Source organism: Rhododendron vialii, chromosome 1a, assembly GCF_030253575.1.
Source record: "Rhododendron vialii isolate Sample 1 chromosome 1a, ASM3025357v1".
Classification (NCBI taxonomy): Eukaryota; Viridiplantae; Streptophyta; class Magnoliopsida; order Ericales; family Ericaceae; genus Rhododendron; species Rhododendron vialii.
The window spans coordinates 17,213,031-17,352,487 of NC_080557.1; the positions used below are offsets into that span (position 1 = coordinate 17,213,031).

Sequence of the window (139,457 nt, forward strand, 5' to 3'; positions counted from 1 at the left end):
AGTGGAAAGCGTAAAATAAGGGATTTGGTTATTTGCTTGTATCCCAAAATAAGTGGAGAACATCCAAGTTTACATTTTAATCAAAAAATTATGTGTCTATAGAGTATAAAAAAAAAAAAAAAGTATAGGTAATCTATTGCAATAAGGGCAAAGTTGAGCCTTTTTTTTTTTTTTTTTTTTGTAATATTATATACATCCGCATAGGTTAGTGAGGGTTTTTTTTTTTGTAATATTGTATACATCAGCGTAAGTTAGTGGGGATATTAGAGTTAGCACATGAGGATCCAGAGACTATCCATAGTCCTGACCCCCAAAGCTCCCACTCTCGTGGGACTCATATTCTGGTCACCACTGGGGGTAAGGAGATGAACAACCAACTTTACTAGAAGTGGTTCTCAAAGTTGAGTTTATTTAAATTCAGGAATGAAAACTTAATGTCCAAATATGATCAGGATAAACGCAAGTGCTTATGTGAGGAATGACTTATATACAAGTACTCCATAAGCCAAAACAGCGTGAGCAAGGCTGCAAACGTTGAGGGCTCGGCTCGGCTTGTTTAGTAATCGAGTCGAGCTCGACTTCAAGATTTAGGTTCGTTTATTATACAAGTCGAGCTCGACACTCAAAAGTTCGGATCGTTTGTATATGCTCGGCTCGTTTAAAGAGACTCTTTAGGTAAATTAGTCAGGTTCGGCTCGTTACAAACGAGCCGAACTCAAGCACTATGAAACTCAACTCGGCTCGACTCTTTTGTACCCCTACTACAAGGAAACCAGATATAAAGATGGCAACTATTACGATCAAACCAGATATAAAGATGGCAACTAAGGTTATTGTTTCCATTATTAGATATTTTTAAAACTCTAATAGATCTAGATTAAGATCTTTTAATTACAACGGCATAGTATACAAAGTCAACACCCAAAACTCAGATTAAGAGAAAAACAGAACTATGGATTAATGGATTATCCAATCCAATTGATGCATGAAAAAGGAATTAAGGGGAGGCCGACCGTTGTCGGTTCTCTCGAAACGCTCTCGAAACTCTCTGTTTCTTCATTTCAGGCTTCAAAACAAAACGACACTGTCAAAGTAACATTTTCCTTTGGACAGGATGAGCGGGTTTGCCGCCATTGGTTCTCCCTGGATTTCTGGAACCTTCGATCCTTGGAAGTTCTCTGATAAACGCCACCAATTACGTCCTTCCGCATCACAATCTTCAACGCCTCCACAGTATTATCGCCGCGGTTTGATTTGCAGATCGTCACTACTCGGACCAGCAGCCAATGGACTCGATTTCGTTTTGCACGACGCCCTCGATTCTTCTGGCATCGATACCACCCATGCCAGAGTTCGTCTCTCTCTCTCTCTCTCTCTCTCTTGATTTTTATTTAATTTCTGACGTGAAAATTGCTTAATTTTAGTGGTATTGGTAGAGTCAAAGTCACATAATCCTTCAAAATGCCCAGCGCTCCCGCTCTCAATCCTCACACTGTGCTCGCAATCTCAATCCTCGCTTTGGCGAATTTTAGTAGGTTTGGATGTGTTTCGAAGATGTTTTCACTATCGCGCTCCGCTTACGGACGTGAATTACGTGACTTAGGGTAGAATTCATTGCATTCTTGTGAGTGGTGATGATGTTGTAGTTGTGTCATTGGTTATTCAGTGGAATTTGCGTCTTTCAACCCAGTAGGGTAGCCAATCGTCATTTAGACCAATCGTATATTAGAGCATCTCCAGCCACTACTCAAATTTGAGTAGAAGATTCAAATTTGACCCAAGAAGATTCATTTGATATGAAGCATGCAATGAGCAAACCCAAATTTAATTTGAGTAAAATTGTTCATTAATGCCATAGTTATAAAATTGAGAGTAGTTCCTCGACTGTATCAGTTGCAACCACAATGGCAGCAAAAGAATAAAAGTACTGGAGAGGAAAGGAAAACTGTCCAGTCTGTCCTCAATTAGGAGAGCAAGCCTCGCCTCTGAAGCTTTCCCCCGTATGGTGCCAGCGTCGCAGTTTTTGTATGGCATGCAGGAAGGGAATGTCGTTGGAAAATCTGAGTAAATTTGAGTCTCCCTTGATTCTTGTAAAATTTTATCTGATATGAGTTTGAGTCACAGACTGACGTGTGTTTTGGGAGGTTTTTAGCTCAGGTTTTGGATCTGAGTCAAAAGAAAAGAGTAACAACCCCTTAGGATAGAGAGAAATAGTGATAAAAGAAAACAAAAGAAAAGAGAAGGCTCTCTCTTAATGAACTTGATAAAAACATGTGAGAAATGGTGAGTAAGGAGGAGGAATGATGAGTTTTTATTGGCCCATTTTGTTTCTCACCAAAAGTGGTGAGATTTGGTGAGAAAGCTTACTCCTTTCTTTTCTTCCCTTTTTTCACAATCCAAAGGAGCTCTAAGGGCTGGAGATGAAGATTAAGATGCTCGATGATATTCTACTTTTGACTTACCTGATACTTGTGGGTTATGGGTTGTCGCTGTGCGTACCCTATAAGGTGTGGTCCTGGCTTGCAGGTTCCAATTCGCCGTTTTTTCGTTATGGTATATCTGAGGTGCATGTGAATTGTTACTCTTCTATCATTTTGTTGTTTTTGTCTTTTATTGACGTGTTTGTACTTCGTAGTGTTGTATTTCGTCTGAGGTATTTTGAGATCCCTGTGAACATATAGTAGATTCAAATTAGAATTCGTGGTGATACCACGTCTTTGTTTTCAACTATTGTTTCCTAAAATTGATTAGATTTCATGAGTTTCATAAACTGCTTTTTTTTCTTCTCTGAATGACTGCTCAATTTAGTTAAGATTTAATCGATAAATATAACGTTTACATTTTCTTCATCTGAAAACCAAACTCACTTTTTTCAGGCTTGGTATGTATTTTAATATGCATTTAAATTTCTGAAAGGGGTGAGGCAGAGGTAATGTTGATGGGTTCTTCAAAAGTTTGATCATTGCAGTATAATCGGTGTATTGTGAATGATTGGCAGGCAGCACGGGAAGGCTTCTGTTCGCAGATTCAAAAACTCTCAAGTATTGAGAGGGAAACAAGCATTAGCATAAATAGAGGGGTCGATTTGGGGAAAACAGCTCTCTACATAGCAGCGGAGGATGATTCTCTCATCTCGCACTCCTCTGTTCCTCTCCCAGTAGATGCATTCATTGAGAGGCTGGATGATCATTCGATGCAATTCTGCTCCCACTATAGTTCTTCATTCAGATCCTCGCCCAAGAATATGATCGAATGTTTGGAGAGATACTTGTACATTGACAAGGTATTTATTCTAGATATTTGCATTTTGTGCTGTACGTTTCTGTTGAGAACTTACTCTAATGAAACAGACTTCATAGCGATAGTAACATGTAAATAAAATCCAACCAGTTCTATGACTTAAAATAAACTAGAAAGAGCTCTATGACTTAAAATAAACTAGAAAGAGCACATGCATGATTGCATGTGCATTTTAAAGAATGAAAGCATAGATTTAGCTTTAAACAGATTGGACTATGAACAATTTTTTATTTTTTATTTCCTAGTCTAGTGGAATCATCATTTAGATTAAAGCATGCATGTGTTATTTCCATGATTACAGATATGGGTGGGCCATGAGATGCCTTAGTGATGTACCATGTATAGTCATGAGGATTAGGTTCTTTGCTTCAGTTCACAAGCCAATGTTCTTACTTCTTAAACTCGGCAGCCTATTAGATCACACTCTACGGTAGATGTGATTGTGATCCTGCTTATGATTGGGCACTGCTAGGGGTATGATATTTCGAGGTGACTGATAAACAATGCCCAGATAGATATTATATGAGTTGGCTTGCTCTTGTTGGACATTGTGTGGTATAGAAGGAAAATGCCTACAAAGATTGGGTTTGTGTATGGCAGGGAAACAACTAATATGTTTGACCAAGTCTGATACAAATAAGCATGATGCTTAAACTTGATTACTGACCCAAAACTTGTATCATATAATGTAGAATGGACATGTTTGGGATGTGAAATTTCAGGTAAGCACCCCTCGCCCACCCTTGAGAAACAAATATGAGCAACAGTCCTGGCAGCCTAAGTTGGGTTTTGTAGTTTCATGGCTAGTCACCACCACACTCCAATAAAGAAGTACATGGCTTTAGCCCTGTCTAATTAGAACAAGGTGCTGTAGCGTTATACATATGTACAATTCAGAATGCATGAAGCCTGAAGTTATTCACAGAGTGAAATTATACATTGCCCTGACGTTTGGCAGGACACTTCACTCGTTTTTTTAAATTTATTTGTGATAGTTAAAACTCATTGAAGTCAATTGCTGTCATATCTTTTGCTATGTTGTAAGTTGTGTGTTCACATGTTAGATCAACTTAAACCTGTTCTTTGGAAGAAACCTTTTGCCCTGGTATGTGGAAATTTCCTCTTCATCATTGGATATTGATTTCCCCTGTTTTCCCCCTGTGTGTTAAGCTATTCATTGGCATGGCATCTCTCGATTTCTCTCTCTCTGATTGCTGGGAGTACTAATTGTTTAGCACAAGGGCAAATGATCATACCCTCCAGATATAACTATCCATGCCCCTTTCTCCTTTTTCTGAAATTGCATCTTTTATATACGAAAAAACCGAGACATAATTTGATAATGCTAGCCTGTAGTATGAATTTTTAGGCCATTCATGTTGTATTTTCGCGTTTGTCAGGGTTTCAGGAGAACTAATGCAAGGAATCAACCAGAGCAACGTGCTCTTTATCTCCCTTCAGTATGGAACCCCACCTTTTATTTACTGACCATTTCTTGCCTACTGTTTAGTTTCCTCATAACTACTCTATCACCTTGTCTTAATCAGGTGTTGACGCATCGCTTAGGCTCTGCTACCATGCTTTCCCTTATATATTCAGAGATCTTGAAAATGCTCCGTTTATGGGGTCTCTTGGACTTTGATGTTGAGATTTTTTATCCTCGTGATCCTTATAGTCTGCCTAGAGGCTATCCTAAACAGGAAAGCAAGGAGTCTGATCCACTACATATCATGACATCACAATCTCTATTAATGGAGGTGATTTCTGGTCTCTTTCCCACACTTGTTTAATCTTCTTCTACAGATACCTTAGTTCATTACCCAGACACATGGAATCTTCTTCTTTATGTTTTTTGTTGAAAGGTGCTAACCTAATTAGTACTTTTATTATTCACACAATATGCATGTTTGTGGTGATTCATGAATGTGACTTAAGAGTCATTCGTGAATGTAGCTGAAGAGTCGTTCCCTTAGGAAGTTCAAGAGTCATGGATGTTTTTATTAGCTAGGTTCATGTCATGTACATGACTAGGTGCATGTTGGTAATGCTTGCCTAGTAAAGTGTTTGGTGGAGAAGTTGAATAAAATACAGTTTCAGAGTTTATTTTATTTACTTTGTGTTTTGGTGATGATTCTCATTGGTTCTTGTTCTATGTCTTATATTCTCCACGGTGCTAGGCACAGTCTAGTTTCTAGCTGCATTATTCGAGAGTGTGTTCTCTCAAGTTGGTTTCAGAGCTTTTTTAAGGGCTTGGCAGTTAGTACCGTGAAGGATAAAGAACTGGTGTTTGGTTCCCTGCCCAGATGGATATCGGTGGTGGTGCTTTGATTCAATACAGCATGAAGGAGTTGACAACACTAATTACCAGTACTGGAAGCTTTTGTGTGAAGGCTTATAATGCAAAATTCTTATAAATAGATCCAAAAATATGCACACAATCTTAGACAAAACTTTTAGAGTTATATTTTACATTGACATTGACAAGTCTTTAGAATGATCGAGATGGTTTTATTCATAACTTTTTTTACTAAATATCTCCACTTCGGATAAAAATAAAGAGAATTAAAATCTTTAAAGAAACGGACAGTTTATAAACCATCAATAATAAATGAACCAGTCAACAAAAGTTGAAGCACGGAATTAATTCTACATTTCTACTTTTGAGATATATATATATATATATATATATACATCGGGGCGGTTCCAGGGACACTTAAAAAAACACTCCATAGTTTCCGATCAGATTTTGATGATTCAAGCCGCTCAATGTGATTAGAACGTGATTTTAAGAGTACCCACGAGAAATCAGCAAAAAAAAATGACCGGAAAGGGCTTGATCCGAACAGTTTCGAACAGTTTTTTATTGAACGGTTCAAATAAAAACTGCTCAAATCAAGCCTTTTCCGGTCATTTTTTTTTGCTAATTTCTCGCGGGTACCCTTAAAATCACATTCTGCACACATTGAACGGTTCGGATCATCAAAATTCGATCGGGAACTATGAGATTGAAATTTTGGGTGTTTTTTTAGGTGTTTTTTTGGGTGTCCCTTAAACCGCCCCGATATACATATACATATATGTGTGTGTGTGTGTGTGTGTGTGTATGCTAAATATAGTATTACGTTACATAATTATGCTAAATATATAATTAAAAAATTAGTTTTGATTGGGTGCATGTGCCCCTGCTTGAATCCGTCCTTGTCACTAAACTAATCGAACGCTCGAATCTGGTTCAAATGTAGCTGAATCAATCAAAACTCAAGCTAGGCAGTATCTAAAACACAAAGAATCAAAGTCTCTGAGATCCGTTTGTATATATCTGTATATTATAGGGTTCGAATCATATGGCAAATGTGAATCTCGTTTTCAAACTTGAACATCCAGATTGGCAAATTATGCATGTCAACATTAGAAGGCTCTTTATAGGCTTAAACATTGTCCAAGCGAGTTGGGTATTGGAAGCTTGCTCAGTACTTTTTTTTCCTTGTGGTTTTGTGGCTTCTTATACTGATGGAAGCCTCATTATCAAGAGAGGTTCAACTGAACTTGTCTTAGTTACTAGGGTTGTTCTATGTTTGATGATATGATGATAGTCTGGTAAATATGAACAAGAGGTTTACTGAATCTTGCTGTTCAGTTTGAGATGAAGAACCTTGGGGAGCTTCAGCAGTTTCTTGCATTGGAGGTTTGGAATTAGGTAGGTATCTTTCTTTTGCAAACTCACTATGCTGAGAAAATTCTCAAGAGATTCAACCAGGCAGATTTCAGACCAGCTGTTGTTCCAATGGAACCACATTTGATGGGGTTCTCAAGAATTTCTAATTATATTTAGTTTTAGCTTCAGTGATTTTGTGCAACTTCATGTTAACAGTGAAATTTAAGGAATTTGAGGATGGAGAAATATGTGAAATTTAAGGAATTCCCCTTTAAAGTAAGAATATCAAAATTCTCGTAGAGAGATTTGATTACTTAACCTGTTTTTTTCCAACGTCAGGAGCTATTTGTGGTTTATCTTGGTGCTCATAGCATGTTTGATTTGCAGAACTTGAGAGATCTGAAGATTGCTTTCTGGCCATTTCAACTTGATAATACAGAAAGCTTATTCTTAAGGGCTGCACATGCTGCTAACTGCTCTGATGGATCGAATAATGTTGAAGAAAGGTATTTTGACTCATTGCGATGCTGCAATCCTACCTGTACTTACATATATGTGTACCAACTTTTGACGTCCTCTCAACTTCACAATTTCTCCTCAATAGCTGCACCTGCCTCTCTGTTTTTTCCCCCTCTAAGCCTCATTGTCATGTCCTGTTTGTGCAGCGCTTTTAACCTGGCATCTGCCAAGGCTGCTAGGCATAGGCTAGAACGTGGTGTTTGGACTAGTGTACGCTTTGGGGATATGAGGCGTGCCCTTTCTGGTATGTAATTCAGTAGTTTCCTTTTCTCTAGCATTTGGCAAGCTATGCAGTAGCATTCTTCTATTCGCTAATTAACATGCCTTCATTGCTGCTCCTGATGGCCGTGGAACACATGAAAGGCAAAGTACAAAAAGAAAGCTACCAATGCAACGTTAATAGAGTTATGGATACTGATAGAGATTAGTCCCACGTTGCTTGGGTATGGAATGGGAGATCACTTAATAACACGAGGGACCTCTCCACGCATTGCCAATTGGCTTTTAGATGGATATAAAGTTTTCACGTGGTATCAGAGCGGGCCCATTCCATCCCAATTTAAAAATTGAGAAAGCCCACACTTCATGATGACAGACTGAAAAAAAGCTGCACAAAGATTGCATGAAGATAGACCCAAAAGTGGCCACACGTGACAAACCTCAATGCAGCTGCATGCGAGGGGGGGTGTTAGAGATTAGTCCCACATGGCTTGGGTATGGAATGGGAGATTGGAGTGGCCCAAACTAACCGTTCGGACCATGACCGAGCCATGGGGCTCGGTTGGTTCCGTTCGGTCTCGTTAGGCAGACACGGTCCCTGGGTCAAGACAGATCACTCGGATTGGCTTGTCCGTTTGGGCGTCACGTGTGTATTCCCTTTGGTGCACCAGGCTGACGTGGCAAGATCAACCAGGTTGAGCATGACCGACCCGGATCCGACTGACCCGTGTGATTCATGGAAGACGTTTCGTCCAAGTGCACTTAACCGCTGGTCAAGTACGTCATCATGACGTAGACCGAGGAGGTTACAGCACATGGCAAGCACACTCATTAGAGCCAGCTCATGCCATGTGTTGGGTAACCGCCTTATCCGATACTCACTTGGAACGTCACCCGAAGCGATTACTGAGAGTGCCCTACATGCACTTACTTGGAGAGCAAGTCAGGAGCTCTATATAAAGGAAAGACTAAAACCCTAGCAAGGTACGCCGCTCCTAGTGAATAGTATTTTCCTATTCTCCTTCCTTGACTGACTTGATCGTCAGAGGGTTGTTGGGCTGAACTCCGCCCTAACGACTTCTTGCAAGATGCAAGGAGGTAGACCAACGAAGCGGAACGGAACGAACCAGATAACCAACCCAACCCTACCGATCAAATCCAAACACCAGAGAGATCACTTAATAACATGAGGGACTTCTCCGCTCATTACCAATTAGTTTTGAGACGGATATAAAAGTTTCCACATATACCGACTCAGTATTTATAAAACAAAGACAGAAAGAGAGAGGCCCGGCGGGTGTTTTTTTGTGTGTTAGCCAGGTGAAAGGCTTGGTTGACTATAAATCGATTAGTAAGAAGGTATCAAGGAACTAGTAAAACCATTTAAAATATTGTAATTGGCAACAATCACCAATATTTGGTTGTCCTTAAACAGATATATTAGGACTGTTCCCTAGGAGCACCCAACATCAAAACTATCCTACATACCTCGCTCCCCCCGCCCTCCCGCATCGTACATCTAAGCTTTAGACTTAAGAAAATTTGCAGTTCAGGCGTAGAATCCCTATTGAAATTGCTCGATCCGGCTAGCTGTTTATCGAATTCCTTGTTTCTTCCTTTGCTTCTCCAATGCAAGCCACATTTTTATGTAAGTGAGGGGGAGAGAGAGAGAGTGCTGACATTTTGTGAAGGGTATTTAAACGTCAGAGAACTATTTAAGGTGTTCTCATTTGGATGCTTGTATTCCGACAGCATGTGAACGCCTCATCCTACTGGAAGCAGATCCAAAGGAATTAAGAGATTATAGTGTTCTCCTTTACCACTGCGGATTTTATGAAAAGTCACTGCAATTCCTCAGATATTACCAGGATTCAAAGGTAGATTCTTTGCCTGATTACTGAATATAACACTTGGGTTTCTTGATTTACCAACAAAAAAAAAAAAACACTTTGGGTTTCATTCCTCTGATAGATAACATCCTCGTCTTCCCATGCAGAAGCAACCATTTGACTCATTTAGTGACTTGGAGGAAGATGCTGTCGACAAATTGATGATCCGTCTCAACCTTATTGTGATGGAGGAAGGTTGGAGCAAGCCCTCGAGCGGTGGAAATTTCCTCTCAAACAACTCTGAACCATGGTGATGGACCATATGCCGTATCTCATCTAGTCATGCCAAATTCAGTACCAGCGCAAATTTGAGGATCATGGATCATGAGCATTATCTCATCTAATCGAGCAAATGTGAGGATTGAGAATTTTTTGGACTTGGCTGCATTATGAAGGACCGAGAATCCCATAACTTTAACAGCCATTTTAATGTATGGCCTGCAACAACAAAGTTTCTGAGTGGTTCCGCCAAGTTTATTGGTCAAACAGAAATATAATGAGGATGAAGGTAGAAGTATTGTTCGCATGCTTGCTTGGTCGAAGAGAGTACTATAGTATTTTCTCTGTATAGTATTCAGGGTGTAAATCACGTGACTAATGACGTGAAGTCTCTACCCGCAGTTGTAAATTGATATGAAGGCTTATATACAACTACAAAATATTTATAGAATTAGGCAGTGTGATCACCCTTATGCTCTATGTACTGTTTGGAAGGTAAACGTTTAATTGAACAGTGCAGAGCAAGCTGACTTTTGAACCCTACTTAATTTGCTCCTGTTGATACTTGAACTACTGGTGGAAGTCGATATAGTAATGACGGAACAATTAACCATGATTCAGGGCGTCATTGACAAACATCTGCAAACTGCGAAAAGGAAGTTCAAGAAAATCTGAGAGAGAGAGAGAGAGAAAGAGAGAGAGAGACCTACATAAAATTTTGCTGGTTGTTGCCTTATTACACTGGAGGCATGACTACTCAAACCAACTGAGGCTAACTAGAGGTTAAAATTCCAAGCGTTAACTGAAAATTACACTGCTCTCAGAATTGAAGGAGCTGGATTCTCTCCAGTCAATGCAAGCTGTTTTTTGAGACCTTTCCGCGCCCGCCTCAACGATTGGGACCGTTTAATCTTTAGAGAATGTCGAGAATATTAATACCTCAAAAATCACGTTGATCAAACATTAGATAATATGATTTCAAAATACATTTATCTTGAAAAAAGTGATTGGAACGTTGGATCCAAGCCCATTTACACCATTTATCTCAAGCTTAATGTGTTCCGAAATTATATCAACTCATGTTAGGTCAAAGTGTTTTGGAGTGGTTGATGTTTATGATGAGCTTTAAAGGTAAGCAGTCCCGATCATTGAGGTTAACCCGGGAAAGACCAAAAATAGTTTGAACTGGACCCTCAAGTCCATGGAAAAAATCCGGCTCCAAATTGTAAGTGTTTTCATACTTCCGACCTCTCTTTTATACAGAAGTGATCCATGAGTTACACGAGAAGAATCCCAGACATGAAAATCAAGCCTAAATTTTCAGCGCGGTTGGGTCGGTTAGGCAGGTTGGCAGATTTTTTGCACATTCCTACCGGGTTGGGTCGGTTTGGCAGATTTTTTGCACACTCCTACCCCATGTGCCCCAAGATAAGTCCGCCTCCTGGTCACTACATTGTTTTCCATAACACACTCAAAGTTTAAAGAATCAGAATTGCATTGCCTTTCGTACAGAACCGACAAAGTAGCTTCCCAAAACTAAACACCGTTATTTCTTTCTCAATATGAAATTATACATCAATTGGATCCCTTTCTTCTTTATGTAGACTGGGGGAACATCTAAACGCCTTGTGTAACGACCCGTGCCAGCTGACCTGTTAACCCTTAGTTTAATCCCGTGGCTCAAAAGGGTTAACTTACAGTTATACAGTAGCTGTTCACAAATCCTTATACACCATTCACGAGTGCGCCCTGCGCCATAGGTGCTACTACACAATCTTCTAGTGAAGTGATACCACCGGCAAGATGAAGGCAGCCCAAACAATCGAGAAGCAAGTTTTGGTTCGGTTCAGTTCGATTCGATTTTCTTCTATTTCTATCAACAAAAATCAAAACCGAACTGGTTTCAATATGTATTCATAATCGAAAACCAAACCAAACCAATAGCTTAGAAAAATCAAACCAAACCATTTTTTCAATCGGTTTCTTTCTGTTGGTTTGGGTTGATCGGCTTTTATGCACTGCTAGCACAAAGTCACTCAACATCACATGTGGGCCTCTTTTCACAAATTGCTGATTGGGACTTCACAATCTCCCCCACTTAAGATTCACAACGTCCTCGTTGCGTCTCATGATCCAACTTCCACCCACTAAGCAATGTGAGACAAGTATCCGCTTAAGCATGTCAAGCTCCTCAAGCTCGTCTCATGTGGGACTTGTCCAAGCGTAAAAGCAAGCTCCTCACTTGTCGGACCCATGTCACCCATCCAAGCACTTCTCCTCGCGGGACCTGCGGCACTCACCCCACACTTCCGGTTTGTACACCTTTGATACCATCTTTAACGACCCGCAAGCTAACCTGCTAACGCTTAGTCTAACCACATAGCTCAAAAAATTAACCTGAAGTTATATCCTTATATACCATTAAATACTTTCACAAATTCCTGATATGAGACTTCACACCTCGGGTCCACGCAGGACCTATTTGAAAAATCTAAACTGTCCTCTCTCTTCTTCTTTTTTTTTTGAAAAATAAGAGTTTCGATGGCTTCTCTATTCGCTTTTTTTTACTTGATTCTATTACGTTCTGCATTTGACCAACATATTTTTTGGAAAATGACATCCACACTCCATTTTTTACCATCCACTCTTTTTTTCATCCTTATCACGTGAATTTACTTTCTTGCCTTTTTTCAATTCACTTTTTCATACATTCAAGGGCAAAATAATAAATTCATGTAGATAATAACAAAAAAAAAGGGAGTGTGAACGGTAAAAAGAGAGTTTGGATATCAATTCCCTTTTCTTTTCTTTTTTTATGAAGAATTGCGATAGCAACAGTTGATCATAATCTAAAGAGTAATGCGATGAAATGAAAGAAGACAAGAATCAAGATCATGGAAAAAAGGGAATCAATGAATGAGTAATTGCGATCGCCACAATAGAAAGTGCTTCTCACTAAGTAGAACTCATAAAGAGTTCAAACAAGATTTACAATGACGTGTCTTTCCTAGATTTAGGCCTCGTTCTGCTAATGTTCTTATTTTTTAAGTACTTATTTTTCGTTTTATGAGACAAGTTATTCTCTCGCAATATATCACATTTAATTCAAAAAATAAGTAGTTAGTATCATGGTGCAATTTCAAAACATAAAACCTTGTCATATGCAACTCTAAAAGTCCAAGCATTTACAAGCAACATGGTATATAGAGTACTGTCGAACTTTATTATTTTGGTGGGGTTAATAGTTTATTGTGATGGGCTTAACTCGTTCTCATATTTTTTAAATTTTACTTCGGGCAGATTGGGCGGATCTGATCTGCTCACAGTGGATTGTTGTTTTTCCCATCCACTTTCATCCGTCACATACCTCGGTTTGGTTCACAGACGGATCAGTTTCGGCATATTGGTTAGTTTCAACGGTTCGGTTGATCCGCTGAGCAGCCCTATTGGATTCGTAGTTTAACGGATTTTTTATTCTGTTTCGGCATATTGGTTAATTTCAACGGTTCGGTTGATCCGCTGAGCAGCCCTATTGGATTCGTAGTTTAACGGATTTTTTATTCACCCGTAAAATAAATGGGCCATATTTTGTAAGTTGCATCGACTACACGTAAACTAACCCAACACCCTGAGTTTTCTTTCTTTTAAAAAAGGGCATGCTTTTCTGTTTTTTTATTTTGTCTAGTTTTCTTTTTTTGTCTAGATCCAACAAAGAAGTTTCCGAAAATCCATGTTTTCCATCTGCTTCAGCCTACACAAGTAAATATGCCACAAGCACTGAATGAGCGGCCAGTAACAACTCCTGTCCCATGAAAGTTATAAATTCATGAATTTGTTAACAATTCACGGATAATGGAAAACATGTTTGTGTGTGTGTGTGTGTGTGTGTGTGTGTGAGAGAGAGAGAGAGAGAGAGAGAGAGAGAGAGAGAGAGAGAGAGATCATTAGTAACAAATGAAGGAGAGAGACTCAATTATCAGTATCAATTCTTTCTCAGTAGCGAGCCATTGAGAAAGAATTATGAAATGTTGCAAAGAAATGTTACAAAACAAGACAAGCCAGCAGTAAGAAATGTTGCAAAGAAATATTTACTTAGTTATCAGTTTGCAGTAACAAACGCCATTCGGCAAGAAATCTGAGTCGCCTAAAAAGGGACCATTACCAGCAAGTGTGGGCAACCTTGGAGCCTAAACCCGAAGCGACTTGAGAGTATAACACTATTGAGAAAGCAAAGAATGCAACCACAAGTACACCAATAATAGACAGGTTAACTATCCTATAGTCATGGAGTTCACGATATCTGAGCATTTCAGATAATAGAAACGGTTCCAATAAGAGAAAAACACGGATGTCTGCACTGACCAGATTATTCTTAATTAATCATGGCACAAAAGTACACAAGGATTTGAGCAAAGATACACACAAACCCCAAGAGAGAGAGAGAGAGAGAGAGCAAACGACTACCAACTAAATCCAAGGTTCAGAAACACAGGAGCGCATCAGACTTGAGGCCAACCCCTAACCAAGTTCGTTCATGGGGCATAATGTAGTTTCAGACCTTCTTCATGAGGAGAAACAACCTCTGGTCAAGCTCCAACTTCTTTGCATCGCTGGAGTCCCCCTGAAGCAGCATCAGAAGCCCTCCAAAGGAGAACAACATCTCCCTGAAACCGTAAACAACAAAACCCAATAAAGCTGCAACCAACTCTCAGGAGTGGAAGTTTTAGGAATGTATTTACCCACACACACACACACACAAAAACTCCCTCAGGAATGAAAGCTTCAAGGGACCACTTATGGTCCATGTTCAGAAGCAGAATTTTGAAGCCAGCTACATTAGCTTCTTTACTAGACATTCGGATACATTTGCGATTTGCCTACAAAAGCAGTATATTGGATACGTACACTTTAGGTCCTGATGGACCTGAAACATCTGAGATCTTATACAGCTTTCCATGCATAACATAATCAAACTTGTCCGCAAGTGACTGCCTTCCACCCTGAAATAATTAAATGCATGAGATGAGACAACTTTAGCCTATATAACGCAAATCAACACACAATTTAAGGAACCAACACATGATCTCCGGTATTAACCACATGATTATTGACCAAGGAATGACGGAAGTCCACCTAAGGCACGCAAAAGATAATTTGAAGGCTATGGTACACATCAGAAGGTGCACTGAAGGCCGACATATAAGAGCTTGCACCAGTCCTTATCCTTATTTAAAATTAGTTTCCAGTCGATTTCACTCGATATATTGTCCTGTCTATTATGAGTTAAAGGGCCATAATAGAATAGTCCATGGAGTACTACAAGCAGGATCCCAAACCATAAATTTATTACCAATGGCGGTCCAGAACACCTAAAATACCAATTCAAGTTACATATGTGAACAGAAACTATAAAGGTAATCCATAGGTGATATGACTCATCCACTAGCTTTCAACATGAAAGTTACCTTTTAGCACTATTTATTAGAAAGCAACATTATTGCTGCTTGAAGCATGATCTAACATAAGATAAGGAAAACCTTATTCCCAGAAAAGAAGCTTCAATACTTTTCAGTCAAGAAATAAAGCATTCATGGCGGGGTAGCATATCTACGAGTTAATGAGTCAGAAAAATCTGAGGCAAATTCAGGAGAAACTGAGAGGAAAAAGGCAAGGCCCGAAAATCCATCAATTGATTATAGCTAGCAAGGACATAGAATTCAATCCAATTATTATGTTGTATAGCATAAAAGAAAAAAAAAAACTCTTAGAAAATATTGTGGGCTAAACGAATATATATTTCATGAAACTAAAAAAATATGGTTCTACAAGCAAATTATATTTGAATCGAGTACAAAGATCTTATCTACCCACTACTTCAAATAGGCTAGACTCCCGTAAATGAAAATACACCATTCCATTTAAAGAGTTAGGTTCCAAGTTCCGACAACTGAAAGTTCTTTGAGTAAGATTGAAACCTTTCCTTGAACAAGATAAAAAGAGATCAGTTAATTGCAATTTATTCAACATCACATGTACAACAATAACTTTTAGTCGCGTGAGACCTTATTTGCTATTCAAAAGTTCATTATAACTAACTTGGAGGGGGATAGAAAATAACTATGCTGTATGAACTCAAAAAATGGGATACATCACACTCTACTTCTTTGCAATGCACTTCCACATAAATCTTAAATGTCCCAAATTACACATGCCACAATCTCAATGCATAAGCATGCAGGAAAACAAATCAAGTACTTCTTGCATAAACAAGCGCAGAGGATATCCTTTCCTGAAAAAATGTACATGAACCTCAAGATTACCTGAGCCTGAGTAAAATAACCACTGTCAGGTGTTCCATCCAAGTTTAGGGTAGCTGCTAATACCATATTAAATTTGTCCCCAACGTGAAGTTTATATATATCCGTGTTTACATCTAGCTGCATGAAGAATTGTTGTTGGTCGCTGCTGCTTGCTTCAATGCGAGAAACTAAGAAGCACATTATCAAACTGTTAGCGACAAACACCAACAGAAACCCTGAAGTACATTTCAGAGGGGTCATTGAGATTCTTTGATCACATGAGGAGCATCATGTTGTCAATAACATAGGAAATTCAGAAATGGTATTATTCGTATTCATCCAGGAAAAAATACACTAAAAGAGTGGCAAATACAAAAGTAGTACATATCACCTCAAAAGTGAAAATACTAACTCGTATGAAAACCTGTGCTACCAGAAAGCTAACTACCCGATATTCTTGTTTTTGTGAAGAAATTCCTTTAACCAAAAACCAAGGGAAGTCATTTTCCACACACCTTCCCACTCACCCATAATACCACCACCACAAATACGTAGATTGAAGGACTAACCTTTACTCAAAAGTAGGAACCTGAGTCTTTTAATCCTAACCAAGAAAACTGTGTTTAAAGGAAAGACCACTGGTAGTGCCTCAGAAGCAAGGACTTCACAATTTCTCCAAAGTGATGCCGAGGAAATGGCATTCATTAAGGGAATAATCTTGAAAGTGGATATGTTGGAACAATAAAAATACTAAGTCAATTGTTAGAGAGACAGAAGATACTACGCTATTAGAAAGGTTGCAGAAAACCAAAGGTATAAAAAATAAGATTTAGATGAAATTATTTAATGGAGATGTTTCATCTTCTCTTTTGCGTCACTTTTACCTTTTGTACATGGAAACGTCCTTGATCCATGTTTCAACATATGGAGGGGGGAAGACAGGGGAGGGGTTCAAGTGGTGGCGGCGGCCATCCCTCAATTTAAAAAATAATAATAATACTCCCTTACTACCCTATTATTCTTCTTATTTACCATCTACAACTATGGGTACCCCAACTCTAGATATTTATAAGTGTGACACTAAATAGTAACCCTTCAGTATGGCTAATGCATTCCAAGCTATGAATCTGGAGTCCTTAAAAAATGGGGCCTTATGAGTACAGAGATCTCATTACAATTTTTTTTAAACAAGGTTACTGGAGTACATAATATAGGGCTTTTTCTACATAACATGAGTGTAGATTAGAAGATCATGGATTACACAACTTGAATGATTAACATTCTTGTAGCCTTATGTAATAGCCCTTAGGTGCTTTCATTGTTAGGGTTCAAATAGGCGACTTGCAACAACTCCCATCGTCACACTGCAACTTATTTAGTGTTCACAGGTGGATCTTGCTTTCGGAGTTGCCATCTCTATCGTACCATCAGGGATGAAGTCGCTTATGTGCCATTCTCTCTTTCAATTTGCGTTCATGCTTGCGTTTTATAAGAAAAATACTGTTTAGTGTTAACGGCTGGCTAATGTTTCCAGCACCAGAGCAAGACGAGCCCTTCTGTTAGGCCCACCCCTTTGCTGCTAAGCATTGATTTCTGGTGCAAATGAAGTTAATAAAAATGTGATGCAATGATCTTTGCGTAACAAGACTCTAAAGAGGTATGACCTTTTCTACCGGCCTCCACATGTCATTTACTATGGGGATCATATTCTACACAAACAACCACCTTACTTCAAAACTCCAAATAGTAGACCTCTAAGTTTTGACTGGACCTATATACAGATAGAGATTACCATAAGATCTCAAGAAATCAAATACTGCAAAAAAATGATCATCATGTCCTCAATCCCCACTAGCAATACTAATTACAAAGCAATATACCCACTACCCAAACTTCCAAACCAATTAGGAAGTTCACCTTCACCCGTGTAACTCATTTTTCATTGTAAGGTTGAAGGTTTTCAAAGCCACTAATCAAGTAGGCTAGCACCCATGCACACTTCTAACTGGAGTTCATGGGGTAAATCCTCGTGGTATCATTATTTATCCCCATATGGCCGTTCGACCTCGAGATCTTCTCCACAAATGGCAGTTGAAGTTGAGTATATCCTGCACGTCGACTGTGCAACAAGTTCCCCCGCAAAAACAGAAAAACAAACCGGTAAAACCCGAAATCATCCAAACTACATTTTCTGTTACAAGTTACTGTTCTATTTACGCACACCCACTGCTAGAATTTATGAACCTTTCATCATGTAAGATAAGAAGGTTTCCAATCAAGAACAAATGAGTTTTACTCAGAGCCCTGAGCATCCACGATATTATTGCTTTGCCTAAACAACAATGACCGGCAAATCCTACAAGAAAACTCCCAATAACCCAGAATTTCTAGAAATCAATGGGAGGTTTTACTTGAAGCATTACAGAAGCACTTCTCTCCCTGCATATAATTATCATGACGATAACAATGGAAGCAAAGAAGCAAAACCCTATGAACGGGGTGAAACGAACCTTTATCGAACTTTTTACCATCCGGGTCCAGCTTCTGAACCGTGAAGACATCATCTAAGAGATAATTAGCCATGGGAATCTTCCAACTTTGATGAACGGAAAAAGAAAACCACGCTCGAGTCGACGGTGGTTGTAAGAGGAGGACCAAATGGCAGAGTAGGGCTTTGTATTGAAATTTGGGAAAATGACGGCCAAGGACGTGTTTGATAATTAATACCCTCCAAGGACATTTTCAGCATTAACAAATGTACTCAAATGTTCTCAGCATGTCCTTGGCGGGTATTAATTATCAAAACACGTCCTGAGCCGTCATTTTCCCTTGAAATTTCTCCTCTTTATAGGGGCTTTCTATTTTTTCCAGAAGCGAGTCCACACTAACAAATTTTTTTCTTCAGTATTTTTTTGATTAAATTTTTTTTTTCGTAATTTTTGTTAGTTTTTCGTCGTAATTATTTAGACTAATCGCTCTTCTCAACTAGAGAAATCAGAGTATAGAAATGTGAATCGAAATTCAGAAAAGTTTATATAAAATGACACTGTAGATAAAAAATACCAGTTGTTTGCTATTTTGGTTTTTTTTTTTGGTCTTTAGTGAATTTTTTTTTTTGTTTTCACCATAATTTTTTACTTCTTAGACTCTTCTCGTCAAGATGGGTGATTAATTAAAAAAACTTGAATATAACAAAAATCCAGTGTTGCTGGACCAGTCTCTTCCAATTTTTAATTTTTTTTGGGTCTATTCCCAACCCAAAAAATGATCGATATTGTCGTAGAACTCATCGAGAAAAATATCCATACCAAAAATCAGTTTGATCAGACTTCGTTTGATTATGAACAAAGTGCACTTGTGCAAAAGAAAAAGGAAGCCCCTAATGCCACGTGCAATTTTTCTAATGCCATGAGCATTAAAAGCTCTATTGTGTAGAATTACTCAAGCTTTGTTTGGTTTTTATCTTTGAATATTTTAATTTTGGTAGTGGATGAAGAGAGAAATAGAGCAATAATTAGAGAATTGAGTAATTAGTAGAGAGAGATAGAGAGAGAAATGAAAATAATAATTGAAGATATAGAGTAACGATTGAAGAGAAAAATAGGATAATTTTTAGAAAATAAAAACAAAACGAAGTTAAAATAGAAAACAAACAAAGACTCAATTATTCTCCTTTGTCAAAAGCGGTAACTTAAGAAACTTTTTTCCCAATTGAACCATGGACAGTGAACAACCAATTGAATGCCTCCGTAGAAGTTCTAGTGATCAGATTGATGAACATGGAATTGACATGCAAAATCAAGAAAACAAACAGAAGGATATGCTTGAGCAATTTGATTGGAAATTTGAATCTCAGGAAGAACTTCTCGATACTCTTCGAGAGTTTTTCTCAATGCAAGGATATGCAATATTTATCAAAAACTCTAGACAAGATAGATATCTTACCATCAGTTGTGATTGGGGTGGTTGTTACCGGAATAAGTGGCATGTTTCCTTAGAGAAACGGCAAAGAAAAATAGCAACTCGTCTTACAAATTGTTCTTTTGAATTCTATTGTAAGAGACAAGATGATGGCTTGTGGGTGATTAACGGAGTCAAAAATAGCTCACATAATCATGAACCCTCAAGTGTTAGAGTGAGAGGAGAAAAATGGTTTCAATCCGAACCTTTCAAAAGTGTATTAGACTGTCCGGATGTGCCGAGCAGATACCACGTGGTTAATACCCACCGTAAAATTTCTCACTCACCAGGATGAATGATTTTGAGAGAAAAAAAAAAGTACTGTACTAAAATCTGAAGTGTGCTGAGAAAAGCACAGTTTTCGTTTTGTTTTTTTCAGTTAAAATTTTGACTTTGCCCACTACCAAACAAGATAGGGATTCTACTAGTAGGGTGAATGATTTTGACGTTTATTGCTATCTGCTTAAATTACAAGGAAGCTATCAGGGGATGCGTTGGGTAGTTGAAGAATCAAAATTTAGAATTAAGGGCAGTTTGGGAAACAAGTTCCATATGTCATCGCTTTCGACCAAAAGAGGACAATTGGGTAATTCTACACAGCAAAGCATTTTAATACTCGTGGCATTAGATAAATTGCTCGTGGCATTAGGGGCTTCCAAGAAAAAAACGAAAAATTGTTTTTCAAAATGGATTTTTTTAAAGTCCGATGAACCTGTTTTTCGAAATGGATTTTTTTTCGACCAGTTCTACCAATTGAATGGTTCTGATTATTTATTAGGAACAAAAAAGATTCAATAATACTGAGAAACTCGTGGAGACTGGACCATAGCAACACTGGACTGGAACTCAATCTGTTTAGCTCCTCCCCAATCCTACCGGACCGTCTTGTTGGGACCATTATGGCTACTTTTGGATTACTTCAATTATTGAAATTGTTCATTTCTTAAAAATTATTGACAATATCAACCAAGTCAAGAATCTTGTTTATTGAATATCGATTTATACTAGAACTAGTAAAGTACGTCACGTGCGATGCACACGAGCTCGTGCCCATACAAGTTTTAGTGTGGGATAATATTGCTATCAATTTTAAATTACTTACATATTTTAATATCACTATTTTATATAATTTCAAAAAAAAGATTATTTGATATAACTAATTGAAATCTACTCCATCGTAAGCACCCTACACTCATTGCATTAGGTGAGGGTTAAAATCCCATGAATCCCATCTCCTATCCCCTAAATTAAAAATTAAAATAGGATATGCCTTGTCCAAAAAAATAGTATTAAGATATAAACAATTTTTAATCATGTAAACTTGATATCGATCCGACAAATCTGTGAAGTAATTATGCAAGATTTTCTTCTTCTGTTTTAGTTTCTTTGCATTTACTAATTATGCAGCGCATGTTGAAGAACTGAAAGAGAATACAATTGATGTAGGTGATTAACATGCAAGCTATAGCTCCTCTGGTGCTCCGCTAAGAACTTTTACGACTTTTTTTTTTGTTTTGTTCTTATTTTGATTTTTTTTTTTTTTTTTGCGGTTGTTAGTTGTGCGCCTCATTTTTTTTGACTCTCCGATTAGTCTCGTCAAGACGAATCGGAAAACTAATTTTTTTTTACTTCTACCCAAATATTTTGGGAAATAACCACTCTTTAGCCAAAAAAAAAAAAGGGTGGTTATTTCCCAAAATATTTGAGTAAAAGTAAAAAAAATTACTTTTCTGATACGCCTCGTCTAGATGAATCAATATTCCACAAAAATTTGGCGCAAAGTTAACAAATGCAAAAAAAAATTCAAATAAGGACAAAGTGCTAAAAATTAAGCAAAACAGGGTATAAGTGTTTTAGTTGGTGGAGCAACTGTTGGGCGAATTTTCAACGTGCTTGGAAGAAACATGGTTGAGACAATCGGTTGGTGGCCAGGACGGATCCGCTTTAGCTTCTTTTTTTTTCAACGGAAGAAGCATACCCATTTATAAAGATCAACATTTACAGATTATCATCAGAATACAGATCAAGCCATATGACAATAATAGATTCTCACCCGAATACAGAGATATAGAGACACAACCAAACACCCTAAAACTAACGATATCCAGGAAAAGCAAAGAGACAAAACTGATGTCTAACGCCTAAGTAAGAGTCATTGCTCATTCCACGCTATTATCAACAAGGATCAGCATAAGTGGAGCTATAGTACCCAGACATCAGACACCTCTGGATGGTGGAGCTCCATATCAAATACAGCATAAAAAATCGATGGAAATCAACAACCCACTAGATTAAATCCAAATAGAAACCAGACTAAATCCAGACAAAAACAAAATAAAACATACACCCCCGCCCCCCGGTCATTCATGAGCGGCCATTCTTTTGTCTAACACCCTACCGATCAAAGCTCTAAAGCTGACGACTCAAGAAGCCACTGGCAGCGAGCGGAGCAGTGACAAACGACAAGCGGTTTGGGTTGAGAATGGGAAGGTGAAACCAGATCTGAAGGCAGAGATTGATTCCTTCCCTTCTGCCGCCCAAAATTAGGTATAAACCCAAAAGAGAGGGAGGAGAAGAAGAAGAGAAAGTGTGGCGGCTATTTTAGGGTTAGAGGGAGGTGCTTGCCTTCAGAGAGAGAGAGAGAATAATCCCCGTCACGGGTTCGCAGGGTCAGTTTTTCAAAAGAAACATAGTAGTAGTAAGTAAATGATCCACTTTAGTTCAATGTCAATGACTTCTAACGATTCTGTTGTTGCAACACCGATGATATATCAATTCGTGAGCTGTCTCCAGAAAAGCATCATCTCAATAGCTATATGATAATGTGAAAGTATCTTAAATCTTCAAAAAATTAATCATGAAAAGTCAAGTCCTAAGGCAAGATGATACCCCCCCTGGCCATGGAGAATGATTAGGAGGTAGGCAACATATCCCAATCTACTTTTAACCTCGTCTAATATTAGATGCTATTAGTACGGAGTATTACTTTTGCAACAAACTATATGTCTATCGTGCAAAGATGCATTTGTTGCACTCATTTAGGGAAAAAAAAAGTAAAGATGTGTTATTGCCAAACAAATTTGCTATGTGTCCAAATCTTTTTGAAATGGTGTTAATCATATCATGCTTCTAAATAGTTATCACAAGCGCCAAGAGGCCAAAAGTATAATCCCAAAGAGAAAAGAGGTTAATAAAGAGTTCAAAATATTCTTTCAATATGCTAATCTAATTATGGGGCCGGTCATAGAGACAATACATTCAACAACACTTTTGACAACATATTTTTCGGAGCCTCACGTGAATAATCGGAGCCGTTCAATTTGTTTAAAACATGTTTTTAAGGGTTTCCGGATATCGACAAGGGCTTGATCGGCTCATTCAATTTTATCCTGTCAATTTTGACAAGAATCAACTAAATGAGCCGATCAAGCCCTTACCGATATCCAAATGAGTTAGTTTTTTATGGGACCCCTTAAAAACATGTTTTAAATATATTGAACGACTTCGATCAATTGTGTAAAGGTCCCACGTGGAATTTTGAAAATTGTGTTGTCAAAAGTGTTATCAAATGTATTGTCTCTGGAACCGGCCCCTCTAACTATTCTAATAACAATGGCTCTTGTCGAGAAAAAATGTTACTATAGCGAGGTATTGAGGTCAATTCAACGGACACAAAGACACAGTGTGACACGCTGCTTCAAAACTAGGCGGGGGGGCCCATTGTGCAGCGTCAAGGTTGGCTCATAGGGTAGATGAGAGAAGCGACTGTTTTCGGCTCCCAAATTTTGATCTAAAATTGAGACCCTACTGTAATGTGGCTTACATATTAATAGTAGAATGTTTTCGAATAAAAATACAATTATATCGGCTTTGTTTGGTTTCCATTTTTGGGTGGAGAGAGAAATAGAGTAATAATTGGAGAGGGGATAATGAGTGTAGAGAGATAGATAGAGAAATTAAAGTAATACTGTAATTGAAGAAATAGAGTAATAATTAAAGAGAAAAATAAGGTAATGATTAAAAAACAAAAATAAAACAAAGTTAAAATGGAAAACAAACAAAGCCATTTTATTTTCTTCAAAAACTCTTACAATTATATCTTTTTATATTTATATTGTCATAATTGTATTCTTTTAGTTTGATTTTTTTGTACGTTTATCATTTTTTTAAGAAATTCATGAATATGTAAAGGGCTCAATATAGGAAATTCATTTCGGGCCTCCAAAATATATAAGTCGGTACTGAGCAGTGTACTACGCAACAAGTGTTGTACGCGATCTCACCCGTCTGTCTGTGTTTTGGATGGTCCGAATTTAAGTAAAAAAATTTAACTCTTCTCAAGAAATTTTTTATTTAAATCTGAACCATCCAAAACATAAAGAGACGGCTGAGATGGGCACAACGCAAGTGCACCTTAATGCACAGCAGGCCCCCGCTTCCACTTCAAAACTAGTCGTCCCTAAATTTTGCTATTGTAAATCATGTGGCTCTCAGGGCGTCCGCATTGTGTTAAAGTGCGGAAGTTTCCTTTCCCAATCGAATTTCGATGATCTGAGTTGCTCAATGTGTTCAGAATGTGATTTTAAAGATATTCGCGAGAAATCACCCAAAAAAAATGACCGGAAAGGGCTTGATTTGAGCAACTTTTTTTGAACCGTTCAATGAAAACTGCTCGGATGAAGCCCTTCCTGATCTTTTTTTTGCTGATTTCTAATGAGGACCCTTAATCACGTTTGATCACATTGAGCAGCTCGGATCATCAAAATTCAATTAGAAAAGGGAAGATCCGCACTTTGCAGAGTACGGACCCCCTTAGGAGAAGGGGACTGATTCTTCTCCTCTTATGCCAATTAAACCAAGTCAATTGCATTTTTTTTCTTTGAATAGAAAAAAAAAATTATTAATTTTGAAATTGTTACAAGACTTAGGAACAAAGAAATAATATCATGCTCAAGAACATTCATTTGCCCAGTCCGAAATCCAATCCTTACGTTTTGGCAAAAAGCGAAAAGAAGGACACTCATTTGCACCTTTTTCTTCTTTCCCCCATGTTGCTTTCGTGCCAATTGAAGGAGCGAATTTCACTGACCTCCCCTAAAGTTTCTACAATTTCATTGTCCTCCCCTGAGGTTTTGACAATTACACTGCCCTCCTCTGCTTTACAAACTATTAGCTGTATTACACCATTCTGTTAAGTTATGTATAACTCCGTTACTTTTGACTCTTAAATGACTACAATACCCTTAGATACTAGGATGAACTAAAAATATCTATCATTTTCATGATTTTTCAATTGATTTTTTAAATATTAAAAAAAATTTAGACTTTTGTTATAGGTGGTTGAAGTTGTGTAATTGCATGTACATCTCATATTTAATGATAACTTCTTCCTTTTCTTCGATAAACATGATATTTGTCATTCAATGTATCTCGTTCTTTATTCATCACCGAAAAAACATTCTTCAAATGAAATGTATATGCAAGTTTTGAGCTTATCATAAATCATGCTAATTTGTTTGTAATGAATCATTTTTTATACTAGAAACTCATGTAATTGACAACATTACATATGTAACATTGAAATAAAATGAGGCTTTAGTCATACATATTTTAGTTGAAATTATGTAGATAACTTATGCATTTTATATTTTGAATCATTTCTTGAATAGAATCTAATATTAGCCTCACAATATATCTTATTTTTACAAATGGAACGCACATGTAGATTCTTATTCTAGCAATAGAAAAATAGTAAAAAATAAAAATAAAAAGGGCAAGATATACAGGTAAATTACTAACCCATCATATTTGAAAGATGATAACTTGTAAATCACAATACTTTCTTTTATAAATTAAAATCAAGTCATTACAAAAAAATTAGGACAAAATATATTAAAAGAGAAATATGCATATGCATTCCATTTCATTTCAAAAAGTATTTGCTGGTGACCAAAAAAAATAAGATACATTAACTATAAATATTTTTTTTTATTTTATAAGAAAAAAATAATCATTACTAAAGTATAATATTTGCAAAAAAATTAGAATATTATTGACATATAACCAAAAGTCTAATTGTATTTTACTCCATATACTGTAAAATTTCAATTAGAAACATTAAGTATTGTAGTCATTTACGAGTCAAAAGTAACAACGCTACACAAAACTTAACGGAACAGGGGAACATATAATAAGTAGTTTGTAAAGCAGGGGAGGGACGTGAGGAATTTGTCACAAACCCAGCGGAGATCAATGATTTTCCCCAATTGAAGATATTCTGCCCACATTTTTTTTTTTGAACCAAACTTTGGAATTTTGATTAATCAAAATCCGGTCAAAGGGTTACAAACTCCAAATCGGAGCCCGTCGATAGGAACAAACCCATGGTAATCGGGTTACCCATAAGATTTGGATGAAAATACACTGAGTACAGAAGAAATCTACCCACAAGGAGTGAGACAATACCCATAGAGGGCAAATAAAGTTCCACGCAAGGAACTAAGATCTCCATTAAAGGAGAGAAAATGAAAAAACAGAAAATTAAAAGGAAATGATATTTGACATTTTAAAAATGGATGGAGGTACTCTAAAAAATAAAAGAAAATGACTTTAGAATTATACTGATTTTGGAGTGCCTGTATCAATTTTTAAAATATCAATATCAATTTTCAAATAAAAATAGAAAAATAAACCTCCGATCACCGGAGACGTCGCCAAAGCCACCGTCACGGGTCTGACAGCTTATTTGCCGGACGACGTGCCCAACTACCTCAAAACGTCGAGATCTCATCAGATAAAATAGATTTGGATCGGAGCATAGGGGTGGACAAAGTCCTCCATTGCTGAGATCGACGGAGGCTGGACGATGGAGGCAACGGAGGGTTCTGAAACGTTGAGATTCTGCCCACAGTTCCAAAAGGCAAAAAGAAAAAGTTATCCTGCCACGTGTTAAGCCCTCCACGCTAACTGTGCCACGTGTCGTGAGTGCGTACCCCAACATGCTACAGGGAGCTTTGCCTCGCTGGTCGACATGTCCTGACGAAATGCCAAAAATAGCCCCCGTCAGCCGACACTGGAACGTCACCCGCACTGGAGACCGGGGTCACTTTGGAGAACTAAAATATTCCGAGGATAACGCGAAACCATGGCCTTGGAATTCGCTACGGTGGGACCAGATTTTCCACGCGGCGCAACGACATTGAAGAATTTGATGGAGCAGGTCCTTCCCATTTCCATCCACTAATTCCACCAGCACTCCTCAGCCACAAACTCACCCACTCTCTCTCTCTCTCTCCAAATCTCAAATATAATAAAAAGAAAGTGAAGACCTTGCAAATCCCAAATTGGCAAACAGCCGCCTTTGTTTTCTTTCACCTGTGACTTCGATAACCCATTAAAGGTTTCTAGCAACTGTTTGGATAGATTCTGCCATCTGGGTCTGTGTTCTTCTACTGAATCTGAAACTGGGCTTTCTCCACTTCTCTAAGTAATCCAAACTCAGGTTCGTTTTTCAGCTCAATACTATATGCCATCTACGAAGTTCTTTTCTTTGAGCTCTTTTTACGTTTATTATTAAGAAAAATTGATGGGGTCTCGTTCTAAGGTCTGATTTGCATTAAGAATAGTGAAGTTTTGTTTCCAGTTTCTAGATTGTGATTATCGTTGGGTCAGTGGTAGCTTTAATTGTTTTGCTCCGGCTTGGGACTTAGGTGTTAGGCCTAGTAGTCTAGGCTTGGGATTTACGACGCCTTTGGATGAAGGGGTTTCATGAGAAAAAAAAGGGAAGAATTATGATTTTCTTGTGAAATACCTCACTTAGATTGAGCATTTTGGTAAGAAATGGAAAAATCGAAAAATACTAAAAAGAAATGTTTTGATTGGCCCCTTGTTTACAAAATTTCTTATAATTGCCACCTTTCGGTCGATTATTGACGGGCGGTAAAATATGGTATAAACACCCCTCTCCTTTCTTATCTCTTCCTTTCTCACCCTCCAAAGGAGCTGTTATGGGTAGGCTTGGGACCTAAGGGTTTGCTTTCTCTTGAGATTCCGGCTTCGAAACCTGTGTTATCAACTCCTTTGGAGCCAGTCTATACGGATCTTTTCTCCGGTCCATATGAAGCTTTACTCTGGCTTTAATTGGGCTCCCAGCAAGTGGATCTCATGATGAGTCAAGGTGTGCGTAAAGTGACCCAGACACCTGAGTTATAAAAGTCTACTTACTATGGGCTGATCTCTGATTTTTCACCCGTTTTGCTCTTCTATTTACTTGTTTGTGGTCCACAATAGGGTTTGTATGAGTTTCTTGTTGACTCACTGAGTTTGGTAGTGTGTATTTTCTCTGCTTTTCTTTTCTTCTTTGTGAAAATGGTCCGTCCCTTTAGACTTACAACATGTCTGCAGAGGCGGCTGTAGGATTTTAATGTATAGACAAAGTTCCGTACGTAAAGTACTAGGTTAAATAATATGTTTATTTGTTTTGGTTAAAAACTTATCGGGCTTTATTTATTTTGTTTAAATGAGACATATGATCTGTTTTTTTTTTTTTCGGTCAAGCGGAAAATGACATATGATCTGTTTGCTTGTAAGTTTAAGTGAATTTTTATTTACTCACGACTTGTGCGAATGTTCCAGTGCATACTCTATTGAAAAAAACAAATTATATTCAAAACAGTTAAAAAATTTGTTGCATCGACCACCCTAACAGCCCAGTGGCGCCCCTGCATGTTAACATCTATTTTTTTCGTTTTTTGTTTTTTGGGCTGGAAAACACATTTGTCATGCTCTTTTAGTAAATAGCTGGACTTGATTTTCGAGCTATCTTTATGTAATATTCAAGTTTCAATTGATTATGTGCAGATAGATCCATGGAATGGTATTATGGAAGTGGTGTTGATGATCTTGTTGTTCCTAGAGATCAGGATCCTTTAGACAGGCTTCCATCCCCAAACAGTTGGTCTCTGTGGGGAGTTGCTGCGCAAGGCAGTTTTGAGTCCCCAAACAAATACTTTATTACTCAGACAAGTTCGGTTGAGGAAGAACCTGACTTCCGTGGGAAAGGGTATGAGGAAGTTGACATGGATTACTCCGAACACGAAGCAGAGCATTCTAGTGATTCAAATTTGTGCCAAGGATTTCATAATGGCTCCCTTCAGCAGGCCACAAGTTCTTGGGAGAGCCCAGATTATGAGCTCAGTGACTTAGCCAGAAATAATCAAGCGGATGATATTTTCATGTATGCACTTTAGTTCTGTGGTTGAGATGCTTAATCATGATGGAAAGCTGCAGTTTATGAAACCTTTTTTAGTATATGTACTAGTTAAAGGCATGGTTGGATGCATATCACTCCTAATTGACTGTTAACTTGCATATGACCATGGTAAAATGTGATCATAAGTGGTCCGTTGTCAGATTTTGGCCGAGTATATTCCATCGAAAATATCCCGGTTGCTGAAAAGCCTGTAGCGGTTTGTAACCTGACTTTGATAAGCGGAGGGTGTGGTGTCGTCTTGGTGCAGTCTTTAATCTCCAGCTTTTCATTTACACAGGAGCTCACTGCTTGAAGAAGGCCCAACTGGTGCAGATAATATGCGTGGATCATTTAACTTCATTCCCGAATTCGGGTATGGTGTTCTGCCCACCAATAATCTCTTGACGGACATGGTTACTGAGTCTGACTATGATCCGAGCCACCTGTTTGGCATGGGAAGCTCGAAGTATGTCAAAACTCATGCCTTTTCTCCATCAATGAATTGGGGGCATGGGGAAGTTACTCCTTGCAATTTGAGGCAAAAAGACGATACAAAACTTAAGGTGAGATTTCCGTTCGTCTATAATTTCGGAAAGTGGGATGTAGTCGTTAACACCGAGTTGTCAAACCTGGACCGGACCGGATAGTTGAACTGTTGGAACCATTGGATGGTCTGGTTTAAAGGTCTATAAAACCATGTAAGGCAAGACCAGGTACGTAGATATACGTTACTGAAAGCTCTGCTACTTGTACAGTATGATTTTTTTTTATATTTAATTTAGGATATCAAAGCATATATTTATTTTTTCTATTTATGTTTGAACTACATAGTGCTAACAGCATCAATCCACTTAATAGCAGTAGTACTATATTTAGTTTCCTACAAATCATATACTTTTGGTTCATCTGTGGCCTATAGTTTCTCTTGCATCACAGACTTCTTGTTGGACCTCACAGTTGAATCATTCGGCCCGTGAATCCCGTTCTAAATTAAAAGAACTCAATGAACACGTAAAATTTTGTAGAGACTATTTGAAGCTTGATGTATTTTCTAGGGACCAAAATAGCAGATGATCCTAGATAATTCTCCAAGTCCGACATACCTTTTTCAGTCACTTTACTAGGTTAGTTTAGGAACTGAAGAAACCATTTTCACAGTTTATAGTTTTCACGAATTTGTCAGAGGGGCAAATCCCAGGGCCCAAACACAAATTTCGAAAATTTCAATTATTGGGAAAATATGCACTCTCATGCATACACAAATAGTACTTCAACACATTTTATTTGCAATATTGCAAGTTTTATCCCGGAATCCAATTTATACGCATGAATAACAATGCTTATCTTTTGTTGAAGGTGTTCGTTGCAAGGTTTGCAGCATCCTCTGAGGTTGAGATGAATGAACTTGTCAATGAGGAAACATCAATTGAAGCATCCATCTTGCACGAGCTTCAAGGAGCAATGGTTCAGGTGATTTAAGTTGGATCATTCTAAACAAGTTTTTTTTTTTTCTTTTGAGCATCACTCTGCACAAATTCACAAGTGCAAAACTACACCTGCTGAACAATAATTTCTGTTATGTGGTTTCATCAGTTGTCTGAGAAAACCAGAATTGGCTTTCGAGATGCTTTCTACCGTCTTGCCAAGAACTCTGAGCAATATATGGAGAACCATAGTCAAAATGGAGATCTCGTCTCTGATACGGTTCATGGCGAGAGCCGCGAGACATTGAGGTATTTGTTTTATGTTTGCTTAATAGGTTGTGTAGGTTTTTATCCTTGTATGATTGCGGTTTACAGAGGAAGAGCAGAGGCAAAAAGAGATAGTCTATGACAATGGTATCGGGTTCAATTTGCTAGGGTGCATTATCATTTGCTTCTTTTGGACTTCCCTAAAACTCTGCTGCAACTCCATCTACTGACCACAAAAGTCTGGATATGCGAAGATCTTAAATAGTCATTGTTTGGCAATCAATTTTACCTGTTTTATTCTCCTCTTAGTGAAGGATCTGTTGTCATTTTTTCCTTCTCATTTCACTCGTCTTCTACAACAGCATCAAAATCAGAAAACAGCATCAAAATCAGAAACCAGCCTCTTTCTTTTCTTCATGCAAATTCTCCCTGTAGCCTTCCTTCAACTTTTGGATGTTTTTGTACCCTTCCCAGTTCTCTGGCAGAAGGGAGCATAATGGATACGATGTAATATTGAAAAAGGGCCTAAGTGGGATAAGTCAGTGTCACATGATTTCGTTTTTCCCCACTGGCAATATATAAGACTGTTTCAGTTGGGTCGCATAACCTGCAATGTAATAGTTTAAGGCCCATTATAGTGACCAATTAAAGTTTGACGGACAATATAGGAATTGGGTACTACTTTAAGGCTGGAAAGGGTACTTTATACTTTTAGGCCTCTTCGGCAAATATTGTCGGAGGGAACCAGCATCTGTGTTGCATTTCATGTCTTATTGAGAATTAAGATGAATGGTGTTTGTGTTCCTGTTGCAATGGCTGATGATCATAGTGCCCTTGTGTATATTCAGGTCTGAGAACACGAAAACTGTGGAATCAGAGACAAATTCCATTGACAGGGCCATTGCTAATCTACTCTTCAATAAGACGGGGTCCGTACAGGAATCTAATGGATCAGCAAGACTGTGCAACTACAACTTGAGTCTGACACAGCCGCCTCATTACCCTCAGCACACACGTTTAAGCAGTGATGCTCTAGTTCCAATCTTCAGTTCTAAAGAGAAGCCACCAGCAGGAGGAGACTGTAAGTTCAAGTAGCGATTAGAAGAAACTAATGACGGGTCCAAAGAACATTGGAATTTCCTGAGGTGCAGTAAGTTGTTATATAGGTACCTGTGCATATTGGGCGTGTATTAGGTAGTTAATAGAGGGTGCAAGTACTTGCGGCATCCGCTCAATTTTGGTTAGTACCTCAATGAGTTATGTATCTGTTCAACAAAAGAAGAGAAAAGGAGTGAAAAGAGTATCAAGTATGTTGGATTGTAATTTTGCTCTTATTTTTGTCGCATTGTTGATCACTGTTGTTTTGCCATGTAATTATATTTGGTCGCTTTGTTGGTTTGTTTTGAATATAGTTCAGTGGTACTTCAAGAACTTGAATGAGCACTCTTTTTCTGCAATCCCATGATTCTGTTGTAAAAGCAATTTTGGTTAAATAGGTTTGCAGCTTATATGGTACAGTACTTAATAGCTGCCTTTATATATGTGGACTCTGCTATACACAATTAGAAGCATTTCTGCCATTCTGGCCACCAGCAAAATGCACAATCAAGGTCATTCTTGACTCCCAACTTTTTTTTTTTTTTTTCTTGACTCCAACTTACTTCTGTATAAGTCAATTAACGTTCTATTTTCGAGTTGGAGAAGATAGTAGGCATAATTTTTCGAACTTCTGGATTTTATGAGAAGTGCTGACATTCGCGTGGGAGGCTTTGAGGGCAGTCAATCGCAACCAACTGACTTTACCGGCATTGGCCGTCAGATGGCACGTCTAGCAGAAACTGGTTATGGACAAGGGTTCTGTTTTGGTCCTTAAAAAGTACCGACAGTTTCATGTTTGTACCTGGTAATTTTCTGGATCAATTCTGTCTGTGCGTTAAGTTACCTTCTCCAATGTCATCCTTGCCGTCGTCCTAGAGACGGAAAATGCTGCATTGGCTCGTGGGACGTTCCGCGGATCTTACTTGGAATGCAAAGATCTCTCATGGGGTTTTTGAAATTGCACTGCCCTCCTGTACTCTTAAAAATATTTTCCAGATTTCCCCTCTCTCCCAACATCTATTTGTTGACAACCAAAACAGATGGTGTCAAAAAAATTTACCCTTCTATATGCCATTACTACCCTCAAGACTACTCAACTCACTTTAAATGATCTCCAAACACAAAAGCAAAAAGAATAGGCCCTCTCACCACACTCCAAGTCATGTTATCCCCTTTACTGGTCCAACCACCTTAACCGTATCAAGCCTCCTTACTTCAACTCCAGAAGGTCTCACTTGGAATATTGCTAAAATCCGTGACATCATTCCTGAAGCCATTATTCCAAAGATTTTGGCCATTCCACTGCCTTCAGCCCCAAGTGCAGATCGGCGGGTGTGGCCCTATACTCCCTCGGGCCAATACTCTTCTAAATTGGGCTACCGGACTCTTTATGATCAGCAAAAAGCCTCCCCCTCCAGACTGGATTCGCAACCCCTTCACAATGGGGTTAATATCTGGAAAATTGTGTGGCGCCTAGCTCTTCCCGTACGTCTCAAAATTTTCCTTTGGAAGTGTGTGAGGTATTTTACCGGTCAAGCTCAATCTCTGCTCTCGGCTCCATCACCTCTCTCCAACCTGCCCCTTATGCCTCTGCGAGGATGAAAGCCTGGAGCATCTTTTTCTTTCATGTCGGGTCACTCAACCACTTTGGACTACTTCTACGTTTCGACTTCCTACCCAGTCGTCATGTTTTAAAACATGGTTACTGGATGGGATTATCTGCTTGACTGCTTCCCCACATGACCAAGACTGATTCTTCAACTACATCGGCATGCTCTGGGCTATTTGGAAATCTAGGAATGCAACTGTCTTTTCTGGCGAGTCCTTCACGCCTGGAACAGCTCAAGCTCTCGCTACTGATAATGCTCTCTGGTTTACATGCTCGTCCCTATGGAATTCTAGTGCATTACGTCGTCCGGCCCAACCTTCGCCAAGGCTGCCACCCCCTCCATCCTTTGTTATTCAGCCCTACCAGCCATTCATCCTTTTGGATTAACGGGTGGCTCATATCACCGTTGATGGTGCGTGGAAAGAGGGATCCTCAAAAAGTGGGTTGGGTTTTCAGGCATATGATCCGAATGGCAATATTATTCAGCAATGTTCCGTGTCTTGCTGCAGCTCAACCCCCCTCCAAACGGAACTTATGGCCTTACTTTTGGCTGTTACATGGGCTTTACATCACCACTTTAACGTTAATTTCCTCTACTTTGATTGTTTAAATGCCATTTTGCAGCTAGCGGCCCGATCTGAGCCCCATTATGCGGATGTATTTTTGTTGCACAACCTTTGGCAAGAACTCTCGAAGCTCGATTTTTGCAGGTTATCCAAGGTTGATCGCAAGGACGCACACCCAGCCCACTGCCTAGCCAAATGGGCGTTGCAATCCTCTTCTACATTTCCAGCAGCACGAGGAATTCCGTTTTGGACAGGAGCTACCACGGGCCATTTCTTTTTGTTTATTTAGCCCCTTTACTTATTTTGTTGTCCTTGTTGTTCCCCTTTATGTTTTATTGTATCTGTAACTCTATAACTTCATCCTTTTATCAATGCATTTCTATCATGTTTCAAAAAAAAAAAAAAAAAAATCCAAGTATATACAACCTTATCCCTTGCATTTTTTAATTTTATTTTAACTTCATAAATACTTTTTTGACCAAGACATTTTTTTTTGGTTGACTTTGTTGTTTCTTCATGTATTGGCATTCCATCCACAAGCATATAATGCTAGATCTCTATTCTTTTAGGGCTGGGGTGGTATAGCCTTCCGATGAGCGCTAAGACCAATCATTCGTCTAAGGAAGATTTAGATCTCTCTTCTTTCAACCAACCCATATTCGGTGGGTTGATGATTTTTAACCCACCGCCAACCCACAGACCTTTAAAACAAGCAGGTTGATTGATTTTTTTTTTTTTTTTTTTGCGGTTGTTAACTTAGCGGTTTAGGTGGGTTGAGCGGGTTGAAATTAACTTAATTATTTGACTCTATTTAGAAACTCTCTGTTTTACAATTTGCTTAATATTAACTCCTCAAAAATCAAATTATTGGATACTCCGTTTTAATAAAAAATCGAACAATAGAATGAGGTGGAGACCATGGCCCATGGGTCACTTTTGAATTTTCGTTATACCTAAGTGGGTAATTTTAAGTGTACTAGGGTATACCTTAGCATGGGTATGATAATATCCTATCGTAGCATCTAGGTATAACAAGTTAGGTCGGGTTAAAGGCGAGTTAGATAAATTTTACCCGTAATCGAGCCGGCCCATATTAAATTTGTGTCTTACTTGTTTAACTTAACTTGCTCATGATTTCAACTCATATTTTCGGCGCGAGTCGGTGCGGGTTGACATATTTTTTTTACACTCGTTAGTTTACCAAATGATTCCCTCTAACTTTTTAAAACTAAAAAATAAATAACCAATTTTTTTTTTTTTTTTGCCCTTCCTATAACGTAATGCATTCATAGCTATCTTCAGGAAAACACTCACTATAGTACCTATATTGTACACACATATACTGCAATACTACAGTTGATGTACTAGCGTCTTATCCGTTCAATACATAGGGACGGAAAAAAATATCAATGAGAACTTTTTTCATGTTGTCCTGTACATTAGTGGATCAATGCGTCATGCGTGTGGCTTTTGGAATTTATTCCTTTTTCTTGCAAAATAATTAACAAAATTCCACAACAATAAAAAAAACAAAGAAATGAAGAAAAGAGATAGGTTTCAAGGAATATTTGTTATGTTATTGATTAAACTTAGTTTCTTTTTGAAATAAACTAAAGTATATATTTTGTGTTTTATAAAAAGTGCAGAATAATGAATAAAAAGACGAAAAAAATGAGAAAATTCCATGTAGGAGAGAGTTATGGAGAGTATTTCGTTTTATTTCAAGTAGCTACATTTTTACTCTATAGCAGAAATCCTATTGGTACCGACGGTACCCATAGGGAAAATGCACCGACGGCCACCGGACGGCCGTCTCCGGTCACCGGACGGCCGATCCGAGCCGTCCAAAAATTTTAAAAAATAAAACCGAGTGGGCCTAAGCGAGAATCAATGGCATCCGAGGTGTGTAGGGTACTCGATCCGAGTACCCATTTTTCGTGTATATACACGTATATACAAATATACACGAAAAATGGGTGCTCGGATCAAGTACCCTACACACCTCGGATGCCATTGATTCTCACGTAAGGCCACTCGGTTTTATTTTTTAAAATTTTTGGACGGCTCGGGTCGGCCGTCCGGTGGCCGTCGGTGCATTTTCCCTATGGGTACCATCGGTACCCATAGCAGTACTCTTTATAGTATATAGTATAGATAGATGGACACACCAAATGTGCACCTTATATCTGGGACCTACCTTGGGATTTTGCGCAAATAGTCAAAGTCGTTCACTTTATTTCTAAACATTTTTTAAGGTTTCTGTAATAATTCATCCCCAATTAGTTATGAATTAACGTTCGATCAATTCTATCAATTTTCAGTCTTTCCAAATTCAATGACCAAAATTTGAACTACTTGATCAAGTTATTATCGATATTTCATTGAACTGATTTTTTTTTTCAAGAAACCTTAAAAATAAGTTGTAAACCGAAATTTTTTTTTTTTTTGGATCCCACAAAGTCAGGTGTACACTTGTGGTGCACCCACAGTTGTTTTTTCTTTTTTGAATTGATAGTATTGATAATCCGTTCCAAAAAAAAAACACAGTAAGGACTGTATCGATAGTACAGTAAATCCTTGGGACCAAAAAGATATACTCCACAGTAAATTCATTATTCCCTCGAGATATTTTCTTGCACAACGTCCCGACGAAGTCTGAACGGAATCGGGCCTTGTTTCCACTAGCTTTTTTTGAGTTATTTTGTTCTTATTTAATTTTTTGTTGCGTTGGACCGTTGGTTAGTTTTACGCCTAATTTTTGTAAAATATTGATTTGTTTCAAAGACAGAAATTAGAAAAATAAAATTTTCACCTTTTCCCAAATATTTTTGCAAATATTTAAGAAAAAGTCAGCTTTTGGGACTTATTGAATTTTATCTTAGATATTTTCATAAATATTTGGGTAAAAATCATAAACTCTTACGCTTTTGATTCGTTTCGAAAAGATAATTTAATATAATTTACAAAAATTAGGCGTAAACCTAATAATCACAACAAAAAAAACCTAATCAAAACACAACGCCATAAGCAGGGGTTAGGTACAGTACTCCATTTGGCAAGTGAAATGCCGAATTTTCGGTGTAAATTCGGCATCACTCTCTCTCTCTCTCTCTCTCTCTCTCTCTCTCTCTCTCTTGTTTTTTTTCCCGTGAGAAAACAAAACTCTCTTGAAAATTGTTGTCCGTCATTTCGCTTGGCTTTGGAAGAATCCGAAGCCTTCAAGCAACTGAGACTTCTTCGACTCACTCACTCTCTCTCTGTGGACTCCGCAGCAAATATCTGAAGCAAGTAATAGAAAGCTGAAATTCAAGCAACTCATATGATACTCTGTTGATTACAGGTGACAAAAGACTCTACTGTTTTATGCTTTACTCTCTGAGATCTCAATCCTTTCTCTAGACTTCCTCTATGTGTGAACACCTACTGTTTATCGCATAATTAATTGCTTCTTATTGATGGGATATCTATTGATGACTACTACGTTATGTACTGTAAAACCAAACCAAATCGACCCTTGAGTCCTAATCAATCCGTTTTATCCGTTTACTGCGCTGATCGTGATCTATGTGACTCTAGTTTTCACGTTAATATGCTCTAAATTAGTTTTGTATTCCTGTTTATTATAAATTATAATTATGAGGGAAAATGGTTATGCCGTAGAGTAAAATTCATATTTGTTTTTCTTAAGTCTTAATTAATATTTTCTGTTTACTTTTTTAATTCATACATGTAGATGCTGCGCTGGATAGAGTTGATAGTTGTCTTAATTAATTGATTGGCTGGCTTTATAACAAAGAACTTCGTTCTAACTCCTTTATTTCTAGACGATTCACTACTCAATTTTGGGTTGTACAAAAATGTTTCGGCTGGAAGTTCATACTCAAATTGGCTGTTGGAGCAAAAAGAAACTACTTCTTGGGATGACACTGAGGAAATTTGAAACTTCTTTGTTGGGTAGGAGTCATATTTGGTGTAAATGTAATCAGTTGATTGACAGTCTCGGATAAATAAATAAAAAAATTTTGATTGACGTGACGTGCTCTACCATGGTATTACTTGGCAGTTCATAAGGGCTGCCCAACATACGGTTTTGGGCTGTTTGTAATTTTCTCTATCCGCACCCGTCCGTGAGTGTTGTGCGGTACGGTCACGGTTTGGGTGGTTTGGGCATTTCATAGATTGGATAACTGCCAAAACCGCCCAAACTAAAACGAACCCGACCGCCAAAATTTAAATATTAGGATCCGTACCATACTGCAGGTTGGTTTACCCTTCGCAAGCGGTTCGGTTAACCTGCTGGGCACCCCTATGATCACTATTCTAAAGGTGCTCAATTCCATATTTTTCTGGCCGCAATTCGAATTCTCATTTTTTTATCCTTCAGTTGGTAGCTGTCCTCCAATAATCAAAGTTACGTGGTAGAGAGAACAAGATTTTTCTGATACTTGGAAGTGTAATACAAAAAAGAAGAAAAAAACTCGACTTGACGACAGTTTGGGTTGCCTGAGCTGAGCTTTATCTGTTACATTGATAAGGAGTATTGACCAGGAAAATTGACAATTATGAGCTTTTATCTCCACGGCTGCACTAATCATCAATGTGGGGCTCACATTAAACAACTGGTCTATCTTTCCTTACCCTATATTTGTAAGAATGCTAAATCACTAATACTTTGTGTATCCGTCACAGAAGTTGTCATTTCGGTATGGAGATTCTATCATGCCACTCTCTGCCAGGCTATCATGTTAGAATGATGAGTGGTCAGTTGCTTGAGAAAAGCTTAAGTCCACGTCTGTTGAAGCTTTCCCAGTGCACATATCCAAGATATTCTAAGCAAGACCATTTATGCTTAAACAAGCTTTACAAAAGTCGGGCTCCTCAATCGTACAATCCTCTTAAAGGGTTTCGAAGTTCTGATACGAGGGTCTTTAGTGGCTATGACTCTTATGTAGTAGATGACGAAGAGGGTCTAAGAAGTGTTACTGGAAGTGGGGAACAGGTAACTAAGGTGTTGATTCCTGACTTGCCTGATGAATCTAATGGTGATCACGGAGCTCCCATTAGCAGTTGTTTTTGGGAGTGGAAGCCCAAACTCAATGTCCATTACGAAAAATCAGGTTCTGACAATGTCAATTCCCCTCCGGTGCTCTTTCTTCCTGGTTTTGGTGTTGGTTCCTTTCATTATGAGAAGCAACTAAAGGACTTGGGCCGTGAATTTAGAGTATGGGCCGTAGATTTTCTTGGACAGGGCATGTCATTGCCATCTGAAGATCCCACTCAGTCCAAGGATGGTGGAATTTCAGTGGGGGAAAATTCTTTGTGGGGCTTCGGAGATGAAACTGAACCTTGGGCGAACAAGCTTGTTTATTCTATTGACTTATGGCAGGACCAAGTTCAGTATTTTGTAGAAGAGGTACTCCTCTACCAGCAACTTTTCTGTTTGTTTAAAATGATTAGCAGTATACTTTGATGGGAACTTAGATTAACTTCAGTTGTTTGGTTTCTTGAATTATATGTACTTTTTTTGTTTTGGTTATTCAGATCACAATAAATTCCACCTCTAATGAGTTTTCTTACTGCGCTATTTCACACCTTATAAACTAGTATGCACTATTTCTATCTATATGTTTCTGCGTGAGGTGGTTAAATAGAATGTGTATTTTATGATAAATGGATTTGTAAACCTGGTTGGTTTCGTTATGCTCATGCATTCATTATAGTTCACACTTCACATTACTCCATCTTGTCTGTCAATGACTACAAACTTTCTGTTGAGCTCAGCACTTGTTTGTTTACATGGTTTTTTGGAGCTAAATGAGTTATGGTCTACTCTGACAATCAGCTCTTGTTAATAACACAGGACGTATAGCTGTGGGAAAAGCCTTTGTGGTTACCTGAATTTTCTAATTTTGGGAGAGTGATCCAACAAATAGCTACGTAAGCAACAATACTAAATTAGTTGACTCTGTTGCAGGTCATTAAGGAACCAGTTTATATAGTAGGGAACTCACTCGGTGGATATGTTGCACTCTACTTTGCAGCGTGTAACCCACATTTGGTGAAGGGTGTTACGTTACTCAATGCAACACCTTTTTGGGGATTTCTCCCTAATCCTATTACGTCTCCAAGACTAGCAAGAGTGTTTCCATGGGCTGGGACATTTCCTCTTCCTGCCCGTGTCAGAAAGCTCACAGAAGTAGCGTAAGCATCTGTATTACATCATCTATGTGAATTACTTTGTAAAATGTTTAGTTTTTGTGTGGCGTATTTCCCCTTCTCAACCTGTGAACTTAAACACCACGGGCCCGTTTGTTTGATTGGACTAATAGAGAAGGGATATAGCTCCACACGATATGAATGTCATTCGACTAATTAGTGATGTATTTAATAATACCAAAAATCTCAAGGTAGTATGTATTCCATCTTTTGGTGCAATTTTTTATCCGACAGATATTTAATCATGACAGTAAGGGTACATAGGGTATGTGATCCTTTGGGATTTATAATTCAATCAGCTGCTCAATTCGGAGCAAACAAGTGGGCCCCAAAGGAATCGTATTGCTATGAGTGAGAATATTTGAAATTTGATGGTTCTTGTAAGTAAGTGTAAAGTACTTATTTTCCACAAATGTTAACGGCACAAGTTCCTTATTGTATAAATCACTTTGAGAAATGGTCGGGCGACCGGGAGTTGGGGTTTCAATTGGTAAATATATTTTGAGAAAACAATCAGTTAATAATGAAACAACCACTGATAGAGTTAACATGTTGCTAAGTTGGTGCATTTTTGTGATTGCAGTTGGCAGAAAATAAGTGATCCTGGTAGTATTGCGGAGATACTTAAGCAAGTTTATGCAGATCACTCAACAAAGGTTGATAAAGTTTTTTCCCGAATAATTGAGACAGCTCAACATCCAGCTGCTGCTGCTTCTCTTGCTTCAATCATGTTTGCTCCTCGGGGACAACTATCCTTCAAGGAGGCTTTGTCTAGGTACTTATTATAAAAGCTCAAACTCCTGCAAGTAATTCAAATAAACTTTCCTTACTTTGCCCCAAGTCATGGACTTTTCACAGGTGTCAAGCGAACAATGTACCTGTATGCCTCGTGTATGGGAAAGAAGACCCATGGGTGAAGCCTATTTGGGGTCTTCAGGTGAAGAGACAGCTGCCAGAAGCTCCATATTATGAGATCAGCCCTGCTGGCCACTGCCCTCACGATGAAGTTCCTGAGGTACTTAGCTCATCATTGGCTCTCAAATGCATTTGATTGCCCATCTACATTTGGCTTTGTTTGTTTTGACGTAAAATATTTTCTGTGGATAACTACATCAATTTCCGGTGCTTGTCTGGACAAAGTGGAGTAAAAGATTTGTTCGTGCATATATTATTCATGGAGGAAATCAATGATGACTTACATTACCCTTATTCTAGTAACACAAGAAAGCATTGAAACTGCATGATTGATTTCTGCAAAGGAGACTTTATGTTGAGCTTGGGCGTAGTAGTTGGTTAAATAACTTAAACTTGTAAAGAGACGAGTAGACTGCAGTTATGGGAAATATAGTTGTAACATCAACCAGACAACTGAAATATCTTTCAGAATGGAAAATAATGTTTGATATAAAATGATTTATGTTGAAACAAATGGAGCCGTAGTGTTTGTTGTGAGTTGTGACGAGCACCTGAACTATGAGTTATTTTAAGTAGATGACTGTACAGTTGACTTCTCGGGTGTGAAATTTGGTTTTGTTGTCAATTCTGGTAGGACTTTTATCATTCGTTGCTTACGACCAAAGATAGTACTCCTGGATGTCTAGCCCGAAGCGTAGGGCTTTCTAGTCGTTTGCAGAATAACTCGGTAGGACCGAGATCGGACCACAGGGAGCTCAAATATAGCTAGTTCGGATTGTAGGCTTTATGTAAGGTTTGCGGCGTTTAGACGGCCAACTGTCGGTTTTGCTTTGAAAAGTGAAATACTCTTATAAAAAGACTTGAAATGAGGTTTAAACTTAGATAAAAAGGCAGTAAGATTGAGGGGATTAAACCACCCGTGACTTAGCCGTTTTTACCGTTTCTTTCTAACAACTCAAGGTCAAGACATAGACAATCTTGAACCCGAAGCACTCAACGTTAAAAGCTAAGCGTAATCATGGATTTAGTTCGGAAATAGCTTAATCTCGTTTAGTAAACATTTAATTCAAATACCCGGAGCGTTAAAGCTCCAAGCACTGTGTGCGACAAGTAGGTTAAAACTCCGGCCAACACACGATCAAAAAGGGTAATAGCTTTAAGGTTTGGCCGGAAATCAGAGATCAAGTCTTTCCTCACTAAACCATGATCAAGTTATAGTTAAACCATTAAAACTACTAAGGCATGGTATAGAGATCACCCCATGACCAAGCCTGAGTGACTACTCACACATGCTTAAAGAACGAGTCATAGAGCTAAAAATGACAAACATGATTAACCGATAAAAACGGAAATAAACTTGATTTATACGAAGATCCAACACGTAGCTACAACTTTAATAAATGGGAAAATAATGTACGACAAATACATTAAGGTGTTCTTCAAAGATTACACTAGAAAAGCTTGAAACTTAGCTATGGAGATTTCCTTGAAAGATGACGACTTAAAGCATAAAGGTACATCCTTGCCAAATATGGCATACAAATCTATTTATATGGCTGGTAAATCACCCTTACAAAAGACCAAAAGGTCCCAAAATATCCCAAAAACAAGCCATAAGTGGAAACTTTCCATTAATAGAAGGTTGAACAAGTCAGCACAAAAATCTGGACGAAGGGCATAGGTACCAATACCTATATTTTGAGGTATCGGTACCTACAGGTCTGTTCAGTACTGGAGTCAAAAGGTATCAATACCTCATTTTCTAGGTACCGATACCTTTGCTGCAATTTTGCAGATCAAGGCAGCTAGCTTCACAAGTCCTTTGACGGCCCCAATGACCTTCCAATGCTTCTTTACTTGATCCTCGGGACTTGACGGAGGAGTGTCAACGTGACCTTGGTCTCTCGGATGCCCTCTAGGGCTACCCTCGATGCTTTGTCTTCGCTTCCTTAGCTTTGGATCGCCTATTTGACACTTGAGTCTCCGGGCATCCCCCGAGACTTCTTGTCGTGCCTTTAGGTCTCGGTGACGATGAGGCACATGCCTTCGGGCACTTGGATACTTGGTTGCACCCGGAGCATTCCTTGGCATTCAAACATGCCTTGTTAGCACGTTTTACTTGAAACATCCTCAAACAAACCTTACATTCAATTCTATTCAAAACAAGCTATTTAAGCGTAAAAGCAAGACATAAAAGAGGACTAAAGCACCAAGATTACACAATATTGGGTGCTTATCATTCGTGTATGATGGTGTTTGAGCGATGCTATGCGATTGCTGAATGTGTTTGATACGGAAAAGTTTTGCCTTTAGAGCCCCAATGTTCTGTGGTGAGTCAAAACAGCTTCAGATGACCCTGGTACTTGTGATGGTGTTTGACCGATGCTATGATTACTGAATGTCTTCAAACCCCCACCCACCAAAAACACACCAAAAAGGCTGAGGAGTTTCCAAGAGAAAGATTTAGTTAGAAAGTGCATATTGTTTTAACAGAAGCAAAAAGTTTCATAGTTAAATATCAGAAATCCTATTGGTACCGACGGGTACCATAGGGAAAATGTACCGACGGCCGCCGGACGGCCGTCTCCGGCCACCGGACGGCCGATCCGAGCCGTCCAAAAATTTTAAAAAATAAAACCGAGTGGGCCTACGCGAGAATCAATGGCATCCGAGGTGTGTAGGGTACTTGATCCGAGCACCCATTTTTCGTGTATATTTGTATATACGTGTATATACACGAAAAAGGGGTGCTCGGATCAAGTACTCTACACACCTCGGATGCCATTGATTCCCGCGTAGGCCCACTCGGTTTTATTTTTTAAAATTTTTGGACGGCTCGGATCGGCCGTCCGGTGGCCGGAGACGGCCGTCCGGTGGCCGTCGGTACATTTTCCCTATGGTACCGTCGGTACCAATAGCACTACTCGTTAAATATTATGCCTTTAGAGCCCCAAAGTTCTGCGGTCAGTCCAAACAGCTTGAGATGACCCTGGTACTTGTGAAGTGTGACCTTTCGGAGTAAATTTCTACCATGAAGCTTGGATCTTCGCTTTTGGGGTACAACTTCATGCTCAACTACACACAAGATGTTAGTTGGACAAGTAATACAGGTAGTTCTGTAAGGCTGTAACCTGAATTCTATACCACTCCTCTTTGGGGCGGCAGTTTATTCAATAAAGCTTATAGCTGGTGGAGTTAATACTAACTGTATGAAACCAGTAAAACAAATGGCAAGTCCAAGTCGCTTATGACTTTTGAGTAAAGTAGAATCAAGTGATAACAGGACAATCAGCTCTCCAATCCCCTTTAGACGAAAGTTGTGGATTTTCGTTGCGCATTTATTTCTCATGCTCAGAACCGTGAAAAAAGATGAAAATTTATAACTTTATAACTGATGGGTGCCCCAGTAATTAAATGGTTAAACCAAAAGATAGAATTGTGTTGACTGTTAGTGCAATGTTAAAGTCATGTCTTCTATTTTCTTGCCGCTCCAGCGAACTGAAGGGGGGGGGGGGCGATGTTATGTGTAACTCCAATATATTTTCCATCCATCCGTCCTTCCTATATACTACCTAGCAATTTTGTCTCTCATTAATAAACAAGAACTCCAGATTGTAACTTGTTCAATTGGTTCTTAAATTGACTATTCATCTGCAATGCTTATATTTGTTGACCTCCTGAGTCTGTAATTTTTGCTATTTATTCAGCCTTTTGGGTTTTCTTCCTTGCCGTTGGAAACTTAAACGTTTCATTTTTGTTGTTGTGTAGGTTGTGAACTACTTACTGCGTGGATGGATCAAAAACCTGGAGACCGATGGTTCTGTTGCATTACCCCTGCTTGATGATCCAGAATTCGTTGAGCACAACGTTGCAAGGGATTTGGAATTTAGTAGAGAAGGATCAAAAAGATCGGTGAGAGTGCAGTTCTTCGGTTCTAAGTTCTCTCTATGGAATCTGATAAGCTCCTATATCAAAACCCAGCTCGAAAATCTTAGAATTAACTCTTAACTAATTTAGCCTGTTGTTCCATGTCATAATTCTGTGTCTGTAAGTGCAATATATGTTCTAGTATATTGATTAATTTGTATATTAAAGAGGTCATTTCCTTGCATGTATAGATTTGTAGACCCAGAATGTCATTCTCAAGTTTAAATACTTCATTTTTCTATGATTTCAAACCCAGCAATTTAGCAACTCTTAAAGTAATTCCAGTCAAATGTTCGGATCGATACAAGAATTTCACCTGGGGAACAACTTTGAAAAAATTATTAATGCAGCACTTTTTCCTATTACATGGTGGAGTCTGGCGTTTGAGATTCAATAAGTCTATGTCCACCGCAAAAACATACGCCCCCTGGGAATAGGAGAGATCCATGTGTATTGTATATTTCAGAGCTAGGCTTGTCTCGAAAAGGAACTACGTATTTTTTTATTTTTAAAAAACAGGATGTATACAATGGCTGATTTCCCCTCTTTTGCAATCAGTTTTGCTGGAGTCCTTGCTGCTCTAACTAATTGTCCACCCTTTCCAAGCGTGATTTCTATGTATGGACGTGCTCTAACTAATTGTCCACTCTTTTGCAATCATTTTTTTATTTTTGTTGGAACTTCTGTACCGGGTTACAAGTTCGATTCCTATTTAGTATGGAAATTTGATTTTGGGCTAGATCAGTCATTACTATTTAGTTTTCAATGCCAACTCAATTTTTTAAATCTTAGGCCCTGTTCCAAAAAGGGAAATAACTACTTATTTTTCAAATAAGTATTGTGCTTATTTTTTGAATTAAAAGTGATGTATTGTTAGAGAATGATCTGTCTCGTAAAGCGAAAAATAAGTAATTTAAAAAATAAGAACTTTGGCGAAAAGGGGCTTTAGTCCGTTCCAATGTAGGAATCTTGGAGAGACGGGGGCACACTAGTAGAAAAAAAATCCGTCTTATCTTCCTAGATTCTAGTCATTCGTCCCGTAAATTTTCAGGTCATCTTATTTGGAAGTTGGTGGGATTGCAAATCAGCTTAATTAAACAACATGCATGAGATGGTAGGAGCATGAATCAAGTGAAAGATTCAAATTCCTTTATCAAACTGATCAGCACCCTCCAAAATGTACAGAACTGAGAACCCAAGGTCATTTTTGGTAGCGCCATTACCAATTGAGAGATTTCTTTAAATTTGTCACATAACTGATAACTGATAAGTCCCTCTCCTGGATGGGGCAAAATGGTTGAAAGTCCTCATGTTTTCGGGTTGGCGGTGCGTGGTGCTATTCAAAGTCGGCTCTGGCTAAGGCCCAAGAGGCCGTCACCTTAAGCCTCCAAAAAATTGTGTAAAAATTAGGCCCCTTAAATTATTTTAAGTACCCGATGTATACCTGAACAGCCCATTTTTTTTATAACAGCTAGGGGTCCAACTTTTTACCATGTGATCAGGAGGTGATTATATGGTAGATTGATCATTAATTTCCCTATGAAGTAGATACAGAGTATGTGTGTCAAACCACGTAAATCTTGTGTTCTTGTGTGGTTGTTGCGTCCTCGCCTTGGTTTTGTTCATCTTTATTATTTGTGTTATAGTAGATCGATTAAGTAATGTATTACGCATATTTTCCCAATAATAATAATCCTTTTTCGCCGCTTGTCGGTGAAATTCTCGTCCCTAGCTTACACGGGACGTTATAGGGCTTTGACTAATTTTCCAATTATCGTCCTTGAACTCAAGTAGTATCCGAGAAATTAGGCACATGCACTGTAACTTGCATTGGAATTTTAGTCATTTTAGAGTTGGCGTTTGTTTGAATAGTTGGTGTTTGCATTGGCTGCCGGTGTAGTTTAGGGTTTCGTGGGATGGTTTGGGTGGGCCGGTTCAGGCTGAGTTTGAGTTTTGGGCTTTCTTTATTTAATTTGAGTATTGGGTTGATCTTTATTATATTATCTGTTGTGGATCCTGATAGACCTTTGGGTGTTATGGGCTTTGCCCTTATGGTATATTGTCCAATTATTTGTTGGATTCCCTTCTCCTACCCTTTTTTTTCTATAATAAAATTCATTTTTTGCCAATAAAAAAAATAAAAAATTTACTGGTCAACTACGATATAGTACTCCATTATACTCATGCCAATTTGCGAGAATTTTATAAACCAACTGATCATGCCATGCCAGTGAATTACTGTACTTTGTAAGTCTTGACTTCCGACAATATTCATGCCGATCGAACACGAGAACCGTTTCAACTAATGCCGGCCCGGCCCGCCCAGCCGGCTCACTCTGCAGGTCCAAGACGTACGAGATACTTCTCATGTCAAGCACGTGAACTTAGCTAATACCCAAATTCGCCGCGGTGGGACAGGACACTTTGGAAGGAAAATGGTTTGAAAAAGGGCCATAGATCAGAAAAAAATAAACGCAGCTGTAAGCAGAAGGCTTTGTTCCGCTAAGGGAAATAAGAACTTACTCTCTCCGTCCCTATTTAATTGTCCACTATAATTTTACGTGCATTTTCAATGACTTATATCTCTCGACGTATATTGCTAAAAATATACAATATGGATCTTGTTTGATAGAGCTCATTTTTTTTATAAGACAGTGATTTCAAAAACATAAAACGTAAGTTATATACATCGAGAGATATAAGTCATTGAAAATATACGAAAAACTGTAGTGGACAATTAAATAGGGACGGAAGGAGTTTTTGTCAAATAAGTATTTATTTTTGAATTAAAGGTAATATATGATGAGAGAATGACCTATCTCCGTCATATGGTAAAAAATAAGAATTTTAGTAGAACGGGACGGAGTTACCATTGAACTTTCACTATCTCAACTACAACAAAAATCACATTTGTTTTGTCTGGTAATTATCAAAATGAAAAACCAACTTTTGTTTTCTTTTGATCTAAATGATGATAGCAGTACTAAATTCTCTCCATCAAAAGTAGCACCAATTTTCCTTTCTAATTCCCTTCTGTTGGAGTTGAATCATTGGCTCTAGGTCCAATAATCAATAATGGAGTAGAATTTAACGACATAAAGTCAAACCCATCGGACAAGATCGGTTTCAATGAATTGCTGGAACCCTTGACCGGGCCGGAAAAATGGATTAGTTGAGATGTGTCTAAACTAGTTTAGACAATCTCGACCGTCGAACCATAAAAAATAAAAATAAAGTAAATATGTAAGTACACGTATATTCGCACATTTGGGTGAAACATTCATACATAATAATCAAAAGGCACGATTCAACTGTTAGTGTTAGCTAGGCTTGAGGTAAGCACATGGTGATGGGAGCGTGTGAGCTGTAAAAGCCTTGATGGAAGGGAATTGGAATCTTTGTTTCTCTCACTGCTGCTACTTGCTAGAGCCACACCCATCTCTCTCTCCCTCTCTCTCTCTCTCTCTCCCTCTCTCTCTCTGCTGGGGACCGGGCCTGCAGCTTCTGGGTGCCTGCCTGCCTTTGAAAGTTGAACTCCAATTTGTCTTTCTGTACTAGTATAAAGGAGAAGTTTTGGCTGCAACTAACATGCATGAAATACCTCTGACTGAAATCACTTACTTGGATTTTGTGTTGGCCTCTTCTTGAACAACACACCTGTTTACTGAAAATGGGCAGGAATACCATCCAGGGTAAACCCAATACAAAAAGTATTACTATTATTTCCGCAGAAAATGCAGACAATCTGCAACGTATTAGGTGGGAAAATTAACTCTCTTTTTTTTTCTTTTGGGTCATGTTCTGGTACTAGGGGTAATGGGTATCCTGTTGTAGGCTGCATTGTGTTTCTTGTTTTGGAATAACAAGTTAATTTACCAATAACAATGTGATCCTACTCGGGAGGCGGACCATGAAGTATATTCAATGGAGAATGCGAAAACAAGATCTGATCGGGTAGGTTTACCGAAAAAGTGTCTGTACCCCTGTCAAAGATACTTCTGTATAACCGTGCGGCTAAAATTGTACGGTGACAGAGGTACAGACACTTTTTGGTACAGGTGACATGGTCCATCCGAAAACGAGGTGGTCTAAAATTACCATGAAACTAAAGAAACAAAAGATCAGGCCTGCAGTTAAGCCAAACACACTCCACAAAGTATTACTCCCTCCGTCCCATAATATTTGTCTGGTCCGCAAAACGGAAACGTAAAAATAATACAATTTTTGTAAGAAAAGTTGGAAAAAAATTCAATAATTTATAAGATCTTGACGAGTTCTTTTAACTTATGAAAAAAATTTGAATTTTTTCTTGAAAGAAATACATTATTTTATAGTCCTCGTTTTGCGGACCGGACAAATATTATGGAACGGAGGGAGTACAAAACAAGTTTAAATTTCCTGATCATTTTGTTAATAGATGTGGAAGAAGGCTTCACGTTATTTTTGGTATCAGCCTATTTGGTAGTATTAACCTTCCAGTTGCAGAACCATCTAGCCATCTCCAAGAAGATCTTTAAATAGTCCCCTTGGCTTAAGTAGCTAGTAATAAATACTATCTTATTTTGGCAATCCAAGAGGCTCTCTTTTCCACTAGCTATTACGCGTTGGATATTTTCTACTAGCTACTAGTAGTCAGTGAAAGTGGCTAGCTCTCTAGTATGAAATGTCAATTCTCTCCCTTTTCCCCTACTGGCCAATGAAAGTAGTCCTTCTCATCCCTCCATCTTTTGCTTTTGGATAGCAAAAATAGAGAGCAATGTTGGAATGTAGAAGTGAATAGCCAAAAGTGTTTTTTTTTTTTTTTAAACTTTTGACTAGCTAATGTAAAATTAGTAGCGAGTATGGAGAATCGAGATGCAAAAAAGAAAGGAAAAAATATCGACAGCAGTGTTGATGTTCACTTGCCTGTATATATAAGCAGAAAACCTACAGTTACCAATCAAAACCGTAGGGAAATCGTACCAACGGCCTCTACATATATACACGAAAAATAGGGTGTTTAGATCGAGCACCCTACACACATCGGATGCCGTTAATTCCCGCGCAAGGCCTTCTCATTTTTTTTTTTATAGAATTTTTGAACGGCTCGGATCGGCCGTCCGGTGGCCGGAGACGGCCCGGCGCGGCCGTCGGTACGATTTCCCTATGGGGGCGTCAGTATTTATAGCAGGACTCATATATATAAGACAATTAAGAAGATTAACAAAATGACAAAGCAGGGGTTTAGGAAAGAATTTGAGATCATCACATTAGACGACAGTCTTGTGATTATTAAGATTATATACTACCTAATTAAGTAAATATTAGGTTAACCACAATATCAATATCAAATTAAAGAAGAAAACCAAAAGTATCAGTACCTCAAATATATAATAAAACAATGTTCCTCGAAGGATCTAACACATTTTATATAGTACAGTAGTTGTTAATTTGATTCATAGATCAAACATAAATAATTGGCGTTTTGGAAAATAAATCCTATCAGAGGCAGTTAGTTGACTTCTCGAATGGCATCAGATCACAAGGGAAGGGACAGCTTTTTTTTCAAATGCAGTTTACCTATTTTTCTTACTATTATTTTTTTCCTGCTGTCCATTAAAAATAAATGTGATGTAGCGCGTTTTGGAAATTTCTCGGCCAGCTAGTCTATATTCTTTTTCTTTCTCCGCCAAGGCCTGCTGAATGCATATAAATTGTGAAAGTAGCATGCATGAACGAACATACCATACATAATATAACTTGGCAGAAGTACCATGTATGAACTCGTTAGGGTACGTCTGTTTTCTTGGCCAGCTAGTCTATCCCACGTTCGATCGATCGGTTGCATAATTTGAGCAGTGGGATTTATTCAATGAAGATGGATAACTCGATACCAGAAGAGAGGCGGGATAGAGTCCGATGGTGTGGAAAATCGTTGATCGAAATTAACAACTGTACAGTGCTGAGAGTCCTATCCGATTCGATCCAAACAAAGAACAAAATTCCAAATTGGTAGAGTAGAAGTATACAAAGATTGAGACCAAATATGTAAAAAACTGTTTTTTTTTTTTCCTAATTAGTGGAAAATCAGTACTCCAGCTTCTTGATTTCAGATTCAGTTTCACATGAAACGCACTGTCCAAAGCAGGATTGCAGTTTTGAAGAGAAAGACAAGGCTCCATACATCTGAAAGAATCTAACAGGATTTTAAAACATTGCAGTATTGCAAAATGTCACGGGATCGGTGATACGGCCATGTATTGGACCGATACAGTCCATATCGGCCGATAAGTAAGTAAATAATGGCATCGGAAGTCAGAAATCTGTTATGTTACTGCCTTTGTTTAAGACTCTGATCTAAGCGCGCATCAAGTGGAATCTAAGCAGTATCGCAGAAAATGCAAACCTAAGCGACAGGAGGAAGGTTAAAGGAACGAAAATGTTCGCGGGTTCAGCGTATCCTGCTTTGAACAAGTTGTTTCATTCGAAGTTTCTTAAGGAGAAAAGAGAGTCGCTTTCAACAAAAATAGGATCCTCACGGTTCAAACAAAAGTAGCACAAAATACATCCCATACTGGGCAATCTCAGGAACATTCTTACACCATTTCCAGCATCAAAATCTCTTCAATTATGCATCAAACTATGAACTGTGGACACAAGGAAAAGAGAGAGATCGAGCCTTTGCAGGCATCTAGACACGTTCTCTTATTCCCTTAACATGATGAAACGAAACAGCAAGTGGAAAGTACACGATCAAATGTGCACTTCAGCTACACAAGGGATTAACAAATTCCGGACACATTGAAATCAATTGAATGAATACTGTAGGGTAGTGTACATCCGTGTGATCTGTAAGCAAATGAAGCTTACACATGCTTGAGCTTCGCTTGGTTGTCAGATCAGCAGAAGACCTCAAATGAAACCTCCAAACAGAGTTTTACAACAAACTAGCGACAATCAGCTGCCTCGGGGGGAAAAAACTCGATTATGAAACCGTATCATCTCTTCTAGAACATACATATGCAGTCTCCCCAACTGAATGATTTCGCCGCAAGCGAAAGACACTCCCATCATCATCGTTACCTAGCCAAGATCTCCCTCCGCCTACAAATCTTCCACTTCCAATCCTAAGACTAGACCACCCATTAGCAGATTTCAGTTTAGGCTCGACCCCATTAGCCTCGCCTCGATGTCCAGAGTTCCCATCAGTTCCAGCCATGAGATCCATCAAATTATTCCTCACACCCAAATCAGAGTACACTCTCCGTGAAATCCTCAACGGCCTAGCGCTCTTAGCATCCACACCGTCAGTATGGCGTTCCTCAGAACCCTTTGGCCTGGCATTCATCTGGGAATTCGCGGATGCAACTGGCTGCCCGATTGCCTCAACCATCAAGCAAGGATTACCTAACCCATTCCACGAATGAAGAGGAACTAATTTACTGAACCTCTCAAGACACTCCACAACCTCCTTCATCGACGGCCTCCTCTCTCTACAAGACCTCACACACTTGGCCGCTATGACTGCCAGTTGCTTCCTCACCGTAGGGTCCCTGGGAGGCTCAATCCTCGGATCGTAAATACTCAAAAGCTTCCCTCTCCTAATCAAAGGAATAGCCCAATCCACAATCGAAGGAGGCGAATGGCCGATGTCGATTGCCTTCCTACCACTGATTATCTCCAATAGTAGTATACCAAAGCTAAACACATCAGTTTTGGTACTCAAATTGTCAGGAGTCACATAGCCAGGGTCAAGATATCCCATAGTACCTGCAAGGATCAGATTTCCTTTTGAGTTTATTTTTTCCACAAGCACAAAAACGGTTCAGAAACACTTCAAAAGACACAAAAGGAAATCGTACACAAGAAATGTTTAAAGACTAAGAGCATCGTAGCATTTCTCTCTATCTATTCGTTCCGGTCAAAGAAATGGGAATTCTGATCGTGGAGCATACCTGCCGGCGGAGTCGACCGGAGTCGGAAATCGTCCACGTGGCACCGCAGGGCCAGCCCGAAATCGCCCAACCTCGCGTTGAAATTCTTATCGATCAGGAGATTGGCCGACTTTATATCCCTGTGGATCACCGGCGGCGTACACGAATGGAGGGTGTCGACCGCCTTCGCCGTCTGCACGGCGAGCCTGATCCTCCGGCCCCAATTGGGCGGCCGGGGGCTCGCGTGCAGCGCGTCGTACAGCGTCCCGTTGCTCATCAGCTCCACCACCAGGAGCCGCTGTTGTCGGTTACTAGTTCTGTTACTGCTATCGGAGTCTTCGGGGGTGAAGCCGAGCAAGTTCACGAGTCTTGGGCTGTGGAGCTTGGACAGGATTTCGATCTCGTTGTTGGCCTCGGAGTGGGTGTTGGAGGATTTCTTGACGGCGACGTGGCGGCCGTTGGGGAGTACGGCCTTGTAGACGAGGCCGTGGCTGCCCTTGCCCAGGAGCTTCTCGTCGGAGAAGCCGTTGGTGGCGACTTCCAGGTCGGTGTAGTCGAAGTGCTGGAGCTTGATTGGTGCTGGGTTTGGGCTTTGATTTGGTTTTTTCTGGTGGGTTTTGGTTTTGGCGGTGGGATTGGACACTGAGATTGCTGATTCGGCGTTGCAAGTTAGGTAACCCATTGAGGAGAGAGAGAGAGAGAGAGAGAGAGAGAGAGAGAGAGAGAGGAGAGACAGAGATGGAATGTGTGGATGTTGATTGATAGTACAAGCAAATACTATACTCCAATTGAAAGTTAATGCAGTGGGACATGAATGTTTATGCAGTGGGACAATCGAATTAGATGGCAGATGGGGGAAAGGGAAGCAGCTTTTTTCCCAGAAATTTGTGCTTGGTTTCTGGGTGGGTGTTGGGTTGATTTTGTCAATGGGGTTTCACCGCGTTGGGAGAGAGGAGGTGGGGGGAAGAGTTTGCAAATGGAGGAGCAAATTACTCTCTCTCTCTCTCTCTCTCTCTCCCCCTTCCTCCCTCCTTGGATCTAGGGCTACCATTGTTTATTTAAAACAGAAATGCTACACACACATACAATCTGTGCACAGATTGTGCACAGATTTTATTGTGGGGCCCACCACGGGTCCCACACAAATCATCCGAGCCGTTCATTAAATGTAAAATATTTTTTCAAGGGTTCTCATAAAAAATAATCTCAATCCGATACCTATAGATACTCGATCCAATCGTATAACTTTTCATTATCCGAAAATCTGAATGAAAAGTTAGATGGTTGGATGAAGCACCTATAGGTATTGGATTGAGCTTATTTTTTACGGGAACCCTTGAAAAAATGTTTTACATTTAATGAACGGCTTGGATGATTTGTGTGGGACCCGTGGTGGGCCCCACAACAAAATCTGTGCATAATCTGTGCATAAAAATCTGTACCAATAGCAGGACTTAAAACATAACATTATTTTTGGGTAATTTTACCGACACGCCCTGAGGTTCGGTCTAGTTACGGATACCGCTCACACGGAAGAAATACTGTTGATTGAATGTAAAATATTTTTTCAAGAATTTTCGTTAAAAATCAATTTAATTCGATACTTATAAGTGCTCAATTCAATCATTTAATTTTTAATTCGAATTTCAGGATGATGAAAAAGTTAGATGATTGAATCAAGTACCTATAGATATCGGATTGAGTTAATTTTTCTCGTGAGCCCTTGAAAAAATGTTTTAAATTTAATAAACGGCTCGGATCGTTTTTATGGGTCCCATAGTGGGCCTCACTTCACGATCAATGCAAGATTTGTGCAATATTTATCTGTGTGGGTATCATTTATGTGGTTTCTATGTGTCTTTCGAATAACAATAATTTGAATGAAAAATGGGAAGATTAGATCAGGTACTTACATGTATCGAATCGAGTTTATTTTTTTCCGGGGCCCGCTCGATTTTTTTTGAAATTATTAAACGGCTCATATTTACCCGTAGTGGGCCCCGCACGACCGTCAATTTGAGGTCGGTGAACATTGCATTTTCTTTTCTTTTTTTTTCCTGTCGTTCGGCAATTTTGTTCACCTTGAAGACTGGTTAATGCATCCTTGAATGTGAAAATGATACTCCGGCAAACGCATCTATTACATAGCGGATCCTACTCGTCCTCTTACTTCAGAAGTTATGCCAGAATTCCCACAGTTCAATAACATAGAAGGTCAGCTGCACGGGCCAATAACACAGTTCTATGAAGCCATTAGGTCAAATGAATGCAAAAGAGAATGATAAAATAGATATAAGAATTGCAATTCATGTAATCATTGAGTATAAAATTGAAAAAATTGCATATCAGTTAAAAGAGGGCAAAATAATATTATGTGCGATGATACAAAGATTGAAAATAAAACCTACGCTTGGAGAGAACTATAGTAATCATAGATACATGGAAGGCCTTTAGATGGATAATTTCACCATTGAATTGAACTCAAACACTATCCATAAAGCTTGCAAATGGCCATAGCTCCCAAGACCCTCATCCATTCTCTGCCCACCAAACTGGCCATAGCTAACTGTAATTATTAAAACATAAAGTCTTTTGCATGCGGTTCTCTGACATCTGACCGCTTGATCGATTTATCATTGGATGTATCTTTCATTTGATTTGGTTATTTTTATTTGTCTTCATGTGTTTATCTTTTTTTAGTTGTATTAGATGTACAAGGTTGGTTATAATAATCTCTTATCAATGAAGTTCTTACCCTTCCTCAAAAAAAAAAAGTCAATTTGCACAGGGGGGAACGGATAATGCACAGACATTTTTGCGGGCCCGCCTCGAGTCGACGAGTTCCTCAAATATGATTGAAACCCCACTCATTTTTCATTTTTCTAGTAGGTTTCTGTAAAAAAATCAACTCAATCGAATTTCAATAAGGGCCTTTTCCAGAATTCGTAGAGCGAAAATGAGTTGTTCACCATACAAATACAAATTCCGAAGAAATCTCTCACCAATATCCAATGGAGCTTCTTTTTTTTTTTTTTTTTTCCAGGAATCAAAAAAGAGTTTAAAAAAAATGAGCAATTCGGATTATCTTTGCGGAGCCTGAGGTGAGTCAAAAAATGTTTTGTGCGTTATGTGTTCTCCTTCTCTATGTGCATGGCATTTCTGTTACTCAAATAACTTGTATCCTTATTTCTCTGGTGTGCCCCCTAGTGCGGAATAGCATCAAAATGACGTTTCTTTCCTTTTCAAAAAGCATTTTTCAAAAAATTCTCTTTACTTCCAACATTTCTCTCTCTATCTCTCTCCACTTATTACCCCTACTATTTTTCAAAAAACTTTTCAAATACCAAACCAAACACAGCGTAGTTTCAAGACGAGGGATACACTAGTCCGCATGAATAATAGATTCCACGTCCTTTATATTTAGTTTCGATTTTACCATACATTTGAAATTGTCAATCTTTGTGCTTGTGATATTAGGTCTCGTTTCGCTAAAGTTATTATATTTAAGTACTTTAAAAAAAGTACTTATTTCTTATTTTACGAGACATGTCATTCTCTCACAATACATCACCTTTAATTAAAATAAATAAATATTTTTATTTATTTTTATTAGTGCAACACACCCGTGATCGTCCCTTGCCCGACTAAAAACCTAAAAAAAAATTAGATTCTCCATCGGAAACAATAATGGGACGTAGAGGGTAGAGTAGGGTATTTCCCGGCCGTAAATGGAGCCAGTCCACTGGGAATCCCAAGATAGGGGAGCGCTTCTCTTTGCCCGCTTTTTATTGCACTATATATGCCCCAGGACAATTAAAAAAAACAAAAGATAATGACAACTTTGGGCATATCCCTAATACTTTGATAGGAGTATATTTTTTTCAAGCACAAATTATTTTTTGACTACTTGGTCAATGGCATTTTGTTTAACTTTGACAAATTCTCAGAGTTGCCCGAAGCCATTTCTCACCTTAACACATCACGTCCGTCGAATCAGTTGAATTATTCCGTGGAGATTTGAACCGAAAAGACTAACTCGTCAATGCGTGCAAAAGTTTAGCTTGAAAATGACGAAGTAATTCTTTAGCTGAGGTCATCCTTTGCGACATCTTGTTCTCCCATCGTTTCTGACCCCTACAGATGATTCTATCTCTAATACAGAGACCCTTGCATTGAGACAATTAACTTTCAATCTTCATGTATCTACGCCAGCAAAAAGTTTGTTGGGTATAACGACTACTGCCTGGCTTAGTAATGAGCGAGAAACCCTGCATATACTGAAAACAGATGCTACATGATGGCATTGTTGCATATCTAGAATATTGGATGTCAGCCATCATCAACAAACGCCTTATATCGAATCTTTCTCAAAATGTTCATAAGTACAATCAATGGACTAACGATTACCCAGCAGGCGAATTGTTGGAAGCTAATATAAACCAAAAACCAAACTCTATTTTCCAATTCTATGAAATGTAGATGAAAAACAAACAGCATAGTTCATCATGGCCCGAGAACTATCTTCTCTAGCTGCTTTCAAACACAGCATGAGATTGGAAGCAAAATGAGTACAGGCAGAGGTATGTAAAAGAAAGAATCCAAAACCTGCCATCACCTATCTGAAATAGAGTGAATTCTTGTATACTTGTAGAGAAAAGGATCGGTGCCATGAACTAAACCTCAACAGAAAAGAACTGCAAACTAGGGTTTTGGATGCTGGGTGGAATTTATCCTTTCAACTAACTCATCTCACATTTTGTCGAGTCTTGATCATCCGTTTGAGAGTTGCGAGCCAGAAATTGCACTCGTCCCAGTCACTGGTTGTCAGTTGCACCTGTAAGGGAGAATCAAGAAAGGATCACAAGAAAATCCTCTCCAAAAACAACAGAATAAATCAATAGATAAGTACTCCTTGCTCTTTAATCTGATCAACAAAAATATTTTCTTGTGACAATTTTTTATTTTAACAAACCAAAAATGTCTCAATTAGTTCTTGTAGACAGTTTCCAAAATCATCAAAAAAAACATGAATAAATAAGAAAATATCGACAATTTTCTAAGATTTCCAAAATTTGGAAATGGACAAACAAATTGGGATGAAGGGAGAAGCCAGGACAGGGAAACAAAAAGGAGGCACCGTGAAATTCCCCTCTAAATTGCAGTTACTTCTTCCCTGAAGAATGATTTGTGGTAGGAAAAGTGTTACCTGGATTTGGAGGGCAGTGGTGAAGTCACCATTATCCAAAGCCTGGCAGAGCTGAACAAGCTTTTCAGCAGCATTTTTGGATATGTCCCCGCTGTTGAGTTTGGCAAACAAGGCGCCTATTTTCCTTGAATTGTCTTCTATTTCCCGCTTCTTAGCAGGATTTGCACGGGAACCTCCTAGTGCTTCTGATGTCTCATTGAAAAGTCTCGTCAAAGTTGTGATAACAGACCTTTGTTGGACTGGAGCACATAATTCAGAAACCAGCAAATACTCAAGAAATATCAGGATTAACAAGATGGCTTCCAAACAAATTTAAAGCATTGCCAAGACTGACTGCCCACCATAGAAAGAAATGAAGAAAGAGAACAAAAACACTGACAATTGAGCACAAAGATGTAAAAATAACAATAAATGTCAACTTGAGGCAATATTTTACATAACGAATTTTTTAAGCAAGTAGATTGCAAATGAAGTCCTTTGCGCGAGTAATAAGACTGCTGAATTTGCCGAATAAGCTTTTAAAGGTCAGAAATCAACATTCAATGATGATTTCTGTATAAACCAAGGTGCTGGAAGACGGCAAATAAGCATGCCAGAAACAAAGCTCACACACTATGCTTATACTAGAACCGGAGAAAGAGCCATCTTTTGTGCCTAGAGTCCAGTGCCAACATCCTCCCCCACCTAGGTTTGTACATGCAAACATTAGGGGTGATTTCGGTTTGGTTCGGGGTGAAACTTCCGAAGATCGATTCGGTTCAGTCCAAATATTTCCAGGACCAATCCCGACCAGAGTTGAGTTCGGTTCGGAGTGGGATCGGTTCGGTTGGGGATTTTGGTCCGCCCAAAATATAAAATTTCCATTTAATTTAAAGTGTATATATATATATATATGTGTGTGTGTGTAAAAAATATAGTCAATCGGTTCAGTTTGGTCCGGCAAAAATTCCAGGAAACCGAGGCCGAACCGATTTCGGTTCGGTCCAGTCCCGTCTGGAAAAATTCCTCCATCACCCCGATCGAAAACCAAACTGATCGGTCGGTTTTTTCGGGTTTTGTAACACCCCTAGTAAACATCATTAAAGAAGGATAAATTTCCATCCTCCAACCAAACCAATCGTCAAGTATTACGATTCAGAATAATCGCTGATTTGCAATAACATATGAAGCACCAGAACGGGTATGGCACACCGGTACCATATGTTACGGGTACGACGATACAAAAACCTCAAAAAAACATGTAAAGGGTATGGCTGGGGTATGCCTCTAATTTATATTTACAACTACTCTAAGTGTATCATCCACACACACACACACCTCAAAACTAAAATTCAAGTTCAGCAACAAATTCAAGAGTAGTTCATGTTGATCTAGTTAATGTCAGACCTCTAGTGTTCATCTACGGTATGATACATTCTCTAATAGGTTAAGCAATATACCCAAAATTTATTTGAGAACACATGCTCTCTTATTTAAATTTGGTAGTTTTACTGATCTTTATTTACTGTCACTGTGGGGTGGTGGTTTGAGAATTCCTTCCGAGTAGATCCGAACACCTTCAACTCCTCTTCTCTAGCTAGCAAGAGCAAAAACCAATTAGCGCCGTTGGGCCAGAGTCAACCCGATGACACTCTGACGATCAAGTCAGTATGTGGAGGAGGAGAGGAAGTACTGTAGCTGTACAACTATTAGGAACGGTGTACCTTCTATAGGGTTTTTCCCCTGGCTTATATAGACGGTTTGTACTTGCTCTCCAAGTTAAGAGTGCATGGCACGCACCTGACGTCACGAGTAACTGCCTTGGTTAGTGCTGTCATGGTGACAACTGACAACCGGCCCGCACATGACCTTCATGTGCCCTAAGCATGACCCCAGAAATATCTCCAACTAACTCCCGGGTCGGGTGCACCGTCGGTCTTTGACCAACCCCCTAGATAACAGGTCGTAGGCCTCTGGTCTCACCGAACGGGTAGCTGTCGGCCAAATACCGTTTGGTCCACCTCTTCTCCTGTGGACTGGGCTGCCTGTTCTGGCAAGCCCCATACGAATTGGGTTTGGCTCAATGCTGAGTACGGGTTTGGCCCACTACAGTTACTATCGTAATTCACACCCTTCATATCTTTTATAACATTTCATAATGTAACTATGGTCTTCTTCATTCAAGGAAGTCTTACTCCACTTATTAAACTTCAAGTTTCAATAATCTATTTTTTCCTCTATGAAGTAAGAATTGAAAGGGAAAAGGCTTAATAATCCTAAGCATGTAGTACATCAAACAAAATCAAAAAAGAAAAAGGCATACCAAAGCCGTACTCATCAAAGTACCCATCATGTATCCACGGCGTATGGTATGCCATACCTGGACACCAAAACATACCCAATATGTATCTGGCTACTGGGTTCCTACTTTGCCATACCAGAGCTGTACCAGTACCCAATACTCGTACGCCAACATTTTTGAAGTACTCGTGCTTCATAGGCAATGACACAAACATCTTTATATCAAGACAAATAGATTCCTCCGACTTCCAAGCAACCAACTTCTCCATCTTCTTAATCCATTTAACTTGACATCAACCAAATTACAATACAGGTCATTTATTCTCCCAACATGGGAACCACTATCTCACTTGATCAGGAGAATCCTCTATCCATCCTTAACCAAGACTTGACTCTTCAGACTTTCAAGCTACTCAAAGTTAAGTTAGAATCATTATGAATTACTATTGTTTTCCAATGTGTTGTGCATTACTGATGCTGTAAGTAAATAAAGGAAGCAAGGTAACGAGCACAGAAATTGAATTGGGTCATTAAGACTGCCCCCTCTAATGTCTTCCTCCTTTAATTTGGGGGCATGGTTCCAGGGCATAACATCCTTGAGAATTTTGGAGGTATAGGGTGGTCGCTATTTGTGCATATATTACCAAATGTACGGTCCGTCTTTGGGCCTCGCCTGCACATACCCTGACCGAATTGGGACGGTTCTCTTATTGTTGTTGTTCAAATGAACCTAAAACTTTGAAGATATGACATATTTCAAATGCGATACACATAAGCCAAAATATATTCATGGAACAAGAGAAAGAAAAAAAAACTTTGGCCATTTTGTACAATTTTCAATACAAAATCTATGTAGGAAAACCAGTTTCCCGAATGATTGATAAGCTGACTACCTCAGCATCCAAACTCCAAAGTTCAATATCTGGATTAGGTAACAAAATCAAATAATAAACTCGGGAAGTCGTGAATGGCACTTAGGTTGGAGTCAAGACTGAATTATTGTGTTTCCCAAAAAATATATCAAATTAACTACCAGACTTTTTGAATTTTGCCAAAACAAGAATAGAAGTTCCAGCTAGACAGCTAGAAGCACACGGAAAATATTGTTCAAGTATATGCCGAAGAACTCAGTTCTGTAAGGAAGGGTGGTTTCCGAATAGTAAATTTTCTCTATCTTTTTCTTAGTATGAACCTTTAAAAAAAAAAAAAAAACTTCGTCAGTCCCAGCTCCCAAAAACCATTACCATTGAAGGGTTTCAAGACCGAAAGATGCCATCATTTTCCAATCAAAATTGGTAGGGGACCGATATATTAGAGAAAGCAATAAAGGGCCTTACCATTTCCCCTTCCTGAATTTTCAAGAAGAGTAGGCATCTGAAATTTCCATAGCTTATAAAATGTAGACAAAACTGACATCAACAACCAAGCAAAAAGGAGGACTGCAACGTGCAAAGTGCCGTGTACAATGGATAAAACTCGCAAACCCAATAACGACAAATAATATTACCAGGAACATTTGAAGTATCAACTGTCTGTACTGTAGGCGGCGGAGTTGCAGGAGCTGCAGCTGGTTGCAATTGCGCTGGCTGAGTAGGGCTGGATGGTTGCGTTGGACCCATCCCAGGTCTTTGAATTCCCGGATTCATACTCGGCATAAATCCCACAGATGCTGGGTTTGGAGCCAAAACCTTATGCCCAGGAACTTGACCTGCTTGAGATGGAATAGGGCCAAGCGAACCACCACCTTGAGGTCCGGATTGATAATTAGGGTTTCCAGTCCCCTTCAACAAATATAAACAATAAATTTTAGTACAACACAATTGAAAAACTTGAAAAGTATTTACAGAAATAAAATAAAGATAAAGAAAAACCACATATGTACCGGATACAACTGAGAACCCAACGTGGGTGCCTGGTATTGCCCCACATTTCTCAACACAGCAGGAGTTGCAGGGATGAATGGTACTACTGGAGGCTGAGTGGTAGCAGGTGACCGAGCAAAGTTCATCTGTTATAATAAAAAAATGTTACATTGGGAAAGTTAGATTACAAGAATTTAAAATGGCAGATCCAATTTCTTTCTGGATTTTAGATCTAAGACCGAATCAAGCATCAGGCAGCCAACAGACATAATGAAAGAACAACCATTTATCATTATTACAAGCAAATGTTATCAAACCAATTACAAAGTCTTGTACACACACACTGACTACGCATAAGACGAATTAATTCCTGGTGGAAATGAACTCAAAGATGTAAATACCTCGGGAACTTGAGGTGCCTGAGACGGAACAAATATTTGAGAATTTTGTGCTGGCTGATATGGGACTGGAGCACCATATCCTCCGGCGTATGAAGAACCAAATGACGGCTGGTAGTTTCCACCATAAGGACTGCCTGAAACACTTTGCTGCGATTGAGATGGTGCTGTTTCCTGCGCAAAAAAAGAAACAATAGACCATTAAGAAGTATCACTATAAGTCAAAGCAGAATATTCTACAGTTGGACAAAAGAAATAGATCCCAAACCATAAATGCATACGATTAAGCACCTGATAATAATGTCCAGAAGATTCTACTGCACCAAAACTGGAATGATCAGCACCATATGTGGTTCCAGGTTGTGACTGAGAGTTTAAAGCACTAGACTTGGGTACTTCATTCTCTGCCACACAGTGAGATAAAGTTCTCAGCTAGCAGTAAAGCTGCTGCAACATAGCCCTTACTAGTGAACAAAATTATTATCTTCATAGCATATGCATCAAAGCAACGAAATTGTCCCTTTTCTCCCTAGATTTAAGATGCTCCAATTCAGTAACTTTCAAATTTGAGGAGCTTCCAGACTTCCAGTTAGTTAGTAGGAGCTTCCAGTTAGTTTGTAGATGTCTTTCTAGATGAAGCACTTAAGGAAGAAATTAACTAAAAAAATGCCAAGTACATCCTGAAAGTATGAAGAAAAAACACAAACCAATTTCTGTTGACCGTGCGATACGATCTTGTAAGATCATAAGCTCAAGAGACAATTCGTCAGTTCCCATTAGCTTTAAGTACTCCATTGCGGTAGTTAAGATCCCTTGACTAGCCAATATTTCAGCATATTTCTCAACAAGCTTGCACAAAGAAGCGCTAAATTGCTTCTGCCCAGTTGCCAAAGCAAGGACTATAGTTTTTTCCATTAAATCCTAACAATGTAAGAAATATAAAATTAACAACTCTCAAAGCTAGAACAAATATGTTTATAAAGACATTGAAGGTAAAGAGCATACCTGAAGGTGATCAACATAGGATCTCCCTGCATACTCTGAAGTCAGACTCCGCGACCATATTTCCACTGTCTTGTCAATATTTCCAGCACATATATAACAAAGAGTCGCAGGCAGTGTATTTCCAACAGTCATGAGCCTAGAAGCAAGTGAGTCACAGAGCGAACTCCACTCCTCCCCCTGTGCAAACTGTTCATGGATGAACACTGAGATCATTGATATGAACACTTTAGTCAAAGCAAAATGAAAAGTGTAACACCATTCTCTCCTTATTTGCACCATTATAAATGATTAAGGACTGCTGGTCTTGCATAATTTCGACCAAAACTTCCACTCAAAAAGGCAAGAATTTATAAGCATTCAAGCAATCAGTCACAAAAGAATTTGGGTAATACAACCTTACACTAGGGATTTTTTAAGCTTCCTCATCCAAGCAAGAGTAACTAGTATAGTCCATCACCACACTTGAAGACAGAAACTAGGGTCACTATACATATAAAAAGCATTAACAGACTGACACAAAGGTGAATCTCCCTTCCCGAAAGGAAAAAAGGACTATTTTTATTAAAAAATTAATTAATTAATTTGCACAAGTAATAGGGAAGAAACTAATTTTCATTGCATTTGACAGTGTAAGTATCAGCTATACTATGAAATGACACTCCACTATAATATTCGCTATAATTCACCCTTCTATGTTGAGAAACTTACTGTACAGAGTAGAGCAAGTGTCTCTTTCCAGGATTTCAGGGGCCTGGTGTTGACAAGACTAGCGAGATCATTGTTGACCATTGCAGAAACAACCTGGTGAAAACCATGAAATGATCAGTAGAATCCACATAATACATTGTGAAAATCCAATATTTTCCTAGTAAATAGGATGGGTCTTACGATATACAAATTACAACAAATGTCATGACTAACAAGTGATGCAAGAAAATAATTGGTTGATGACCGCCAAGAAAACTAAGTTTTGGCTACCTTTAAGTAAGGAGAATGACTCATTTTAAGGTACTGATCACGCGTGCTCTCCCACAAGGAACCACCACCAACATGAGCAATAACTAGAGCATCAGCCATTTTCTTTGCAGCTATACAATGAGCGACTGCACCTTTGTAGTCCCCAATGACCAATGCGCATTGAATAGCATCATCAAAGGATGGGTCATCACTCTCCTCTTGTCCATCCATTTCTTGTTGCATTTCTTCCACAATGGGAACTGAACCACCAACACTAAAGCTACCCCCAGAATCCGAAACAGGTGTTTCAGCTTTAGGACTTGGAAGATTATTAAAAAAATCTTCACCATTATCATACAGGTAAGTAGTTTTATCCGCAACATATTCTTCTCTGGCTGCTACTTTATCTTCAAGACTAACACCACTTACTTCCTGAGAAAGATCATTTTCCATGGTATCATTTGTTTCCAAAGGCAGAATGAAACCAAAATGGGTTAGCAGTTTTGTCCTCGCTGTTCCATCATCTTCAAACATGACCTTCAAGAAGCCCCATGTTTCTCTGTCATCCTCAGATCTGCCCAGACATACATTATACACCAAAATTCTCATAATATTAGTCCTGTAAGAATGAAACAAAAGGAAAGGAATTCATTCCTTCTTACTGGAAACATACTCAGACTCGAGACTTTTTCTATCACATAAAAGCCTCAATGAAGATCTGTCTCTATTATGTATTGCAGCTTCAAATTCAGCGGAGCGGTGAACCAAACTGTCTTCTGCAACTAAGTTATGCACATAAACCTGGAAAGAGTGAAGGTGATGACTAAATAAGGACAAGGAAAACCAAGTAGCACAGAACTACCAATTCAGCATACCTTAGAAGCTCCAGCAGGAGAATCCATTGAGCAAAATGAAACAAGCTTGCCTCCAAAACCAAAAGACACCCCAGCTTTAGATTTGTACCATTTTGGAGCCCGCAACGGTGCTGCACAAGATGGGACAAACAATTAGAAGAAAAACAGAAAAGAAATGAGGGTAAAGATCCATAGACTGCAAATAGAATCTCATGTAAAATTCACTTTGTTCCCCTGTTGTTTTGGCCCATTTGTGGTTTCACCCCTCACCTTTGATTATGCATCACACCCTATGATTTTTTGACCAATGTGCAATGTGGAGACTGGGTATGTTTGTTAAGCCTTTCACAACTCCTTCAGGTTTAGGAATAATCAATTCATGGGGATTTCAATATCAATTGTTCATCAGCGTTTCTTTTTTCGGATCCCCAAGGACAAACGATTGATATACTTTCAAGTTTGAATCTTTTCATTTGAAATCTGCGCTCTTCTACTTCTTCATTGTTATTTACTTGTTTAATTTTATTAAATCCGAGCACCTCATAAGATTCGAAGGGCCTCTGAAGGTTTGATGCGTGGTGGACAAAGCGAAAGCGAGAATGTCAACTTGAGTGCGGGAGTTCCGCTATTCAATCCTTTTCTTTGTTCTTGTTGCTGGATATGGCTTATCACTGGCAGTGTGTTCTGGGTTCCAAACTCAACAATGCTCCAACTACCTATTTGTGGTGCAAATTTTTTTGGAATGTAGGCAGTGGTTCTGATCCATTCAATCAAAAAGGAATACAGTGCCTTTTTTGCTGGGGATTTCCTGGAAAAATTCCTCAACCCTACTTTCCAGACTCATCCATATTGTATCTATTGAACGAACTTCTAACACATGGATTCCCTTGTAAAATATTGGCACGTGTATAAACGAGGTGCTCTACGTAACTGAACTGTACCACAGGAACGCATGCTAACGGAACTTGTGAATTGACCTTAACAACCTCATCTTCTTCCGCTCACATATATACCCATTCATTGATTCACTTTTAAGTACACACATAATGTACGGATGCATGCATAAACAGAGAGTAACTACAATCTAAATTAGATCGGCTAAACTTGTATATTGACCTTAATTAGATCACTTAGTATCTAAGTAAGCTATATACTGGTACGAATTCCTGAATATTTCAACTTAGAACCCAATTTTTTAATAAAACCACAACTACAGCCACCGTACGCAACCCTATCCCTCTTCAACTCCGGCATTGTCAATCCCATACCTGCAGCATACCGTTGTACAAGTAACAATGTGTATCTCGTTGGTACCGCTTCGGATTTTATTTTTTTTATAAGTAATAAAATTTTGTTGAAAAAGCATCAAGGGAGCCGCCCATGTGCAAAAGAGAGCGAGGAATAAAAAAGGATAGGGCAAATTATAAAAGTACCTATACACCACTCTAAACTCCAAAAATATCTAACATGTCAAATAATTGATCCAATGTAGGGTTGCACTCCCTCGGCTCCCAACTAAACAAAGTAGAAATCAAAAGAGTCTTAAATTTGAACAATGTCCTACCTCCCCATAAAAATAGCTTCAATTCCTCTCTTCCAGAATCCAGATTGACCACATCAAGCACTGCGGGATCATAATTCAAAGCTTTTGTCTTCTTCTACCCACTCTAACCCCATACCATTCTCGGAAAAGCTCCACCAACCTTGCACAGAAAACCCACAACGTGCCCCACAAAACAAGAACTGCATTCCAAAGCTCCTTGGCAATCGAACAATGAATAAAAAAATGCACCACTGACTCGTCATCTCTCAAGCACATGCAACACTGATTCACGATAACCATCCAATGCCGAATAAAATTATCTATAGCAAGAATCTTATACTTAGCCACACACCAAGCCAAAAAATAAACCTTGGTTGGGGAACAAGTGCCCCAAATGTTACGTTATCTGGACTATCAATGAAGGAAGCATGAATGTGCATAAATTGAATTGGGTCTCTAGGCCTGCCCTCTTTGATGTCATTCGGCTTTGATTTGGGAGCATGGTTCCGCAGCAAAACAGGTATAGGGGGCTACTGTTTCAGTGGTATTTTGAGAGTAGCCACTTTGTGCATATTGCCAAAGGTTAGGTCTGTCTCCAATCCTCTCTCGTCCATACCCCTAATGATTGGGGACTACATGGGTTCTGTTGTTGTTGTGGTGTTGTGATCTGCTGCAAACCAAGCACTAGCACCTTCCTAGGCGCTAGGCACTAGCACCTTCCTAGTAGCCACTTTGTGCATCAGTGTTCTAAAAATCGGCCGACTAGTCCCCGCCTAGGCGCTAGGCACTAGGCGGTGGTCCAACGCCTAGATTAGGCAGCCCACTAGTCAGCGCCTAGTCCCTGCCTAGGCGTTAGGCGGCCAACTAGTTGGCGCTTAGGCGCTAGGCACTCTTTTTCTGCCTGACTAGCACCTAGCAATTTTTAGAACATTGGTCTCCATCACAAACCAAATGTTACACTTTCGGTCTCAAAGTCATCGTCCTCCTTCGCCTACCTCAAAACATGTTGATCCCGTCAAAAACCACCAAATTTCCCCTATGTGCCGATTGCCAACTTTGATGTTGCGGGGAAACCCATAACCACAACTTACTGCAACAACTCAACCCTCAATAAAACACACATATTGATTATTGCAACAAACTACCTATTATTAAAAAGGAATTCTATCAATTGGGTAATTTTCTTGTGTTGAGATTGGGGGAGCCTCAATCAAAGAGGGGGAGAGAGATATGCAGCTTCCGACCATGCCTGAAATTAAAATAATCCTTAATTTGGAAATGTGCTCCTCATATTCACTTCTGCCAATAGCAAAATCCATACTCCAACCTGGGTTTCTCTTATTCACTCTTCCAACCAGACCCCAACCCACAATCAAATCCAAATCCAAATCCTGGGTTTATGGGAGTAGTCATGACAAGGAATCAGCTGGCAGGCGATGGCTTTGTGGGGTTGGAGGTGGCGGTAGTGGAGATTGCATGCTAGTGGGTGGGGTAAGAGGGTTGGTGATGGTTGACCCAGGATATGGGTGGTGACAGGAGATGCATGAAGCTGTTGATGGTGACCAAGTCACTAGGATTACAGTAGAGGTGGTACAAGAAAGGGTAAGGAGAAGGGAGGGAGAGATTTTTGTAAGATATTTTTTATTGATTTTTTGTTTAATACAAGTGATCTTATTGTTTTTCAGTAAAACAAGTACAAAGTTGGTATTATCTGATATTTCTGCAGATGTTATGCACTTCCACTTGGTCAATTGACAATCTATTAACGGAAGGACTGAAGTGTTATGTGAAATCATCAGGTAATGCAATGCAATGAGATTTCAAAGAGTAAGGAGGGTAGCAACGTGATATAAACAGGGTAGAGGGGTGACAGAGAAATTTACACCAAAAATTATTTAACAAAGTGCACCATTTATAAGTGGCTTAAATGATAAACCTTCACCGTTACTTTAATGTACCAGCAGAATATCATAATCCTGACTTTAAGAGTAGCCTAATACGCTACAGTGGTTGCCGAAGGATAGGATATTAACCATCGAATTAGTGGTGTTGATGAATTATACTACATTTAAGCATTCCTTAAAGTATTCCAACTATTTTGAAAATTCTAGTAGTCATTTGATCAAGGACTATAGAAATATAACAAACTCTAGGGCAAAAGGAAAAGAGGACCTAATATCACTTGAATGAGTATCAAGGCCTAGGAAGCACAAACAAGGACACAGACACGGACACAAACATGACAACTCTAAGTAAATGCATACATGAACATGGCGGGTACAGGGAAAAAGTAAAATAAAAAAGATGTATTTCTAATATTTTTATACGAATTAAATAATATAATGAGCTGACATTATTAGCACACACAAAAAAATGAAACTAAAATTGGTTCTACATAATTAAGAGCAAGATATGATTCATTAAACCAGGAGTCACAGGAGACAAGTTTGTCATAATTTTCAACCCTTGAATAAAGTATTTCATGTTAGGAAGTTACAACATGCCCTGTCCACCTCTGTTTTTTTTCTTTTTTCTTTTGGTTCTACAGAAATATTGTGTCCGCCTATGTGAAACCATGCCCTGTCCCCCTTTATCAGGTGGCATGGAACAAAAATAGTCCCCTCTGTGACCTTGCCTTTCATTTGATCCTAGCCTAACCTCTAACTAGAAACATGCATGTCCCAGTGTGTCTTAGACATGTTCCTTGCTTAAATGGTACTATAAATCATTGGACATGCCACTTGATGTGTGCTACGTATTTCCTCAAGTGTCCCCGGAGTATCAGACATGGATACGGCGACCACTTAGGCGTGTTGAAGTTATATCAAACCTTGCGCCAAATAGTACATAGATGGAAACAAATCCAAGACAATGACTGTATTCCACCAGTTAAAGAGAATCTTATCACCTGATATTAAACACTGAGAAATTACAGAAATGACTGTAAGTTACGGTTGCCAGTTGCAACATATAATAAGTGCACATTACCTGAAGTAAAATTACCCTCCCCAGTACCAAATCGGCTACAACCCTGCAGGGAGAAAATAAAACCTAAACTGTTAAATATTAAACTGCCTTGACCTCATCAAGTCAACCAGACAGAACAGGGTCCTCCAAAATTGAATTGCAAAAGTGAGAAACACAAAATCCAAAAATATATAACAGAAAGTGGATTACATGAAAGCCAAATAAGGATATGCTATCATGCTGCAAGCAATGAGGCCAGCATCTGAGATCCACTCAGAAATGATAAACTAATATCTCTCCAAAAAAACCTTTGCAATGGGATACAAATAACTATATAAGAACCCAGGAGACATCACGTCATCACAAACAAAAACTGGAAACCAAGTGCTGCATTACGATAAGTCGCAATTTCATTGAAAAATAACAAAAAATTACAAACTTCCATGATCATCAGAACCAGATACGGAGTACATACTACCCACCTCTGAAGTATAAGAAGAAAAGTTAAAAGAAGACATGAACTACATATTAATCATTATCATGTGCAGCATGCAATGCCAGTAGATCAAAAGAGACGTATGAAGAAATGGTACTGGTAGAATATGATATAACGGAAAAATAAAAAAAAATGGTAGAATGCATCAATTGGAACTCTGAAGAAATAGTAGAATATTCATTTCCCCACCCATAATTTGTTATCATAATTTGTCTGTGCGATATGCATATAAAATAACCACATCAGGTTAGATGCCTATTCAATAAATAATTCCTTTAGGCATATTTAATAAGTAATTCCTTAGGCCATATACATAATATGGAAATGTGCCATGAATTCAAACGTGCAGGAACTTCCTTCGGAAATTCACGCATACATTTTTTTGAAGGTACCCATCTTTTTCAAACCATGGAACAACAAGAAAAACAGATCAAATAAGAGGATAAAAGAAACTGTGACAATGAACCAAGAGAATAAATATTACTCGTCCCAACCAGGAACCACCCCAACCAAACAGGAATTCAGTTTATGTTCACATGTTACATTTGGCATGGTAGCTCTCGTAATTAATGTTTTCCAGGCCCAAAAGTACTTTCTTGCATAAAACCCACAAGAACTTACCTCAATATTATAAATACCAATTTTTCCATCAAAAGACGACGCTGAAATAACCCCAGGTATCTTCGGATACCAGTGCACATCAAAATTCCAATTAGTTCCTGCAGGCAATTCTGTGACAATCTGCAGTGTAAAAATCAAGAAAACAAATGAGAATATCGAAAGAGGTTTCCCCAACGAAAAGCTTTTTAAGGCTGCCCAATATCCTTTCTGTTTCAAAATATTCTTACAAATACACCCAACCATTTGCCAGCAGAAATGAAAGAAAGCAGAAAACTTCAAAACACACAAATCACAGAGAGAAGACAAACAAAATAACTGTGGCACGTTCAAGTAGAGGGGCCAATTAACATATTTACCACTAGGGAAGAGGAGGGGGAAGAGCATAAAAAAATCCACTGAAAGAAAGGAGAAAAAATTTCCAGCCACCAATCACAAATAATAAACAAAACAATTGTGGCACATTGAAGTAGAGAAGACGATTCACATATTTACCAAGGGGAAATAGGAGGGGGAAAAGTTAAGAAAAAACAACTGACATATTACCGTACACAATCACCACATATTTACCATAGAATAGGGGGAAAAGTTAAAACTCAACTGACATATTACTCTACCTCTCCAGAAACAGTATCCCAGCAAACAGTGCGATTATCTTTGGCGCAGGTAAGCAAATAGGAGCTATCACTTTGACACCATGACATCGCAATTACACCTACCAAAAGATATGAAAGAAACAACATATAAAACAAACAAAACCACAAACATATTAAATGATTCTTGACCAATAAGAAAGTAAAAAGCAATAGTCCTAAAAGAAAACTTCTTAAATTTAGCATGTAAAGCTTCTGCTTAAATTTAGTTGCATTTAGCCCAAAGTATCAAGAACCCATGTCATACTACTGTAGAACATGAACCCCCATGCCAATGAAATGACATAGCATGCTACCAAGAAACATGAACAGTTCCATAACTTCACTGATTCAAAAATCTCCAAACAGTATTGAAGCTCTGCTGTTTGTTCCCTTTCTGTTCAGGTTTAAATCCATTATTGTTGCGTTGGCCCTTGACTATCATCTTGACCTTCCAAAAATTGAACACACTTTTGCACAGGTATATCCTCAATCTGATAATGATCACAAAGGCGGTGCCATAGAGGGTAGAACGGGGGGGCCATTGACTTCCAATAATAATCTTGAACACAGTTTTACAAGAAAAACAAAAAAAATCAGAGTATCCCTGCTAAAAACAAATTTTTCTTTTACCTATAGTTAAGAATTCGTTGCTATTAGTAACTCTGCCCATATTCACCCCAACCCAGAATTTTCGCCAATCTGATTGGATAGGGTATTTTTGCTAACTTAACAGCTTTTGTTGCCTCATTTGGATAAAGTTATTACTTGCGCCTTCTATTTGATGTTTAAATTTTACCAGCGGTTGTCAGTTTCAATAGAAGGGATAAAAAAACTAAAGCTAAATGCTCATGAAAAAGGTAAGAACACAAAAGGATCTGTAGGGTAACCATTTTTATTTTCATTTTCTGGCTTCACTTTCCGAATCAATGTTTTCAAAGGCGCTTGTGGGGCGCGCCTCGGGGTGTGAAAATTCGAGTGGTGAACCACAAAAGCAGTTGCCTAATTTCCTTAGGCGCAGAGAGGTGTAAGCCTCAGTCGCCTTCTACGCTCCGATTGGTGAGACGTAAGCCTCATGAGAGAAATTTTCCTAATCTAATTTTGGTAATTTCGTAATTAAAATTTCACCAAACCTTATAAATTCCTGGCGAGACAGAAGGGTTTACGACTTCCCACAGAGTTCTTTTCCAATAGAAACTGCTACAGCAGCCGATTGAGTATTCAGACGAATCAGACCTAGGATTTGGCCTATTATCCGTACTTTTTGTATTTTCAGTTATTTAATTATTTAAAAATAGAAAATCAAAAGGCTTACACCTCAACAACCCGGGGCGTACGCCTTGCCCCATGGAGGGTCAAGCGCCTCACCTTGCGCTTTCGCCTCTGAGAACTTTGTTCCACATTGCCATAAATTGGAGATGAAAGTCTGTTTGGTGCACTATTTTCATTCACAAATACTGTAAACAGATTCAAATTTATTATTGCCTAGAGCATCAGGGTCTGTTGGGCAACCATTTTATTATCACTTTTTTTGGGTGTTAACTTGAATAAAGAACCCTTTTAAGTAGACACCCACCCACCCCCCACCCCCCCCCGGCACACATGTTGATACAACATTACATTGGAAAACCTTATACCCTAGACAAGGAGGAGCCCACACTTATGCTTAGTCCAAGAAACACTATTTGACTGCAGTCCAATGTGCCACCAATAAAGACCTTATCCTCATGATATAGCTATAATTCTTCGTTCAAGATGAAAGTCGACAAAATATACTCCCTCTGTCCCCCTTTGTTTGATTGGTATTCTATTTTGGGATGTCCTAAATGAAGTTGATGATAAGGTATAAGATTCATACCTTTTGTTTGCGTGGTGTAAATCTTATACCTTATCAGTGATTTGAAGATAAAGCAGTCTTTGGGTGACATACCTTTAGTGTGACCCGCAAACTCCCTGACCGGTAACATAGTATTCCGCATATCCCAAAGCTGCAAAAAAATTATAAAGTAAATAACAAGAGAAGCACAGTCTAAACAAAACATACATTGCTCCTAGAATAACAAATAAATCAACACTGTAAAGAGCCATTACCCTCAAAGAAGGTGAACTATCATCATCTGAAGCAACAATAAGCTGGGTGGCCAAATCAGGATGCCACTGCAAAACTGAGCACCGTCTTTTATATGGATCTGGAAAGCTGCCACATGAAATGTAGTGTCAGTAACTGAAAACATAAAATTAAGGTTGAAAATTTACAATTATCACAGACGTTGAATTCTTGAAGCTATTTACCTAAGAGCTGGCTTTTGCCTCTTCAGGTCCCAAACCACTGGAACAACAGAAAATATATTCCTTATTCCCAGAAATAAATAAATATCTAGGTATCTCCTTATAATCATCAGTAATTTCTTTCCTTACCAGTTGTCCCATTATATGAAGTTGATGCCAATATATGCTGAACCTTGCTGTTCCAGGATAAATATGAAATTTCCCCTTGAGTAGCAGATCCACTACCCTACATAAAGGCCTCATAAACTGTGTCAGCTGCAATGAGAGAAATTGGAACAAAGAAGCAGATAACATTTAGATAGAGACGAAGGGGTGTTCTTATATATCTCCTATCCAGCTGTTCAATTCTGATCAGACATCTAAATGTTATCCAAAACGTGGGTTTTGTGGACTTGTGTCAACTTTTTATGGCAATTGGCAAAAGTTTGAAGAAAATAATTTGAAGGCGAACGACTAAAATTGAAATAACGTGTATGCACCTATTAATCTTGTCTCCTTTACAGTAGTGGAAAGAATCAATAGAAGGGTTGAGAATTTATGTGTAACTTCCTGCAAATTTTGGTGAATGCTGGAAAGGAATGCCTGGAATGTAGTTCAAGACAGAACAAGATTACCAAACCTGGCAAACCAAGACGGATTAACCTTTCCTAAAACCCCATGGTAATCTCACATTGGTGGACTCGAAAAGGAGAGGCAGACCCCTAATTTTCAAGAACCGTTTAAAGTATAACCCCTTCATTTGTTATTTCAAGCAAAATAAGGGTTGTTAGGAAATAGTAATAAAATAAAAAATAAAAAATCGTGGCCCTTCGTTATCAATTTACCGTGGAGTTTGCATCATGAGAAGCAGAGTCATTGACCAAACAGATTACGTTCATGCACGTAGATTTAGAAACATTTCGCACACACCTTGAGAGGAGGAAAATGAGTGGGTTCTGATGGTTTTGCAATATCCCATATACAGATTTCACCTTCATCAGCCCCAGATGCAAGATGGTTAGGTGTAAGAGCATTAAATTCCAGACCACGAACCTGGAAAAGAGATTAGCAACCAACTCATTCCCAGCTCAAAAGCACAAGAAAAAAAAAGAAGCAATCACAAAATACTAAACTGAGAAACTTACAGGCCCTCTATGCCTGGAAAGCTGTGTTACAAGAGCATTCTCACTTGCCTCAGAACTGAAGGGGAACATATAAATACAAATACATGAATCCAAGGTTCAAGGAAGCAAGAACTACGGATGATTATCTTCTATATAATATGCTAAAGCACTAATTTGAAAAGAAAGATGTAGAACATCCATTTGGTATGATTCATCAAGAACCCGTTACACCAAAATATATATATATATATATATATATATATATATATATATATATATATATATATATTTTGCAATGTTGCATTAAAATTGATATATTCGTCGTGAACAATGTTCAGGTTTTGACTTGAGTTTTCAGCTGTCAGCATGCAATGCACCCCTTGGTTGCTAGTATCCAGAGAGCCAAACAGAATATACCAATTTCAACACAGAGCAGAAACATCCTAAAAGAGGGCATGAATCAAATAAAGAGGCAGATTTTCTGAGCACAGAAGTTGGTTTGATATATTTATGTATGTGCACGTCAGAACAACACATCCAGGATCTCTCCCTGAAATTTCATGAATTAGTGAATGCTAACAAATGTTGTTCAAGACTTCAAGGTAGGAGCAAAATCCAATGACCTAATTTGAAAAGTACAACGGCAAAGAGGATACAAAGTTTGACAAAGCAAAATGGATTTGCTACGACCATCATATGGACAGTGGTCATTGTGACAACACATTTCCACATATTCCTATACTCCTACAAATTTAAACACCTTTCTTACACCTATACAGAGGAAATCTTTAATCTCCACCTAATTCGGATGTTGATAGCATTGCCAATAAAATTTATTGTACCAGAGGATATAACCACCTCCAAAACAATTGTTGAACTTTATTTTTCAAAAAAAAATCTGCTGAACTTTGCTTTTCATGTTCAGTTGCATAATTAAAAAGCCCTCAACTAAGCCAACCAAAAACAATCCAATCAGGAATGGACGCAGGATTTCAAAGTTGGGTGGACGAATATTGGAAAAAAATTGTACCATATAATATGAAAGGCATTACTAGTGTTGATGACACAAGTTCTTAACAAAAAAATGTTGAACTATATTTTCAATCAACATATTTTAGAACTAATATATCGGTATCTACAATGGTAATTGCATACAATCTTATAGTACAACTCTATCCATTACAAAAGATAACGTACTGCCAAAAACAACTTTATTTTCCCCAGAACTTTTGGTTGGGCGGGTGCTTGTTTGTTAAAATAATGACGGGCGGACAAAGTTATCCAATTTAGAAACCGAAAAGAATATGAGTACATACATAAATGTACAGTCATAGATACGGATTTTGGACCCGGGTCCCAAAAAAACTATTTGAGCCACTCATTTTGAAATCCGTATAAGCGCTGTATGTACATTTACGTATGTACCTATAGCAGCTCTGTTTCGAAAAATCTACTATAGTACGGTTGCCCGGGCTCATCCGCTCCTTGAATCCAATTCAACCGATTCAATTCATCAACTAACAATTACAAAACGAAATCCACATAATCAACCGAAACACAATTGCGTACCGGATCAGAGCCTGAGGGTTCCAAAGGCCAATGTTGCCATCAACCAGACCACCAGCGATGAGACCGAGAGAGAGGTCCTCGGAGCCGGGCGAGGACGGGTTCCGCCCCCACGACAACCGGTTGAACCGCTCGGAGCTGGTCGACTCGCCGACCACGGGGAGCTCGTGGCCGTCCGACTGGAAGTCGAGCTTGAAGATCTCGAGGCTCGCCGAGGAGCTGAAGGACAGATCCACCGCGCCGGCCATCGTCCCCGCCGCCATGTAAGTCCCGTCCGGCGCGAACGCGGCCGATGCCGATCTGTTCACGGACTTTATGCACGCCATCGCTATGTGTGTAACTTCGAAACGGACACAACTTAGATGCACATAGAGAGAGAGAGAGAGAGAGAGAGAGAGAGAAGTGTAGCGGGTGGAAATTGGGGATCTGGAGAATGGAGGAAGAGATCAGAAGCACAAGGCGGTGGTGATCTTCTTTCTCTTCTGTTACTTCAGTTTTGTTTCTACTTTTATTTATTTTGCGTTTCTTTATGAGGGTTTTTGATGCCTGGCTTGATCTAAAAACCAAGCAGTTCCGATTGTCAAATCATAACCAGCTCAGCAATTTACATTACAAGTTACCTTCACGGCTTCACCCAAGCGGCCAAGCCACACCCGACTGACCCGAGACGAGGTTGAATTGCAATTGATTTTGTTGCCCTTCGTTAAAAAGGGTAAACTTTACCGTTTCTCATGTTCATCAATATTCTAAAAGTCGTTATGCGCTAATTGGGTGGTCGGTCACCTTCGAGTAATCGAATTAATCAATGTATATTAATTAGTAATCGGCGATTAATCGTTAGTCTGACCTAATTGCATAGGCCCCGCCAAACGATGCATATTAATTAGTAATCGGCGATTAATCGTTAGTCTGACATAATCGCATAAGCCCCGCGAAATGATTAATCGCCGATTAATTTTTTATTTTAGAACATTGATATTGGTTGAAATGATATATGTCCGGCTCTTAAAGTACACTTTTTGATAAGCATGACATCACTTTGTGGTTAGATACACATCATTTTAACCAATAAAAAATGAGGATAATATTCACATTCTTTTAAGGAATGTGAACAAAATTAAATTTGAATAAAATTGCTCATATCAAGACTTCGAATTGTTTTTATGAATTGGTTTGTTAAGAGGTCACACACAAAAAAAAATAAAAAAATCATTTGTCGCTTTTACATTTTTGTAATTCAATGCAGTTTTCGTCACGCTGATAAATTTTACGAACTCTAATACGCATTTTAAATATCTTTTCTCGATTGTTCCAAAGAGCAAATTAAAATTTTGTAACTCCAACCCACCATTGTTACACTCAAATTGTTTTGAATGTCAGATTCAACTCGCTTACAGATATAAATATATATGTATGTGTGAATCATCTCGCATTCTTACATGTACTCCCTAATTAGTTAAACAAAGTTTGAATAGTAAATTGAAAGTTGTGGTCCGGATAAAAAAATATTAAATTGAAGTCGATCAGAAATACGTCGGTGAACGATAAAGCATTTGTATACTTCCCTCTAGAGTAATATACTCTCAATTTTTCCAAACTAGTAAGTTATAGGAAATTATTTTATTTTTTATTTTATTTGGTCTTATTCAGCTTATTTAGCATCACAATAGTAGGTAAGGTACGAGTGTCAAGTGCCTCTTGGTTAGCTTAGAATCAACCAAGTTCGCGTAGGAGACATGCTGAGATCGAAATTGACCATAGATACTTGGGCTGAGTTTAAGAAACAACCCTACCTTGAGAATGTGGCTTATTAAGCAGGGGTGTCAAATGGACGAATTTGAGTCAAATTGGATAAATTGTAAGTGGGTTGAGTCTTTAATGGGTCATTAACTCAATTAGAGCCCATTCCAGAACACCTTCTTAAAAAATAAGTACTTATTTTACATTTTCAAACTCAAAAATAATATAAATGAAAAATAATTTTTTGATTTTTTTTGCACCGTATAAAAGATCTCATTAAGATCTTTCAAACAAGATCCATATTGCATATTTTTAGATTTCATTAAGCCTATTATTTTTTAGCTTGAAATTGCCTTCTTAAAAAATAAGTACTTAAAACCCGTTCCGGAACGGGGCCTTAGCACCCATTAGTTATGAGGTCAATGACCCATATCCGACCCGACCTATTTATTCAAAATTAAACCCGACCTACCCGTTAGCACAATTACATATATATTAAATTTCAAACTTTTGTGACTTATTAATCCGTCTCGTCAAGAAGAATCGAAAAAGTAAAAAATTATGATCGAAACTCATAAATTTTTTCATAAAGACAAGAATAAGTTTTTTTTTTTTTTGTCTTATTGACTTATTTTTGTCTTCATTATAAAAATTATAAGTTTCGATCAAATTTTTTCACTTTTTCTGATTCTTCTCGTCGAAACGAATCAATAAGTCACAAAATTTTGATGCAAAACAAAAAAAATGCAAAAAAAGATTTGAACAAAGACAAAAAAATAAGTCTCTTAACTTTTTAATCCAAACCTTATGCGGGACTAAATACCACAAGAAACATAATCATGGCGGAGCCGTGAATACCCACAATTTCACCAGTCCATTCGCGCAATCAATGGATGAAATGTGTTTTCAATTTTGACCGGTCAAAAATAATTGTTACCGGTCACAATTGATTTTTAATTCAGACCGTCCAAAATATTTTTAGACGTGAGTGATTTAGCACAAAAGAATTGAATAAACGCTAGAGAGAGAGACCTCCTTCCCATGGAAGAATCTTTTCATTCCATTGATGGACAATGGAGTACGTAAAAGCCATGGATCCCGTTGGGGCAGACGACTCACATTCTGTCGTTCAGCTCTATTTTTTTGGTGGGTTACTTTCATGACCTATTGAGTCATTTAAGTTGACCCAATTGATGCTCAATTAAGATCCAACTAATAATGAATTAGTTGGATTTGGATCCATTCTTACCCAACTAATAAATAGATTGGGTTGTGTCTATTTTTTAATTGATGTGTATGAATTTATTAATGGATCTGAGTTCAATTTGCCACATTTACTATCAAGCAAGGAACACATGAAAAAGCTAAAGCATACATCGGCCAATTTGGGATTATATGAAAGAATTCTCTACACGTAATGCTAGAAAAATCCCGAATATGACCAATGTGAAAGAATTCTATATACTTATTACTCTCTAAAAGCTGAGTTGGTTATTTTGAGATAGGAAGTAGAGAGGCAGAAACATGGGTTCCAGGATTGGAAACAAAGTTTGATTACGCAAAGGTGGAGAATGTGGAGCTCAATGTGAACTACAAGTTCGCTTCTCGGTAGCTTTTTCCTAATGCTAGGCGAATTCTGCATGGATTTTATGATTGTAACGTGCAATGATGGGATCAGGGGGGTCTAGTGGCGGCGACCGCCACGACAAGAATTTTAGAAAATACAATTATTATATGTAAAAAAAAATTTATATCCAACTTATATAGTCTCGCCACCACTAAATTTTTTTAGTATACATTTCGCCACTGCTAGGGTAAAATCCTGGTTCCGTCCTTGGTAACGTGTGCGTCCGATGAAGATCACGATGAGTTGAGTGTTGAGGAATTTGATTATTGCTATGAACTCATGGAACAAGATCTTGACTTTCGTCCAGTACTGGAGAGAGTAAGTTACTCCTTGTTTTGATTTTTGGTGGTTGTATTTCGTGGAAGGATTTAAAGAAACGTCTTGCCACGTGGAGCGGCTTTCTATCATTGTAGGTGTGAAAAAAATTTACCGTCGATTTTACTATTACCAACGGGTTTTACTGCCGTTTTTGTTTTCCCAAAAGTTGCTTTGACGGTGGTATATTTATGGTGGTTTTTAAACTATTACTAACGGTTTTTAGTCTATTTTAGGCAGTTTTCTAATGCCGCTAAAGGTAACATTTGGCGTAGTGGGCTTATTTCTACTGTTGGATACCCTACAACGAAACCTAGGGTTTTTTTGTATAAAACGTGAATGAGGGTTCCTTTCCTAGTGAAATTCGAAAAAACACTGCTGCAGTGCATGAGGAGAAATTTTATTTGCTTCAAGTAGTTAGGTGGAGCTCTCAGTGCTGCAGTGCATGAGGAGAAATATGTGGGTGCCGGGTGTAGTTAGGTGGATTTCTCAGTGCTGCAGTGCATGAGGAGAAATATGTGGGTGCCGGGTGGATACCACGTCACCCGGCTGACGTGGTGTCCGAGCAACACATCTAGGCCATTCAAAAGTGTATTTGAAGGCCCAGATTGAACCACTCTCTCACCTCTCACCTCAACACTCTCTTTCCTCTTTCTCTCTTTAAATTCGAGCCGTCTAAAACCGAAATAGACGCTTATGTTCCTTTTGGCCACTTTTATCATGAAATATGTCAGCTGATTAAAATGGGTGCCTATTAAAAAGACAAGGTCTTATCAGAGCTGCAAATGAACCGAGCTGTTCGTGGCTTGATTTGTCAAAGCTCGGCTCATTTACTAAACGAGTCAAGCTCAACACTTTAAAGCTCGGCTCATTTTATATGCTCGGCTCATTTAAAGAGACTCGTTATAGGAATTAGCCAGGCTTGGCTCGTTAAGAGCTCAGCTCAATTACAAACGAGTCGAGCCCGTGCTCGAGTTTTTGGCTCAATTTGTAAACTAGCCGAGCTCGAACACTACAAAGCTCGGCTCGTTTGCAGCCCTAAGTCTCATAGCTTATAGAGTTTTACACAACAAATTCTACTCCATCCCACATTGCTTGTTCACTGCGAAAAATTGTGTAACTTTTTTGATTGACGAAACAAAGTTCTCCCGTGCATTATTTTTAATCAAGTACTTTAATTTTTGGTGAAAAAGGTTTCAAAAATTATGAATAGAAATATTTACATTTTTTTAATCAAAAATTAAACGACTTTTAGTAGGGATCAAATAATTTAGGACGGATGGAGTAAAAGAAACATAATGGTTTACACAATCTTCACATTACAAATATATGCACAATGAAACAAATAACTATTATGGATAAAAAAAAAGAAGAAGCTATGGATCAAAAAGAAGAAGAAGAAGAAGCTAACAATTGTCATCTGCTACTGCTTCAGCTGTCGTAGGACATCAAGCAATTCATTTCTCCCAGCTAATACCTCAGAGAAAATACCATCTGCTTCCTTCCCTATCCTGTCCAGCAGCTCCTCCATCACCTCCAATTTCCTTTCCAACTGCTTGGCGGCACCGCCACTCTCTCCATCTCCCACCGCGGCAACAAGGCAAGCCGCCGCCTCCTTCACCTCTCTCAATTGCTTCGGAACCGCCCTTTCCTCCGCCACCGCCTCCGAGAAACTCAAATCCAGGGCCACCAGAGAGGAAACAGGAAATCCACTTGCTGCTTTTTTCATCGCTAAGTACGGTTCATTATCCCCGGACAAGCCGAACAGCGCGACTCCACATACCCAGTAGCCAATTCTCTTTGTTTCCTCCAAGGCTTCATGGAAAACCAACTGCTTTCCTGTATAGCAATTCGTTTCCTCACTCTCTTCCTTTTCTTCCACTTTCAAATCGTTGCTCTGCAGGTTCTTGAACTGAATCGCGCCGAGTCGCTCTACTGCTGACTGAGGCGATGACTCGACTAGGCTTAGAGCATGAGAAATCGAAACCCGGGCTTGACCAAGATGAGAAAGTGAGGAACTGATGGAATTGAGGAATTCTAACAATTTCAAGCTGTAATTGAGATATTTCTCCACCGAAGGGCTTTCCCATTTGTTTATCGGATACTCTATTTCCACTGCTAGCTTAGCGAAGGCCTTGTTGAGAGTGGAAAGCAGCTCCAGACATTGTTGAATCCATGTTAAGGACAAGAACTCCGATGCGGGATTCGAATTTGGTGACAGCTGGTTTAAGGAGTTCGATACGTCAGATCGGAAAGAGTGTAGGGAAGCCGATAAGGCCTCCGATTCGCCGTGGCGGTGATCCTCCAGTTTGGAGGAGAGATTACGAGAGTGGAAAATCTTTTGTAACAAGAAAGAGAACCATGTCAAGGTTATTAGACAAGAAGAGGCTTGTTTGTATGTGATTGTTTTTGGTCAAAATTGGGCTATATATACGTGACTTGCGGTGTAAAGGAAAGTGTACCACCTGGGGTGGTGGCCTGGCGGTCAGGCTGCTTTGGCGCCCCCTCGAACCTTGGGGCGGTGGCCTCACGGCTAGGGTCTTTGAAACCCTTTGATTTGGTCCTAGGTGGTGCAGTGCTCACTTTTGGGTTTCAGTCATCTCCTAAGAACTCGTTGCGGATATGAAAGGCTCTATGGTCATGCCTAGTCACCATATTTGGTCGCCCTCTGCAACCTTTTAGCTTAGGAAAAAAGCAAATAAAAGGTGTAAAGGAAAGTGCGAAAGAAGTTGTGGTTGTTGAGGCTGCCCATTGGAAGCCCATTAGATCAGGGCAATATTCAAAAACAAAGGACTGTTTGGTGACAGTCAATAGTGTCCTAATCTGACTATAATCCATCGATATGCATTGATCGGACACGCACTAGGGGCAACTGGGGCCACTTTAAGAGTGCTTATTGGACACGCTACATAAAAAGGAAGGATAGAGGAACATGAATCCCGAGGTAACTCAAGTGACAACGAGATAAGCGATAATTTATTTAAATATTTTGAGTACAAAATTTGGCAACCTCTTACGGCCAAATCACAAAAGAGAAATATGTTGTGAATGTCTTATTGCCGGTCTGGATTACATGCCATAAATCAGACTGAGGAGGAGAAAAATCGAGATGCAAGTAAACTGACAGGATAGCCCGGGCGTTGAATTAAAAAAAGAAGAAGAAACTCCATGACGTGCAGTAGTCGTGTAGAAGGAATTGGTACAAAGTGTGCTTTATGATACCTTTAAAAAAACCTTTTGTTTGGTTTATCTGTTCTTAATGGGGACTGGACCGTTTTGCTAGGCTTTTTGTGGGTGTTTTTTTGGATTGATACGAATGACAGAGACCATTTCATTTTTCAAAAGTAGTCGAGGACATCAATCGTAGTAGAAATCATGTTCATCCAATATTGAGTGGTATATTTTTAGAACATATTTAGGTTGAAAATATAAAAGCAATAATACCATATCCAATGAATGTTTTTTTTTTTTTTGTGTCGGATCTAAAAAATGAATCATTCTGAATGGCATATTTATAGAACATATTTATGTTGAAAATAGAAAAATATACTATATCCAATGAACGTGATTTTTTTGTGTCAAATCTTAAAAATAAATTCTTCTAAATGGCCAATAAATGACTGATCAAAAAAATTGGGGAAGTTTCTACTAAGTTTTTGGTAAAAAAACGTAAGTCATTTTTATCATCTTGTTCACATTAATCAACAAGTTTTGACATTTTAGCTTATTATGCATACTGACTAATAACTTGTCAACAACTTATTTCTCAATAATTTTTTTCACTCACATAACTATCTACAATTTATTCACTATCAGAAATAACTTGATATTTTTCAACAACTTATTTTTATTACCGGAAACAGCTAACAACTTGATTACAACAAATTCTTTCTCAAAACTTATTCACTACCGAAAACGCCCAAAACATGAAAGTTTTGTTCTTTGGAAGTTTGTTTCCCCATCCTATCACGGTTGTTAAGAGGCAATCACAATCACAATTATGGCTGTCAGTTACTAAAATTTTTTAATTTCCTTTTCAGTTTAGGAATCACAATCACGGCTGTGATTTTGTGGGGTTTATTATAAAATTTTACAATCACAATCACGACTGTGAATTTCCCCTCTCTCTCTCTCTCTCTCTCTCTCTCTCTCTCATATACACAGAGATATCTACACAGTAAGCAAAAAAGGTTCCCGTAAAGGTAAAGGAAAGACGATATAATGTGTTCTTTTTTAACCGGCACGATACAATGTGTTAATATTAGTTTTCAATTCTAACTTCTAATTTAATGATGATTTTTTATTCCAACTTCTGATGCTGAACTATAAGGACCATTACAGACATCACCGAGACACCGATAGTGGGGTAATCTTTTGTTCTTCTGCTTCAACAGTTTTTTCAGTTCTAATGCACGGAGCTAAATCCCCTTCTCTACCGTTTAAAATTACAAAGATGTTACGAGAACGGAATTATAGCCCTTCGCTATTCTATGAAGATTAAGGGTCTGTACGTGAACGAAATACCATTCTTGATGTTTTGATGCTATGTATGCCTGAGTTTGCGTCAAACGTATTGAAAAAAGAGGGAAAGTGATGAGTGGTCCCATTAATATTTTTGTGGTTTGGAGTTTTGTTGGTGATTATTATAGATTTTCATGTTTAATCAAATTTTTTAACAATACTTTTGCTAACAATACAGATTTTTTTATGTTCATAGATATAGATTGATACGGATTTTTTTTATGTTCATAGATATAGAACGCCTTAAGAATATTGGTAGATTGTGCTTCTCATTTTGCTAACACCACAGCGTTTTTTAATGTTTATGGACATAGATGCAAAAATAAAGATTTAACATATCCATTCCTTATTTTCAGAATCCTAAATTCCTAAGATTTGTATTACTATACAAGAGAACAAGAAGATCGGCCATATTTACACCCTAAAATTAAGGAGATAGGATTGGTTTTGAAGCCGGCTCTGAATGTCTAGAAAGTCTAAAATCAAAATGACAGAAAAGAGAACGATGAGAGACATGTTCACAAAAAATTGTAAGCAATTGGGGTGTTTACTTGAGGCTAGGGGCATTTTTTTTTAATGTCTTTTAATATCTACCGACATAGGAAAAGAAAGAGTTCAAAACTAATTAACACCCTATTCTTTTTTTTTTTTAACGGCAACACCCTATTCTTTTTTTCCTTGATAGTTGTCAAAACAACATTTTTTTGCAAGATTAACACATAGAGTAATTGTAAACCTTTTTTCTCATTTTTTTAAACTTCGTTTCATTTGAACATATGTTGTTATTGACACTCTTTTAAACGTTACCATATATGCATCGATGAAAATATTATGATGTTAATCAAACACACCGCAAACTGGAGTTTTGTGTTCCTTTTTGTTTTTGTTTTTTGTCACTCATTTAATATTATGGGAGTCTATATATATCTTTAAAACGTTTTTCTGTTATTATTCCCATGATAACTTTTGACTATTACTCTCTTTCAAATTTCAGATAACTTCTTGGGACTTTAACTAATCATGGACAATCTAAGTGTCTATGGCTATGTGAGTTAAACCGTTTCATTTTATACCTTGGTCGTAATAATCAAATTAATTATTTTCTATGCATTCGGTGAATTCGCAGCTCGACGGTAACTTGCAGAAAATGTAAGAACTATTTACTCAATTGCATTACTTAATCTGACTTTATATATTTGATTCATATTTGCTTTGTTTTATATTTTCAGTACAAAGGTTACGTGTCTTCGAGAAAAAAATGTAATTGTGGTGATTCATGATGAGCAAGAAGTTAATAGTATTTTTATGCATGGGGTATGCCTACCAATGCCATTATTACTTTACTCCCTATGTACTGTAAGGGGTCAACGAATTGATAAAAGGGATGTGGTGCCATACAGTACATACCTTTTGAGAAAATGTAATTCTCATATCAATGTTGAAGGTTGTCATGGAATAAAATTTATTAAATATCTCCACAAGTACATCTACAAAGGTCATGATAGTACCACGATGGTGTTGAGAGACGAATAAACAAGATCTAGCATTAAGGTAACTATTATTAGTCATCATTTTACTTTTATAAGAAGGGATTCTTGCTCATTAATTATTTTTTTAGGCTATTATTCATGTTTATAATTGTGCTTTTGGATGAAGTAGATATGCGTTGGTACAAAAACTCTCGGGAGGCAGATGGAGAAACAAATTTAAAGACAATAAAACCTATGTTGAACACCTTTTTTTCCCCTACATAGTGTATCAGATTTGACTCTATATAGATTTTTAGATTTTTTATGCATGTTAAAATTGGATTTTATGAATGCAACATGGCATTAATTTTGAGTTTTGTGGTCTGGATTAATATAGTTCAGTGTGTATCCTAACAATGCAATTAACTCTCGGTATGTGTGATTGAGATTATCATTGGTAGTGATGTACACACGGGTAGGGAAGTAACAAATAAAACTTTTTGTTGCGGAGTGCTACAGGCATAGGTAATTAGTATATCAAAGTTTTGCAATAACAAAAATATACCATATTTTACTTTGTTTCTACCTATTTTTTTCGACATGCTCCTTTTGCTCGTTGCTCAACCCGTAGCTTTAGTTGTCTTCAAAATGTGTTGCGCCGTGCCTTCAGGCACGAGCATTCGCTAGTTAATCAAAAAGTTTTGACATTTTAGCTTATTATTCATACCGACTAATAACTTGTCAATAACTTATTTCTCAATAACTTTTTTCACTCACATAACTATCTACAACTTATTCACTATCATAAATAACTTGATATTTCTTAACAACTTATTTTTGTTACCGGAAACAGCTAACAACTTGATTGCAGCAAATTCTTTCTCAAAATTTATTCACTACCGAAAACGCCTAGAACATGGAAGTTTTGTTCTCTGGAAGTTTGTTTTCCCATCCTATCATGATTTCATGGTTATGTATTTTTAGATTATGATAAGATTTAAAAAATGTTTATACCAGATGTTCATAATAGATTTTATTAAAAGTTTTTGTCGGTGAAATATAATCTATAAATTCGAAAAGTTCCTACAAAGGTCAAATTTGAATTATGCGTTCTTCAATTTTTTTTGTAAACTACCATGTTCGGCTAAATAAGCCAACTGTCTTATTTTTTTGTTATTATTCAATTTTTTTCATATTTGTTAAGTTTTCGTTAATTTTTTGGAGATCATTGTATCGTCATGACAAGAGGAATCTAAAAAGTAAAAAATTATGATTGAAATCCAATTTTTTTTGAATAAAGACGAAAAAATTGGCTTATTGACTTATTTTTGTCTTTATTAAAAAAAATTAGATTTTGATTGTAATTTTTTACTTTTTAGATTCCTCTTGTCATGACGATATAATAATCTCCAAAAAATCGACGAATGATGATACAATAATCCCAAAAAAATTGACGAAAAACTAATAAATATGAAATTTTTTTGAATAAGGATAAAAAAATAAGCCAATTGATTTATTTAGCCAAACGGAGACACTCATAATTGAAAAATGCATCATGTCATGATTCAGAAATGAGACTTCCAAACACGCTATGTGCCATAACAATGGAAATTATAGTTTCGGAGGCTCTATACTCTATACTCTTGACTAGAGGAATATAAAAAGTGGGCCGATATAGAAAAATGTTTAGATAAGACGATACGTTAGATAAAAAAAGATAGTTATTTGGTATTTTTTCGTCTTTAGTAATTTTTTTTCTTTTAGTCACAATTTTGTATTTTTTAGATTCATCTTGTCAGATGACTAATTAATCCAAAATATATGACGCGAATCAAACAAAAATATAAAAAAGACAAATGAAACACACAAAACAAAAAGCAAAAAAGTTGGAGCCACAGTAGATGCAATGTCTCGGTGTGAAATTGTATTTTTTCCACTTTTTCCCTAAAAAGTGAAATTTTACTACCTCCGCCTAAAAAAATGTCCGATGGGTAAGACAAAAATTTTAAAAATATTGTGCATCCTTTTCCCCTCGAAATACTATCGCCAAGTTCTTTTAATTTTTGAGAAAAAAGTTATGAATTTTGCTAACAATAATGTATTATTTTAAAGTTACGGAGTATTATTTTGTAGACCACACAATCTTTTTTGGATGGGTATAATTTTAGGACTGTGCTGCGGAAATCGATCGGAGGTACCAACAGGTCACAGGGCCCACTTTGGATCCCGCACGAATGATTCGAGCAGTTAAATATTTAAAAAATAAAAATGAGTGGGCCCGCGAAAAATCAGCTTAATTCGACATGTACATAGGTTCTCCATCCAATCTTCTATTTTTTCATTCAAGTTTTAGGATCATTTTTTTAAAAATTATTGAACGACTCGAATAATCCGTACAAGATCCAAATAGACCCCGTGGCCGTCGGTACCTCCGCTCGGTTTCCATATCATCATTTTCGATAATTTTAGTCGGAAAATAACGTTCTAGTTGGACCAAACCCGCCCATCCGTCGCAGGATCTCAGGCCCAAGTTCCAAATTATGCCCAACAAAATCTTTCACAGCCCCACCCAATCGGCCAATCCACAACCGCACTCGGACTCTCTCTCTCTCTCTCCATCGCACTCCGCGGTACAAGCAGTGAGCAAAGCCAAACCCTAGACCCGACCAACAGCCATGGTGTGCATACGCAAGGCGACGATTGACGACCTCTTGGCCATGCAAGCCTGCAACCTCTTCTGCCTTCCCGAGAACTACCAGATGAAGTATTACTTCTACCACATCTTGTCATGGCCGCAGCTCCTCTACGTGGCGGAGGACTACGGCGGCAAGATCGTCGGCTACGTGCTGGCCAAGATGGAGGAGGAGAGCTCCGAGTGCCACGGCCACATCACCTCCCTCGCCGTCCTCAGGACCCACCGCAAGCTAGGGCTCGCTACCAAGCTCATGACCGCCGCCCAAAACGCCATGGAACAGGTCAGACCCGGCCAATCACTTTAGGGTTTAGGAGAACTTTTTTTGTTTTTTTTTGTTTTTGATAATGGTGTCCGGGCCATGCCCACCCCAACCACTTTAGGGTTTAGGATAAATTTTCTCTTTTTTCATAACTCACCAACCCGAGGTCTTGTGGGCTTACCCCAGGGCCGGCTCTGATCCAACCATCCAGTAGTGGGACCCAATTACAGCCAGGGCAAAGAACATATGGACGGCCAAAAGAAAGTTGATAGCACCTGGGGGTCAGGGGCAATTTTCAAGAATGGGCGTTCCACGTTTGATATTTTAAGTTTGATTTAGATGATCTGGATCTCCAGTTCTTTCTCAAAATTTTAGTCAAATTTGAGTAAAAATTTGGGTAAAAGCTTCATTTGTTATGTATCAGTTCAATGAATGAACTCAAATCTAAGCAAAAATTTGAGCAAGAGATTCATTAATGACTTATTTGTAAATTGTGAAGAGCAGAACAAGCCTTCAAAATTTTTAGTAAAAGTTTGAGTCTCCCTTGATTTGGTGAAAAATTTGAGCTTGAGCTTGAGTCAAGGACTGGGAGTCTGGGATGAGTTTAAAGGGCTTTTACTTGGAATTTGGTTATGAGTAAATTAAAACTGTAAGGCATGGAGATGCTCGTATTGAAGTCTTTGATGCTGTGACTGTCTACTGCTTTTGGCGGTGTAAATAATTACTCTCTCTGTCCCATTTTGTTTGCTTGGTATTCTATTTTGGGATGTCCCAAACTATTTGTACTTTTGAAAAGTCAATGAAAAAAGTTTGTAAATTTCCACAAACTAACCTTCATAACTGATTAATGCAGCTTTAAAGGTAGAGAATAAGGGATAATATTGGTCATTGAGCTTTCTAGGTGGACATACAAAATACTTGTCCCCTTAAAAAGTTGAGTTCCCTTATATAGCAAACAATATGGGAGGGTGGGAGTCCATATTTTTATCTTCAAGTTCTATCTAAATATGTCAATTTCAACTTTAATTTAAAATAAATTCCTTCATAAAACGCACATATACTAATATTTTTCTGTGCCTTCTTCCCCCCTCAAGTGTACCAGGCCAAAATATGTTTCTATGGGTAATGAAAACTTTTGCGCTTTGTCAATCGTGACTTACTAAAGGTTTTGTCAAATGTTTGGAGGCCTTTCTTAAATGTGGAGCCTTTATGCGATTGCCTTGTGACCTAATGAGTGGGCCACCACTGAACTTCAACAGGTGTTTGGCGCTGATTACGTGTCGCTGCATGTGAGGAAGAGCAATAGGGCAGCGTTCCATTTGTATACGGAGACGCTCGGCTACAAGATTCATGACGTGGAGGCAAAATACTATGCGGACGGAGAGGATGCATATGATATGCGGAAGCAGCTGAAGGGGAAGCAGTATCATACTCACCAGCATCATCATCACCACCACCACCATGGTGGTGGATGTTGCTCCGGTGAGACAGTGAAGAGCGGAGAGGCGAGAGCAGAGGCTGCCGAGTGATGGGAAGAGGTATTTGCATTTTGAATTATCTGTGGCCTGTTGTACTTTTCATGGGCTTGTAGTTTGGAATATTCATGGGTTAGCTTTATTATCTAGTTGGGTTTTTTTTTTTTTCCTCTTAAACATAATGCATGTTAAACTGGTTTGGCAAGTTTATGCATATGTGTTTTTGCACTAGAAGTTTACATGAGTGCAATTTTATAATTATTTATGAATTTTCAGTTTTCTAGTGAGTTTGTTGTTCGTCTCTTCTGGTTGCTAGTTGTTAATACTTGTTCAAAACCAAATGCCTCATGGTTCCAAGACCTAGATTGATGTGGTTGTTGACATTGTAGTTTCTATGTATATCAGTATATGACTGCAACTATCTCTATATCTAGTTAGGGGAAAGATAGTTTTGAAGCATTCATGATGAGATATACGCAGTAGATGTGATGTTAAAAGTGCTAGTAATTGAAGGTTTACATTATTAAAGCTTGTCCTACATTTGTTCATTCCTTAGTTACACGAAGAGGGAGCGGGGATGGGGGAGCGGATGATCATAGAAGTGTGGGAACGCCATTGGGAGCGGTTAGGAAAAATTATTAAAATTATAAATATATTTTGAAATTTTATATTGTTAAATGTCAATATAAAAATATTATTCTACCACATAAAATATTACTATTAAAATTATAAGTTTCTAGTTATATTTCAACATTTTTATTGTAGCACATAATAACACAATAGAGCTCTTGTGCATATTAAGAAGGCGTAAAAGTTAAAGGCATTAGTATGACTCTAGAAGACTAATATCAAATGTGCACACCAACAAGAACAAAACAACTTTAAAGATACCAATTGCAGCTTGAATCATAAGTCTCTTAACCGTTTTTTGGGTGTAAGTTCCCGTATAGGTAGGGAACGAGTTCCCGTCGTCATTGGGACGAGTTTCTTGGAGTTTCCTTCGATGGGAACGCGGAAACTCATTTCCGTCGAAGAAACGTGGGCATAGTTGAAGGTTCCTGCAACTAAGGTTCATTCTGACCTCTAAAACTAGTTTCAGTCTGGGTGGCCTCTACGGTAATGGCTAATTGGTTTTGAGTTGGATACTTTGACATGATATAAGAACTCGGCTTTTCAGAGGCTTTTGGAAAAATTCTTGATTAATTACCGCGTTGTTGTTCCTTAAGTGCAACTTGCTTCATTGTGATCCCCATGTTATGGATCCTTTGTTTACCTCTAACGTGTGGGGCAGGGTTTGCACGTGGTAGAGAGTGTTAGATTGTGTCCCACATTAATGTATTGTAACCTCTAAACTAGTATTCAATCATGGGCAGCCTTTCAACTCATTGTCAATTGATTTAGAGTTCAAGTTGTCCTAAATATATGACAGCTTTTACTGCTACCAGTTATGGCGAGCGATACCACTTTTTGAAGCCTTGGAACGCATGACATGGCTATGTGAGAATGGTTGAGGCTGCAATATGCATCTGAGCAATGGTCAAGCTCAAGCACTTGAAATTTTGTGTGCAAAAATTGAGACTTTTGGAGATTTCGAACTTCAATACAAAAGTTATTGGACTAAAATGTGTTTTACGTAATACGCAACCAAGCATTGGAAAATGTAAAATGTGTTTTTGAGGAAAATGATTTTCGTCTAAATGAATCCTCAAACTACAGCTCCGCTGTTTTCTTTTCTAACGCTCCCATGCCCAATGGCTCAGTTTGGATAACAGGATTCCCTAAATGAGAATGCGATTCCCTGTCTTGACTTTGATTTGTACCATTTTGAAATAGAAATCGTCTTCCCTAATCTAATCCCAATGCTTCCACCTTGTCATATTCCTGACGGATTGTAGCAGATGGGGGCACAGTATTCAAGATTTTATTCACAGGGGATTCTAACCAAATCAAACACTTTTTTTTTTGGTAAAACTAAATCAAACACCTGTATAGTATTGGCACATGGATTTTACTGAGTATTTATTGGGAATCCTGGTAGTGAGATTTCCATCCATTCTCTTTGATTTCTGCCATCTAGTGTACTGCCTAAAGATTTGAACCCACTTCTTCGGTCCTGCGATTTTTGTCCACTATCCATTTTTGGATGTTTCATAATACATGTTCACTTTGACAAGTCAGGAAAATTTGATGTAGTTTTTATGTTTTGCCCTTTCTCTTTTGAAGTTGAGTAATAGCTTCCCATACTAAAATAAAGGGCAACTTGTGATTTTTAAAATATAATGATTTATGTTTTCTTAAATAGTTGAATTCTAAGAGAAGGACAAAAGTTGTGGGACGGAAGGAGTATTTTGCGAAACCAAATGGCGTTGCCTTGCATGGTAGTGTTTTCGAAAAGAGGAATTAAGGTCTCTGGGTAAACTTTAAACCGTTGTCATTTTTTTTCAGGAAAAAGAAGTATGAGTTCATTTCATTGCTTTTAGAATGATTTGATTACAAGTCCTGTTTCTGATGGTTCTGTTATCTTTCCCTTGACTTTATGTTATTCTTTTTTAGATCTTATGCAGGATTTCATTAATGCTGGTAAAAAAAGGGCGCATTAGTGAATTTACATAATTTAAGAGGGGGATAGGATTATCTAGGTGACACATGATAAACAGCGTAAAAACCTTCTGGTTATTGATTGTTGGCGTAAGACGAAACTCGGTCTCTATATAATATCATCCACTGATTGTTTTACGATCTTCTCCTGACACACAGAGTCCTCGTTCATCATGGGCCATTAAATGTAGAAGCCTTCACTGGACTCTGATAATTCAACCCGGCCTTACGTTCCAAGAACCATGGACAGTTGTAAGAAATATGTGTGTCACAGACATCGACGCTTGTCAAAAAACTCCTCACCACATGTCAAGCATGTATCAAAATGTGTTTTTATTATTTTTAGTTTGTACGAACTAGAACACTTGTGGGACAAATATATGTCTGTAGACAAAGCCTGCTCAAGCTGAGTCCTTACGATGGTTGAAGATTGATGTTAATGGTTAAAGCTCCATAATATATGTCCTTCCATTATCATGCATATGGAGGGGATGGGGTTGATATTATGAATGAAAAGAGGGCAAGAATGGAGTAATGATTCATGAACCAACAGGAAGACTCTTCAATGTGATGTAAACGAGTCCATCAATTCCAGCTGAACCAATTCAATCAGTTCCGGATCATAAAATCATTCCCACAAGAAGTTGAAGAAGAATGCTTCAACATCTCGTGGTGAAGCATACTTCTCTTTTTTCTCTTTTAAGCACTACCGCTAACGCCCTTAGGCTTTTTCCACCCGCACTGTACTGCTATTAGGCCAGCAATGTTATACGGCACAGAGTGTGGGGTGGATAAGAAACAACATGTGAGTAATATGAGTGTAGCCGAAATGAGAAGGCTGAAATGGATGTGTGGTAAGACTTTGCGAATAGAATTAACATTCGTGGAACGGTAGGGGTAGCACCATTAGAAACTAAGATGAGATAATATAGACTAAGGTGGTCATATCTATCTTAGACCTGCCGACATAGTAAGTTAAGAGAAGTGATATGATTACGGTAGATGATAGCACTAAGGGGAGAGAATGAGAGGTAAACCGAAATTGACCTTAAAAGCGGTAGTGTGCAAGGATCTAGGCTTACTGGATATTATGGAACACGATGCCCTCAATAGAGCTCAATGGAAAATACGGATCCATCTAGCCGACCCAAATTGATTGGGAGTTAAAGGCTCAGTTTGGTTTGGTTTGGTTATTAATCTATGATAGATACTCGTGAAATGCATGGCGTCCTATTCAAATTCAATGAATCCCCAACGTTTTCATATCCAAATTTTTGGGAAAATGACGTCATTGTGTTTGTGTCATGTTTGTATCCACATTTGTGCTTCTTAGCAGACACCTACTTGCTGACAAATTTGAAGTTTAGCTGTCGAGATGGAGAAAAGGAGATTTAGGCAGATTCGAAAACACGGTGTGGTGGTGGAGTGCTCGGGACACCCGAAGGACTCCACTTCATCCATCCAACTCTATTACTATGACAAATTAGGGAATATCGTAATAGCCGTGTTATGAAGATATAAAAACAACCATTTGGCTATATAATTGAAAACTTAGCACCAGTGATAATTTTGAGGTTCCCCCCATTTTAAAAAGTGCATTCTGACCTCATAAGTCTCCCCAACATGTCCTTGGTGTGTTTGACTAAAACACTCAGATGACAAAATGATATGCATATTTGAGCGTGTCCGACACATGTCTGAACGTTCCGCATCCAGCAAGTGCCCAACACGGACGCTTGAGGCACATTGAATCATTGATGTGTCATTCTTACAGCGTCTGGAATCCTCCTCGAGGTAGCAAGTGCAATTGCCGCTGAGAATGATGCGCATGCCCAACTCAAGCTACTACAATAACAAACAATAAGCTAGAAAATTTTGTGGGTAATATCTCGGGGCTTGAGTACACGGTAGATGTGATGTTAAAAGCCAATCGTAAAAGTAATTGAAGGTTTACGTGTTCTAGGAAATCAAGTGTGTTTATTTAACAAAATTGCGTAACTGGGACATCCTTTTGACACATCCTCTAGGGTTTCTTGTCTGGTATGCAAAACAAGGGATCAATTCCATTTTCTACTCAAAGGGATGTTATCACGCAACAAAAATAAGCTAATGAAATTACTACTGTTTTAACTTTAGGGTACAGTTTTAGTTCAAGTAAAAAATAGCCTAATAAGTGTTAGAGAAGTATTCTAAATAGGTTCCTACATGTTCTTCCACAACTGAGAATTTGATTAGCATAGAAGCACAGACACAATGAGGAAATCATGCAGGAGTTGGACAAATTTCTATGCTTTTCAACTTCCTTGACTTGAGACACTAGGGGGTTACTGGAGGCCATGCTCAACTGCTCGAGACACTTGGGACACTAGAGACACTTGGGGGGACACGTCAAGGCTACAACAATGAAATAGTTCGTTCTGGTTTAGGCTTAGAATGGTTTATTATTGTTGTGATAGATGATTGGTAGATCGATCATAGTGACACTTGTTTATGATGAACCACTTTTTGTTCCAACACTTGTGAGAATGATGTGAGTAATATTGTAATGCCACCAGAGGTGGTTGCCAAGATGGCAAGTGGTGTGAGGGTGAAACTCCCCCAAGCACATGGTCGCGAGTTCGAATCCCTCTTGCGGTTAGTAGTCCTTGTGTATTGGACACCATCTGTTCATCTTGCACGTTGGTGGGGCTATGGGGAAAGACTACCGTCAATGGGTATCCAACGGTTAGTTATTTTATAAACCAAAATTTATAAGATTTTTACAATTCAGGTTGTCGATTTTACTATTTTTGAAATAAAATGAAAGAAATTAATTATTTGTGTAAAAAATATAATTTATTTATTTTAATGAAAAGTGGGATGTCACACAAAGATTGCACATAGTGTACATCTATATTTGTGATTAATTATTATATACTTTAGAATTTTTAATCGTGTCATGTCGTGCCCGCGGTTTTTTCGTGCTCATGTCGTGCATGTGTCGTATTACTCTTAAACGTGACGTGCCTTTGCGGGATGCTTGCTGCGTCGACAACCTTTGCAGCATACCTTCAAGCTGTGCAGCATGGACACAGATACGGACTTAGACAAGGATGCAAACACAGACGTGGAACACGGGATTTCTTACAAAATGGAGACGGACACGGCAGGAAACATGGCAAAAATAAATAAATGAATAATATTTATTGTATACCAGTGAAAAAATAGTTAGGTGTATAAGCTTGAAGCTTCCATATTCGTGAGCAAACATCATATATATCGTAAAACAAAATATTTAAAGCAATTTCACATTTACTCTCCAAAGTTTTAAAAAAAATTGCATATTTCGTGTCCCTTGCGTGTCCCCGTCGTGTCCCCTTAAAAAATTAATAAAGTTTATTGGACATGCGTCCCATACGTATTTTGCTGTGTCCCCCGCGTGTCCTCGTGTCGGACACGAGACACGCCGGCCTCTAGGAGTGTTGGTGCTACATAGCCTTCAAGGAGAGTATGGTAGCGACAACACCAAAAGCAGCCCCCAAGTATTGATTGCATATTGCACACGAAATAACCATACCCAGTAAGTAGACATTAGGCAACATTTTTTTTTCCCTTTTACTCAATGCTTATAGACTAAAGGAAAGTAAAGTATGGGATATAACTTCATCTCCCAAATTTGACTCCACATAGAACCTAACATTGCCCAACCTAGTCGTCAAACCCCCAAGCCCCAAAACTCCATGGCTTGATTTAGCCAGTCTTTAACATCCTCCGCCACCTCATAATTCCAATTGAAGATATTGATCCCCGCATAAAATTGTGTTGGGGCTCGTGTACGTCCAGATGAGCTGGAGGTGGTGGATGAACCAGGCGGTGGGGTCGTTTGGTCCTGGTCCTCGTGGTGTCCAAGATAACCAAAACCAAAAGCCTGTGAAATAGCCCTCAGAAATGCTCCAGAGAGACTGAGTAGTGCCATGACGCCAACTAGCACAGAGCACACCGCCATCCAAGTCATCCACCTCGGCGACATATGAGGGGGCAGCGGTGTGGGAACCGTGACAACAAAGACTAGCTGCTGGAGGTGCAAGGGTCACAACTATGACCCAAAAGGACCGGAGAGAGGAGAAGGATGACAAACAGTAAGTTGGTCTTCATTTAGTAATATTGACATAAGAAATTGGAAGGGCGGGGAGGAGTTTGTGAGAGGAAATGGAATTTGAGAAATTGGAACAGGTGTTGTGGTATGCTGTGATGATATAGCACCATTTATATAAGTCCTTGGTCTGTCTTCAGTGGCAGAGTATCAAAATTGATGGGGAAAGGATTCTAGGCTAGCTCTTGATGAACATGTTTTAGAACATCGACATCTTGGAGAAATGACGGGGTCTATTTCTATCGCCGTCATGTATGGAGATGAAGATAGACCCAGTGTGGACCCCATCATTTCTTCGAGAAGTCGATTTTCTAAAAGATGTTCATCAAGAGTTAGCCTAGAATCCTTTCTCCATCGATTTTGATACTCTGCCACCGAAGACCCCAACCAATGACCTATATAAATGGTGCATACCACCGTATCATACCACACCACCTGTTCCAATTTCTCAAATTCCATTTCTTCTCACAAACTCCACCCCGCCCTTCCCATTTCTTCTGCCAATATACCAAATGAAGATCTATTTGTCATCTTTCTCCTCTCTGAGGTCCTCTGTGACCCTTGCCCTTTCCCACCCTCACCACCTTTGCCGACTCAGGTCATTTTTGTCACCGTTCCCACCCTGTCGGCCCCTGGTTTTGTCACATGGGTGGATGTCAGTGTGTTCTGTGCTAGGTGGCGCTGTGTTACTAATCAACCTCTGCCGATAATTTTTGAGTATTATTACCCGTTTTTTTTTTATGGATACCAGGTGAAGGATGCTATATAAATTATGCTAGCTCCACCATACCCAGATACAACAATCCCATTTTCTCAATTCCATTTCCTCTACCACCCAACTCCTATCCCCCTCCTAATCCCTACAACAACCAAACCTAAATGAAGAACTTAGCTTAGTACTGTTTGTTTTTCTCCTCTCACCCGGCTTTTGGGTCATAGTTGTGATCCTTGCACTCTCCTAGCTGCTCTGGTTTTTGTTGTCACGGTTTTCACTCCCTTACTCCCTCATGTGCCACCGAGGTGGATGGCGGTGTGCTCGGTGCTAGTTGGCGTTGTGACACTATTTAGTTTCTCTGGAGCATTTCTGAGGGCTATTTCACGGGTTTTTTGTTATCTCGGACACCACCACCACAAAGACCAAGGTCGAATGGCCCCATCGCCTCTGGTTCATCCACCACCTCCGGTCTTTACGTACACGAGCCCTCGCACCATTACACGCGGGGATCGATATCTTCAACTGGTATTATGAGGCAGAGGATGTTGAAGACTGGCTAAATCAAGCCATGGAGTTTTGGGATTTGACGACTAGGTTGGGCAATGTTAGGTTCTGTATGGAGTCAAATTTGGGAGATGAAGTTGTATTTCATACTATCCTTTTGTCAACTTTTATGGCTATTTTGTGTGTAATATGCAATCTGTACTTGTGTTGTCGCAACCATACTTTCCCTGAAGGTATGCTTCAAAGGTCATCGCCGCAGCAGGCATCTTGCGCACACCACGTTTAAGATGGTGCATGGGCATGACACATGCACGAGCACAAAAAAAACACGGGCACGATACGACAAATTTAAAAATTAAAAAAATATAATAATCAATTACAAATGTAGATGTACACTGTGTAGTCTTTGTGTGACAGCCCACTTTTCATTAAAAAAAAAATTATATTTTTTACATGAACAATTAATCGAACCAAATAATGTTTTCGAGTTTTACATTTACAGGATACCCCACAAGAGAATTGTAAAAACGAAAATGATATTGGTACTGATGGTATGGTAGGGAAAATGGACCGACGGCCGTCTTCGGCCACCGGATGGCCGACCCGGGCCGTCAAAAAATTTTAAAAAACAAAACCGAGTGGGCCAGTGCGGGAATCAAAGGCATCCGAAATGCGTATGGTGTTTGATCCGAGTATTCATTTTTCGTCTATATACGCATATACACAAAAAAGGGGTTTCATTGTAAAAACCTTCGGAACAAGCCGGATTACCGTTTTACTCTCTCGCATCCCAGTTGACTTTTCTCGAGTTTCAAGTTGGCTTTTACTCAAAAACTTTATAAAAACTATTTTAATCCACGAAAGCGACCTTGTCTTCGAATCACTTTTTTTACCCTTCCGGACTCGGGTTCACTTTTCGCTAGTCCTGAGTTGACTATTTTTCGAACTTTCACAAAATTAATATTTTAATTGAACAAAGGAAACTCTATCTCCCGATCACCTTTTTACTCCAGAGTCTACACACACATATACTTTGTGCACAGATTGTACACAGATTTTATTGTGGGGCCCATCAGGGGTCCCACATGAATCATCCGAGCGGTTCATAAATGTAAAACACTTTTTCAAGGGACCCCATAAAAAATAAGCTCAATCCGATACCTATAAGTGCTCGATCCAACCACATAACTTTTCATTAACCGAAAATCTGAACGAAAAGTTAGATGGTTGGATGAAGTACCTATAGGTATTGGATTGAGCCTATTTTTTACGGGAACCTTCGAAAAACTGTTTTACATTTAATGAACGGCTCGGATGATTTGTGTGGGACCCGTGGTGGGCCCCACAAAAAAATATGTGCACAGACTGCTGTGTGTGTAGCAGCTCTCTTTTTACTCCTCCCAAGCCCTGGTTGATTTTTTTTCAAAATTTCACAGAAAAAACATTTAATCTAACAAAGACGACCCTATCGCCTGATCCTTTTTTTACGCCTCCTGGGCCTTGGTTGATTTTTTTTCAAATTTTTACCAAAATAATGTTTATATCAACGAAGTCGTTTTTCATTGTTTTACCTTTTCGGACCCTGGTCAGCTTTTCTCGGGCGGTTTGATTTGTTTTCAAATTTTCACCAAATTAATGTTATGTTTTGTATCGGAGTAATGAAGTTCTTCCTATCGCCAAATTACCTTTTTACCTCTCCCAGCGTCCGGTTGACTTTCTTCGGGTCCTAGTTGACATTTTTTCAACTTTTTGTTATAAACTTGTTTCCAACCCAATAAGCTTTTTCTGAACTCGTAAAAAATAATTTGCTATCAAATGGGTCCACCGAGGGCTTGCCCCTTTCAAATTCGCATGCCGAGCTAAGCAGACTGACTAGTTCCGCTTTGGAGATACGTAGGAAGCCTTTAACCTGGCTTGGTCCCTTCCTTTCCCTTCCCTTCTTTCCTTATCTACCCTTCGAAAAAGATCACTCTCAATAAAGCATGAGCATGAATAAAATCTCAAAACTACATAATGTCCTATTTCACTTTGCTTAAAATAACTCTTTTCAATTGCGTATTTAAAGATGAATGAATACCGCAAGGGCGATGTGGGGGGCCTAACATCTTCCTCACTCGTAACAGTGAATTATCGAATCCTTTTTTTTCTAACCTTGCAGACCGAAACAAAATAGAATCACTCTTTTTAAAACCAAGCCTCTGGGGTCGTGAAATTATTTTTCAAAACACTTGAGCTATTCTTTCGCAAAATTCAAGAGATGACCCGACACACCTAAACTCTATGTCTGGTGGTGACTTTGAGTTATATTTTCTAAAAACCCTCTTTTTGAATCGAACTATGTCGAACCTGATTCTCCCTCGCCCTATGGATAAGTAGGCAGTTCATTCCGACACACCTAAACTCTATGCCTGGTAATGACTTCGAGTTATTTTTTCTAAAAACCCTCTTTTTGAATCGAACTAGGTCGGACCTGATTCTCCCTCGCCCTATGGATATGTAGGCAGTTCATTAATAGCTCAGTCCCAATCCTTCTCAATTCTTTCTCATTTTCTACTTTTCAAACAAATTTTATCCAAAACCCTTTTGTATAGAACACAAGGCTCTTCTTCAAAACTACGCCGGATTCAATGAACTTAGATCACTTTCTTCCTTTTGCTTGACCTTATCTCCTACCCGAGATAAAGGCCCGATGAATGCAAGGGAAAATTCTGGGTGCGACAAGCTTGACCGTTACCCTCTCTTCGCTCGATAAAGACCGGGACCGGCGATAGTCATGCACTCCATCTGCTGGGCATGGCATGTATGATTGGTCCGGCATTCCACACCCCCGATCGTGCCTCTAAAAGTGGTTTTTCTTCGATCCCCGTAACTGAAACAAGAAGAATTTAGTTCAAAGTCACCATCTGCTTGCCCTAGAAAGAGTACTCGCTTAGGGGTAGGCTGGGGTTGAGTTGAAGAATCAGATACTGAACACACTGCATAGTCTGGTCAGGTGTTTTCCAACAAATTGGGAGCCGTTGTCGGAAATGATGGCATATAGGACGCCGAACCGAGTGACAATATTTTGCCACACAGAGTGTCGGACGTCGGTTTTGGTAGTTGTGACCAACGGTTTGGCCTCCACCCATTCTCTGAAATAATCTGTGGCTGTGATCAATTTGAAGCCCCTAGGAGCGGTTGGAAGTTTGCCAACGATGTGAAAGCCCCACTACGCGAATGGCCTGACACTAGACACTGGGCTTAATGCTTGAGCTGGCTGGTGAGGGATTGGAGAAAATAATTGGTAACTTTGGCATCTCTTGACGAGTTAATCATAGTCCCTCTTCATAGACGGCCACCGGTATCCTATGTGATGGCTCGGTGGGCAAGTGATCGGCCACCCGAGTGGCAACCACAGCTGCCCAAGTGGAGTTCCTTTAATTGCTCGAGTGGATGGCAAGGAGATGCGGCCCAGTGAACGACCGTTGGTAGAGTGTCCCGCTCTCTGAGAGTTAGTAGTAAGCCACCTTGTTTGGTGGACAAGTGATTGGCCACCCGAGTGGCAACCATAACTGCCCGAGTGGAGTTCCTTTAACTGCTCGAGTGGATGGCAAGGAGGTGCGGTCTAGTCCATTGGTCCGTTGGTAGAGTGTCCCGCTCTCTGAGAGCCAGTAGTAAGCCACCTTGTTGCGGATTCGGTGGGCTTCCCCTCTTGTCCTAGGGAAGAATATCATTTTTCAAGAAGGCAATAATTTCATTCGTGTAACTTGGGCCGAGCTCAATGTTCATTACTTCTGCTTCGGTGTCAAAGCTTGGTTTCTCGATATGTCTGAGAGAGATCATGCTATGGTCGGATGAAGCATATGCTGAAGCAAGTCCCGCCAGCGCATCGGCATGGGAGTTCGATTTCTCGGCCAATTTGTTCCAAGTAAAAAGACTTGAAGAATTTGATTAAGTCAAGAGCAGTACTGAGATATTTTAACATACTTGGGTTGCGAGCCTCGTAATCTCGATGGACCGGGTTGACAAAAGCTGAGAATCGCAGTAAACCACCAAGTCTTCGACCTGCATGTGCTCGGCTAAGCAGAGTCTGGTGAGAAGGGCTTCGTACTCGACCTCATTGTTAGAAGCTGGGAAATCGATCGTGATGGCGTTTTCATAGAGGACTCTGCAAGGTGAGATGAGTATCATGCTAGTTCTGGTCCCATTACTATTGGATGCTCCATCTACATGCATCTTCCAATGTCCCCATGAAATATCTGCCAAGCTGGCTGGCGGTATATTGTTCAACTAGGTCGTGGGCAGGGCAGGGTTCTTCTTTTTTTGGGGGAGCCCCTGGTATGAGTTCAGCGATGAAGTTGGCCAAAACTTGTGCTTTTATTGCTGTTTTGGGCTCGTATCAAATGTCAAAATTTGCAAGTTCAATGGCGGTATATTGTTCGACCTTTCGAAGCAAAGCTTTAAGGAGTTACTCGCTAAATACAACAATTGTATGATCTAGGAAATAAGGGAGAAGTTTCCTAGCTACCAATACCAAAGCCAAGGCATGTTTCTCCAGAGGCAAGTACCTTTTAGGCCGGGATCAGTGTCTTGTTGGAGAAGTATACCGATTGATCTTCGGCTCCTTCTTTTCGGACGAGAACCAAACTGACAACGTGTGGTGAGACGACCGAGTAGAGGAATAGATCTTCGTGCCCCATTGGCATGACGAGAAGGGGAGCTAAGCTTAAGTATTTTTTCAAGTCCTCAAGTGCTTGGTCGCACTCGTCGGTCCATGTGAAACTTCTTTGGCTGATCTTGAAGGCTTGGAAGAATGTGTGACACTTATCTGAAGATCGGCTTATGAATCGGTTAAGTGTCGCGGTCATTCCATTGAGCTTTGAACTTCCCGTACAGTGCTCAGCGCCTTCAGCTTCTCAACTGCAACGATTAGATTGGGGTCGGTCTCGATGCCTCGGCATATCACCAAATGTCCAAGGAATTTGCCCAAGCTCACGCTTCTCCACATTCACCTTTAGTTGGTGCTCTTTCAACATGTCAAATACGTCGACCAGGTGGTCTGGATGGTCGGCTTCTCGCTTGCTTTTGACGACCATATCATCAATGCATGCTTCCATTGTGTCGCCGAGCTGTCATCCAAACACGAGTGTAACCATGCGTTGGTATGTTGCTCTGACATTTTTCAAACCAAACTAACACACTTCTTCCTGAAGTTGCTGGATTGAATTTTTGGGAGCCGATATCCCATAGTTTTCAGTCTTTCATACAATGTAGTTTGTATAGTCCAATGTGACAGAGTGTAAGATTTCTATGGGCGCGAACCCATAACAGTTCATTCTAATGGCCACGTAGGGTATCGAGGTAGAGAAAATAAAAGGGTTTGTGTAGGACCAAATTTGGGCCTGTTTGATGCTAGGTTTCGTTTCGAGGGAATTGATAATGGGTTGAGATTAGGATTGGAATTGGTAAGAAAAAAGAATTGGTAATGAGGTGCAATTAGTAATTTGCATGTTTGTTTTGCACTGGATTAAACGATAGGGGGATAGGATTGGATTGAAAATGTCTATTTTCATTTTTACCCACTGTTCACGAGTTATTATCTAAAATATTATTTTTTTCTTTCTCCTCCCTACCACTCTCTCGTTCTTTAAATATACTAGTGCTTACCCGTGCCTACGGCACTACCCACCCTGATTGGAATTGATTTGTACCCTGCCGCTAGATTCGAACCATGAGCAAAAGCTAGTGAGGGGCGAGGGGGTCTTGATTGTGGAGAGCTTGAAAGGCAGGTCAGTGTCGTTGTGAGTGGTGGAGGACGGTGAAGGAGAAAAGGGCGCATGAGAAGAAGAGAGATGGTCTGGGTGAGGTAGTGTTTGTGTGGGATCAAAGAGAGAGAAGGAGAACTCTTCTGAAATATGGTTTCAAATTTGAAAGATGGTGTAATTTTGATCGGTGGCAATTATGTAATTAAACGAAAGAGGCTGGACAATTTAATAGAACGGAAATTTCACCTCAACCATTGGATCAATTTAATCTCAATCATTGCAACAACTTGTCCCTACACCATTGTGTTTTATAATAGATATATAATATATATATATATAGTTTCAATCAGGTAAGGGCGCTCTTACCTGTTGAGGGTGGAAGCGATCCAATTCTCTGTTGGATGATCCTTCTCTTTCTATCCTAGTTTATGTTTTATTTTGGTTCTTGCTTTTCTACTCTATAAGCGTGTGTGCTTATTGAGTGATCTCTCGATGTACCCCTTTCGAGCTAATAAATTCTTTATTTTGCCGAGCAAAAAAAAAAAAGGGCGCTCTTACCTTGTTAAGGTAAGAACCTCTCATTTTCAGATCGAATTTCGATGATCCGAGCCGCTCAATGTCTTCAGAACGTGATTTTAAGAGTATTCGCGAGGAAAGTAAGTGCAATTTTCAATCTGTTTGGACCAATGCGAAATTTTATTTTTCTGATCATATTATTCTTAAGGCTCATGATTAATTTTTGTCTTTAGGGCTCTCTCATAATCAAGTATTTGCTCTTTAGCAGATTACTTGGTTATGAGAGCCCTAAAGGCAGAAATTAATTATGACCCTTTGGGCTCGTTTGATCGGAGGGATTGGATTAGATGAGATTGTGGTCAAGGAATATTAGTAAGGAGACTAAATAATCCTGGGACTATTTGTAGTGTAGTCCTTCTATTCTCATGTTTGTTTGTGCTAGGGATTACACAAGGGATAAGTCCTATCCCGTCCTAGCCCATGTTTGTTTCAATACTTCGGGATAAGGATTAATAGCTTAATTGACTGTCTTGCCCTCGTTGCAACTTTGTCCCAACGTGGCAAGTCAAGAATAACCCAAGCAGGTCAAAAAAATGTAGCACATTCACTTCTGAAACAGCGAAATTCATCTGGAACAGTGAAATTGATCTAGCCCATTTTTCCACTCCCCACTGTTTTTTACTATTGCCCCAAAAAGTAAAGAACCAAAAATATAAAAAAGTCACTACCAAGAAGCAGCAATTGGGAATGAGTCGTAGAACTCAAAATTTAAAAAGCCCATTTTCCACTCCCCACTGTTTGTTTTAGGTTTTTTTTAAGAGCAACTATGGGGGTATTTTGGTAACTCAACTTCTAGTCCGGAGTCCCCTTAATCCTGGGACTATCTATCCCACCTCCCCCAGGACTGTATTATCCCCTTCAAAAATGATTATTAATCCTACTAGGATTATTAGTCCAGGAATAAAACTTACACAAACATGGTATTAATGTGGGTGGGGGGAATTGATGGTCCAATCCTACCTCTAATCCCCCAATCAAACAGGGCCTTTAGTTTAAAATGATTAGAAAAATAAGATTTTCGTACCGATTTAAACGAATTGAAAATTGTAGCACTTATTGAGCAAAATTTTTTGTCGACGAAATGTGGTTGAGAAGGCGGCATATTGAGCTACTTTGTATTTCATTGGACTGGAAAATGTAAATGAAGTTTAGTGAAATGGAACCTTGGTTCTCTAAAGGCTCAATTTCAAGGTTCTTCCTATGCAAACAAAATCAGTTTAGCGCAACATTACACAGCTTGCCTCAAACTCACCTATCAAATCAATTATGTTTTCTAGGACAACACTGAAAAATAATTACTGTATATTTGTACCCAACTTGTGATTAAGGCTCCGTTCCCAAAAGGAAAATAAGTACTTATTTTTTAAGAAGACAATTTCAAGCTCAAAAATCATGTGCTTACGCAAATAATTTTTCTATCAATATGAATCATGGGGCCTAACTTGTTTGGTGACCGTCCTTTGAGATTAGTTGGAGAGATATATAAGTCAAAATTTTCAACATCACACTGCATAATTCGACTGGAGTCACCTACAAACTTTATTAATATCTATACATAAAAAATTATTCTATGTACCTAGGGCACCACGTAGCCTAACTTAACTATTAGATTTTAGTCTTTTTGTCTACTATGAATTTTTGCTAGTTTGTGCCAATTTTCATGATTATTGATTAGACTCCATGCAATAAACAAGAAAAATTAAAATATTATGAAAAAAAACTAAAAAATTTCACTAAAGGCAGCAAGTCAAAACAAACAGATTTTTTTGGATTTAAGTGAACATTTTGAAATATTTTGCCATAATTTTTTACTTTTTAGATTCCTCAAGACTAATTCATAATCCATTAATATTCCAAAAAAACTAAAATTACCAATCTTTTGAAGCACTGTTTGTGTACCAAAAAAAAGCACAGTTTGATCCAGCCCAATGAAGGCCCAGATAGAGTAATCTGTAACCCATAACAAAGACCAGAGCTACATTAGATGGGCCTGTGTGGGCTTGGGTATGTTTTCCGGCCCAAAAATAGACCCCAGCAGGAAACGAAGAGGAAGCCCAAGTTGCCCTATAGCGTCCTCAAGGGTTTTCTATCCGTGGCCTCCCTCCTTCCTTATTATAAACCCTAGATAGACGCCATACCTCATTTCCTCCGTAGTTCTGCTCGGATTGCCGCTGACGTTGTGAGTACTTCTCTCGGATCTGTGCATTTTCTCCCCAGTCTTCTTGTACTGACTTTATCCGTTTACAGTGAATTCTGTGCATTTCTTCGTAATGCTTTATGTGTTTGTTTTTCTGGTAAATATATACGAGTTGAAAGCGATGTGATGTTAGCTTAGACGAGATAGGCATTGCGAGAGGTACAGATGACTTGTAGTTTCATCGGGATTCAAGCTGATAGATTTCGATTTCAAGTGGTAGCGACTCTTCAGCAGTTAAATTTTTGTTTGCTACAATGGCTCTGTTCACTTGTCAGGAAATTAGCGGAGGAAATGTTCTCAGAGAAAATTATAGTAGGTGAAGTAAAAGGAAAATGAAAGTGAAGAGTATTGTTCGTTATGCGTTTATTTGATTTAAGAAATTTGAGAGAAAGTAGAAAATTTGTAGTTTAATTGTGTGGAAACTAGTGTAGAAACAAGATTCCTGGAAAATCTTTTGTTTTTTGCACCACTTGTTCTGAAGGGAAGCTAATGTCGGTGGGAAAGTTAGAGATGTTGGTCCAACAACTTTCCTGCTAATTGAACACATTAAAAAATGCTGGACGGATAAAATTCCCGAATTTCCTGTACTTTCCTTTCCTTTCAATGCAGTTGAACTTGCTTCCGGTCCTATAGGATCTTAAGGAGTGGCTTTGTTGATTTGGTTTTTCTTTTTTATGTGTATTTTATGAGTAATTCCGAGCATGAAGCTTTGATTGCAATCTTCATGGGTATAGGCGTAGAGATTATATGGATTCCCGTAGCAGTCAATTTCATGCGGTTAATGGTTCCACATGCAATGTTAGCTTGACGAAGTTGTGTATTTTAAATAAGCTTGAAGGTTAATATCATTGTTGGATGGCATCTAAATGTATTCATGAAATAGGATTTCTAGGTGTTTCATCACTATCTTTGCACACACCCACACACGCGCGCTCGCACACACACACATATATATTGCAATATTCTGTGGTTTCTTTCCTTCAAGTCTTATTCTTTGGTAAAGCATATTGTTTCCAAAAAAAATGTGCCTTCAACTGTCAATTATGGATTGATGTGTCTTCATTGATATTTTCCTGTGTGTGCTGAACTCTTATTTTGGTAGGTTTTGTGTAAATAAGACGAAAAAATCATAATTTTTTTTTAAAGTATTTCTTGAAGGGATGTGTTTTCTGTTTTAGCATTTGTGAATCAGTGTCCCATGAGTCAACCATACAAAGCAGTTACACTATAATGTGGGCCACACAGTTGAAGTGCATGTTGTATATAAGCAGTTGATGTTTCCCACTTTGATTGTGTTTGGTTCAATCACTTCAACATAATTTGGCTTGTTGGATTTGGCTTTGTTGAATTTGGCTTTCTGCTGTTGGGTTATGTGTCTTACTCATTGTCTAACTTCACAGGTGAATCATGGTGAAGCATAACAATGTCATACCCAATGGGCACTTCAAGAAGCACTGGCAGAACTATGTGAAGACCTGGTTTAACCAGCCGGCCCGTAAAACCAGAAGAAGACTTGGTAAGTACTTAAAACTCAAAGAGAAGAAGAAAACGCCAATGGTGATCTGTGCCTTTCCAGCTTAGTGAATTGTAGAGTTTGTTAAATTTAAATGTAAAACTTGACAATTTCGCAAGTTCAATTTTGTTATCAACAACTTTTGTGATGATTGTCTATATTGATTTCATTTTCAGCTAGACAAAAGAAGGCTGTGAAGATTTTCCCTCGGCCTACAGCTGGACCTCTTCGTCCTATCGTCCACGGGCAGACTTTGAAGTACAATATGAAGCTTAGGGCTGGTAGGGGATTTTCCCTTGAGGAGCTCCAGGTCAGTTTTTTTTTTCCAGTCACTACCTATTATAGTTCCATATTTGTCTCCCTCATTATGTTTTTGTCCTTTTGGATCTTGACTTGAAGGATGCAGGGAATTATGAGAATGAGAATTTTCTTTGCCCTCGTCCTTCATAACTTGAATCAGGGTGAAGTTGGTTTGTTTTAAACAACCTGTAATTTTGTGGGAAGTAGTACAGCAATTATGCTTGTGATCTGTGACTTTCTGATGTGGATATGTGCGTATGTTGTGTAGATGAAAGCCTGTGGTGCTCTGCGTAGGTAGAGCTGGAAGTGTGTGTATTTGGCAATGGTTAATTTTCTCCGGCAATCATGAATTGTTGCTTTTTGTTGGGTTTGATGTCGGAGTATGAATCTTGTTAATCTTGAAAATGAAGTCCTCAGAACTGGAAGAGAGGAGCTAGTTTATTTCGCATTTGACCAACTTGGCAACTGTTAAAATGTTTATGAATCTACATTCTCTACTGATGTACTTTCTGGGTTCCCTTTTGTACTATTCAGGCAGCAGGTATTCCCAAAAAACTTGCCCCAACCATTGGCATATCCGTTGATCATCGCCGCAGAAACCGTTCGCTGGAGGGTCTCCAGACTAATGTCCAGAGGCTGAAGACGTACAAGGCTAAGTTGGTTGTCTTCCCAAGACGTGCTCGCAAATTCAAGGTATAATACTACTGGTTTACTGAGAATGCTCAAAATATTTTTCTATTCAATTATTCATAGAGTCCATGTTATACTAACTGCTTTGATTGCAGGCTGGTGATTCTGCTCCAGAGGAATTGGCTACAGCCACCCAAGTCCAAGGAGCTTACATGCCTGTTGTGCGTGAGAAGCCAACCGTGGAGCTTGTTAAGGTCACAAGTGAGATGAAATCATTCAAGGCGTATGACAAGCTGCGCATCGAGCGGACCAACAAGCGTCACGTTGGTGCCCGGTTGAAGAAGGCTGCCGAGGCTGAAAAGGAAGAGAAGAAGTAGAGAGTTTTTGCCCATATGGTTGTGGGGATGTTTTTGCTGTTACAAGTCTGGGTCAAACCGCTATACTGATTTTGAACCAGACTCTAGTATTTATTCTGTTTGGATTCCTAGATCACTCACTTGGTTACGACGTTTGTTTGGATTTTGTTTTCGTCTCTCTGGATCCGTGTTAGAATGGAATAGATTCTAGGTATGCTCAATGCTTAACAGTGATTTGGCAATATGTATTTGTGGTTCGACTGTTTCCCTGCCGTAATGGAATTTAATGGCTGAATTGCATTTCCCGTTCAATTCAAAACACCATATCTTGACCAAACTAAACCGAGCCTCAAGTCCAATCAATTTGAACCAGTAATCTGAATTTGTTTTTTTTCCATTGAGCTCTATCCAATTCACAGAGTGTTAAACTGTAATCAATGTGTTTATTGTTAGCTCGCAAGTTTGTAAGGTATTTTCCTTGAAGACGTATTGTCAAACATGGCAGCCAGAATTTGGGCACTTCCAAGTTCGGCCATATCATTGGGGAACACTTAAACTGTGCTTTTGGCGGGTTCGACGGCTGATTTCGCAGTTGCATCAAAAGCTTCATGTAGCCGAAAACGAGAGAGAATTGATGTGTTCACTTGAGGCAAGCCAATACAATACCTGTGTGGTGTGGTGACTTCCAATTAACTGCTTTGTCACCCTCACAAATTGTCATATACCGGTAATACTGGTACCCGTTTGTTAACGTCGCCATTAATCATTTACTGTCTTTGCCCTTTAATCATCGTTGGCTTCCATCGTTCAACCTTGGCAATTGCTATTCACGATATAAAATACTAATGGAACGCCTGATTAGCTTAGCTCTACAGTCATTCCACATGCCATTATCCAGTAATACGAAACCAAACTCTGGCCATTCTAATCAGGTTTGATAATTTTGTCATATGTGAGAGAATTGTGGTTGAAAATAAAATAGGAGGGTCTTGGTGGATGAGAGAGGGAGAAAATTGCAAGTGGTATTTTTCGATGATGCATAGTTATAAAAGGGAAATGATTTTGCAAAAATATACTTGCAGGAAAGTGATATTAACAAAAAAAAAGAGTGACAAAATCAACAGCCATATAAAAAGTTGAATGAGTTTGATTTGATGTACTTAAGTACATGATAATACAGCTGTGCTAGAAGTACACACATGTGCCTACATACCTCGAGTGAATTTACGTTTAGGCTCCGTTCCAGAAACCTTCTTAAAAAATAAGCAGCTTATTTCACATTTTTAAATTCAAAAATAATGTAAATAAAGAATATTTTTTTAATTTTTTTTTGCATCGTATAAAAGATCTCATTGAGATCTTTCAAACAAGATCCATATTGCATATTTTTAGATTTCAATAAACTCATAATTTTTGAGCTTGAAATTGCCTTCTTAAAAAATAAGAATTTTTTCTTCGTTCCGAAACGGAGCCTTAGTCAGTGTTTGAACTGGAAAAAAGTACAAGTAAGGCAGCGATTTGTTAAGGAGATAAAGCTATAGGATTTTCTGTGTAATTTTTGTAATATTTATCAAATCTTATATGGGCGACTTTTCGCAGTCCCGTATTTTCTCCCTTAGCCTGTTAAATTTTTTTAATTATACGCGATAGTTAGTTACAGAAATTGAGATACATTTTCAGCATACAATTACCGAAATATAATATTTTTTTAACAGCTATTTACCGAAAATGTATGTTCGGTAGTTGTTTATCGAAGGTTGAACATATTTTCAACATGTAGTTACCGAAATATAATCTTGTTTTCAACAGCTATTTACCGAAATGTTATGTATGATTTTCAACAACTATTTACCGAAATGTAGTGGGTTAAGAGAGAATATGGGGCTGCGAATAGTCGCCCTCATCTTATAAATGGCTCCGTTTGTTTGGTTCAATGTAAAATATTTTTACAGAAAATAAATTTTAAAATTTTATTTTTTTGATGTTTGATTGGTATTTGAAAAATATTTTTAAAAATTAACAAAATAGTATGGAGAGAGAGAGAGCGGATGAGAGGGTTTAAATGGCGGAGAGATCTGAGAATATAAAAATTGAACATGATCAAGACTAATAATCAAGAAAATTGAGAAAAATACAACCAAATACCAAAAAATAAATGAAATATTTTACGAAAAAATATTTTATACCCAAACAAACACGCTAATCTTATTAATTTTGGCAGCGGCCCAAATCTTAAATCAAACGGGTATCTCTCTCTCTCTCTCTCTCCTCTTCTCTGTAGTCTCCCTCTGTATCTCATCGTCTATCTCCTTCTGTCTAGAATTTTTTGGGGCGCTGAAGCGTTGGCTTCGGAGGTTACCCATTTTGTTAGCTGGTAATCGGTTAGGTCAGGACCTTTCACTAGTTAGCTTTCCGTTTTCTACAGCATTTTAAGAAGTGGCTTTGTTGATTCAATGTTTTTCTCTCTCATACGTATCTTATGAGTAATTCCGAGCACGAGCTTTGATTTCAGTTCAATTCTGTCGTGTTCATGAAATGGGATTTGTAGTTCTTTCATCGTTTGTTTTTTCAATTCCTATTCTCTTTAGATGATAACATGTGCTTTGCATTTTCCTCAGTTTTCACTGGCACTGGCCACTGAATGACCCCATAAAGGTCATTTTTTCTGTGCTATTGATTTTTTGCTTGGGGTTTCACCGAACCTTTCACCAGTTCTGTGTGGCTTCCGTGGTAAATTTTATCAGTGAAGTGCTGGCATGTCTTTGCTAGGAACTGTGGTTATGGGTTTTTTTGCTGTTTTTATTTTTCCTTCATGTTTGCTGGGGCTAACAAAATAAATTAACTTATGAGTTGATTGTTTAGGAGTTCGTCTTTAACTCCAATGCTTTCATCAAACAAGAGGTCATGTCCGTCAGCATTAGCATGTAACACACATGTTCTTCCTATCGTGTCCCTTCAACCTTCCATTTAGGACTGATAGTGCAGGTAAATGTTCTCGAGAGAATTATAGTAGGTGAAATAAAAGGAAAATGAAAGTGAAGAGTATTGCTTGTTATGCATTTATTTGATGTAAGAAATTTGAGAGAAAGTCAAAAAACTTGTAGTTTAATTGTGTGGAAACTAGTGTAGAAACAAGATTCCTGGAAAAAATGAATATGGTGTGTAAACTGTTGAACTAGTCATCAGATTTAGGAGTTCATATCAAATTTGAAGTTTAAATTCAAGAAGCTTCTTGAATGCAGCCGCAGTTTCCGATTCCAATTGGAGATGCAAATTATGTTCTCTGTTAAACCATATTTGGTTCCATTAGTTTGCGGCATCTCGCCCTTCTTCCCTATTTTCCTGAAGCATCTCAAGGGTCACACAGAGTCCAAGTTATTGAATTCTTCATATCTTCCTGTGCGATGCAATATGGTCAAAGATTATTATGATAGCACCATTAGGAGTTTTTCGAGTCCCTTCGAGAACTCAATGGTGCACCCGAGTGGGTTGGAAAATAGAGAGGAACTGTCCCGCGAAGGGTGCAACGATCTTCTATGTGAACTTTGTGGATGGGGTGACACTGACAATGCCATGTTGTTGCTCGCTCGAATGGAGGCTGTGGGCTTTCGTCCAAACGCAACCGCTTACATCTGCTTGATTACAGCTCTTGGAAATGTTGGTAGGACTTTGGAGGCTGATGCGCTTTTGCAAGATATGATACATTTAGGATTTAAGCCTAGGCTGAATGTGTATAATGTCTTGCTCAGATGCTTCTTAAGAAAAGGCCTCTTACGGGTTGCAGGAAAGGTTCTAGAGGAAATAGATTATTTGGGTATTCGGAGGAATCAAGAAACATACGAGATACTTCTAGATTACTGTGTCCACTCCGGGCGCTTGGAAGATACATGGACAATTATTGGTGAGATGAGGCGAGAAGGGTTTCAACTAAATTCTTTTGTATATAGCAAGGTTATTCGGCTTTATAGGGACAATGGGATGTGGAAGAAAGCAATGGGCATTGTGAGACAAATAAAGGAGATGGGGATTTCACTAGACAAGAAGATTTACAATAGCATCATTGATACATTAGGAAAATTTGGTGACTTGGGTGAAGCCTTAGAGGTGTTTGAGAAAATGCAAGAAGAAGGCATAAAACCTGACATTACGACATGGAATTTGTTGATTAAATGGCATTGTAACTCTGGGTATCTTGATCATGCTCTTGAATTGTTTGCTAAGATGCAGGAACAAGGGCTATATCCTGATCCAAAGATATTCAGTATGCTGATTAGTCGTTTGGGGGAGCAGGGTAAGTGGGATATAATAAAGAAGAACTTTGAGAATATGAAATGCAGAGGGCACCAGAAAAGTGGAGCCATTTATGCAGTTTTGGTTGATATTTATGGGCAGTATGGGAGATTCCAGGATGCAGAAGAGTGTGTAAATGCCCTAAAAGCAGAAGGCATTCAGCTTTCAGCCAGCATTTTTTGTGTGCTGGCAAATGCATATGCTCAACAGGTGTGTTTACCCTGCTTATTTTCTTAAGATATACGATTCCAGGACATATATTGTCCCTTTCTTGTTCTTTTAGGTGTTATATCATTAGTATCTCTTCCCGATCATCCTTGATCTATTCACCTTTAGCCTTGGAGCCGGTTGGTGCTCTATACTTCATTACTTGAAATCTAGTGGCATAGGGCTAATGTTGAAAGCCTTTGGAAATGGGAAGTGGATGACAATTGACAAGTATGGGATAGCATTATGTTATTTTTACCAGTAAAGATAAAAATATGTCATTAGCCATAAAAATCCAAGACTGAGCGATGAGCTTGGTTTGTAATTTTTATGGTTGTTTCACTGAAGGAATTAAAGGTCGTATATGTAAGACATAAGAACGCCACTTGGCTGCATGCCTTCTCTCTAGATTTGAAATACTATCCAACAACAAATGCATTTTGGGTATCTGGGAAGTGGTTTCCAGTTGAAGTTGCTTTTGGAATGGGAATGACCAAGGTTTCAAACTGTTAGGGAAACTGGGGAAGGCACCTTCGCAGCACAGTTTAGTACTGTAAGTTCATTTCTGTAGTTTGAACTTATGGTTCAGTGTTTAAGGTTTCATACCGATGTGAAGAATCGCACTTAACATAATAGTTAATGTTTGCCTTTGAAAACATACTTCTGTCCACCAATAACTATTTTTGTATCAGAAAAAGATTAACTAGTAATAGTATCATCCTAAGTTTGGTTTCATTAATCTTTGTGTGAGATTTGTGGATCCGTTCAACAGGGATGCAAATCCCAACTATTTGATTGATGAGATAGTGCATGATGTTGTAGTCATGATGCTCTCCAGATAACTTTTGCTGCTGTGCCTTTTTATTCAATGTGTTTATTTGTTTGACTTTGGATGCAGGGATTATGTGAGCAGACTGTAGAGGTCCTTCAGCTCATGGAAGCAGAAGGAATTGAACCAAACCTTATAATGCTGAATGTGTTGATCAATGCTTTTGGTATTTCTGGAAGGCATTTGGAGGCCCTATCTGTTTATCATTGTATAAAAGAAAGTGTAGGACCTCATATTTCTTCATGTACGTAATTCTAGAACAACAATCTCAGTCAGTTTTTTGCTGATGACGTTCTTGCTGTTTTTGAAGGGTATCAGTCCTGATGTGGTTACCTACGGGACGCTCATGAAGGCATTTATAAGGGCAAAGAAATTTGACCAGGTGTGTTGTAACTTGTACCTTTGGTGTTAAGCCTGTAATCTCCAATTTATTTGACATGTTGATGGAAAATGTTTCTACCACACTCATTGCAAGTTGCATATACCACCTAGTCCAGATTTGTTTTACACTTCTCAGAATTTCCTGAAGATATATTAGAGAATTGAAAGTTATTGCATGGTGCAGAGTGCAGTTCATGCAACCCTCAACTATGTAATGTGACATGAACTTTCCTATTCAAGTGTAATGGACCTAGTCGTGTGTCTAAGAGACAGTTCTTTTGATCCAAAACTGATAGGACACCATGATTTAGTTTACCATGATTTAGGTGTCTAAATTTGATGACCACATTTTAGGGCTAACTAAAATAGTAAATGTACCTGTGTCCATTCAGCTAATACTGAATTGTCCATTCAGCCAAAGGTATAAACTAGAGAAAGCTGATCAGAAAAAAAGTAGTAGTATAAACTAGAGAACCATACAGGGTCATTTGTGGTGAATGTGTCAATGCAAGTACGGTTGCCTTTGTCCACAATGGATTCTCCAACTTCATCTTTTTTTGAAGTTTTCATGCAAGATGTAGAACGTGTTTTAATGAACCAAACCAAAACTCAAATTGAAGAATCGAAGTTTCTTAACATTTTAACCAATTGACTAAAATGGGTTGCTGTCCAGGTCCCTGTTATATTCAAGGAAATGGAATCTGCTGGATGTACACCAGATAGGAAGGCCAGAGAGATGCTGCAGAATGCACTTATGGTCATTGAACAGAGACACGTCTAGTATTATAGATTGGTGGACCTGGGGCCATATTCCTTTTGCCACTGTCTATCATTGACTGTAGGTGTAACCACAATCCAGAGGATGTCAAATTCTTGTAATCTTTTTTCCTTTTTAGATACTTTCATCATTGGGAAAATACTTGTATCATGATGCTTCAATGTCTTTTTCTCAGGCTATTACTCTTGCAAACAAATACCACAAAGCATTTAGATGGGCATTTGCGCCATAAGGTCTGGGATAAGACATCTGGGACAGCTTTTCGTCTTGGCTAACATTGATGACCGTTGCGTAAGGATTATTCTCTGACCACTATAGTTAGATATCTAGTTCACATCTTGTGCTTTTTGCGTGTTGGTTTCCCATCTCATTTTGGACATTAATTCTCACCCATTTAGTAAGCCGTCCTATGCCAATTCCTCATAGTCTCACGTGTGCTACCATTTGCCCCTTGTTGCTTGCGAAATTGCCTGAGACTAAATGGAGAGCCCTTGACCCTTCACTATGATATTTGAAACTTGGAGATCAAATTGACCAGACACCAGTAGTGCTGTATGGAATTGCTCTTTTGAGGCAATTTTCTCTTTCACATGCCTGGTGAATGCTAAACTCCTGACATTTTCCAGTTGATGTGAATAAAGATGATAATGTCATTGTAATGCATGTTTCTTCCCTTGTTTCCTTACTTTTGTTCCTTATCTTTAAATACTTTCTTTCTAGTCCAGGACATATTGGCTTCAATGAAACTTTCTAGCTCCGGATGAGATTAAAATTCATGAATTCAAAATCTGTTTCAGATCATAGCAGGTCATGGAAATTGCGGTTGGTTGCAGTGTCAAAGTGTGATAAAAGATGAGATAGTAACTGAACCAATTTCTTTTCCCTCCCTCTAAGCTGATCAAACAGTAAATTGAGCATCCGAGGATCTGAGGTACCTTTTCTATCGAGTCCATGCTTCTGTATCTGAAGTTTGTGCCTGGTTCAATGTGCATGCAGTAGAAAAGGAAACAGTAGATGAAGACAACTGATTGACTGATTTTAATATTGATTCATTGCAGGAGGGGCACAGTCATAAAACAAAAACAAGAAGAAAAAAATATAGACGATGACTTGTGCGATAAAACGTGACTCCCTTGACTTGGTCCCTATGTTAGTCCCTTTCCATTGTTACTGGTATCTCGAAAAGGGTGATCCCCAGAGAAGCTGGATGTCCGACATCCGAAACAAGTGGTTGATGTTAACTGACAGATATTGTAAGTTGACCCTACTTGGGTATAGGATGTGACAACTTGTGTTCACTAGGTGACGGTTGAACAAATAAGATGTTGAGACTCTGGTTTTCAAAAGTATCTAATGCAATGGTCGACTGGTCGTTCATTTCATCTTGTTTCGCAGAACCATGGATATCTTGCCATCAGACAATCCTTATTTACAGCCTCGTATAGTCATATGGGACTAAGCTGCACTCTCTCCTGATGCCCACTATTGATGCTCCTCTCTCAAGTGTTCCTCTGGCCTCGACATTTTGGGGGCCTAAGGCAAATTTCGAAGAAGCGGGGGGCCCTAATTTTTTCTTTCGGCTTATATTTTGGGTAATAAAAAAATTTTGAGCTTATATATCAAGTACTAAAAATAGCTGGGGGTCCTATTTTCTACACTCCTTTGGGGGCCTCAGGCGGCTACCTCTTTTGCTTTAGCCAGAGCTGGCTCTGCTAGTACTGTGCTCTAATCAAAGGCGACTAAAGTGAAGTCGCAGAGGAACCCTCTTGTGGTAATCACTCCAAACATAAACAGGTAAATAATGATCCTCCCATCAAAGGCATTGTCTTGAGGGGTGAAAGTCGTGCTTAAGGCAATCAGAAGTTATGAAGAAAAGCACGGGGTAATAATAGGTGTAATACTGTCTATTTATAGAGAAGCAAACCACAGTACCTGACACACCACTACTGAATCTATCGATGGGTGTTGGGCTGAGTTGGGCCCGTGTTCGGGCTGGGCTTGGCCCTTATTTCTGCTTTATGTTTTAGATCCGGGTGTGAGAGCCATAGGTGTTTATGAGCTTAATGTAAAATTTGGGTTTTTTAGACAATTAGGGGTGTTGGGCTTAGGCCTTTTTAGGTGGGCTTTCTCTCTTAGGGCGTTCTCGATTGGTTTCTTGCCAATCGTTGGTTTGGGTCTCGGATTAGGCAGAAGATTGCTCAGTGAGCATGATGTCTTTTTCTTGCCAGAAAAGCTACGTGCACAGCATGCTGTGCACAGAGCCCTTTTTCTCCCGCCTCAGGTCGCACAAAGATGATCGGAGTCGCTCATTTTGTTCAAAATATGTTGTTTAAGGTTTCTGTAAAAAATGAGCTTCGTTCAATATCGTTAGAGGCGTTAACAAAACACCCAAAATCACTTCAGAATTTAGGCCACAGCTTGCTGTGCACGTAGCACAGCTCTTTTCTTGCTTCTATTAGTCTTGTATCATTTTCAAGATTAATGAAATTTTTTTGCCGTTAAAAAAAAAATACTGAATCTAAAAAAAAAAAATGAATCTATCACACCTTCGCGAGTGCCAAACTTACTAGCTAGTCCATCCATGTCCATGAACATAAAAAAACCAGTTCGTTGTTTCTACTTGATTAATCGCCTTTTATTCCTATTCATATTGGAGGACGGTCTATAGCTTTCTCTTAGTATCAAAGCTCAATAGGCTTCTCCAAATCCTCAAGGGGTCGGAAGAAAGCCTATTGCTCCAACATCGAGTCCTCACACCGCCATTCGCAGCAGCAGCAGCCAGCAGCAGACTAGTGGAAGCTGCGTTCCCTGCCAGCGACTTGGCTATGTTCAGCTGCTGGGCCAAATACCCCGGTTTGTGGGTGCGGAGACCAGTACTTGTCGGATCAAGGCTGAATCACATCGTCTGGGACTACTTTAGGGCGGACCTGATCGTGCACGTTCTTGTCATAAAGTAGGGAGACCGTAGCCTGGCTTCCTACCATATAGTTTGGCCATTAGTTGCATAATTCTTCAAAATGACCTACGCTTGTGCTTTCAATTTTCGTTCTGCGCTCGCACTCTCAATTCTCACACTCACGAATTTTAATTGGTTTGAAGGTTTTTGAGAGGCATTTTTGCGCTCACGCTCTTGCTCTGCTCCTGCCTGCACTTTATGTGACTTAAAAGGTTTGGATCCTAACTCAAATTTTTTGGGAACTAGAGATAGGTTTTTTTTTTGCTCCCATCGTTGTACATGGACGTGGACTGCATTACCTTGCATGTAGGGCCTAGGCTTTGAATGTGATATCTACTTCGAGTATTATTGATATTATTCGTGTAATATCTTTCTATAATCTTAATAGTTTTGTATGATTTAATGAAAAATAAGTTAGATTATATTTTTATTTCTCAATTTCTTTTATAAACAAACAAATAAGAAGTTATTGGAAACCAAATTGACATTTTAGAAATACTTTCGGAACCATTTGTGCAAATAAGCTGTTATTCGATGCTTTTCCCTACCTTTTTGGCTGCATTTTCTTAGCTTTGTTCTATTATGTCAATTTTTTATTTATCAAGCAAAAACGAATAAAGTAAATATTACTATGAAACGAGAAAAAATAAATAAAAACCAATCTGAGGAAAACTCCCAAGTCCAAACGCTGAAAATGGTTCTTTGGAAAGTATGTGTTGCTTTAAGGTGCAAATAAAGCAAGTGATAGAAGGGCAAAAGTGTCCAATAAAGAAAAAAGAAATGATAGTCAACGGGATCAATACTCGGCAGATAATACACTTGACTGATGCAACTCAGGCCTTAAATTTAATTGAAATATATAAGACATATAAAAGATAGTAACGCCCATTGGGTAGCAAGACCCAAAATAGGTTTATCTGTACTAAAATTTGAGGAGTGAAAGTATAAAGACATGAAACAAACAAAATTTGAATGTGGAATGAAGAAAGGAAAATCATCAGTTTCATAGTAATATATCAATCATTTCAAGAAGGGGATTAAGTTACTCTACGGATCACCCGTTCACCTAGGTTGTTTGGATCAGGAGCGGAATTAGTTAGTAGAGGAGGTGGCACGTGTCACCCCGTTTCACAAATACTCCATCAATAATTTTTTTTACGCAGTATACAAGTAAATAAAAATATATGAAAACTGTACAGAAAGTGTAGTTTGGCTGAGTTGTAGCATGCATTATGCTTGGAACTCTCCCCCTAGAGTTTAAATCTCTTTAAATAAAAATATATGAAAACTCTACAGAAAGTGTAGTGTATCATGCTTGGAACTCTCCCACCAGTGTTCGAATATCTTTCGTATCTTTTTACTTGTTTTCAAAACTCCTCTCTCTCTCTCTCTCTCTCTCTCTCTCTCTCTCTCTCACATTTTTTTTTGATAAATTCCAACAAGCTTTGTAATTTTTCTCCTAATTGGAGAGGACCTTGACCTATTGGGACATTAAATTTTGGGGAGTGATTTTGCCACTCCCCTTTGTGTCTTTAGTAGATGATTTGTTTTGTGAGAGAAGGGGGGTAACATTAGAGAAAAGGGGAGTGGCAAAATCAATTCCCTAAATTTTTTGTCACAAGTTTAGTCTTTTTATTGAATGTTTCTTTATGAATCATAATGGTGACAATAGGCATATTAAGTAATTAAATTCACGAACAATAAGTTACGGTGCCACTCCCATATTCAAATTCTGATTCCGCCCCTGATTCGAACAACCAGTTTTATGTTGTCAGGTCAGCTAAATCATTTCTGTACGAGAGAAAGAGTTGTACCTGTTCGATGCTCAAGAAACACAAAAAAATCCCTTTTACTGTCTTGTGCATCGAACGGGCATAAAACTAGTTAATAAGAAAAAAACCACTCAAGAGGTGTGCAGAGTCTGCGGAATAATTTTCTGTGAGAATTCACCGATAAAAGTTAAGAAGGAAATAGCCACGTCCTGGCTCTTTTATTTCAAATAATTGGAACGTAGTTAGAGATGATACGTTCTAAATGTATAACATAAAGTATAGAGAACGTTATTTACTGTTTACCATGTTTTCCCTCGATCGAAATCGGCAGAGATTTCGGGAAACAATGCCAACAACAAAAACAAGGGTGAATGCGGCTATGTCTCCACAAGACGGATCCGTGGTTCCACGCCGTATTTCAGGACTTCATCGGAGAGAAATGACAGTCGAGTCAAATTCGAGATTAGTGATGAATCGACTCGTAAAAAAGACCGTCACCCTGCCAATCTTCAAGAACGGAATCGACCCATCGATTGGGCGGAGTGGATTGATGGTTTAGTGAAGTGGGGTGGAGCAGAAGAAAAATAACAAATGGACTTTGTTATTTTTCCAAGATAGAATTACCATCAAGAAGGATGGATCTTCATTGAAAGTAAGAAAATTAAGTTAATCCTACTCCTATTCCTAATTATAACCCAGAAGTGGGTTAGTGAGACAAAAATTAAGAACAAAGTTAAGACTTTGATTTGTTGGAGAGATTACAATGAAGTCAAAAGAGGCTATTTATAGGAAACAGCAAATGTGTAGGAAATAATTTCCTAACTTCCCACTACTCTTCATTCTTCTAATTTGCTTCCAAGTGTCCAAATAATTTCCCTTCAACTTCAAAGTGTGTAGGACAATGACAAGTGTCTTTTTAACTTCCAAATGTGTAGGCATGCCAAGTTTCCTGCACTTTATTAAAATACAAACAAATAAAAGAAATAAAAACTAGTTATATTATTAATACGAAATAATAAAATAGGAAGTATTATCATAATTATCACCTTTCGGTCGATCATCAACAGACGGTGAATATATGGTGCAAACACTGACCCAAAAAAAAAAAAAGCCTTGAGAAAGACTTGTAAAAAGACAATCCTCTTTTGGCTTCATTGTCAGCAATTGCAAACAATCCTCTTCTGGCTTCATAGCTGGTAGATTTTCGTGAGAGTTAAAAGAGTGGAAGAATAGGAAAAATGGGTAGGAGTTAGATGACGAGAGTTAAATAGTGGAAGGATGAAGTTATTAAGGTTAGTTTAGTTTTGGACGTGAGGTGTTCCATTTTTGCTTTTTTCCCATTTGGCATTTGGCTAAACATGGGCTTTTTTATTTTTATTTTTTATTTAGTCCTTTTAAATCCGTTTGGTTCTGTACATCTGGGAACGTGGATGTTTTAAAAAAAAAAAAAAAAAATCTGTTTGTGAGCAATTGCAAGGCGTGGGGCTTTCTTTTTTGTCTTTTTTTTTGGCTTTTTAAAAGTAGAAAATCTAAAAAATTGGGAATGAGAATTTGAAGTGCTTGTAGAGGATCAAATACACTTGCAGAGGATATTGATCGTGTTGTACCCGTTTGATGGGACAAAAAAATTACATCAGTGTTTTTTCGTTCTCGTGTATCGAATGGGTACACCGCTAGTTGAAGCACAAGATAATAAAATTCCAATCTAGCTACACGCTGACCTTCGGTCTCATTCAAATTATTACAATCTGAAAGTCGACTAAATTCAGTAGTGTAGTCAAACACAGATTTAGATCCCTGCGAACAGTTTTGATATGACCGGAATAGATGTTGATCATAATCAGGCGGCAAGAATCTCTCCATCAACAGTTGCTTCATCCGGCGCCATGTCCTCACAGGCTCTTTTCCCTGCCTGTACCGTTTCATTTGTAACTGATCCCACTAAACTGCAGCGCTGCTCTTCAACTTGTAGGCCAACTTCACCTGTTTGGTCTCAGAAACCTCCATCATATTAAGAAATCTCTCAACCTCAGAAAGCCAGTCAAGAAAATCCCCAATATGCAGATTACCGTTGAACGTGGGAAGATCCACCTTCACTTTGTAATCATCAAACCACTGTTGTTGCCGTGCTAGACGGCGTCCTCCCTGTGCCTCTTCTTCATCTTTAGGTTCAGAATCTTCAGTATCAGCACGATGACAAAGATGCCTTACAACCCGTCGATCACCGGGTGGGCCTCGGGCAAATCCTTCGGCGCGCTCCCGATCTTGGTTACGAGGTTGACGATGGGCAAACCCCACCGTGCGTTCCTCCTCAACCCTGGTTGGCCTTCGGCGATTTTGTAGAGTCAACTCCTGCAGCAACCCACGGATCTCAGCGAACTGAGTACGAGTATCCTGACGGATCTCGATCAATTGTGTCTATTGATCCTCCACCATCCTCCTTAGGTTAGTAATCCCACGACCAACGTCAATGGGTGTGTCATCTTCTGTGTTTGGTGCCATCGAACCAGGCAAAGCCTTGCTCTGATACTACTTGACGCAGCGGAATTAACAAAGAGATTAGTTGCGTACTAATCAAACGAATGATAGGTACTCGTAGCCACGAGCAGTTCTTGAATCCTCAAGAGAAACAGACAAGGTCTGAGATTTCATTAATGAAAAAGTTGCATAAACATTAGGTTACAATCCCTTTAATAGGAAAAAAGGCGTAACCCTAGCAAAACCCTAACTAAAAAACGAAAATTCCCAAAATTTGGGGAAAATAATAAAATTGGAAAAAGGAAAGAAAAACATGACTTTCCCAAATAGAATAAACTTCTACGGAATTATACACTAAAAGTTATTAACGAAACAAATATTTCCTAAAACAGCAAAAACGTCCAATTGGAGGCCTAAACGAAGGAATTAGGTTGAAAAACACCACCAGTCATGAACTAGGGTGGTGAGTATTGATCGCAACGTGAAAATAAGTCAGCCCACCAAGTTTGGACCCGATCCGAGCTCGTCCGAAAGTTGCCAAATCGGGTAATTTGCAATTAAACAACGTTTGAGCTTCCGAGGCTTCGACCGGTCCAATTGATCATGAAATTGGGCCTCCACGTGTTCTACATCAGAGAGAGAGAGAGAGAGAGAGAGAGAGAGAGAGAGAGAGAGAGAGAGAGAGAGAGAGATGACGATGAACGGCGGAGCGAGATAGAGAGATGGCGATGAACGCCAAAGAGGTGAGAGAGGCGAGAGGCGTTTGGCGTTCCAGAACCCTAGTCACCCATCTTTAAATATAAAGGGTTATCACACTCTAGGTCCTTAGACCTTTACACATGAAACAAATTGCTCCCTAAATTTTTGGAAGTTTTCACTTCAACCCCTAGTCTCTTTGATTATATCCTACCTCTCTTAAAGAAGATCATGTTTGGGGTAATTTTCGCCTGGCATTTTTGTCCAATTTGGACAATTGTAGCCCTCAATTGTATGGATGTTGTCTTTGTTGGGTTGGGTATAATGGGCATTCTACTTTTTGCTTGTGGTGGGAAACTTGGTGCATGTGGTGGGTTACGTGTCTTCATTGTGAGGGTGTGAAGCTAATGTGAGGAGTTTTTGCATTTCCTGACTATTGAATACGTGGGCTTCATTGTGTCCACATGGAGCACTTCTGGTTCCCTTCAACTTTACTTTCCCCTTCTCTCTCTCTCCAACAGAAATTGCTGCCCCCCCCTCTCTCTCTCTCTCTGGAACGAAATCATCATCACCATCACGCCTGTACTCCTTGAATCGGAGAAGATCAAGGATGTTGAGTTCGAGAGATTTCGGGAATGGAAACAGCAGATCGCGATGAGAAGGTTGCACGATTCTTCCCCTGGACTTGGATTTCAACGCAGAATTCGAATTGCGTACCAACTGCATCTTTGTAGAGCTTCGCCATCCGAGAACGCTGTGCCTGTCGCTGTCGCTGTTTGTAACAGGTAATGTTTACAATGATCAGTTGTTTTCCGTTTTCTGGTTTAGTATGTTCTTCGGATTTTGTGATTTTGTAGTTTTTGTATTTGATTTGTGTATAAAGATTTATTTAGGACATCGATTTTTAGTTTCCCTTGTATTTTTTGTATGCGATTTGTCGTGCATGTGTGATTTTGTCCCTTTGTTCCCAAATTTTGTACCTAATTTAGCTTGCATGTCTGCTTTTATCCCTTTGTTCTTAAATTCTACACCTAATTTCACTTGCATGTTTGATTATGAAAATCTTGCTTGAGGAGATTTTTTTGTACTAGCATCTTAATTTTGGTTTAAATTTTTTGCATTGACCGGCGGGATGCATGTTTTTATGTGCAGGTCTCAATACATGCGTTGATGGACTCTCGATTTGGTTGACGAATTTACCATAGGATGCCAACGGAGCTAAAATGGTTTCTAGGGTTAATTGAACGAACTTGTTATGGAACAAGCTCAGAGCAAATGGCGAGTTTAGTTTATGGCTTGGTACCCCGTTCATGATTAGAGTTTACATCTTTGATTTTTACTACTTTACTGCACTATAGGTGATTTGTAGTTTTCTTTTTCCTATCTTTTTTAGCGATTTAGCGTATTTGCAAGTCCTGAAATTGTTGGTAAGTTTCCAAAAGAATTTTGTATTTGCGTGATTGTTAATTTCCTTTTAGCAAGATTGGGTTTTTAGGTTAGTCTGTTGTTAGTAGTGAATATTAAATTTTTGAGTTTTGGATTTCTAAGGTTCCTAATTGTATTGCGTATGTTCTTACGTTAAAATCAGAAAGGAAAAAAAGAAGTTTCATTTCGTTTAGCTGTGTTTGGATCAAGGTTTTTCATTTCCTTCTGCTATGACAATTACCTTTAATTTTGAATAGTTGCTGCCCCTTTGGATGGAGTGATTTCAAGAGGAATGAAACGGTTATGATTTTTTTGCCAAATCTCATTGTTTTTTCTAGAAACAAAATAGACCTTGCATTTGCATTTACTCAAATTTCACACATTTATTCAAACAAATGGTGATATTCTCCTTGCTATTCGTTTGGAAAACATGCAGCTCTAAATCTAACTTAAATATCATCTTCCTTTCTTCTTTTGATGCTTTTACGAGTCGTTATGTTACTGGTTGTGATTTTATGAATTGAATGGTTTCAATGAACCTTTTAACATCTACAAGGAGTTTTTTTTTTGAACTACCAAAAATTTCTACCAGTAACTACCAAAAATTTCTACCAGTAGTACTTGTGCGTGCATAATTTCTTCCTATTTAATGTGTTCTAGAAAATGCATTTTTCGATATGAATTTAGTGCGATGTATGACTATGTTAATCCCACTGTACTGGCATTGTGCAGGTTTCAACATAGTAATCCACTACTTGCTTGTGGTTCTAGCATCTCTTCTCCAAGTACCACCCCCTTGCATTTTTTTTACTGTACTTGCAATTGGTTTTGCACTCACATTGTTGAAACTGCTGCCCTCTGAAATCTCAGCTTCTGGTATGTCTTCTCCTCACATTGTTGGATGACTGGTTTAGCTTGGAATAAAAAAAGAAATATCAGCATCTTGGTTGAAGTAGCATAGAACATCATCATACTCATGAAATCAACTTCAGCCATGAGCATGTCATCCAAACAAGTGGAATAGGTAAGCTTTTTCTTAACACGGTCACAAAATAAAACCTTCATGTTTATCTTCATGTTTAGTATGTGGTGACATGTTTATCTTCATGTTCATAGCCATGATGAGTCACTGGTCCTTGTAATTCATGCAGGAGTGGCCATGGAACTAAAGGATTCATTATATCCCTTTTTGAGGGAGGTCAGTATTAGCATAGACCCTTATGATGTATTTGAAGATGTTTACTGGGCACTTTTGATTGGAGCAAAACCTTGTGGGCCTGGAATGGAACGAGCCAACTTATTAGACTTAAATGGGAAGATTTTTGCAGATCAGGTACTTTCGAATTTCATTGTCGGGTTAGTTTTAGTCTACATTAAGAAAAATAAACTTGAATAGAATTGTGATTCTCATTCTGCAACTGATTGTGGCTGAAATAACACAGGGAAAAACTCGTAATACAGTTTCATCGCGTAATGTCATACCTGCTAAGAACTCCCATGCTTTGACTAGATTAGATGAGAACAGAGCTAAATGCCAAGTCTCATGGAACTTTTCTAAATTGGCTTGAATAACTCGTATATATTTGGAGTAGTGCAGGGCTCGGGACACCCCTGTATTAGCCGCTGATTGTATCTGAACTTGATTGTATGTGCTGATTGTATCTGAATAGTTAGATATTTTTGTAGTGATGCTTTCATGCGGTACTATATTTATCTATAGAACTGGTTTGAATTTTGCAGTTCCATTGGAATATGTGGTGGTATCCTTTGGTTTGGCTAAAATGTTTGATGAAAAATTAGTTCTTCGTTGTCCAATGCAAGTCTTGCTGCTGTTGTAGGTTTTATGAAACCGTTTATCTGTAATTACTTATTGAGATTAGGGAAAGTCTCTGGTTCTAATTTTGCAGTACCAACACAGTCTTGCTGTTGTAGCCTTTAGGTTTTGTGAAACTGTTTGTTTGCAAATACTGATTGTAATAATGGGAACTTCGATACTATATAGGCTCTGGACAAAATTTGTTAATGCACAACCAGAGCTCTCCATCAATATCATTCCTGACAAGGCCAGCAACACTTTGACCATCATTGACAGTGGCATTGGCACGACAAAAGCTGGAATGCAGATGTGGTTTTGTACCATTATGTTTGGAATCTTGGGATCATTATATGCTATGCTTGGTTACTTAATTCTTCTCTAATCTTATTTTTTCAGATTTGGTGAACAATCTTGGTACTATTGCAAGGTCTAGAACCAAAGATTTCATTGAAGCCCTTTCTGCGAGTGCCGATGTTAGCACAATTGGTTAATTTGGTGTTGGATTCTACTCAGCTTACTTGATTGCTGATAAAGTCATTGTAACCTCAAAGCACAATGATGATGAGTAGTATGTCTGGGAGTCTCAAGCTGGTGGCTCTTTCACAATCACCAGAGACACCTCTAGCGAGGCTCTTGGCAGGGTTACAAAGATTACCCTCTACCTTAAAGAAGACCAGCTTGAGTACCTTGATGAATGCTGACTGAAGGACTTGATCAAGAAGCACTCCGAGTTCATCAACCACCCAATCTCTCTATGGTGAAGAAGTGCATTGAGCTTATGCAGCCTATATTTGTAACACCCGTTCCGAGCATGCACGTGCATCGCATATGACATTTAATTTTATGTTGCATAGGTCATGCTAATTGTTACACGTGTTGTGTTATCATTCGCATATCATTCATTAATTGTTTAGTGATACATGATTAAATTTAAGGGTTTAATTAAGTTAATTAAAAAGAGATTGGTCTTGGTAGGGAGAATGAAGGGGTAAGATGAGTTTTGCCTATTAGAACCCATACACCCAACCTCATGGGATAATTATTCCCTAATTAACCTTCTACGGTATTCTACACCATTCCACCCCTCCACCGCCTTTCTTTTGTATCACGTAGAGAGAGAGAGAGAGTGAGTGAGTGAGTGAGTGAGAAGAAGAAGAAGAAGAAGAAGAAGAAGAAGAGGAGGAGGAAGAATTGGGAAAAACTAATTGAAGGTAACCATCTTATACCTAATTTATGTTTTGGGTATTGATCAAACCTGTATATACCTGGATATTCATGTAGTTTAAGTCTTAATTAGGTTATAGAAGATTGGATTTTACTGTACTAAATTCGTCCATCTTTGGGGCATGTCAATTAGAGCTTGAACATAATTGAATCTGTTCTGTTCTTAGCGAATTTTTCTCACAGACTTTCCGACCTTGTAATTTTCTGGAATTTTTAGTGGAGATGGATATGCATGTCTAGTTTATTTGGTACAATTTTCAGAATTTATTTCAAAGAGGGGAAAAAGTTAAAAATCGCGCACCAAACTGCTGCTGTGAAACTCGTATTGCTGACTGCATTGACACAAGTTGGGAAAACAGTCATATCTCCTAGCTCGAGACTCGAAATCACATTCCGCTTGTTTTGCTGAAAACTAGACTTGTAGAGCTTTCCAACAATGCAACCCATGTGCTTTGGTTATGCCTGAGAAATCCATAAGTCTACACACACATACAATCTGTGCACAGATTGTGCACAGATTTTGTTGTGGGGCCCACCACGGGTCCCACACAAATCATCCAAACCGTTCATTAAATGTAAAATATTTTTTCAAGGGTTCCCGTAAAAAATAATCTCAATCCGATACCTATAGATGCTCGATCCAATCGTATAACTTTTCATTATCCGAAAATTTGAATGAAAAGTTAGATGGATGGATGAAGCACCTATAGGTATTGGATTGAACTTATTTTTTACGGGGACCCTTGAAAAAATGTTTTACATTTAATGAACGGCTTGGATGATTTGTGTGGGACCCGTGGTGGGCCCCACAACGAAATCTGTGCACAATCTGTGCACAAATTGCTGTGTGTGTAGCACAGTTCCTGAGAAATAATAGATTTACTGTTAAAGTTGACCCAAAATCTGTCTCTGCACCAGTTTTAGTATTTGTTAGGTTATAATCGCGAGGCTGTAGTAAGGTTACCTGAACTCCGTTTTTTATGAATGACCTGTCGATTCGAAGAGGAAGAAGTTTACTTTTCAATGGTTAAAGTGTCATTTTTCAATTCACGATTATGTTTCGGATACGGTCAGAACAGTACATGTTGGTCATGGTCTAAGTCTTATTCTTGGGAATTCTTGTATCAAATTTCATCGAATCATCTTTGGAGCATTGAAACACATCATCCATCGTTTTTATTGCATTGGTCTCATGCAGTATCATACTAGGGACGGAGATTAAAAAAAAAAGATCACATGCTAGACTTATTGATGCATTTTACTTGCATTTTAACATGAGTTGGTGTATGAAATATACTAAGTGTAGTGTCATTCATATTATAGGATCGGGGGACAAGTCTCCACCTCAAGGTATATACAGGTTTGATCAATACCCAAAACATAAATTAGGTATAAGATGGTTACCTTCAATTAGTTTTCCCCAATTCCTCCTCCTCTTCTTCTTCTTCTTCTTCTTCTCACTCTCTCTCTCTCTCTCTCTCTCTACGTGATACAAAAGAAAGCGGGGGAGGGGTGGAATGGTGTAGAATACCGTAGAAGGTTAATTAGGGAATAATTATCCCATGAGGTTGGGTGTATGGATTCTAATAGGTCAAAACTCATCTTACCCCTGCATTCTCCCTACCAAGACCAATCCCTTTTTAATTAACTTAATTAAACCCTCAAATTTAATCATGTATCACTAAACAATTAATGAATGATATGCGAATGATAACACAAAACGTGTAACAATTAGCATGATCTATGCAACATAAAATTAAATGTCATATGCGATGCACGTGCATGCTCGGAACGGGTGTTACAATTCTCCCCTCCTAATAAAATTTCGTCCCCGAAATTTACTTACCTTGTCCAAATAAATGAGGGTATTGCTTCTGCATGTTACTTTCAGCTTCCCACGTTGCATACTCTGTTGAACGACTCCTCCACAATACCTTTACTAGCGGTGTGATTTTGTTACGAAGGACTTGTTCCTTGTGATCCAAAATCTGAACTGGTTGTTCCACATAGGTCATATCATCTTTCAATTCCACCGTTTGAGGAACCACATTAGATGAATCTCCTTTGCACTTACGAAGCATGGATACGTGAAAAACATCGTGCATCTTAGCCAATTCTGAAGGTAAATCTAGCTGATATGCTGCCGAGCCCACCCGTTTCACAATCTCAAATGGCTCGATATATCTTGGACTTAATTTACCCTTTTTACCGAATCTCAACCGCCCCTTCCATGGTGATACTCGGACAAATACTTGATCGCCCACATTAAACTCCAAGTCTCTTCGTCTTGTATTAGCGTAACTTTTTTGTCGACTTTGCGCTACCTTCAGATGTTCTCGAATCACTTTTACCTTATCAATAGTAACTTTTACTAATTCTGGACCTAGAAACTCCTCTTCGCTTACCAACTTCCTTTCACCCACCTCACCCCAACACACTGGAGTCCTGCATTTCCGGCCGTACAATGCTTCATATGGGGCCATGCCAATGCTTGACTGATAACTATTGTTATATGCAAATTCAATAAGAGACAAATATTGATCCCAACTACCCTGGAAATCAAGTACACAAGCTCGCAACATATCTTCCAAAGTTTGGATTGTACGCTCGGACTGTCCATCGGTCTAGGGATGAAATGCTGTATTGAATTTCAGAGAAGTACCCATAGCGTTTTGAAGTCTAGGCCAAAATCATAAAGTAAATCTGGGATCTCTGTCTGAAACAATAGAAACTGGAGTGCCATGTAGTTGAACAATTTCATCCACATATATGCTAGCAAGTTTATCAAATGAATATGTGTTTTTAACGGCTAAGAAATGTGCAGATTTAGTAAGTCTATCCACGATTACCCATATACTATCATCTCCTGTTTTGGTTCGAGGTAATCCTACGACAAAATCCATAGTAATATGTTCCCATTTCCATTCCGGAATAGGAAGAGGTTGCAACAAACCTGTAGGATGCTGATGTTCTATCTTCACTTGTTGACATATCAAACACTCGGATACAAATTTAGCAATTTCACGCTTCATACCAGCCCACCAGTAATTCTCGCGAAGGTCACGATACATTTTGGTACCACCAGGATGCATAGCATATGCGCTACTATGAGCCTCCTCAAGAATTTCTCTTTTCAAAGACGGATCATTAGGTACACATAACCGGTTCCCAAAATACAAAATATTTCCATCTCTCACTGTAAAGTCCTTCTGCTTTCCTTTTCTAACCTTTTCCTTAATCTCATCCAAATCCTCATCTGATTGTTGCATTTCTCGAATACGATCTACTAGAAGGGGTTTAAGAGTAAGGCTAGCTAGTAGAACGGTTCCATTAACGGAAAGTTTTACCCGCAAAGAACGTAGATCAGCAAGTAAATTCTCTTATGTGCTCCGCAAAGAAGCCAAAGTGCCCGCAGATTTCCTATTCAAAGCATCAGCTACTACGTTGGCTTTACCCAGATGATACTGAATTGTGTAGTCATAGTCTTTCACTAACTCCATCCATCTACGTTGTCTCAAGTTCAGCTCCCGTTGTGTGAACAGATATTTCAAACTCCGATGGTCGGTGTAGACTTCGCATGTTACCCCATACAAATAATGCCTCAACAACTTTAATGCAAAAACAGCAGCAGCCAATTCTAGATCATGGGTGGGATAATTATGTTCATGAGGTTTCAATTGTCTAGAGGCGTATGCAATTACTTTACCATGCTGCATCAAAACACAATCCAATCCTTGTCTAGAAGCATCGCTATAAATAACAAACCCATCATCACCTGAAGGAAGAGATAATACTGGTGCAGTAGTCAACCTTTTCTTCAGCTCCTGAAAACTCTTTTCACAATCTTCAGACCACACAAATTTTACCCCTTTTCGAGTTAATCGGGTCAAAGGAACAACAATAGAAGAAAATCCTTGAACAAACCTGCGGTAATAACCAGCCAAACCCAAGAAACTGCGAACTTCCGTCACATTAGTCGGTCTCTCCCAATTGGTAACCGCCTCCATCTTTTTAGGATCAACAGAAATTCCATCCCCTGATACAACATGTCCCAAAAACACAACAGAGTCTAGCCAAAAATCGCATTTACTTAACTTTCCATATAACTTCTTTTCACGTAGAGTTTGTAATGCGATTCGAACGTGCCTTGCATGTTCCTCTTTGCTTCGAGAATAGATAAGAATATCATCAATAAACACTATCACAAAGGAGTCAAGATATGGTTGAAACACTCAATTCATTAAATCCATAAAAGCAGCTGGGGCATTCGTTAGACCAAATGGCATAACAAGGAATTCATAATGGCCATACCTTGTACGAAAAGAAGTATTCGAAACATCCTTCTCCTTTATTTTTAATTGATGATATCCCGATCTAAGATCAATTTTAGAAAATACTGTCGCCCCTTGCAATTGATCAAACAAATCATCAATACGCGGTAAAGGATATTTGTTTCGGATGGTCACCTTGTTCAACTGACGGTAGTCAATACACATCCGCATCGTACCATCTTTCTTTTTAACAAACAAAACTGGAGCACCCCATGGAGAAATACTAGGTCTGATAAATCCTCGTTCCAATAGATCTTCCAATTGAGTTTTCAATTCTTTTAATTCTGCAGGAGCCATACGATAAGGTGCAATTGAAATTGGTTGTGTACCTGGCAAAAGCTCAATAGAGAACTCAACTTCTCGGTCCACTGGCAACCCTGGTAATTCCTCGGGAAATACATCGGGAAACTCACAAACTATTGGTATATCCTCCACCCGCGGTGTACTTTTGTTGGTGTCAACAATATGTGCAAGGAATCCTTGACAACCCTTTTTCGACAACTTCTCGGCCTTCATTACAGAAATTATACGAGCAGAAGTTCTATCCCCACGGAATTTTAGTTGTGGATTATTTGGAATCTGCAATGTTACTTCTTTTCGGAAACAATCAATAGAGGCATGATAAGTAGATAACCAATCCATTCCAAGGATTATATCGAAATTTGTGATATTCAATGGCATCAAATCAACTGACAACTCCTTATCGCCCATTCAAAATTTACAGTCCCGATATATAACTCTAGTCAATAGAGTCTCTCCTGCAGGAGTGGAAATGGCCATAGTATATTCTAGTGGACTTGGGGGTCGGTCTACATGCTTTGTGAATGACAATGCTATGAATGAATGCGTTGATCCAGAATCAATCAAAATACGCGCTTCTTTACCAAAAATAGTGAGCATACCTGTGACAACATCTGGAGTTGCAATTGCATCTTGTCGATTCATAGCAAAGATTCTTCCTTGTGCTTTAGGTCTACCAACTGAACCACCACCACGGCTTTGATTTTTACCCTGAGAAGTACTTCCACCCATCTGAATGCTACCCGAAGATAAAGCAGACCTCGATGTTCTAGGACAACTTGAAGCCAAATGTCCCGGATCCCCACATCTAAAGCACCTACGGAATGATTCTGGTTCGGGACAATCTCGAACGAAATGATCAGGTGATCCACACCTATGACATGTAAGGGCATTGCTGCGACCACCAGAAAAAGTAGAATCCGTCTGACTTTGTTGCTTTGACACATTCGCTCGCTGTCCAGATTGGAATCCTTGAAATTGACTCCCACCATGGCTCTGAAAAGTAGAAGTTCCTCTCCCTTTAATTATGGATTGTTGGCCAAAGTTCCTTCCACCTGATGTAGATTCTGTTTTTCTTTTCTTATTTTGTTCCCGTTGTTCATTCAATAACCCCAAATCCCACTCAAAATTTGTTGCCACTTCGATCATATCTACAAAATTATTTAACCGTTGATTTGCCACATAAGGACGAAGTTCTATATTCAACCCATCCTCAAACATTCTGCATTTATCCTCGTCTGTGCTAACAAGATGCAAAGCGAAACGTGACAAGGTTGTAAACCGAGCTTCATACTCTGCTACCGTCATCTTCCCTTGCTCCAACTTCAAAAATTCCCGCCTTTGACCCATTTGGTAACTCCTTGGGAAATACTTTTCATGGAAGGCTTTGGTAAACATAGCCCAAGTGATAACTGCAAGTATAGGAGGAGCATCATTATTTTCAGGATTTGCCATTGGTGCAGACAATCTTTGTTTGGTAACCTCCCACCAACGTCGAGCATCTCCTTTTAACATAAAAGTAGCCAATAAAACCTTTTGTTCATCCGTCACAGCCATTATCTGAAAGATTTCCTCTAACTTTTTCATCCATTCCTCGGCATCAAGAGGGTTAGGCGGTCCATCAAACTCTGTAGGCCCAAGCTTTTTAAACCGACTATATATGGTGTCCCGCTCAGTGCGTGCCCCTGAAGAACTCGCTTGTGTGGCTGCCTGAAACTCAAAATATTTTGCCTGTTGAGTTGTTAACTGTATTATCGCTTCAAATAATCTACCATCCATGGTCGGCTGATTTCGTGCATTACTAGCATTTCCCCCTCCAGCATTATCATGTTGACCATCGTGGTCCATAGCTAGATATACAAAAATTCATCAAATAACATCTCAAATAACAAAAGTAAATGCATGACATGTTTCATGATCATTCTATTCCTTCCCATCCCCACGGACACAAGACAAACACCCTATGGTCCACCACTAGTCTAAACATGGCTAGTCTACAGAATTTACAACCTATGCTCTGATACCAACTGTAACGACCCGCTCTAGAAGGATTAACATAATCAGTCTTAATGAAAGCTTAATATCAACCTTAATGAAATTCATTCCATAAACGCAAGACAATGTCAACTAAGTATATTACAACCGGCTTCCAAAATAAAATTTACAAGAGAACTTTACAAGATGAGTTGAATTCACAAATGTTACTACAACTCTCCAAAAAATTATGTCAAAATATGAACTATGCCAAGAGGACACCAAGTCGACCCTCGTCCTCGCTCCTACAGCCTGTCAGACCAGTAGTGGACCAAAATTCTACTTCAATTACCTGAAAGGATTGTGAGTGTTACTACTTCATTCAAGCGGAAAGCATAAAACAATTTACACAAACAAACATGGATCGAGTTATGCTTCTAATCATAATTAGAAAGAAACATACTATTTTTCACAAACCATTAAGTAAGCAACAATATTTCAAGAAACCATAGGGTTGCTTCCCTCGCAACCAGGAGTTATGACGGTACCGTGACCCTATGAACAGAGTAATTCCAACAATTTATACCCTATTTGTGTACATCGAACAGACAATTTATACCATTCTTGTGTACATCAAGAAGAAAACAATTCCAACAAATAATACAACTATGGCATGCTCTTGAAATAAAATCATGTTTCAAGCAACTTGATCCATATCCACAACCGTCAAAAATTCCCATTTCCCAACTTGTGTCAGTGCAGTCAGCAATACGAGTTTCACAGCAGCAGTTCGGTGCGCGATTTTTAACTTTTTCCCCTCTTTGAAATAAATTCTGAAAATTTTACCCAATAAACTAGACATGCATATCCATCTCCAGTAAAAATTCCAGAAAATTACAAGGTCGGAAAGTTTGTGAGAAAAATTCGCTAAGAACAGGACAGATTCAATTATGTTCAAGCTCTAATTGACATGCCCCAAAGATGGACGAATTTGGTACAGTAAAATCCAATCTTCTATAACCTAATTAAGACTTAAACTACATGAATATCCAGGTATATACAGGTTTGATCAATACCCAAAACATAAATTAGGTATAAGATGGTTACCTTCAATTAGTTTTCCCCAATTCCTCCTCCTCCTCTTCTTCTTCTTCTTCTTCTTCTTCTCACTCACTCTCTCTCTCTCTCTCTCTCTCTCTCTCTCTACGTGACACAAAAGAAAGCGGTGGAGGGGTGGAATGGTGTAGAATACCGTAGAAGGTTAATTAGGGAATAATTATCCCATGAGGTTGGGTGTATGGGTTCTAATAGGTCAAAACTCATCTTACCCCTTCATTCTCCCCACCAAGACCAATCCCTTTTTAATTAACTTAATTAAACCCTCAAATTTAATCATGTATCACTAAACAATTAATGAATGATATGCGAATGATAACACAACACGTGTAACAATTAGCATGACCTATGCAACATAAAATTAAATGTCATATGCGATGCACGTGCATGCTCGGAATGGGTGTTACAATATTTCCAAAAAAAAAAAATCCGTTCAATTCAACGGGCATGACGGACGTGCCTTGCATGTCGCGGTGTACCTAGTATATATAGTAACCGGATCCCCTGAAGGATTCCGGATGGAGTGCTTGGTGCGGGATTCGGCCCAGAGCCGTTGGATCTAATCCAACGGCTGGATTAGGAAGTGGGAGCTCGCGGGTTATAAGGGAAAAATGGGTCGGGTTTAGACAAAACCCTCCAGAAAAATTCGAAACCCCCCACTCGTTCAGTTCCAGAAGCGAAGAGAGAGAGAGAGAGAGAGAGAGAGAGAGAGAGAGAGAGAAAGAGAAGAGAAGAACCTAAGCAGAAGATGAAAATCGAAAAACAACGGAGGTGAAGAAGATCCGAGGAAGAGGAAGACCGAACAAGGTATCTCTCTCTCTCTATCAATCGATCTTAGAAAGGGTAAGGGTTCGATTTTGTTTTGAGAAACCAAAAAATTAGAAAGGGTTTTCGATTTAGTTCCATTTCGATTTCAACAAGGTCATGATCTCTCTCTCTCTCTCTCTCTCTCTCTCTCTCAATTTCGATTTCATTCGGTTAGTGTTCTATTTCGTTTTTGAAAAATTAGAGTTTTTGGGGATCGATTTAGGGCTTCGAACGACATTCATTTTCTGTGTTTTTCTGCAGACGAGATTCATTTTTATAGGTTTTTCGATTTCATTTGGTGTTTGCTAGATGAATTTGTTTTCACCATTGAACAACCTGTTGCAGGGGTTTTTGCAAACCAAAGTGTACAAGTATATATAGAATCCTTTTCCAATTTTTGCGAATTTAACTCATATACTTATGTTATATCATCCGCCTTAAAACCAACCTTAGGTTCGCAGAAACTCATGTAGTAGCTCCAACTGTGATCGCTCAATAAAAAAAAAAAAAAAAAACCATTGTTGTAGGTCATGTCCGAAGGTACACACACAGTATTATTTACATATACATGTTGTAGGTTCCTTAAGAATCCTCTTTATGTTGCTAATTCATGCTGACAATCATCTTCATGCTCTGAGCCTTTTCAGAGTCCAATTTGTATATTTTCTCGACTTCTTGTTTCAGTTGTTGTTACTACACCACAATTTTGAGAACTCTAATTTACTTTTGTGTCTTGTCACTCTGCAGATAACAGTGAATGGGAGTTCCAGAAGTATGGTCGCTAGAGCATTTAGTGGCATCGCAGCGGACCTGTTCAAGACCAAATCCATTTCTTTCTTCTTTTTTCTGGGGATAGATATTATTTCTTTTTTCTGTTTTTTTGGATACATACTAGTTTGACATCCAAAATATCAAAGATGGGTGAACCACAAAGTTGAAGTATAATTTGTTTTTGACTTGGTTGTATGGTATTCAATAAATTTCATCTTCTTTTGATATATGTATAGTGTTCAAGATTCTTTTGTGTTTTGTGTTCACTGTGTTTGTGATGGTTTCTGAGGCTTTTTGGTACTGGGTTATTTGTAAGTGACTGTAATTACCAGTCAAGACAGGACAACAGCATAACCACCATAGCAACATAACCACCATAAGCATGAAGGATGGATCTGGGATTGCATTCTTGCTTGATAAGGAGATCTGCTCCATGATTTGGCAGCTTTGATTGAAAAATTGAAACGTTACTTCCCTACTACCAGCAAAGCCATTAGTTTGCTAATTAGTGCAGAATTACAGTATACTGTAGGTTCTGTATGCCAAATAGATTCGCACATAACTACCAGTCCATTCCAGCTTTATTCTGAAGAACCAAAAACTGCCTTAACGACTAAACGAAGCTACATCAACTCCAAAAGCTACATAACTCCCATTTTATTGCAGCAACAGTCAAATGAACCAAAACACAAAATTGCATGGTTAAATACAATGAGTGGAGTGGTCCTGACATTACATGGATGCAGTTTCTTTTTCTTTCTTTTTTTGGTACATGGAAAACCAAGAAGAAGCCAGGGCAAGAGGATTGCCTTGGACCCAATGCAGGAGAAGCTAAAAAAAATAGTCAGCCCTTAGGCAAATCCCAAGCATTAAGTAGCCTAATATTGTCATGAGAGGGGGTGATGTTCCTTCAACCAGC

The 139,457-nt window shown here is 38.7% G+C and overlaps 11 protein-coding genes, 2 long non-coding RNA genes and 2 other non-coding genes across 28 annotated transcripts; 11 read left to right on the forward strand and 4 right to left on the reverse strand.

Annotated features, from left to right (window-relative positions):
• Positions 1-920: 920 nt before the first annotated feature.
• On the forward strand, positions 921-10,371 carry LOC131312753 (uncharacterized). Its single transcript, XM_058340740.1, has 8 exons — positions 921-1,351; positions 2,999-3,283; positions 4,701-4,760; positions 4,848-5,057; positions 7,343-7,461; positions 7,621-7,718; positions 9,446-9,570; positions 9,690-10,371. The coding sequence occupies exons 1-8, from the start codon at positions 1,115-1,117 to the stop codon at positions 9,834-9,836; spliced, it is 1,281 nt and encodes a 426-aa protein (XP_058196723.1). The 5' UTR covers positions 921-1,114; the 3' UTR covers positions 9,837-10,371.
• A 3,737-nt stretch (positions 10,372-14,108) lies between these two features.
• Positions 14,109-18,789, reverse strand: LOC131312820 (DNA-directed RNA polymerases II, IV and V subunit 8B-like). Its single transcript, XM_058340847.1, has 4 exons — positions 18,611-18,789; positions 16,122-16,288; positions 14,707-14,801; positions 14,109-14,465 (listed from the first exon to the last, which is right to left on the reverse strand). The coding sequence occupies exons 1-4, from the start codon at positions 18,681-18,683 to the stop codon at positions 14,354-14,356; spliced, it is 447 nt and encodes a 148-aa protein (XP_058196830.1). The 5' UTR covers positions 18,684-18,789; the 3' UTR covers positions 14,109-14,353.
• An 8,548-nt stretch (positions 18,790-27,337) lies between these two features.
• On the forward strand, positions 27,338-32,432 carry LOC131312905 (protein LNK3-like). Of its 2 annotated transcripts, none has more exons than XM_058340960.1 (6): positions 27,338-27,561; positions 28,920-29,295; positions 29,609-29,873; positions 30,667-30,780; positions 30,904-31,043; positions 31,850-32,432. In XM_058340960.1, exons 2-6 carry the CDS (start codon positions 28,928-28,930, stop codon positions 32,094-32,096), a joined length of 1,134 nt encoding a protein of 377 aa, XP_058196943.1. In that variant the 5' UTR covers positions 27,338-27,561; positions 28,920-28,927; the 3' UTR covers positions 32,097-32,432. The 2 variants fall into 2 exon arrangements, with proteins under 2 accessions (XP_058196943.1, XP_058197008.1); XM_058341025.1 differs by having other exon boundaries at positions 27,377-27,565.
• A 4,899-nt stretch (positions 32,433-37,331) lies between these two features.
• LOC131313034 (pheophytinase, chloroplastic) lies at positions 37,332-45,587 on the forward strand. Its single transcript, XM_058341131.1, has 6 exons — positions 37,332-37,614; positions 38,964-39,687; positions 40,249-40,475; positions 41,074-41,265; positions 41,349-41,505; positions 45,174-45,587. Exons 2-6 carry the CDS (start codon positions 38,980-38,982, stop codon positions 45,411-45,413), a joined length of 1,524 nt encoding a protein of 507 aa, XP_058197114.1. The 5' UTR covers positions 37,332-37,614; positions 38,964-38,979; the 3' UTR covers positions 45,414-45,587.
• LOC131313101 (uncharacterized) lies at positions 41,515-45,163 on the forward strand. Its single transcript, XR_009196076.1, has 3 exons — positions 41,515-43,907; positions 44,324-44,734; positions 44,775-45,163. It is a non-coding gene; the product is annotated as an uncharacterized LOC131313101 (long non-coding RNA).
• A 6,328-nt stretch (positions 45,588-51,915) lies between the features above and the next one.
• LOC131313151 (serine/threonine-protein kinase-like protein At3g51990) lies at positions 51,916-54,291 on the reverse strand. Its single transcript, XM_058341324.1, has 2 exons — positions 53,267-54,291; positions 51,916-53,081 (listed from the first exon to the last, which is right to left on the reverse strand). Exons 1-2 carry the CDS (start codon positions 53,925-53,927, stop codon positions 52,297-52,299), a joined length of 1,446 nt encoding a protein of 481 aa, XP_058197307.1. The 5' UTR covers positions 53,928-54,291; the 3' UTR covers positions 51,916-52,296.
• Positions 54,292-57,581: 3,290 nt separating this feature from the next.
• On the reverse strand, positions 57,582-77,574 carry LOC131313218 (protein transport protein SEC31 homolog B-like). Of its 2 annotated transcripts, none has more exons than XM_058341444.1 (22): positions 77,025-77,574; positions 75,477-75,531; positions 75,262-75,384; positions 74,482-74,578; positions 74,356-74,392; positions 74,155-74,260; positions 73,994-74,051; positions 72,049-72,146; positions 71,435-71,554; positions 70,339-70,381; positions 65,829-65,938; positions 65,627-65,754; positions 64,975-65,527; positions 64,705-64,797; positions 63,997-64,182; positions 63,699-63,912; positions 63,283-63,395; positions 62,995-63,165; positions 62,614-62,739; positions 62,239-62,512; positions 58,452-58,690; positions 57,582-58,079 (listed from the first exon to the last, which is right to left on the reverse strand). In XM_058341444.1, exons 1-22 carry the CDS (start codon positions 77,345-77,347, stop codon positions 57,990-57,992), a joined length of 3,357 nt encoding a protein of 1,118 aa, XP_058197427.1. In that variant the 5' UTR covers positions 77,348-77,574; the 3' UTR covers positions 57,582-57,989. The 2 variants fall into 2 exon arrangements, with proteins under 2 accessions (XP_058197427.1, XP_058197497.1); XM_058341514.1 differs by having other exon boundaries at positions 62,614-62,706; positions 77,025-77,544.
• On the forward strand, positions 61,217-61,324 carry LOC131308846 (small nucleolar RNA snoR100). The gene has a single exon (XR_009194583.1). It is a non-coding gene; the product is annotated as a small nucleolar RNA snoR100 (small nucleolar RNA).
• On the forward strand, positions 67,766-67,869 carry LOC131308773 (small nucleolar RNA snoR100). The gene has a single exon (XR_009194569.1). It is a non-coding gene; the product is annotated as a small nucleolar RNA snoR100 (small nucleolar RNA).
• A 4,552-nt stretch (positions 77,575-82,126) lies between the features above and the next one.
• On the reverse strand, positions 82,127-83,541 carry LOC131328916 (protein BPS1, chloroplastic-like). Its single transcript, XM_058361884.1, has 2 exons — positions 83,356-83,541; positions 82,127-83,041 (listed from the first exon to the last, which is right to left on the reverse strand). The coding sequence occupies exons 1-2, from the start codon at positions 83,539-83,541 to the stop codon at positions 82,127-82,129; spliced, it is 1,101 nt and encodes a 366-aa protein (XP_058217867.1).
• Positions 83,542-84,913: 1,372 nt separating this feature from the next.
• LOC131313329 (uncharacterized) lies at positions 84,914-86,697 on the forward strand. The gene is made up of 4 exons (XR_009196178.1): positions 84,914-85,069; positions 86,219-86,271; positions 86,351-86,373; positions 86,454-86,697. It is a non-coding gene; the product is annotated as an uncharacterized LOC131313329 (long non-coding RNA).
• Positions 86,698-89,201: 2,504 nt separating this feature from the next.
• LOC131313375 (N-terminal acetyltransferase A complex catalytic subunit NAA10) lies at positions 89,202-91,409 on the forward strand. The gene is made up of 2 exons (XM_058341693.1): positions 89,202-89,668; positions 90,907-91,409. Exons 1-2 carry the CDS (start codon positions 89,369-89,371, stop codon positions 91,174-91,176), a joined length of 570 nt encoding a protein of 189 aa, XP_058197676.1. The 5' UTR covers positions 89,202-89,368; the 3' UTR covers positions 91,177-91,409.
• A 16,016-nt stretch (positions 91,410-107,425) lies between these two features.
• Positions 107,426-110,706, forward strand: LOC131313456 (large ribosomal subunit protein eL13z). 2 transcript variants are annotated; one of them, XM_058341807.1, is made up of 5 exons: positions 107,426-107,570; positions 108,989-109,104; positions 109,278-109,411; positions 109,936-110,094; positions 110,187-110,706. In XM_058341807.1, exons 2-5 carry the CDS (start codon positions 108,996-108,998, stop codon positions 110,406-110,408), a joined length of 624 nt encoding a protein of 207 aa, XP_058197790.1. In that variant the 5' UTR covers positions 107,426-107,570; positions 108,989-108,995; the 3' UTR covers positions 110,409-110,706. The 2 variants fall into 2 exon arrangements, with proteins under 2 accessions (XP_058197790.1, XP_058197866.1); XM_058341883.1 differs by having other exon boundaries at positions 107,549-107,615.
• A 1,945-nt stretch (positions 110,707-112,651) lies between these two features.
• LOC131313576 (pentatricopeptide repeat-containing protein CRP1, chloroplastic-like) lies at positions 112,652-118,254 on the forward strand. 7 transcript variants are annotated; one of them, XM_058341992.1, is made up of 8 exons: positions 112,652-112,773; positions 113,630-114,887; positions 115,783-115,935; positions 116,024-116,095; positions 116,768-116,969; positions 117,048-117,163; positions 117,598-117,803; positions 117,931-118,254. In XM_058341992.1, exons 2-5 carry the CDS (start codon positions 113,655-113,657, stop codon positions 116,873-116,875), a joined length of 1,566 nt encoding a protein of 521 aa, XP_058197975.1. In that variant the 5' UTR covers positions 112,652-112,773; positions 113,630-113,654; the 3' UTR covers positions 116,876-116,969; positions 117,048-117,163; positions 117,598-117,803; positions 117,931-118,254. The 7 variants fall into 7 exon arrangements, with proteins under 7 accessions (XP_058197975.1, XP_058198336.1, XP_058198376.1 ...); XM_058342298.1 differs by having other exon boundaries at positions 112,672-112,761; XM_058342074.1 differs by having other exon boundaries at positions 112,661-114,887; positions 117,670-117,803.
• Positions 118,255-125,246: 6,992 nt separating this feature from the next.
• On the forward strand, positions 125,247-128,802 carry LOC131313938 (malate dehydrogenase [NADP] 1, chloroplastic-like). Of its 5 annotated transcripts, none has more exons than XM_058342455.1 (3): positions 125,247-125,559; positions 126,932-127,532; positions 127,642-128,181. In XM_058342455.1, exons 2-3 carry the CDS (start codon positions 127,359-127,361, stop codon positions 127,765-127,767), a joined length of 300 nt encoding a protein of 99 aa, XP_058198438.1. In that variant the 5' UTR covers positions 125,247-125,559; positions 126,932-127,358; the 3' UTR covers positions 127,768-128,181. The 5 variants fall into 5 exon arrangements, 3 of the variants coding, with proteins under 3 accessions (XP_058198438.1, XP_058198540.1, XP_058198491.1); XM_058342508.1 differs by lacking the exon at positions 125,247-125,559 and having other exon boundaries at positions 126,783-127,223; positions 127,351-127,532; XR_009196315.1 differs by lacking the exons at positions 125,247-125,559; positions 127,642-128,181 and adding an exon at positions 128,202-128,802 and having other exon boundaries at positions 126,778-127,532.
• Positions 128,803-139,457: the final 10,655 nt, after the last annotated feature.

Excerpts from the sequence above, each read along its gene's own strand:
- LOC131312753 (XM_058340740.1), top strand. The coding sequence starts at position 1,115 with ATGAGCGGGTTTGCCGCCATTGGTTCTCCCTGGATTTCTGGAACCTTC. Across the intron at positions 1,352-2,998 it reads TCGATACCACCCATGCCAGA|GCAGCACGGGAAGGCTTCTG; the intron begins GTTCGTCTCTCT and ends AATGATTGGCAG. Across the intron at positions 5,058-7,342 it reads CACAATCTCTATTAATGGAG|AACTTGAGAGATCTGAAGAT; the intron begins GTGATTTCTGGT and ends TTTGATTTGCAG.
- LOC131312820 (XM_058340847.1), bottom strand. The coding sequence starts at position 18,683 with ATGGCTAATTATCTCTTAGATGATGTCTTCACGGTTCAGAAGCTGGAC. Across the intron at positions 16,289-18,610 it reads TGGTAAAAAGTTCGATAAAG|TTTCTCGCATTGAAGCAAGC; the intron begins GTTCGTTTCACC and ends TGTGCTTCTTAG. Across the intron at positions 14,466-14,706 it reads GGTCCATCAGGACCTAAAGT|GGAGATGTTGTTCTCCTTTG; the intron begins GTACGTATCCAA and ends TTACGGTTTCAG.
- LOC131312905 (XM_058340960.1), top strand. The coding sequence starts at position 28,928 with ATGGAATGGTATTATGGAAGTGGTGTTGATGATCTTGTTGTTCCTAGA. Across the intron at positions 29,296-29,608 it reads CAAGCGGATGATATTTTCAT|GAGCTCACTGCTTGAAGAAG; the intron begins GTATGCACTTTA and ends TCATTTACACAG. Across the intron at positions 31,044-31,849 it reads GAGAGCCGCGAGACATTGAG|GTCTGAGAACACGAAAACTG; the intron begins GTATTTGTTTTA and ends GTGTATATTCAG.
- LOC131313034 (XM_058341131.1), top strand. The coding sequence starts at position 38,980 with ATGGAGATTCTATCATGCCACTCTCTGCCAGGCTATCATGTTAGAATG. Across the intron at positions 40,476-41,073 it reads AGAAAGCTCACAGAAGTAGC|TTGGCAGAAAATAAGTGATC; the intron begins GTAAGCATCTGT and ends TTGTGATTGCAG. Across the intron at positions 41,506-45,173 it reads CTCACGATGAAGTTCCTGAG|GTTGTGAACTACTTACTGCG; the intron begins GTACTTAGCTCA and ends GTTGTTGTGTAG.
- LOC131313151 (XM_058341324.1), bottom strand. The coding sequence starts at position 53,927 with ATGGGTTACCTAACTTGCAACGCCGAATCAGCAATCTCAGTGTCCAAT. Across the intron at positions 53,082-53,266 it reads CCGGTCGACTCCGCCGGCAG|GTACTATGGGATATCTTGAC; the intron begins GTATGCTCCACG and ends TGATCCTTGCAG.
- LOC131313218 (XM_058341444.1), bottom strand. The coding sequence starts at position 77,347 with ATGGCGTGCATAAAGTCCGTGAACAGATCGGCATCGGCCGCGTTCGCG. Across the intron at positions 65,939-70,338 it reads GGAGGGTAATTTTACTTCAG|CACCGTTGCGGGCTCCAAAA; the intron begins GTAATGTGCACT and ends CATCTTGTGCAG. Across the intron at positions 63,913-63,996 it reads CCTATGTTGATCACCTTCAG|GATTTAATGGAAAAAACTAT; the intron begins GTATGCTCTTTA and ends TTACATTGTTAG.
- LOC131328916 (XM_058361884.1), bottom strand. The coding sequence starts at position 83,541 with ATGGATTATAGTCAGATTAGGACACTATTGACTGTCACCAAACAGTCC. Across the intron at positions 83,042-83,355 it reads GCAGAGGGCGACCAAATATG|ATTTTCCACTCTCGTAATCT; the intron begins GTGACTAGGCAT and ends TTGTTACAAAAG.
- LOC131313375 (XM_058341693.1), top strand. The coding sequence starts at position 89,369 with ATGGTGTGCATACGCAAGGCGACGATTGACGACCTCTTGGCCATGCAA. Across the intron at positions 89,669-90,906 it reads CCCAAAACGCCATGGAACAG|GTGTTTGGCGCTGATTACGT; the intron begins GTCAGACCCGGC and ends GAACTTCAACAG.
- LOC131313456 (XM_058341807.1), top strand. The coding sequence starts at position 108,996 with ATGGTGAAGCATAACAATGTCATACCCAATGGGCACTTCAAGAAGCAC. Across the intron at positions 109,105-109,277 it reads TAAAACCAGAAGAAGACTTG|CTAGACAAAAGAAGGCTGTG; the intron begins GTAAGTACTTAA and ends TTTCATTTTCAG. Across the intron at positions 110,095-110,186 it reads GACGTGCTCGCAAATTCAAG|GCTGGTGATTCTGCTCCAGA; the intron begins GTATAATACTAC and ends CTTTGATTGCAG.
- LOC131313576 (XM_058341992.1), top strand. The coding sequence starts at position 113,655 with ATGCAAATTATGTTCTCTGTTAAACCATATTTGGTTCCATTAGTTTGC. Across the intron at positions 114,888-115,782 it reads CAAATGCATATGCTCAACAG|GGATTATGTGAGCAGACTGT; the intron begins GTGTGTTTACCC and ends CTTTGGATGCAG. Across the intron at positions 115,936-116,023 it reads ATCATTGTATAAAAGAAAGT|GGTATCAGTCCTGATGTGGT; the intron begins GTAGGACCTCAT and ends CTGTTTTTGAAG.
- LOC131313938 (XM_058342455.1), top strand. The coding sequence starts at position 127,359 with ATGGAACTAAAGGATTCATTATATCCCTTTTTGAGGGAGGTCAGTATT. Across the intron at positions 127,533-127,641 it reads GGAAGATTTTTGCAGATCAG|GGAAAAACTCGTAATACAGT; the intron begins GTACTTTCGAAT and ends GAAATAACACAG.